This window comes from Pseudochaenichthys georgianus, unplaced genomic scaffold, assembly GCF_902827115.2.
Source record: "Pseudochaenichthys georgianus unplaced genomic scaffold, fPseGeo1.2 scaffold_436_arrow_ctg1, whole genome shotgun sequence".
NCBI classification, from domain to species: domain Eukaryota; kingdom Metazoa; phylum Chordata; class Actinopteri; order Perciformes; family Channichthyidae; genus Pseudochaenichthys; species Pseudochaenichthys georgianus.
In genome coordinates, this window is record NW_027263001.1 from 53,505 (window position 1) to 197,683 (window position 144,179).

General features: G+C 42.3%; 5 protein-coding genes, 1 long non-coding RNA gene and 1 other non-coding gene across 8 annotated transcripts; 3 read left to right on the forward strand and 4 right to left on the reverse strand.

Annotated features, from left to right (window-relative positions):
- Positions 1–3,821: 3,821 nt before the first annotated feature.
- Positions 3,822–3,894, reverse strand: trnak-cuu (transfer RNA lysine (anticodon CUU)). The gene has a single exon. It is a non-coding gene; the product is annotated as a tRNA-Lys (tRNA).
- Positions 3,895–5,005: 1,111 nt separating this feature from the next.
- copz2 (COPI coat complex subunit zeta 2) lies at positions 5,006–23,172 on the reverse strand. Of its 2 annotated transcripts, XM_034078487.2 has the most exons (10): positions 23,063–23,172; positions 18,805–18,873; positions 17,985–18,069; positions 17,178–17,269; positions 15,914–15,969; positions 15,058–15,135; positions 14,874–14,925; positions 11,601–11,639; positions 10,961–10,993; positions 5,006–5,890 (listed from the first exon to the last, which is right to left on the reverse strand). In XM_034078487.2, exons 1-10 carry the CDS (start codon positions 23,078–23,080, stop codon positions 5,843–5,845), a joined length of 570 nt encoding a protein of 189 aa, XP_033934378.1. In that variant the 5' UTR covers positions 23,081–23,172; the 3' UTR covers positions 5,006–5,842. The 2 variants fall into 2 exon arrangements, with proteins under 2 accessions (XP_033934378.1, XP_033934379.1); XM_034078488.2 differs by lacking the exon at positions 10,961–10,993.
- Positions 23,173–25,510: 2,338 nt separating this feature from the next.
- On the forward strand, positions 25,511–29,019 carry praf2 (PRA1 domain family, member 2). Its single transcript, XM_034078486.2, has 3 exons — positions 25,511–25,718; positions 26,358–26,575; positions 26,767–29,019. Exons 1-3 carry the CDS (start codon positions 25,540–25,542, stop codon positions 26,904–26,906), a joined length of 537 nt encoding a protein of 178 aa, XP_033934377.1. The 5' UTR covers positions 25,511–25,539; the 3' UTR covers positions 26,907–29,019.
- Positions 29,020–36,698: 7,679 nt separating this feature from the next.
- LOC117442482 (endoplasmic reticulum membrane sensor NFE2L1-like) lies at positions 36,699–56,884 on the forward strand. The gene is made up of 9 exons (XM_034078485.2): positions 36,699–36,766; positions 38,244–38,837; positions 39,540–39,716; positions 50,160–50,339; positions 52,409–52,477; positions 52,567–52,713; positions 52,838–52,973; positions 53,191–53,853; positions 53,989–56,884. Exons 2-9 carry the CDS (start codon positions 38,556–38,558, stop codon positions 54,975–54,977), a joined length of 2,643 nt encoding a protein of 880 aa, XP_033934376.1. The 5' UTR covers positions 36,699–36,766; positions 38,244–38,555; the 3' UTR covers positions 54,978–56,884.
- Positions 56,885–73,652: 16,768 nt separating this feature from the next.
- On the reverse strand, positions 73,653–98,692 carry LOC117442481 (chromobox protein homolog 1-like). Its single transcript, XM_034078484.2, has 5 exons — positions 98,653–98,692; positions 93,692–93,962; positions 78,363–78,534; positions 78,182–78,273; positions 73,653–77,692 (listed from the first exon to the last, which is right to left on the reverse strand). Exons 1-5 carry the CDS (start codon positions 98,690–98,692, stop codon positions 77,542–77,544), a joined length of 726 nt encoding a protein of 241 aa, XP_033934375.1. The 3' UTR covers positions 73,653–77,541.
- LOC117442480 (uncharacterized) lies at positions 86,050–86,975 on the forward strand. The gene is made up of 2 exons (XR_004551524.2): positions 86,050–86,153; positions 86,399–86,975. It is a non-coding gene; the product is annotated as an uncharacterized lncRNA (long non-coding RNA).
- A 37,903-nt stretch (positions 98,693–136,595) lies between the features above and the next one.
- LOC139433424 (golgin subfamily A member 6-like protein 24) lies at positions 136,596–138,836 on the reverse strand. The gene has a single exon (XM_071202432.1). The coding sequence runs from the start codon at positions 138,834–138,836 to the stop codon at positions 136,596–136,598; it is 2,241 nt and encodes a 746-aa protein (XP_071058533.1).
- Between the last annotated feature and the right edge of the window lie 5,343 nt (positions 138,837–144,179).

Here is a 144,179-nt window from a genome sequence, read left to right on the forward strand (position 1 = left end):
GCTTTGTGGCCTTGTTTCCAGTCTGTTATGCTAAGCTAACCGTCTGCTGGCTACTTATTATTGACATGGCATCCATCTCCACATGTAACCATGGTAAAAAAGCAATCAAAGCAATCAAGCATATTTGCCAAACTATTCCTTTAAAGGGTCTTTCCTGGCTACCTCTGGGGGTCTGTGGGGGGGTCTGTGGGGGAGTCTGTCCCGGGTGTAGGAGTCTCTCTGGCGCGTGGAGGCCTGCTGTTGTTGGCTGTTGCTCCTTATGCTGTCGGTGGCTCAGCGTTTTGAAGGTGCTAATGAATGTTTCCAGCCCGCTTCCAGCTGGAGCCTGCTGGAGGAACATAGCATGATCACATCCCCTCACATTAAAGGTGAAGGTTTGCAGGCCCAACATTTGGCTGCAGTGAGACAAGCTGAAACGTCACCGTAATGTTACACCACTGCTTCTGGAAACAAGCAGAGGTCATGCTGCATACAATATCACAGCAGGACATAACTCACAGGAGACCCTGCAGCATGTCATCAGACCGGGCAACACATGGCATGGACATCACATGTTGTGTATTGATAGGCCCTCGAGTCAGAACATTAAGTCATACAGAAAAAGGCCAAATTGAGATTTAATAAAGTGACCTGGCCGTAGCTACAAACGCTTTAGAAAGACAAATTGAATCAAAGACCCTTTTTTTAAATAAACAAAATGAGCAAATATTTCCCCTCCCTTTTAGTGTTAAATAAACAGTGAGGCGATCAGAGCTGGAATATAGCCAATTTCACATTTACTAAGTTTTTTTTAAGTAAAAGCTAGTGGCCTGGCTTTTTAAATACTACTCTATATTTTCCAGAGTTACTGTTGACACGGATTATTTGTAGTTGTAAGGGTCTGTTTTTAAATGTTTGTTTTACATTTGAACTGGTTCTAGGAATCAGGAAACTTTCACTGTTTTTACAATTTCAAAGTATTCCTGTTCATGTTGGCTCATGTTGATGTATGTGTTTTCTAATTTCTTGACATTCACAATCAAATCATTGTAGTGCAGAGTTTTTAATGTCAATTTTGTCAATTCTCTCTCTCTCTCTCTCCCTCTCTCTCTCTCTCTCTCTCTCTCCCCCTTCTGTAACTACTGGGTCTCTCTATCATTTGAATCCCTCCTACTTTTCTCTCTCTCTTGCTCTTTCTCATCCTCACTCTCCCTTTCACTCGCCCAGCCCATATCCAGTGACATCACAACTTCATTACCCAATCACCATGAGGCCAATTTGTCACTGTCAAAGTCCTGGCCAATCAGCTTCTGTATGCTAATTACCCCCAGCCAATCCCAGCATGTGTGGGTCTGCTGTGCATTATATAAAGCAGGCAGGCAGAGGAGCAGGACACATGAGGAGGGAGAGAAAACAGGCTGATGACTCCATGCTTGTAGTGAGAAAAGGACAGCACAATGTGTGAGGTCATTTGATTGACATGTGGTCTCTGGGAAAGGCAGGCATAGAGCAAGATGTGAGAAGAAGTACAGGTGCAATTAGATATAGAAAGAAAGAAATGCAACTCTTTTTATCAAATCATTTCTATATTCTCAGCTGTTGTAATGCAACACACAAACAATCGCACATCTTAACTAAGTATATGTCTGTGAATAGAAGAACGCTGTAAGAACACCAACATGGAGAATGTTCACATGCACATGCCAGTCTCCTGGTCTTTGATATAGAACACGTAGGTCTTCACTAGAACACATCATTCATGTGTTTCTACTGGGGAGTTGATTTTGCTTAAAAATATAAATACGCTGAATTACAGACATCTGTTTCCTAATGAAGTCAATGGGAAACAGTGTGTTTGGGTCTTCACTGTAGAGCACATCGATTATTGTAATTGAACACATGTCTTTAATACAGGAGACATTCATACTACAGAACTATACAGCACACAGGTCTGTAGCCTACTATAGAACACTTACTGTATATTCACTTTAGAAGACACATGTCTTCATTAAAGGACACATGGTATTCACAATTCAAAACACAGGTCTTAGTATTATAAAACATAGGTCTTAAAAATAAGAAATGTTCCATCTTCTGTCCTCACTGGAATGTTAATGTGATATCTAGCTTGGCAGATAACTAACAGTTTCTTCAATGAAAACGAGACAGTGCAAGTTTAGGATTTAGAGTTTATATTTAAAGTCATTTTTCTAAAACTGAAACACACATTTACAAGGTGTAATGAGTTTATAATTGTTTTCACATTAACTCACATTGAATAATGTGTCCCTGCAAACAACATTAACACACAAATGTAAGATTTCCATGCACAGACCACAGCTGACCAAGCATTAGCCTGGATGCTAACCTACCATTGCAAACGCCATAGACAAGCTAATGTGATTAGCATTGCCATTATTTCAATTTACCTCCATCCATATCCAACTGTTTTAAATAACTATTCTTAAAAAAGTATTTAAAATAAATAAAGCTGATAATCTACAGACACATATGCTTCAAGGTTCAGTAGAGTTAAATAATTGAGAAGGCAAAACACGTGTTGTTCTTCATAGACTTTTCAGTGCAATAAATAAAACTATGGCAAATCTGCGTGGACAAACAGTGTCAAACAGCCCGAACTCTGCCAATTCTGTTGAAGGGGCAGCAGCACCACGCTTTACTCATAGGGTTTACTATTATGTTATGGTGTGATGTGTGTACTCTATTTGTTAAGCATTACAGCTATTTGAGATGTGTGCATTGTGTCAGCGATCTGTTCTGGGTTGCGTTGCAACAAATGAGGAAACTGAAGAGCAGGGAAGAAGATAGAAAGGTAGCCTATTTTGGAAAACAACTTACAAGTAGTCTCCATTACAACTGGCCTTATATTTGGGAAGTTAGATGATCCCCAATTCATAAAACCATATGGAGAAAGATGAATATGTGTCCGACTTCAGTACATATAAATAATTGAACAGGTATGGTGTTCATGCTGAATTGGACTGCATTCCATGACAGACATAAACCACCAGATGGCGACAAATGGCTGCCTTTCCCAAGTCTGCAGAAATCAAATCAAGTTTGACATGTGTCTGCCTGCTGATGCAGTAGGGTAGGGAGATACAGGTTCTCAGAAGATTCAGCAAATACTCATATGCATTCAGAACTGATATACATTAACACCAACTTTTGGGGAAAAGATGCATTTCCTAATTATTAGATGCAATAACTATTGTCAGTAATGTTACATTCTCCTCACATATGCATGTTTTAGTATAAGATGTGTCTCTCATATGTGTTTTTAATAACTTGTGATAACTTGCAAGATCTTTGTCTGAAACAGCAGACTTCCCTTGTCCAATACTTTCATTCAGGACTTAGGGAACTCAGCTTTAAAGGGGAACAATTACTGAATCGTGAATAATTAAATCCGGAAAATATCTTAAAATACAATAACAAACTGTTTTCATTATTAATTTTCCTAATTATAAATGTATTCATGAATAACTCTGTAAGTGTTCATTAGGTGGAGAGTGCTGTTAACTGCACTCTAAAGCAGGACTGTAAAAAGTATAGAGTAGAATCGATCAGACTACTGTGATAAATCCTCAATTAGAAGAAGGCAAGGATCTCCCTATCCCTGGAGCAAACTGAATGAAGTAAAAGACAAAAGAAACAAATAAAAGTATAAACGTAAATTAACATCTATAAGAAATAAATAGGAGACATTCGTATACTTTATTATCTTTGCAATGTCACACATTGTGTCCACAAGATAACTACGTCCCTATCCAGCAGCATTTGGAGGCATTATACTCAATATTGTCACAACAAAAGATGGTCGCCCAACGTGGGGCTCGAACCCACGACCCTGAGATTAAGAGTCTCATGCTCTACCGACTGAGCTAGCCGGGCGTTGTTGACCGCCATCTGGTGGCGATATTTAAATAAAGTCATAACAGAGACAGCTATGGCCTACTGTGGACTACAGCTACATTATTTTCGTCAGTGTATCGATATTGTGATTATGAATTATGATTTAATAACCGAAATAATGATGAGCAGTGATAATCTGTCAGGAGCCTGATTATGTGACTGAATGGACATTTGGACGAATGATCTGACAGAGAAACTCTCTCTGAATTATTGCTCTCCATAATAAAAGTGAACGTGAGAAACAACAGATCATAAACAGAAACATTTTTGAAATGTCTAATGAAAGCTTTTTGTGGTCTTTTTGTCGTCAAGATCTAAACCCCAACTCTTATCCAGTGTTATATTTATTCAAATTATCACTAAATAAGTGATAATGATAGTAGAGTGGCTTTTTGTGAATGCATATAGCTTTACATAATATACAGATAGGATTGTTTCTAGTATGAGATACTTTTTTTAACGTGTGTCTTTTTTTCAGTTTTGTTCATAAGTATTACTTATTTAGAACCAGAAAATGTATTGAAACCTTTTTTTTTAACCATTAACAGACTTTTATTTTGAGCTAATTATTTTGAGTCAGTCAACAAAGTTTATAAATAATAATAGTTTTTATTAAACATGTATTTATTAGAATTATTTAAACGATTACAAATATAACTCTGCTGTGTGTTTCTTTTTACTTTTACTCAGTTACAAATTATTTTTAGTCTGGGACTGTTTCTGGATCAGTTGCAGGCAGCCAATCACATCCATCAGAAAAAAAAGCAGAACGAACGATTGGCTGGGGGAGAGCAGGCACCTGCTGACGGCGCTACGTTTCTACCAATAACCTCCCTGACCACACCCACACGTTCGTTAATATTCATAAGGGTCCTAGATTTGTATCCTGATTGGACAGAGAGCAAATTCATTATAAACTAGTGACATTATGACTGTTTTTCATTGGGATTAAAGCAAACATATTTTCTTTTTTTTGCATTGTAAATGAGATTTTATCTCAATGCTGGTTAAATAAAGGTTAAATAAAAATAAAATAATAAAAAATAAATAAATAATTAAGAAATCAAATCAGGAATAAGAGGACACTGAATGAGGACAAATGTTTTATTAATCGTCAGTCTCACAACATCCAAATGTAAACAAAATGTCTTTGGCTTTTTTAACTAAGAAAATATTGAATAGCAAGCTTTCAGAAAATACACATTATATTCTTTATAACTCTGTCCATAAAAGTATCTGCATTTTTTTTAACCTTCAATGTCTCTTTGACTATTAAGATACATTATATGTTTGGATCCTTATTTAGCTTCATAATAATTCAACTTTATAAAAAATGAAGGATTGCCGGACAGTAACATGTGGCCACATGGTGCTAACATTTCTTTAGTGTCATAACAAGGCATCTTTACATTCCTTTAAAAGGCTCTATCTAACTTGACTAAACTCAGCATTTCAGTGCACAAAAGATTTGAACTTATATTTTCGTAAATAACATGTTTCAAATGAAAATACCTTTATCTTGTTATGTGATATTTAACTTTTTTCCAGTATCTATTCTGATTTAAGATGCAAATGAATGTTTATTCCCCTAAATAGATTGTAACATTTTGGGAAAAAACTGTATTTTTCTTTTTTTTTTCAAATAAAAGTTGATTTCAAAATAATTGATCACTAACCAAACTTTACAGAAGCACAGCTGGACCCAAGTCTTCTCCTTTCTTTCCCTGATGTCCTTTGGCCCGTCAAATGATAAATCTATAACTCTCTCAAACCAAATAAATTAATACATGTCACACACAATGTAACAAAAGGCCAACCCACAACATGTCTACTACTGGCTGGTTAGTGCTTTAGAAGCAGCCTCTTGGCTAAAAGGCTTGTCACCACCTTCTCTTCACTCCTAGACTTAAATAAGAATTACAACAGGTCATTTCAGTATGGACCATTTGATCTGCTCCTTGGCCGACATCAGAACCTGGTACACAGAAAGAAAGAACAAAAGAAGATAAGACAAATATAATTTAGCAAGATGTAATACAGCAGCAAAAGAAAATACAGTACAAATTAAAACCTAAACCAGATGAAATATGAAATATAATCAGTGTTTGAATGTATTGATATGTATTACTCTATACTTCACTGCATTTATCTGAGAGCTTGTGTTACTTTACAGATTCAGACACACAAATATACAGTAGATCAACTCATACATGAGCATTGACATACAAGTATAGGTTCAAATACCCAGGTGATGTACACAAATCACTCAAATAGGATCAGATGTACCAGCTGTGAAAAACACATGAATGCATCACTTGTTATAATCCAGTAATCTAATATGATACGGTAATGGGAAATCATTATGCCCATAGGTAAAATAAGACTTTTTATATAGTAACTAACTATTTTGGTAGTAGATTGGTTTTTGGATTTTTACTGAATGCTTTTTCCACCTCGGAATATAATACAGTACATTATGAGAAGTCTTGTCAATTATGCAGTTAACTAAGGAAAGCCTGATTTTTGTGTGAGAGAACCATTAAATACATGTTTGGCTGACAGTGATAATTATTTTCAGGTAAAAAATATGTGTATTAAATTTCTACAATGCATAACCAGGGTTTGTCATTTAGAGATGGACAGCAAACGGTATGCCAATGATCATTATTTTGATGATAAAACACATGTTTGGAGTGAGTGTATACAAGTTGTACAGTGTTGTAGTAGCACTGTTCAAACACTAGAGGTCACGCTCTGTTCACACAGGGACAGGAAGGTTCATTTACACGTTTGACATTCTTTTTGAGAAATGTTTTGTTTTGTCCAGCCTCGTGTTTACGATCATAACAAAGATTATTAAGCAGACACATTTTAAGGTAGGAGTCATTTGGCCTTTTAAAAGACCCCTCTTTATATACAATCAGATACAATCAGAGAATTCAAATCTATTTTTAAACCTTTTCAAACGGCTGATTTCGTTGATCTCAGTGACGTATGGGCATAGATATGTCTCATAATTATTTGTGTGAACATAAAAATAATTTGTGTGTAAATATGTGATTTGTAAATGTAAAACACCATCCACAAAATGCATTTAAAAGATTTGCAAACTCACAAATAAATGTGCAAGTGTAAAACGGATCTGCAAATACGCTAAATATTTTCACAAATAAAAAAAAGATCTGTGAATATCTCTTTAACATTTACAACTTTCGATCAGGCATTTGTGAATCCATTTTGTATTTGCCGACCAAAAATGCGCTTGCGGATCTCAAATCTCTGCTCGTGGATCTCACATTTCTGCTTGTGGATGTCTTTTTACACACACGGAATTTTGAGACATAAGAGGCTTCTCAATACTCAAATTTCCCCTCCTCGACTCCCCTCCTCGACTCCCCTCCTCGAGACTTAGTCCCGCCCACAGGAGATGCGAGCGGAGGACCGAGGAGGGGAACCGGGGAAAGAGGAGGGGAAGCAGCAGACGTTTAAAGAAATGAGAACTCCTCTCCTCTGAGCGGTCATATTAAAGCGACGTCCGTTCATTATTACGTGGCAACAGCTGCATCAGCTGTCGAGTGTTTTGTCATATTTTATAATCTCTGTTAGATCAGCTGAACATTGTTCCCCCACATATTTACCTTGAATTCATTGAGAGTGCGGTATAATGAGACAATAACAGGCTACAGATGCGGACACACACACACAAATATATTTATATAAATATATGCAATTTAAAGTATGAGAGCACTCTCATAATAACGTAACACAATCAGAGACTGAAATGGGGAATTGAAATTACGGGCCAAAAGTTGTATTTGCAAGTATTAAAAGTAAGCAGAGGACACCAAACCAACTGAGACCTGTCTGTCCGCCGCATCTGCGCACACATTGTACCACACACACACCTACACACTGTACAGGACATACCTACACACTGTACCACACACACACACACACACACACACACACACACACACACACACACACACACACACACACACACACACACACACACACACACACACACACACACACACACACACACACACACACACACACACACACACACACACACACACACACACACACAGTACCACACACACCTAAGCTCCTAAAGCATAATCAGGCTACAGCCGTTGTGTATTTTAGTATGTGAAGCACTAAATGTTCTTAGAAAAATATCGACTCTTTGTTTGTATATATCTACTAAACTAAAGCAAATAAAGAGAGTAGGTCTGTTATACTGAGTGATATTTATTTTACACACTGCTCTGCTTTCTGCAGGACCTCACAGCTGTTCTCACTGTAAACATCGCGTTGCGATGAGAGCAGTTTCTAAAATAATATCCAGGGGTTGCATGCAGAGCTGTCATTGGCTGAGATAAGTCCGGCCGTGTGTCACGCCTCCACCGTTCCCGGAAATGCATCCGCGGAGGAGCCGTGGAGGAACCATCAGTGTATCCTCGGTTATAGCTCCTCCAGAGAGCCTCCTCGACGCTCGATCCTCGGTCCTCGGTGTGCATTTAGAGAAATGAGACGTCCTTCAAAATGGCGCGCTGAAATTCATTTCCGGGTCACTACCGGAGGACCGAGGAGTCGAGGAGTCGAGGAGGGGAAATTTGAGTATTGAGAAGCCTCTATATTTTCCGCCGGTCTCGGCTAAAATCTACTCGTGTCACTCGGTTATTTTCGGAAACCACGTGATGGCCTGCTGATGACGACATTTCCGCATGATTTCAAAGTAAGAGCATGATGGTTTGTTTAATGCTCTGTTTTTTATTATAATGAACAGCGGAACGTTAGATGCATTCTTTATCACCATCATCATCATCATCATCATCATCATCATCATCATCATCATCATCATCATGTTATAGTGATACAGTTAGTTTGTGTTAGTTTATTGGTTCAATACAGCATATATCGAGCACTTTCGTTGATGTTGAAGTGCAGGCGATACGCCACTTCTGGGTCCCGGGGGGCTATATAATTTGCAAATCTTTTAAATGCATTTGTGGATGGTGCTTTACATTTACAAATCACATATTTACACACAAATTATTTTTATGTTCACACAAATAATTATGAGACATATCTATGCCCATAGTGATGTTTCGCATGATCAAATACAATTCCTATAAATTATTCAGTGATTTTGGAGAAACCAGCTCAAGTGTGCTAGAATTTGAAAGTACACAACCGAGAAAAATCTGCCCCTTCCTTCAAACTTCCTTACAGAGCCCCTCCTCCAATACGCACGAACGCGCACATGACCAATGAGGGCACGAGATAAATGTGTGCACGAGGTGGAAGGCTGACAGGCAGGTAGGCCATCCAGTTATTTGACGCGGGCCGGGGCAGATAATTGGTCGTGCTTTTTACAGCGCCACGGCTTCCACAGATGAAATATTTGTATATATTTATTGTCAAAGCATTTAATGTATTCATTGCTATCGGGATGTTAAGAGCATTCCATGGAACATAACAAAAAGTGTTTCTGCCCTAGGTTTAATACAGGGAAATAACAAGGGTGAAAGGTCACTGAGAAACAGAAGTCACTCAAATCAAAAGAATGTCTAAAATAAGCCTCTCGAGTTCGTTACCAACCTTTTTTTGTCAAAAGATGTACATGATCAACTGTAGTTATTTGTACTTCTTAATCAAGACCTTATTTAAAGACTGAGCATGTAGTTCTTCATTTAAACAGCAGGGGGCACATGGAACTCAGAAGCCATTCACTGCAGTGTGGGATGCTGGGAAATGCAGTCACATAAGCCTAAAAACAAACTCCTGCCAAACTGATGCTAATCCTGAATAGCAGGTGTACATTTTAGTATCATATAATCATCATTATTTTCGGAAGCATGGGTACCTTTAACACTTACGGCCCGTCCACACTACAGCTTCAAAAAAAGCTTGGAGCTGGGCGTGTCTGAAGCTCGACCAACAACCAATCACATGAATCTCCCGCCCCTGACACACAAGCAGCGGTTTAATTAGCTAGAGCTTGTACTGGCATATGATTGGCTGACGCTTCCACCGAAAGCTTCAGAAGCTTCAAAAGTTGAACATTGCTCAACTTTTGCAGCCTGAAACGCCAGGAAAGCTCCGCTCTGCTTCCCACAATGCAGTTCGGCAAAAAGTGACGTCACCCCATTCAAAGTGAATGGGCAGACGCGTTGGAAACCGTTTTTGAAGCTGTCGAAGCTGTAGTGTGGACGGGCCGTTATGATCATTGTCATCAACATCTCAATGTGGTTCTCCCCCAAGCTTATACATGTCATCAGTAATTAACTAAAACATTTATGTGTCATATTTGCATGTGTGTGCTCACTCAGTATAAAAACTCCTCCATTTCAAACCCCTGCTGTAAGCTTCCGGAGTCTTTAGTCTACACGGTGGTGCGGTGATGAAGTATTTTTGTAGGCTGACCCTGAAGTTAGCATCACAAGGGCTCCCTCGACCAAAGTCAATGGGAATCTATGACAAACACACGTTTATGATACTAACACGTTTTGTTCATAATATCCACATATTAACACCACTTTTATATAGTTGAAGCAATTGCCAAAAGTAAAAAGCTAAGGATAGGCTAAAAACAAACACATAACGGTTGCAACACTTCATATTACCACCGCTAAGCTAAGGCGGCTAATGTTCCTGAGGATCTAATGCCGTAGAACAAAACATAAACATCTCTTACGCTTGTGCTAACACAGACCTTATTTTAGGACTCTTACCAGAAACATGTTTAAAAAACCATGGACTTCGAGACGAGGGAACCCGGAAATGCTAATATCCTAACTTATTTCCAGGTTTAGGATTCATTCCTACACCACTCTATACCTCCAAACTAGAGCAATGACCCTAGTGTAAATATTGCGTAACCTGTTGTGTTGTGTTCTCCTACACATGCTAGTCCTTCTAAATGCAATGTATCTGACCTTTAGACACTTCTAACAGAGTGCAGTAGCCCAGTAGTGATAGTATCATACGTGTTAGGCAGGACAGAGCAACGTGAAGGCTGGTGTGAAGTTAGACTTACGTTAGTGGTCAGAGCCAGCTTCTCTGTTATGTGCTGTCAGGAAAGCAACAGATACAGAACAGCTTAGAGCATGAGCACACACACACACACACACATTCACATGCACATGTTCATTTCTGCACACCAGCAGAAAGCAGAAAAAGGGAAGTATATCAGAAAAACACTTGTGGTGATGGAATGTTATTCAATCTAACATTAATAGCAGAGGAGTGATCACTTTTACACCTGTGAAGCATGTAGGGAGCTGCAGTGCTTCATCCATTGAGTATCCATCACCCATAGCTGCGAGCTTAACATGCGTGGTTAGAACAGCGTTGGCATGCAGCCGGGTGAGCTGGCTGATGTTTCATGTGCATAGAACTCAAGTCATCAAGTCAGACATGTTTTTAGCATTTGCATTTATGATAAACGTGGAGTTTGTCATTTGTGCCCTTTTTGGTCCTTTTTCCCAACTTCCGAGCAGGAATACGTGAAACAGTAAAACGACAACACATTAGAGCACCCCTTGTTGCTGGGAAACGTGTTCATTAATATGCAATATGTGTGTTTCTGTGTGTTTTTTAGTGCACTTACTAAATGTGTGTTTGTCATATGCATGTGTGTACACATTTAGTGTCATTAGGGTGTAGGAGTGTGTTACCTGGGCCACGCTGTGTTCCGATAATGGGTGGTCATCCGCCTGGACAACAAAATGACATTATTATGGAAAAAGTCAAATGCAAAAATTATGCAAACTGCTTGGTACACACTCACAGCTCAGAGGTAGAGCAGCACAAACAGGACTAGATCAGATACTGCAGAGCAGTGCTTCTCAAAGTGTGGTCCGCGGACTACTGGTGGTCCGTGAGCGCCCCCTAGTGGTCCGTGAGTATATTGGTACAATTTCACATTTTAAATAAAATAATAAATTAAAGTTTTACGCACTCTCGCGGGAATATCTCCGTAATGGAGCGAGCTTAAGTTTCACTTTCAATTGTATGATATAGCACAGCGCAACACCTTCATCACACATGTTGCCACTTGTTTGTACCATTTTCAGGCGATTTGTAATCTGTTATAGAAAAACGATGTGATTTTGGATATTTGTGGAGTTAGGTGGTCCGCGAGTGTTTTTTTATTGGTTAAGTGGTCCTTGGTATGAAAAAGTTTGAGAAACACTGCTGTAGAGACATCCACAGCCAATTACAACGCATATGTGAATGTATAGCGACGCAATAGTGTGGTGCAGGATTCAGTGCTAAAACCTGGACATGAGTTAGAATTTAAGAACTTCTGGGTTCCCTCGTCTTAAAGTCAATGGCTTGTTGAACATGTTTTTGGATAGATTCAAGCTTGAGCGATTTTAATGTTATCCAACATCAAGTATGTAAGTTCATACCCCACTCACATATACATGTCTGCAACACGCCACACATTAGCCGCCTTTAGCTTAGCGGTGGTGACGTGAAGTTGTGCGACTGATGTAGTTGGTTTGCAGCAGTACGTTTGTTATTTACTTCTGGAGATTGTATTTACGCTTAAACTATTATACAGTTTTTGTTGGTATGTGTATATGATCCTGTTGTACAAAAAGTGTAAATATCATAAATGCTTTTGCACCAAAGATGTTATTCTCTTCAATATTCCAAAATCGTAAAGAAAGATCCTATTGCTCTTTTGAAGGAGCCGTTGCGATGCTAAATCAAGGATCGGCCTATCCATACATCATCACTGCTCCGCTCCATTGGCTTCTTGCTACGAGATGGCACTACTTTAATTGTTGTTGTTTTTTTTAAATGTGTTTTATGTCGTTATTGCATTGTTGAGGAACCTGTGACCCAAGTGTTTCATTCATTACACACTACACTACATGACTGGTTGCCGTGTCTGGGTGCTCGGAGCTGAGTTGGGATAACCCTGAATTAGATTAGAACATTTTAGAAATATGAGGAATAACCTCTTGGTTTTATAAACCGTCTTGTAATTACTTCTTCATCCATTTTTGGATCTCTGCTGGGTTTTCTTTTAAAACCTTAAACCCCCCCTTGGGCTTGGTCCCTCCCCTCTCCCTCTGCGGATCTGAGGTCCGGTAGAGGGGGATGGGGCACAGAGTCACTCATCCAGGCGGGGGAGTGCATCTGACGAAGAGATAAGTCGTTGTGCTCCATCTCTGTTTCTTATCCCACATGTTCTCCCTGGACTAGAGGGGAAGCGTTCTTGTTTCTCACTATATTCTTCCTTCCCCGTTTACCTTGAACTATTCTAGGAGAGTGTGTTGACGTTGACTCGTCGGGCCTTTCCTGCTGTACTTGTTTGTTCCCCAGTTCTTTCCTTTAACTGAATCTGGGAGAGGGCATTTAGGCCTCTCTACTTCCTTCTTTTGATTAATTTAGTTTTTCACCCCCTTTCCCTTGAACTCATTTATACGGGAGAGTGCATTTACGTAGTCACGTTGTGCCTCTCGGCGTGTACTTTGACTTTCTGTCTCTTTGGAGAGTGCTAGTACGTTGGATACGTTGGGCCTTCTCACTGTTGTCCCTCTTCACTAGTATCCCATGTCCCCTCTTCATAATTTGGGTCTTCATAATTTGCACCCTATTCTAAGGGGAAGCACGATGGTGCCTTTTCTTTTCAATGTCTGGCTTTGTGTTTCTTCACCTCTTACTCGTTTAATATTTAGGAGAGTGCATTCACGTAGTCACGTTGTGCCTCTCTTCCTGGCTGTTCTCTTCATACCCTTGTTTCTCTGAGAAGAGAATAAATACTATTCTAAAAAGGAGCTGACACATGGTGTCTCTTCACTTGAGGGGTCAGAGTTCATATGGTGAGGGATTCCATGAGCGGTATGCGCCGGCCTGTGCCTTTACCCTGGACTTCTAATAGAAGTGCTCGGGTCTTGATAGATTGAGTGGGGAAGTTCATGAGATCTTTCTAGAGGGTTATCAAGAATAACTTTGATCCAATGACCTTCTCCCTCTCTGTCTGTGTCTGTGTCTTCTCTTGTTCCGATTAACCCGGCCAAATCTTTGTTCTTGTTTTGTATCTATATCTCCGGAGTCGAGGCTGATCCTCTTGCTGTAGTCCTGTGTCCTGGATCCTCTATCCTGAGTTCTGGATTAAGTCGTGGACTTCGGGTCGTGGCTGAACCTGTCTCTGCGGTCCTGCCTTGGGTCTCGTCATGCTGCTTCCCTGATGGCTTCCTCAGGATTGTAACTGACATCCTCGTGGATTCATCTTCTCATTACAGACACATGCATTTCCTATCATTCGGTCTATATGCTGTAAAATGTATTATCTCTTGGATTTACACACGGCATCTATTGCACGTCTGTCCGTCCTGGGAGAGGGATCCCTCCTCTGCTGCTCTCCCTGAGGTTTCTCCCATGTTCCCTTAAACTGTGGGTTTTCTCTGGAAGCTTTTCCTTGTACGATGTGAGGGTCTAAGGACAGAGGGTCTGAGGACAGAGGGTCTAAGGACAGAGGGTCTAAGGACAGAGGGTCTAAGGACAGAGGGTCTAAGGACAGAGGGTCTAAGGGCAGAGGGTGTCGTTTTTCTCATACTGATATTCTGAACAATCTGTGCTGTTGTATTTGCTGTAAAGTGTCTCGACTGTAGGCTATTTTTATTATATGTACAGCACTTTGGCTCCACCAAACATCGTTTATAAATGTGCTGTATAAATAAAACTTGATTTGATTTGATTTACACCGTAGTTGTGTATACGATATGACAATAAACCTTTGAATCCCTATCTGTGATGTAAATGATAAGTTCGAAGCCACAGGCTGGCTCTGACATTAGCTGACCAATCAGAAGAGTACGATCGGCGCGTGAGGTTGAACAGGACACACTAACAGCTTCTTGATATGGTTTCTGTTCACATGAAATCAATGAACACCTGTTACAACGTAGCGTGACTGACAGTCTTCTTACCCTGTAGTTGACCTTCTGTAGGACCTGCTGCGGGTCACTCTCCAGGATCACCCTGGCGACGGGATAAAAAACAAGCTTGACTTTATAGACAAAACAATTCAAATGAATAGAGGACTAACTGAGCAAAGCTAATTCCTATGTTAGTTTGTTGAGTACGTCCAAACAGCTGCACACACTGTCTTACCCTCCATCAATAATTTCATCCACAACCAGCAGCACTCCCTCCATGTTGTCCAGTAAACTCCTCCGCTCCACGTTTTTCCTGCAGAACAAATCAAACAATCTTGATTATATTACTATTACAATCTGTATTTCACATGGCCTCAACTTAACATAAAGGAACAGTTTAATATTCTATAAAACACGTTGGACGCTTGAGCAAGACGCTTAGCTTAGCTGTTATCAGGGGGAAAAGCTAGCCGAGTCCAAAAGTCAAATATGTTGTATAAAAGTAAACAGGAAAAGGTGTGGTTTTATTGGGATTCGGTAGAGGCATTTCTTTAAGAAGGAAACAATGTGAACACGGTATAGCTTAAAACAGTTTGGCTTTGTTCATTTGTAGCAAGCTAACGTTAGCAAAGTTATCAACTCCACATGTGCTTCACAGCAAATACATTTTAACGTTGTTTTTTAGGATGTCGTTTTTTTGTCGTGGATAGCACATTTTCTATAAAAATGTCCAACTTTGATATCAGGGTCATTCATCGTGTGGTCAATGGCTGGAGTGTAATTTAACATGGACAACACCTGTTTCCTAAGAGGTGCTTTGTAAAATATTAAATATGTATCTAAAAATGAGCACCAGGTGTTATTGTGTCATCATTCAGCGACCTAATTGTGAAACCTTTACAAAGTTCTGTATTTTAATTTCAAAATGGAGACCTCTCTGAGAGGCTATGGTGGGGGGGTGGCAATGTTCAGAGGCTGCATGCATGACAGTGCTTTATGATCATGTGTATGGAATATATACAGAATATAAGTCTGTAAAAAAAACGTCATTATTATTAAATACATCTGTCAGACACCACAAGAGAGTTTACCTGAGGATCTGACTGAGGGACTCAAACAGGCAGTTCAGTACGGACATCAGCATCAGCTAGAGAGAGAACAAGAAAACAATGCTTGAGCTAGATTCTGAAGACACCATTTTTGCTTCCATAACAGGCTTAAAATCCCATTGATTGATATGGTGTGTTCACATAGTATTATATACAGAGCAACACTAGCATTCATCTGTGCCATGTGTACGTAAAATGAATGTTTTGGCCATTTAGAAGGTGGCAGCTGAAAACCCTTCAAATAAAAATACACTTAAACTTTGTAAAGGTTGCAGCAGCCAACATGCTGGCACATTTATTTTAGCTCTATGTTTGGTCTCCACCACCTCCTAAGGCAGGGGTGTCAAACTCATGGCCCGGGGGCCAAATCCGGCCCGCGACTTCATTTCATGTGGCCCGCAAGAGCTTGCAAAGAATATAATACGTTTACTATACGGTTACATGCTACTTTACAGTATATCTATATATGTTCATTTTAATTAATTTCTCATTTTATAGTTATTTATCATTTTACATTTTTATCTTTGATTTATCCTTAATTGTATTAATCTGTGTGAATCTGTGCTGTGCTGTTTTTCAATCTTACCCTGTTGCTGTTAAATCACTGAATTTCCCCACAGGGATTAATAAAGCTCCATCTTATTTTACAGAAGCATGTTGCCCATAAACTACATGTCCCACAATGCATCTCATTTTGTGACATGCACACTGAAGAGACTTGCAATTATTTGCCCTGGACTTCTGCTTTCAGACGTAGTTAATTATGAAGTTATTACCCTATCCGATAATAATCCAATGTCGAGGCAATAATATAATATAATACATTATTTCATATATATGTTGTATTTTTATATATGTATTTTATATAGTTACAACCGGCCCTTTGAGTGCAACCATAATGCTAATGTGGCCCACGATGAAATTGAGTTTGACACCCCTGTCCTAAGGGAAGCTGCTCAAAGCGCCTCATTGTTCCCCAGTTAGTCTCTGTGTGCAGTCTGGGGGTAGCTCAGTGGCTCAGTGGCTCAGTCAGAGCCTTCTCAACAGGTGAAGCAAGCATGACATAAAAAAAGCCCTCCCAGCTATATTGAGTGTTCAGTGTCTGTGAACGGGTTAATGCTAATGGGTGTTGTAAAGTTCTTTGAATGTATATCTTCACACACACTGTAGTAAAGGTCCTTTAAAATACCATTAATTTATCGAAATGCACATATTACCTTCATTTCATCAACTATTTTGTACCTACCTCATTCTCCTGAGCACTTCCCGCCACGTAGAAGAAGAGATCTATACTGCTCTTATAGACGATGGTCATCCCCTCCAGGAACGCTATCTCATCTGCAGGGAGGAAAGGGATGGGTTCACCTCTCTTCTTCACACAATAATAAAGATACGGAAAGGTTGAGGGATGAATGTTACAAGAGGGAGGACAGGGGGAAGGAGAAATAGAGAGGGAGATGACCACGAGAGGAGGCAATAGAGAAGGGACAGGATAAAGAAAGGCAGGAGGAAGTAAAGGTAGGAAATGTGTAAGAAAATTAAATAAAAAGATACACATTTGGGAGGAAGCAAGGAAGGAGGTGAGGGAACATAAGAAAAAGAAAATGGGGTCATTTGTAGAACAAGAAAAGAGAGAGGGAGACAACTGATGCTTACGGGAGGGAGGAGCGGGACAAAGGGAGGGAGGGAAAGGAGATATAGCATGACATGGGAGAAAAAAAAAGGAGAAAAGGAGTAATGCGGGAGGAGGCTAGAACAAAAGGAGGATGCTGATAAGAAGGCCAGGGGCAGAGACTGAGGTATCAGCTGAGGAGTATCCGTCATCTTTCCCTGAACAGACAATACATGGTTTAAACGCGAGCAGAAAATCCAAAAGTCACTGGGTTTTCAAGGTTTGCTTCCATGTTAGGCCGAGTACTACTGCAGCACGGTGTGGCTGCATCGTGGAGATACAAGCTGGTGCTGGCTCACAGCAGGTGGAAGGTGTAACAGGTGACATTGGAGATGTGTGTGAGTGTACAGTAGAACACACAGGCAGGGCACATCAACTTACTGTCTGCTTTGTGAGTCTTGTTGAAAATGTTACTCTCAAAGGTCTTCTGTTCCTTCATGGAGGGGTAGAGCTCAGGGTCGTAGTACTGAAACACACACATACACACTGCTGGGTTAAGGCTTTTATCTACTGAACACGATACAATGATGCGGACATTTTTTTGTCCGGTGCCTTTCTCAAGGGCACCACGGCAGGGCAGGAGGTGAACTGGGACCTCTCCAAGTAGCAGTCCACACTCCATATTTTAGGTCTGGTCGGGGACTTGAACCCGGCGACCCTACAGCTCCCAGTCCAAGCCCCTGCTGACTGAGCCGCTGCCGGATGCAGTTTCGCTCTGGAATTTTTTGTTGAATAGAATTTGAATCCCTAAAATCTTCATCAAATCACATCCTGTTTTGGATAATATACATCATTTCTAATTAGCCATAGTCTTTAAATGTATTTCTCTGAGCTGTTGGTAGTGGCTGAGTATGCCATGAGGACATCTCGAGAAACGCTATAGCAGCTTTACTTTCTGTAAATTAATCTTATTAATATTCCTCTCATCATACAATGTTCACTCAATAGATCCCCTTATCGAACTCTTGGGAAGAGAGCAAAAATTGCATATTTCTTAAATATTGAAAGTTGCATTTAAAAGTAATTTTAGACTCAAATGTGGCTTGGGAGTCCACATACCAAAGACTTTGAGGTTTTAGGACTAGAACATTTTTTACATTCACATTCAAGCTTGGGATGGTCCACTGTAATGTTGGATTAGGATGAATGTGCAGTTAATGGACCCAACCATCTGCAGAACCCTCCCTGCTGGGGTTCTTACCTTTGACAAAAGTCTGTTGCCATCATTGTCCAGAATGAAAACAGCTTTCACTGTGTAGAGAGAAGGTTCCTGCAACAACACACAGAGAGGACATCTTTAATATTTGCTGAGTCACCTCAGGGAAACTTCTGGTTCCGGGAGAGGTCTACTTCATCAACACACAGATACAGTCATGCCTTACAAGTGTGTTGGATCAAACTTTATTATCAATTATCAAACAGCTTTTCCAGCAACACCCTGTGCACACATGAGCCGCCCATTCCAACACTCGTCTGTTTCATCTCTGCAGACCTCAAGGCTGCTTTTATTGTGTTAGTTCATTCAGCTTTGGAGTGGAATTTCATTCACAGCAGGGGAGATGACCGTAGACCATCCATCCATCCGTCCGTCCGTCCGTCAGTCCTTCAGTGTGAAGAGTTTTCAGAGCCGGGACAAAGTTCTGTTATGCACTGACTAGCATAGATTCACAGTCGGAGTGTATCACAGAACTTAGACCAGGAACTTATTGGCTTGGTAGACGTTTTACAGTACGGAATAAATGCACTCCAGAAGTGTGTCAGGTCTCAAGGATGAGACACATGAACATACAAGGAAACTCCACAGAGAAACTTTAGGCTTCTAACTTTTAAATGTTTTAATAATGACCATTGTCACTCCAAATGGTTAGTACAGCATGCTAGTTGAATCTGTTGGGTCCGTCAACCGTGCAGTTTTGATGTTTAATATCTCACTACTGTACAGGACTAAGGTTTAACTTCCTCACTAATGACTGCTTGAAATACGCAGCGAGATGGTTAACAAATAAATTCAGCATATTGTATGTTAAAAAAAACGACGTCACTGGAGGTGACTGTCTATTGTCTGAAGAAGTAATAAATGAAATACATACCAACATCAGCATTAGTTTCAGAGCTCAATAAGAAGCTTGTTTGACTTAATTAGCGCTTTCACACCGGAGTACTTTTCCCAGGAATAGTTCCGATAGTTCCTGGGCTTTAGCGTTCACACCAAAAGATCTGGAACTAGAACTTTTTTTCGGGAACCTTTTCACCTAGAGAGGTGGTACTTTCCTGGGGAGGAAAAGGTTCCAATTTCTGATTGGCTGGGCGAATTGCAAACCACGCCCAGTAAAACGGCAAAAAGATTTTTTGAAGCCGCCATTTTATTTGCTGCATTAGCATTATTAGCCGTTGACTGGGAGTCCCAGCAGCTTCTACTGAAGCCAGTCCCCAACTCCGGGGACTTCCGGCCGGGGACTTCGGGTGGCAGTATACGCCGTGAAGTGGTTTGCGGCCTGCCAGTAAACCCAAAGCAGAAGAAGAAGAAGTGACGTCAGCGGCTTCATTTGCCTAATCCTCCCTTATTCCGGTGTGAACGCGATTTACTAGATTATTCCAGGAAATAAAAGCTCCGGGGGAAAGGTCCGGGAACTATTCCTGGGAAAAGTACTTGGTGTGAAAGCGCCTTATGATAAATAATTGTGCTGAGACCTGGTGTAGGTCAGTTTCTATATAATGCCCCCTTAAATTATGCAAAAATCAAATCAAAATCATTTTCTATTTAAAAATGATTGCACAATATGCATATCTGCTTACTTTACGAGAGTTCCAGGAGAATGTTACAACTCTTCTATCGTAAATATGTATTAAGCTTTTTATGCATGTAAACGGTCTGCAAAGTCACACACCCTCAAATTAGACCCTGTAGCGAGTACAGCTCTAACACAGAAAATACGTGTCTATGCTGCCCCAGAACGCCTCGTTGGGGATTCTCTTTTTCCATTTTTTTCTTCCGGGAACCAAGTGAGCTCCTCACACACGCTCAGCCAGCTAAAATCTTGCCTAGGGCAGCACATTGGTTAGGGCCGGCCCTGCCTCGTCCTAAAAAGCCCCGGCACCAGCTTACAAAGCTGCGATAGGCAAGATGCCGAAAACGCCTATAAGGGGAGGAATGGATGATCTACAGTGTATATATGTATATTTACACATATTCATTTTGTACATTTCTAAAAATAAAGTTTGATGGAAATACTTGGTAGCCTTTCTTCCCTGAATTATTTGCTCCTATAACATATCATTCATATATAGCAAACCATGATTTGATTTTTCATCAAACACAGTAGAATAACTTACTCTTCTTCCGTTCTACGCCTCAAAGGCATAGACTGTGTATATATAAATCTCAAAGGTCTATAATCGAATCTGTACATGCTATGGAGGTTCTGCAGGGTGTGGGGTATGTATGGTGTATATCTTGGAATATACTGTCGTGTGCTACTGTTGGTGTTTTCAGCTAGCTGGCTACATAATGTTGTAACTGTCAGCTAGGCCACCTTTCTAATTTCTTTGCAACAGACGTTTTCCACTTCGGTCAGCATCATGGCGCAGTTTCCTCAAGTGCACCTAAATAACAACCTCTCTGGTGGTTGACTAATCAATCAATCAATCAATCAATCATCAATCAATGTGTATGTATATAGCCCAATATCACAAATGTTACATTTGTCTCAGTGGTCTTCACAGTGTGTACAGAATATCAGTATGACAATACGACACCCTCTGTCCTTAGACCCTCACATCGTACAAGGAAAAACTAATCAGAACAGAGTGGCCGAGCTGACCAATCGGAGCACACTGGGCTCACAGGGAGGGGGGGGGGGGGGGGCAGGAGCTCCAACAAGCCGTTTAGGACAGAGAGTGAATACACATGCTATACTGAGATGCTGTGAGAAACCAATGTGAGTTTGGAACATTGAACAATATAAATCTATTCTAGTCGACCTCAACAATGGAACTATGATCAGTAGAAATGGCCATGACATGGGACCTTTAAGTGTGTGAAATGTGTTGAAACAAAACACTTGGTAATCTGTATTCTTTATTTAAAAAATGGAAAACACAAATCGTAGCACCGCAGATACACAAGCCGTTGTTACACACCGGTCCGGCTTGGTGTGAATTGAGCATAGTGAGTGTTTAGTCCGTGACAAACCAAGCCTAGACCAGCAGCCTGTCCGATGAGCACCTGTCAGCACAGTTATTGCGATGTGTCAAGCGTCATTGGTACTAGCCATTGTTGGCAACTTTTAGCCCAATTGACCAGGATGATTCGCCAGCGAAAAGCATAAATCCAATATTTCACCCAAATAAAAGCAACTATAAAAAGACAAACCCTGACTAGATAAAGACTCAGAGAACTGTGCTAAACTGCTATTGGCACAAGTCGCCAAGAGAGAATGGTTAGAAAAAAGAGAGACAATTTGCATGCATGTGGAATAAAGGAAGTTGAGACAGATGTTCATGTTTCAAAAGCCGTACAAAGTACAAAGAAATCAAAAAATAATTTCTCCTCAGATTAAAAAAATCCCATACTTTCTGACCCTCAAAATATAACCTATTTCACAATATTCTGTCACAAAGCAAGAAATGCTCCAATGTAAATCACTTTTCATTGTTTTAGCGTTGTTTTCTTATTTAGTTTTCTTTCAAATTCATTATTCACATGTTTGAACCATAGCGTCATGACAATACAACCATAAAGTAACATCGAAAATGGAGAGAGAGAGAGAGAGAGAGAGAGAGAGAGAGAGAGAGAGAGAGAGAGAGAGAGAGAGAGAGAGAGAGAGAGAGGTGGACGTGGCACTCTCTGTTCTACACGTCAACCGGTCTGTGCACATATGCTCACCACAAGCACACATTTAACTACGCCATGTGTGATATAGACAGACAGACAGGACTGGGTCTCTGACTAAGTCTCGGACCGGGTCTCACGGTGCGCCTGTTGATCCTCCTGTTGCGCTCTGACTGGTCTCTCGGTGATAAGTGGATATCAGAAGCGACTCGCACTCTCTATTATAATAGAGTTAAGTTAACACGCTATAAATTGCCGCACTGTATCCAGCCCGGTTTCTACTATTATTATACGCATAGAAGAAGAAAAAGTGTGTCTATCCCAGCTGCTCGAGAAACAGTGCGATCAGGCCTGCGCGTTCACAGCAACAGGATCAGGTCACACTCACGGTCATTAATTAAGGAATAACTCAACCTGTCCCTGATCTAAGAACAGTCTGCAGACACCCCCCCCCCCCCCCCCCTCCTCCAATCGAATCAGCCATAATGCAACAGATGTCGTCGTCCCCCGTCCCCGCGCTATAATAAAAGCAGTGGAGAATGCACAAACTGCAGAGCATAAACAGCACCGGGACAGTAAAGTGAAGAAGCCGGTGCCCCGGCCCGGTGTCACGGCGGAGAGCTCTTACCGGAGACGTGGAGTCCATCGCTGCTCGCTCTCTCGATCGGTGTGTTGACGTGGACAGCGCTGAGCTGTCACACCGAGATCAGCGCCCGGGCGCAGTCCCGCTACGCAGGAGCAAAGCGCACTCCCGACTGTCTTCCTTTTCTCGCTCTGAGGCCTTTCAAAATAAAAGTCCATGTGCTCCTCCAGGGGGTACCGTACCATGGGTTACAGTTCAATCTAACATAATAAGGTTGTGACATGGTGTATTCTATTTTTCAACAAATTCCAGAAAAAAGCAATACTTAAATCTAAATTTCATGTGTGGCAAACCTCATTAAGCAAAGTATGCAGCTTAATATATATATATATTATTTTTTTTAATAATACACCTGTAATCCACACGATTACCTGATTGATACGTGACCTTTCTTTAATACAATAAAAGTGGATGAAACAGTTTGTACTTTTTATTTAATCCAACACTCACATGCCATAAATGCTCAATTTTGTTAATTAATTGGATTCTAACAAAGTCCCCAAAAAATCTATCACTATTTGTGTTCAAGTAACACTATTAGAAACTGCATTTATTTCTTTAGCAAAAAAAGGAAACGACACATTTTGGAAGTGTTTTAAAGGTCCCATGTCATGCTTTTCCGGTTATTACCCGCCCCCTTGTGTGTTATGAAGGTTTTTCTGCATGTAAACGGTCTGCAGAGTCACAAACCCTCAAAGTGCACCCTGTAGCGAGTACAACTCTAACACAGAGAAGACCTCTCGAACGCCCCAGAACGCCTCGTTGGACATTTTTTCCTTTTTCAATTTTTTTCTTCCTGAGTATAGTGATGTAACCATGCCATGGAGCTCCACACACACACGCACACACACACACACACACACACACACACACACACACACACACACACACACACACACACACACACACACACACACACACACACACACACACACACACACACACACACACACACACACACACACACACACACACACACACACACACACACACACACACACACACACTTATCTTTTCTCAGCCGCGGCTCCGTGGATCTCAAGCCGTTTAGGACAGAGAGTGAATATGAGAAAGCAATGTGAGTTTGGCACATTGAACAATGTAAATCTATTGTAGTAGACCTCAACAATGGAATTATGATCAATGGAAATGGCCATGTCATGGGACCTTTAAAGAATGTATGTCTTCAAGTAGGAACCAATGGCATGGGCCTGAGAGTCACAGACAACATAAGGAAGTCAGGGGTGATGACAGATGGACAAACATGTCGTTGGTGTTGCCATGGAAGTTCAGGTGGTCTGCTATCAATCTGAATACAAATATTGCACTATAGGTCATTTTATAGGGCTTTAAGAATGTCTTGTCTGAGTGACAAATGAGATGGTCTGACTTATATTCATTTATTCATGTTGACCAACTGACTGACTGACTGACTGACTTCTTGAATTAACCTGAACTAGCCAATCTTGGAATTACGTCACACCTGAGTTGTTTGGGTTTATGTTTAGGCTTGAGAAGTGTGATTGGCTGGACACCAGGCTAGGCCAATCAGAGGGAAGGAAACGCTTACGTAGTTCCGAAAGAAAATGTGTTATTGGTTAGCTATCTTGTGACAACAGGTGACACAATAAATATTCAATAATCAATTATAAATTATATGATTAGAAGATAATAGTACTAAAATAAGAAATAATAATGATAATAATACATTCAGTTCATATAGCTATTTTCTAAATCCGCTTTAAAATACGAAATAAAAACATTTACATTAGGACTTGAAGTAAACAGGATGTACTTTTGGAATAGTCACAGTAGTATATGAAATATGACTATACAATAACATTAAAAATAAATCCTATCTTCATCAATACTTTTGTAAACTAATTCCAAATAATAAGAAATACTGTCTAAAAGCAAGTGAATGCACTACGCGTTTACATTAAGAGATATCGGTACACATATTTTTGTGATATTCCTCTATGGGCTTAGATATGCCTCATCATCATTTGTGTGAACATAACAATAATTGTAAATAATAAGTGTGTAAATATGTGATTTGTAAATATAAAACACCATCCACAAATGCATTTAAAAGATTTGCAAACTTACAAATACTTTTTCAAATGTAAAACGGATCTGCAAATACGCAAAATATTGTTACAAATAAAAAAAAGATCTTTGAAAATAAGAAGATTTATTTGTGAGTTTGCAAATCTTTTAAATTCATTTGTGGATTGTGTTTTACATTTACAAATCACATATTTACAGACAAATTATTTTTATGTTCACACAAATGATTATGAGACATATCTAAGCCCATATTCCTCCATTACTGCGTGGCCGAAAAGCGTACTCCCGATGCTCGTGCCCGCGTTTCGCCAGAGCTAATCACATCCCTTGCACCGCCCCCTTTTCCCCCGCGTTGCACTCTGGGATTCAGCGTTTATTACCGTGCAGGAAAGATGGCAGGCGTGCAGCCGCCACCCCTCCGCAGCCTGGATGATTTCCTCCTGACCTCGGCCCGGTTCGCCGTGCCCGATGTGCGCGACCTGGACCGCTGGAACCACCGCATCATCAACAACCTGCTGTACTACCAGAGCAACTACTTCCTGTCCGCGATGATCCTGCTGCTCACCGTGGGGTACGCTGCTGCTGACCTCTCGCTTTCTACATGTAACACAAATACTGCAAACATTGTATTTGATTTGACTGGTATATATATATTTCATCTATTTTTGCTATATTGTAATGTTATAGTTTTCTTAAAATAGTTTTTTATCCTTGTTTTATTTTATGGTGATTTTCTTACAATTCATCTTCTTTGACTGTGTTTATGTATGCCCATTTACACCAAGGCAAATTCCTCGAATGTGTAAACTTGGCAATAAACCTCATTCTGATAAAAACCGTAATCAACCATGTTAGCAGTGCAGGGGTATAGTAACTAAGTAGATATGCTCAAGTATTCAGACATAAACTGTGTACTTTTACTCCACTACATGTATTTAATCCCTTTAGTTACTTCACAGATGTGGATGAATGATGTGAAATATAATCAAGTGTTGAATCAGACTTTAGTTCCACCTGGAGTAAATCCACAAGCTACCCTGCAGTCTACAAAGTCATTCAGACTAGCTGCACCTTCACCAGCTTTGAGAACACTTTCATGTAGTACTTCTTCCACCTCCTGAATTTTGTGCGTGTGTATTTATTTTTACATTAGTATTGCTACTCTTACTATAATATCTGAGTACTTCTTCCTCCTCTGCTTTTCTCTCAGGTACATGCGGCCCTTCCAGTTGCTTGTCGGGGGGGTGGTGGTCACCGTGTTATTCCTGGGCTTTGTATGGGCTGCCGAGAACCAGGCTCCCATTCGCCGTTTCCGTAGAAACCACCCATCAATCTCTGTGTGTGCCATTCTTTTGATCAGTTATCTATTCATATCGGTGCTGGGAGGAGTGGCCGTGTTCCTGTTTGGGATAGCCTTCCCTATACTGAGTAAGACGGAAACACACACACACACACATTTTCATTTCCACAGCAAAGCAGAAGCTTTTGGAAGTAAAAAACTGTAATTTTGCATTTGGAGAAGAGGCCTTATGACTTAAGGACACTGCTGTGAAAATACAGTGCATTTCACTGAATGTATCAACACAACGCCTGATGTCTCCCTCTGTGTCTCCTCTCAGTGGTTCTTGTCCATGCGTCGGTGAGGCTGCGCAGCCTGAAGAACAAGTTGGAGAACAAACTGGAGAGCATCGGCCTGAAGAGGACACCCATGGGAATCCTGTTGGAGGCCCTGGGACAGGAACAGGAGGCTGGATCCTAGAGAGGGAGGGGATCTGTGAGGGGGGTGTGTGTGATGTAACATCTAAGGTAAATGAAGAGAGAAATGGATATGAAGTAAGTGTAAAATAGGACAAGAAGAACAATGTAGGAGAAGGAGAACATTCCTGCAAGTATATCTGAATGTAATCTCCAAAAGTGTTTAGTGTTAAGAAAAAGAAACAGGAAATGATTCATGTGGATCCACAGTGTGTCCCTACTGTAACACAGTGCAAAAGTGATTTAGTGCAATAGGTCAGTTATTCAATGATGCCATAAGATGGACATATAGATCCTGACTTCAAATGTTTTCCCCTTTTTATTTAGAGTTTACATAGTTTTTTGTTCCCTTGAAACATAAATGCTTAAATAAGGTGAAGTTATAAGAGAATAGGAGGTTTTATATGAAGAACAAAGCTCCAAGATGAGCAAAAAGACTTGATCCAGGACCAACAGGAGCATATATAAGTGAAAGGAACAAATGAATCATTTCATTTAGCACATTTCAAAGCGTGTTTTTATCCATAAGACTAGGCTGACCTGTCCTATAGCGGCACCACTAGCTCACATGCTGAACATTATCTGCTAGTGTAGTCATCAGTGAGTTAGCATTCTGACATTAGCATTAAGATCACAGCACTTGGTATCTATTCATTGCTTTTTTCTTAATTGTCAAGCGTATTATATTTTGTATTGCCTTTATGACCACTATTACATGTTTTTGTCTACTCAATGCCAGCTTTTGCTTTTAAGTATTAAGCATTTTTGACATTTGTAAGTTTTGTCAGCATCAGCGCCCTGCATATGCGTATGTGCCATTCAGAGGTCGCGTTAACCGAATATTTTCCGTCTGTTTTTTAACAATGACGGACAAATCTGAAAGCAGTCCGTCATTTAGACAGATTAGAACAAACTCAGAACAGCGCCAAAGTTTCCCCGCAGCGAGGCTCCGGTGTTCTGCCATGTTATGCATGCCCTCCAAAAAGGAAATCATACCGTTTCCAAACCTAACTGTGCCGAACAAATCATTGAGATGTCTGTGAGTTTTGGCTTTACGCTGTGCGCGCTCCCGCGAGGTGCAGCAGCCATGCATAGCACGGCGCATGTGAACTGTCCCCCCCCGTTGACAGTTCACGAGCATGCTCCCCCACCCCCCCCGTCAGAGTTGTGTAAAGGCCGACGGGTAATTCTGGATTTTGACGGAAGTTTTACGATCCTGTCCGTCAAAATGACGGGCAGCGAAAAAGTCTAGCGCAACCTCTGGTGCCATTGTAGTATTGATATTTGCTTATGTTTATGACAGTTTTGGGGTTTGAACACGTGACTATTCTGTTACCTGGCTCTCCATCAGTGGTCGTTAAGCGGCAACCTCCCATTCTGAAAAGTGCCTTAATCTATCAGATATCCATCAGGGGGCGACTCCACTTGTAAAATGAAGTCCGCTTGTATTGAAGTCTATGAGGAAATGACCCCTACTTTTTACTTAATTTATTGCCTCAGTTAACATTTTCCTGATCAGTTGATGGTCTCAATCTCGGCCTTCAAGTCTTATTCAATACATCAAGAGCGTAAAAGTAAAATAAAAGATAAAGCATGCATTATGCATTTGGGCGGGGCTACCTTGTGACAGATCGCTAACAGTGTTGTCCGGTTTAGGTGTTTACAATGTTCTGGTCCTACATATGTAACCCTTTCACAGTATGTGTTGACTCAAAGTTATTTGTAACATCGCCTTGTTCAGAGTTTGGTTGTTTTAACCTCCACCCTTGTGTGTTACTTCTGGTTACTATAAAACAAGATGATGACCGAAAGAGTACTCCAAACTTCAAAATGGTAGACCACAAACCTGACCAATGTGGTCTTGGCCCTGCATCACTAGACACAAGTCAATAAAAATACTTTTATCTTAGGAAATAAATGCTTGTTGGTCTATCTTGTCAACGCAATGATATATTCTTGTTTATGACAGCGCACATTTAACCAATTTTACAGGCGATGATTCTGAATGTGTTGCCTAGCATTCAGATGAATACATGCATTATGACTAACCGACACCATGTTTTGCCAAAAGCTGGTATTTATTTCATGTTTTTTGTCCAAATAAAACATGAATGCTGTATTGCAGTGTGTCTATTATCATTTAAAGGAGCAACCTGCTTCTTCAGCACAAAATATGTGAGTGACTGTTTCAAACAGCAGGTGGAGCTCTCCGTCAGTCACTCATCACCGACTCACATGTACACATTTGCTCTGTCAAAATAATAATATGTTGACATTGTATTTTTTTTTATTTTTTAACAATTTTTAGATAGCATGTCAAAACAATACAGTCAAAAGTATGACGGAGTAAGTTTAATCATTTAATGAGTTATATAAGCTTTGAAACAAGTGAAATGTTTTGATATGAATGATGATTTATCTCTTTATTTAAAGGGGACCTATCATGCAAAATGCACTTTTGTACGTCTTTTATAAATGAATATGTGTTCCAGGGAACTCACCAAGTGTCAGAAAACACAACCCACTCTATTTCCCTCCATACCCAAATCTCTAAAAAAGGGGCTGCAACGGATCTGATAAAAACTGATCCAGATTTGAACACTGTCCTGACGTCAGGACGGTGGTGCCACGGCTATTGGTCAATTCTCCACCTATCAGGGGAATGTGGGGTTGGGCCACGGCCGGCCATTGCTGCTCGAAAGCGCTGGAGATGCTGTAGTACATATGCCAGGCCTGTAAGTGGCGCTGTAGTCTGCCACAAAAGCAGCGAAGAAGACTTCCCGCGCATGGTTGCCATGGTTGCCCTTCTGTTTATTCTCCGCTGTGGCTCTTTTTCTCCCTCCCCGAGGCAAGCGTTTGCTCCTGCTGCTGTAATTCAATGCAATCCCTCCCCGTCGAGGCAAGCACTGTAATTCTCTCCGGTAGTCCACCAGCAGATGACAAACACCCACCTCCGCCTCTTCCAAGGAACGAGGGGACCGTGTGGCAGAGTTTCAGTTGGGTTTTCTTTCGCCAGTCAACATGTCCGTTACATTTTAAATCTTCTGGACAAAATTAGAAAAGTGCCGGTCAAAGGTCTTCTTTGTTATTTATTGAGCTTTAAAACACATGAATAACGACTCTATATAATAATATAATAAAACACGGAGGACGGAGATCTATTTTTCTCCCCCTCTTCTGACTTGATCAGAGCACGCTCCCCTCTCCTGCAGGGGGGCGTGGTCAGCTGCAGCTCACAGAATCAGCCCCCTTCAAAAACAGGGCTGGAGAACATAAATATACCTTATAAAGGTATGGCCCTACAATATATCCTTTAAATATAGCATGATAGGTGTCCTTTAACTTGGAAGTCAACATTCTGATTGATATAAGTCTTACTTTTATTTGGATTTATAAGTGGCCTCATGTTATTATTTTAAATCTCTCCTAACATTAAGTCTATTTTTGTATTTCTCTGACAGCAATGGGCTTCCATATATTGGGAAACCTTGCTCAGTTGAAACAGGAACTGGGTTAAGCTCCTCTGCAAGGAAGAAACGTGTGTATAGCCTTCAATGTGTATTTCAATCAGGAGAGACAAGGGAATGAAGTAAAGATTAGTATTTATTACAACTGATGAAATCTGATTTTTTTTAAGTATTCCCATACAAGACATACAATATACAATTTTTCCACCAAAACAAGTCCACTGAATTCCCTCATGCAGTGGAAAACAAATCATAACATTATTGCGCAACGTGATTTCAGGGGCAGGGAAAGAGGAGCACTGTGCAACAGCAAGATACTGTCAGGGACTAGCAAGAAATATACACATCTATTATAAAGAATGGTGCAGTGATGACGTATTATTGAAAGCCGGCCCGGATGTTAGCACGCACCGGCCACCTAGACCAAAAGCAAGATGTTTGGAATTTGGAATATTGCAAACAATATCTGTTGTAAACAAACATTTATGATACTTACACGTTTTGTTTAGCAGGATAATCTTCACATATTAAAACCACTTTTATAATAGTTGAGCGTAAATGCATTCGCCAGAAGTAAAAAGCTAAAGTTAGGTTATAAACAAGCTAGGCTACATCACAGTCGCATCACTGCACATCAGCACCGCTGAGCTAAAGGCGGCTAATGTTCAGCATGATTACATTTAGTAGTCTCATTTAGCCACTTGTTAGCAACCTCTGTTTTGAAAACACCTAGAAGCTTCAGACATTCACCATTGCGTGATGTATTGTAAGTTAAAATCTCTTCAGTTTGGGTTAACTACAGAATTTAATTCAGGTAGGCCTATCGACCGAAAAACATTTTCAATAAAACATTGAGTTTGTGCTAACTCATTCCAGAGTTCTATGACTTATTCCTACACCACTCTATAGAGTGGCGAAGTCCCTGCCCTTCCGGGGGACCTACATGGGACCTTATTTCGAAAAAATGATGTATTGAAGTCAATGGAGAGAGACCGATTATCTTTCGATCCCGTTTGAATTGTGCCACGAATTACACATATGATATTTGTCAATTTAAAAGACAATTTTGCAAGTTCAAAAAAATAATGTGTCGTAAAACTGTGAAGTAACACATTTGTTTGTGTGAAACGCTCAATGAACTACATCTCTGGTTTCGCAGAACAACACACGTCACCAAGATGGCCGTCACTACTGTCTTGTCAACAAAACGATTGACTATCCTCACTATCACCACAATGAAACACGTCCTGAAGAATGTCATGCAAAGCTGCCTGCCTGCCTTCCTTTGATTCTCTCTGAACTGCCTGGTCTTTTTAATGTTTAATGTCAACCATTTGTGCAGATAGCATGAAGTAGAAAAGATCGGCGATCGCCGATGCTAGCGTTAGCATTTCTCCCCCGGGCTTAAATGGTGTATTATAGAATGATCACACCGGTGACAGTACTCTTCACGAAGGGTTCACGAAATATGACTACTAGGGTAGGTAGGTAGGTAGGTAGCTAACTTGATCCAGCCACTCCTGGGGCCTGTAATACGAAGCTGGTTCAATTGAACCTGGATATGTTTGAGTTAGCCGGTTGGCCTAATCCAAAACATACGCGCTCTCGCTAAACTGTACTACGACGCGGGTTATCAAGTGGATCGCTCAAGCCAGCCGTGTCCTATCTAGATGCGCGTTCACATGAAAGGGGTGGTATTTGGAGCATTCGACCAATCACAAACATGGAGAAGCATTCTGACAGCGCAGCGTCATACTTCCTGAATGAAAAGTCAACTATAATATTAGACAAATATGAAGAAGTTAAACTTTAAACATCCATGACTTAAACACTTGATCAGGATCAAAGCCACAGAGCTGCACCTGCAAGGTGAATACAGCTGGTAAAAGAAAAAGTGTTTGAATGCGTACATTAACAGGTTTATTATATCACTGCCCCGTCTAAGACACGATCTGACTTTAATTACATTTGTCTCGAGTGTTTCCTCAACTTAATGTGTTGCTTAAAATAATACTTCTGCATACAGTATGTGACACTGTAAGTGTTGCACGGCCAGATACGGCTCAGCTGACTCAGATAAGGAGATATATGATACATTATGAAGTGATATGCCGCGGACTGTACTTAATGTACTCTGATCCGGTTACTTATGTTGTGGCAGATATTTAAGTAAGCTTTCTTAACGCTAATGTTATAATAGTCAGATTGCTCTGAAGATGGAGGTGATATTCTATTAATGTTCACGTTCACACAGTCGGTGATTTTTGCCGGCCGTCTTTCCTGCAACGGCAGCTTTTCTGTATTTCCTTTCTCCTGTAATATGACTTGATCGCTTTAAACTCCGCACACTGAGCTCTGATTGGTCAGCAGGCAGTGCTTTCACTGAGTTGAGCTCTTAGCCTGCAACCTAACCTGGTCCCGACCAGGTTAGCCGCTAATCATAAGTTACCATGGAGATCTAGCCTGCTAAAAAGAGAACCAGCTTCGTAGGACCGGAAACCCCGAGTTTTCCCTGAAGTTAAACGAAAATCCTGCTTCGTAGTATACCCCCCTGGTCCTATCATCAGACGGGAACGAAAGAACGAGCAAGACCCATGATGGTATGATAACAACCTGGCACTAAGCACACAGGCATCTTGTTAAAGTTATCTTATCTTAGCTATCTCTTAGTGGAGGAAAACAATTGTGAAATCACATACGCGACTCTGGGATTTGTAGTCTTTCTAGTTGCGTATTTTTCATAGTCTTATATTTCAACAGTTTTACGACAAACTGTGACTTTTTTGACATGGAAATTATTTTTTAAGATTGACAAACATCATATGTGTAATTCATGGCACAATTCAAAAGGGGTCAAAAGATAAGTTTTCTCTCTCCATTGACTTCTGTTAGACGCTCGAGATTTGTCAACGGGAGAGAGGCGCTCGTGAATTGTTGTTACGGAAACAGAGGGGTTTTAGGTTATAGATTTTAGGTTGCCATCAAGCCCGCCTTAACCTGCCATCAGGCCCTGGGTTTTGTAGGCCCCCTATTTAAACAACAAATCAAAGTAATTTATAGCCTCGGCAGGCTCTGTGATCGCACTTCTCCACTCTGCTCAACGTGCGCCTGGTCCTCTCCTCCAGATGAGTGATGTATCGGGCCTCCCTCATGTATTTGTTCGGTTGCCGTTGGCTCCCCTCCACGTAGCAAGTCCTCGTCGTCCTCTCCATCTCCTCCAACACAGGGTCGGCGTCATGGGGGGTCATTCGCGGGCCATGCCCCCCAAATGAGTCACTGTGCCCCCCCCAACGCAGGGTGGGCAAGCCTTTCCACTTGGCCGTTTTTTTTTTTTTAAATCATATAAGTGAAAACGTTTCCACTAAAGTTTTTTTGTGTGAAATACATCAGAAATAAAGAATACACAGCCTGAGCCTGCTCACTGCTGCTCTCTGATTGGTGTGTTGCTTGACCAATGACCCCGACCTTTGTTTTGTTATCATTACGTGGCTGTGCGTTTAGATGAAAGCCCGGTGGCAATCTGTTCATCTGTTACACTGATTATACAGTAAAGTACAAGTAGCCTACTTCTGGGTCTCTGTGTTTCATTCAAGCTCGGCTCTGTGTGTGTGTGGCACGAGTGCATTTTGTGAGCGCGCGAGCGGTAACGTGGAATTTTGTTGTTAGCATCTGGTTAGCTAGCTATGCTAACGGATATAAAGAGCTGTTTCTAGAGAGTTTCTAGAGAGTCCTCTCCTGTCAGACTGAGAGGATCTTATAACGTCAGCTCAGTGAGGTAAGGACTCTCTCAGTGTTTAGATAGTTAACTTTATTGTAGGTTATCTCAGTGGGTCTCAATCTGTTTGGTCACCATTTATGTAAACAAGTATTTGCGAGGAATACCTTTATATGATCATTATAGTTATTAAAGAATAAGAGAATAAATGAAAAACGGGTATGAAATACTATAGGACAGTAACACAAGAATACAGTTTAAAAGGGGAGTGATTAGTAAAATATCCATAAAGAAAAAGTAAATCTGTGTACAGTTCTGTTTCATATGGATGCTGAGAGATGTAGGCTATCCATAGATCTCTTCATTTTGCTCTCAAAGTGCACCAGATTGATGCTTTTAACTTCAATATTTTAAAAATAATCTTCCCGGGGGAGCATGCCCCCAGACCCTCCTAGAGGAGGTTAGGTCCACCCCCACCTAAAACATGTTCACATGGATAGGATACTAAATACATTTGCACACTTTTTGTATGGTGGCCTATGTCCATATGTTTCTGTTTCGGTGGTCGTGCCACAACCGTGCATGTGTGCACAGGTCATAGGTGCGCTATACAATAGCACTACACCCTGCAATGTGTGTGAAAGACAATAGACTTTACAGCATGTTTTTTGAAGTTGTGTTGGTTCTTGTGTGTTGGTTGTTGACGGCAGTGTGTGCCCCCCCCTTGGTAAATGATTGCCCCCCCCATTCGATTTGTTCTAAAGCCGACCCTGCTCCAACATCCCTCCTGTCTGTTTTTCCTCTCCTGCTACTCCATCGCTATCAGAACCAGACATATGCCTACTTGGCTCCGAGGCCCCGCGGCCGGCACCGCTGCCGCTCGGTACAGAACTCATCTGTCCTTCCTCCTCATCCTGGCCTACAGGTTTAGAATAACCTGTAAGCTTCGGCATTTTTTGTAATAGCTGCTTGTCTCGAAACTCCTTTTCCCTCAACAATTTCCTTTCCCGAGTGCCACTCTCAAACTTTTTCTTCTCCGACATTTTCTCCCAAACAACCTTCATCTGTCACTCAATCACTCGCAATTTGAATAAGTCACATGTGAAGCATATTCTCATCCTGATTGGCTGTTAAGTGGTTCCCACTGACTGTTGCGGAGTCATCATTTTTGAGAAAAATCTCTGGAATCCATCGATCTGATTGATTAGCGGAGCAAATTATCAAAATAGTATGGAGGGAAGATATTTTCGTTTGGATTACTGGTCTGGGGGAAGCTCGTGTGTGTGTGTGTGTGTGTGTGTGTTTGTGTATTTTTGCGTTTGTGTGTATTGTGTTTGTTTCCCGGGGAAAACACTCACGAGAAACACCGGCTGTTGTTATGCCTGCTGTGACGTCAAGTTACTCCGTTCTCCGCTTGTAATTATGCCGTTACAAGCTTCAACGTCGTCTGAATTTGCCGAAACAAGTTTAATATTCTGAAAGCCAAGACTTTGTTTATTTGAAACCAGATGAAAACAAACTGTAACGGACCCTGCCGTGTTATCTATGATTACTATACGCCTTACATTCATAATTTCAGCCGGAGGGAGGGGGAGTGAGTGACGAGTGAGAGCTGTCATCTTCCCTTTACAAGCTTCAAAAATGTATTTATCGTGTGATTTTGGAAATAAAAGTTTCATATTCTGAAAGCCAAGACTTTGTTTATTTAAATGTTTTTTAAAAACATCCGAAATAAAAAACTTTTTTTTTTAAATTTACTTTTTTTTTAAAACTTTTTTATTGGCTCATGATAGGCCCCTGATCTCCGTAGGCCCCTGGGCTTCAGCCCAGGTCAGCCCGTGCATTAAGGCGGCCCTGGGTGGAGTGAGGTTGAGCGAGGCAGATAGCGTGTGCAGCGGTCTGCTTGCGCACAGAGCAGGAGTTTGTGAGAGAGCCGGCTTGAGAGTCAATTTCTCTTCAAAATATAATTGATTGCCAGCCTCCCTTGTCCCTGGCTGGCTTGCTAGCTCGTTGGTAACGTAACTGATTTCTTCTAATGTGCCTGCATCTGGCGCTGAGTTGCCATATTCCTTTCATAAACCACTTCCTGATATCCATTGTTGCAGTTAAATATAAATGATAATAGCCAAACTAACCTAGGAAGAGTATAAACTGACAGGCTGCTGTGCCGCATCTCACTCAAAAACCCACACGACTGAACCCAGCGAAAAACCAGTCTCGCGCGCAGCCTTTCATTCAGAATGTCATTCAGAATTTCATAGCAAAATAAAAAAAATGATATTAAACTAATCTTTCAATATAGTTTAAAACAAAAATAAATATTAAGACAAAGCCCCACAAATAACAACAATAAACATAATAATAAAACAATTCAAATGTTGTATTCAGCCCTGATTAAAACAGCGTGCCCAAATCCTGGACGCCGGGTCTGACACGTACACGTACACGCACACACACGCACGCACACACACACACACACACACACACACACACACACACACACACACACACACACACACACACACACACACACACACACACACACACACACACACACACACACAGAGTTGGTGGGTGGGACTAGATGTCATACGTCACCACTCGGTGTCCCTTTAAATCGCTCGCCTACCCTCGGTGAGCAGAGCAGATACTGACGACGGGACAGAGAGACACTGTGAACTGGTGAGACACATTGATATGATATTCCAAACATATTGTTAACAACTGTACGCTGACATAGGCCTACTGTAATGACATTCTTAACTGTTATACGCTGTAATGTTGTATTAGTACTCTTAACAACTTTACTCTGAATGAGCTTTTGAAAGTGCGTTGTTTTGAATGTAGGCTATCAAAGAACATGCCAGAAGTGATGTCATGGTGCGTTTAATGTTCCTGAAGTAGTGTGTGATGTGTTGACTGTTGGCAGTGCTCCGCGGTGTTTTCGGTCACTTTCTGTTGTCAAACGTCTCGTGATATTTACTGTGTTGGCACGAGGGATGAAAACATTGTGTAACGTGTTGCCACAGAGAACTTGCTCACCATGCAAGACATTTAGGAGCTTAATATTGATGCAATGTATGGTCGTCTAGTTACACAGAAACAAGTATAAAACACACATGTGTGATATTGTGCTGCTGTGTACTTACTTTACTAAGTATTTTAGTGTGTTACTTTTACTCTGCCACACATCAGGATATGACACACGTAGCCTAACACAGTTTATAAAACGTGATGCATTGCTACAGATTGCACATATTAAAATTGTTTTATACCTTGACCATAAAATGCTACATATGAATGCACCTATAACAGTTTTATAATAATTATTGACAATAGAACAACACACATGGCCCATTTTTAGCATGGTAAGTATTCTTTTAGGAGGAAGTAGATCAGCAACCAATAATTTGATTAGCATGATCAAGCATCACCATTAACCACATGCATTGGCAGCCTATGCAACTGTTGTACTGTCAATAGGTAACCTGCTAGGTTATATGGCTTTAATTGTCCACAAAGATGTAAATTGGTCTTTGTCTTTCTGACATTTCAATAAATTATTGACAGAATAAAAGAAAACAACCCTAAAATGTAAGCCAACAAAAATAAAGTACACATGAAGTCTATATGAATTGAACAAGGCAACCATACCTAAAGGGATATACGAGTACGGCATCACACTGAACTATAACAGTTATTATATCCCTGGGTGTGTTCCTCTGCTGCTTTAGTAAACAGGTTAGCATGGAGGGAGGGAGGGAGGAGACAGGGAGAGGCTCTTTCCAGGCGAACACTGGCAGTTTCATCATGCGGCAGCAGTGAGTAACAGAGGCGGGAGGTTACCAAACTCCTTCTAGAAGTTACTGTGTGTCTGCCTTATCTCATCACATGCACCGTGAAAGCCGGTCAGACTGCACTCTGAATGGAGATTAGCTCTGATAAGTGTTGTTACGTTATTATTATCTCTAGAACAGGGTGCAATGATACTGGACTGTAGTAGAAGTAGTCCCTCTATAAGTTGAAGCAATAGCTGAAGTTTTAATGTTATTGTGGTACAAATCACAGTTTTATATGCAGAGTTTAAAGCTTTACAAATGATATTTGCCACAACTTTTGTAATAATTTATCTATTCCTTTCTTTCTTTTTAATTCACAGGCAGTGAAGTTTCCACGAAGAGCAACAGGTTTAAGATGAACTTGGGAAAGTTTAATTGCGGATCTTTCTAGATGTTTTTATCCCAATAATTATTTCTTTTCGATTGGACACCTAACAAAAAAATGTCTTGTTCTGGACTACAATAATAACATTTCCTTACCAACCAATATTTACGGGGAAAGAATCTCAGAATCAAGGTTTTTTGTTTTTGATTCTTTCCGTGACGTTCCATAGAGAGGTCAGCACTATCTTCTAGAGACAGAAGAGACAGTCCTCTTTTTGGACTCTGAGCTGAGCCCTGAGCCCGGCACCATGCTGTACCTGAAGAAGTACTTAACGGAGGGCCTCATCCAGATGGCCATCCTGCTCAGCCTGTGTGGCGTGCGGGTGGACATGGGGCTGGAGCCGTACCTGGCCCCCCCCTGGCACGACATGATCCTGGGCCCCACCTCGCTGCTGACCCAGACGCAGTTCCACAACCTCCGCAACCGCATGGAGGACGGCCAGGCACTGCACCCCAAGAGCGTGGACCTGGACGGCTTCTTCACGACCCGGAGGCTGCTGGGCTTGGTCCGCTCCCTGGACAGACTACAGGTGGGAGGAATTAGTCCTGAAACTCAGAAATAGTTCGAATTGTACCACTTTTGATTCCCTTGTTTTAAAGTCTACGTTTTTTTTTACTTCTTTTGATTAGATACTTCAAATAAGGTCTGTGGCTAACACAAATTGAAGGGATTCTTACATTTTGTTCTACGACATAAAAGTGGTCAGTAAATACCCCACTGGTGAACGTATGAAGCTTTTTCGTGTCCCAAAACATCGGTTGCTAACAAATGGCTTAATGTGAACTAAACTTCATCACTGCAAACATTAGCTACACTTAGCTTAGCTGTGACGATGAGCTGTGATGATGACCAGTCTTGCGATCGTGATGTAGTTCCTTTATAGACTAACGTTAGCTGTTTTTAGCTCTGGAAATTGCATTTACACTTCAACTTTTATAAAAGTAGCGTTAATGTGTGGAGAATTATTAACAAATGTTTCAGTATCAAGAACATTTGTTTGCCATAGATCTTAATTTCTACAATATTCCAAAATCCAATGGAGAAATCCCATTGCCTTTTGTCGTTTGAACCCTTGTGATGATAACTTTTGGGTTGGGTTACCAACATGTTATCCCTGCACCACTCTTCTGGGCTAGAATAACAATAATATGGAAATTAGGGTTCTAACTTTTTAGCTTTCCTTTGACTAGGCACATTTTTGATTTAACAACCTCTTACCTTTTCTCCACAGGTTCCTCATTCAGAAGTGGAAACATGGCTGGTCCAGAGGGACACGGATCCTCTCCCCTTAGGATGTACAGACCTGTCCCTGGAGAGAGCCGCTGCTGGGGGGGAGAGAGAACCAACGGCCCTACCTGTGGAATCCAGAGCTGTTGTCCTGCATGAAGAGGAGGAGGAGGATAATGAGGTACAGCTGGTTCTCTCTTTAACAGCAGTCAGGATTTGTGCTTCAGCTTGTTCTGGAGTGTTTTCAGAACCAGACCACTTAAGAGCTAAGATTAGCATAACATTGATTTTTGGCTGAAGTCTAACCAACACCATTTAGAAGGTTGCTGTGGGTTCTGTGGGAAAAAGGCTAATTGCTCAATAGTTTCCCATGAGAGGAAATGGTCATGTTATGAAGTCACAAGAGGCAAATCCAGTCAAAGCAAAAGGGTTGACGTGCTTCTGTTTGGTTCTGAAATTGCTTTCCTAGTCTTTTAATCTTCTGAAGCTTATTGGGGTTAGGTGAAGGTGTCAAACAAATAGAATGCTATCTGCTAAGGTATTTTACTGTGTAGAGTAATGTGTAAAATAGTGCACAATTATGTGGTTGGAAAAATGTTGGCTTTCCCCTTTCACATTTATCTTGTCTATTTAAAGACTTTCATCCACGCCCACACACATCTCACACTCATTCACTAAAAATGTGCCCATTATCAAAACATAATTACATAAATAGCTTAACATTCCTTAATAATAAAAATGATAAAAATGCAAAAGCTCTATATAATAAGTGGCTCCAACAGGTTCAGATCAGCGTTGATCTTTGTCCACGCCATAACACTGTTGGGTCTAGAGACAAAACTATTTTTAGCACACGTGAGGAGTTTCACTTTTGTTGGGAGAAATTTGAAGAAAGGGTGCTTTCCATTCTGCTCACGAGGGTTTCCAGCCAGTCTGAAGGGCGGCATACGCTTGAAAGAAGTTGTACTAACCTGTTTTAATTCCAATTCTACGTTTTTACTATTAGTTTACAAGAGCTCACATGCTCTCGGATTCCAACTAGAACTGATAATAATATGTAAAATAGTTGTTTCTACAAGTCAAAATACATTTGTTTCCACAGCCAAACAGCAGCCTGTGGAATGAAGTGTGTTAGAAGTCTACTTGTGTCACAGAAGTAGCAGGAACATGAAGTACAGAGTACACACACACACACACACACACACACACACACACACACACACACACACACACACACACACACACACACACACACACACACACACACACACACACACACACACACACACACACACACACACACACACACACACACACACACACACACACACACACACACACACACACACACACACACACACACACACACAGTGACCTGATGTGAAGAGGAAATAAAATCAACCAGCTTGAAAAAAGTTTTCCACAGCTGATTGAAAGACTCATTTCAAATGTGAACACATCAGTGGCAAGCCGTAATACTTTGTACTGTTATGCTTGATTACATAAGTGAATACGTGTATTTTCTATTTCTTTAAGTCAGGTCACATACAGCAGGTAGAGTCAGGGCAATCAGCTGATGGTCATGTGATCTGGGTGGCAGCGTTCACTTCTTGTTGTGGCCTGCAGGAACATTTATTAAGAGCAACACCTCAGACATGCCTGGTCATGCTTTGGCCCGTAACACATGCACTACCTGATTGCCACATCCTTCATGTTGAAAATAATCTGCAGAACACACACAGTGTACAATATATAAATAGCCCCCACCCCCCACCTCCCAGTGTTTTTGAAGTCTACTCATGTATCAAGTAGCACTCATACACACCAACTCACATACAGTCACACGCAACACTTTATTAGCCTGGGCCCAACTGGCTTGTTGTGGAGCTGATTGGTGGTCCTGCTGTACATTCAGAGAGGGCTCGCTATAGTAACTGAACGAGAGAGTAATGTCAAATGACAGTACAATTGACCAATCATATCTTCCCTCTAAATGGGTGGGTTTTATTATCGCAGACTTTATGACAAGTTCCGCCCGCTGTGAAGCTTTTCTTGTTTCCACAGCAACAACAACTTCCTGTCAACAGCGTAAACTCGCCTTCAAAATAAAAGCATGTCCACAAAATAGGAAGCCAAGCCAAATTACACTTAAGAAATATACAACTGCAACGAAAGTAACAAATATAATGCAATATCCTTTTCAATTTCAAAGAACACAAATTGGGTTATTTACAAGTGTTGTTTTGTGTGGTAGAGGGTCGCTGTCATTGCTGTGTTTTGATATCCCGCTGAAGTATACGCTGTGACGTAATAACTCTTCTTTTTTCTTTTTCGAGGGAAGGGGTGGGGGTTACAGGGCCTACGTATAAAAGTCACGGCTCGCCACTGGAACACATTCATACAGTGTTAAAAACCATGTGCTCTCTTTTTGTACCATAACAACATAATCAGCATAATGTAATATTGTGAAAGATGTCGTTTAGGTTCTCCCTCACTGCTTGCCTCCTGTGGGTTTCTGGTTGCAGCAGTCAGCTGGATTCAGTGAAAAAGCAAAGAGGAGCTTTTAGCTGCTAAAAAGACAGACATTTTTATACAAAACGGAGCTACAAGAGAGCGAATATTTAACTTGCATTTGTCAAATGGGCAGAAACACAACTTTAATTTATATGTTGCTAACGTTGCAACATATCTGTTTGACTGATCAATCCATCCTTCAGTGTTGGAAAGTAATTAAATACATTTACTCAAGTACTGTACTGTACTACAAAAAAAGTAGTTTACTTAAAATATAAAATGTATAATATTACCATAAATCTTTCCATTTATAATACTTTGTACTTTTATGCTTGATTACATAAGTGAATACGTGTATTTTCTATTTCTTTAACCTCTTAAGCCCCAAGCTGTTTTTCAGGTTTCAGGCTCGAAAATGACATTCCCAGAACAAATGACCATATCTTCCCTTCTAAAAAGGGTTAAATTAATAATCTTTTTTCTCAAAGTAATGATAAACATGTGAGTTGGATCATGTAGAAAAGTCAGACTCAATATAGATGTTTTTTAATTTAAAGAAAATCCAGATTGAACATGGTAAAAAAACTGTAAATTATAGTGTTTGTCCAAAACATATTTTGTACTTATAGTGAAAACTAACCTTGGATGATGGGTTAGTAGACTAAAAGCTTTAGTAATCCAAAGTACAACATATAATATGTACCCTGTATCAAGATTGATGCAAAACAAGTGATATTTGACCTTTTTAGACAGATTTAGCAAAATAAACCTCTTCTGGGGCCATTTGGGTGGATTTTCCTTATCTCTGGCCCCCCTTCTTCGATTTTGACATGTGACATATCTTTCTGACCGTTAGAGCCAATAGAATCAAAGGGAAACCGTCCCGCACACACTCATGTTAAAAAAGGTTGCGTCTTCGTGCATTCAATAAAAATAATCTGCAGAACACACCATGCAGAACACACACAGTGTACAATATATAAATAGCCCCGCCCCCCCCCACCTCCCAGTGTTTTTGAAGTCTACTCATGTATCAAGTAGCACTCATACACACTAACTCACATACAGTCACACGCAACACTTTATTAGCCTGGGCCCAACTGGTTTGTTTTGAAACCTGAACGCTGGCCTGTTCAGGTCAGCCTGACACAAATTTCAAACGAACGCACATTTAAAACCCCCCAGTTTTGCAATCCCTCCTCTTAACCCTTAGATGCATAAGTGGGTCTTTTTTGACCGGGTGAGGTGTTTTCTTTTAGTATCTTTATAATTACATTTTGTTTATCATTTCATATTACAGCTATTCCTCAAAAAGCATGTTTTGCATATCATGCCATTCAAATTTTAAATTGATATTTTAAGAAATTGTAGTTTTTGTATTACTACCCCAAGCTTCCAGTGGGTCTTTTTGGACCCGGTGAGGTGGTATTCTTGAAGTATCTTTGCAATTACATTTTCTTATAAATTTCATATTCCAGCTATTCCTCAAAAAACATGTTTTGGATATCGTGCCATTCACATTTAAAATTTACATTTTAAGAAATGTTGGTTTTTGTATTACTACCCTGAGCTTCCATAAGTGGGTAAAAAAATGCATGGGAGCCTGCCAGTCTCAGGACACCTCCACTCTCAGGACAGGAAGTGCGTGCACGCTAAGAATTACAAAATAAAATCGCCACTATCAGTACAGCGACACTTTCCGAACAGGAAATGCACGCACATACAAAATAAAATCGTACTGACACTTATTATATACATATATAGTGCAAGTTCTCCCACTTAAAAAGATGAGAGGCCTGTAATTTTCATCCTAGGTACACTTCAACTATGAGAGACAGAATGGGGGGAAAGAATCCAGGAAATCACATTGTTGGATTTTGAAAGTATTTATTTGCAAATTATGGTGGAAAATATTTGGTCAATAACAAAAGTTAATCTCAATACTTTATTATATACCCTTTGTTGGCAATGACAGAGGTCAAACATCTTCTGTAAGTCTTCACACACTGTTGCTGGTACTTTGGCCCATTCCTCCATGCAGATCTCCTCTAGAGCAGTGATGTTTTGGGGCTGTCGCTGAGCAACACAGACTTTCAATTCCCTCCAAAGATTTCTATGGGGTTGAGATCTGGAGACTGGCTAGGCCACTCCAGGACCTTGAAATGCTTCTTACGAAGCCACTCCTTCGTTGCCCGGGCGGGTGGTTTCGGATCATTGTCATGCTGAAAGACCCAGCCACGTTTCATCTTCAATGCCCTTGCTGATGGAAGGAGGTTGTCACTCAAAATCTCACGATACATGGCCCCATTCATTCTTTCCTTTACACGGATCAGTCGTCCTGGTCCCTTTGCAGAAAAACAGCCCCAAAGCATGATGTTTCCACCCCATGTTTCACAGTAGGTATGGTGTTCTTTGGATGCAACTCAGCATTCTTTCTCCTCCAAACACGTCTAGTTGAGTTTTTACCAAAAAGTTCTATTTTGGTTTCATCTGACCATATGACATTCTCCCAATCCTCTTCTGGATCATCTAAATGCTCTCTAGCAAACTTCAGACGGGCCTGGACATGTACTGGCTTAAGCAGGGGGACACGTCTGGCACTGCAGGATTTGAGTCCCTGGCGGCGTAGTGTGTTACTGATGGTAGCCTTTGTTACTTTGGTCCCAGCTCTCTGCAGGTCATTGACTCGGTCCCCCCGTGTGGTTCTGGGATCTTTGCTCACCGTTCTTGTGATCATTTTGACCCCACGGGGGGAGGTCTGCGTGGAGCCCCAGATCGAGGGGGATTATCAGTGGTCTTGTATGTCTTCCATTTTCTAATAATTGCTCCCACAGTTGATTTCTTCACACCAAGCTGCGTACCTATTGCAGATTCAGTCTTCCCAGCCTGGTGCAGGTCTACCATTTTGTTTCTGGTGTCCTTTGACAGCTCTTTGGTCTTGGCCATAGTGGAGTTTGGAGTGTGACTGTTTGAGGTTGTGGACAGGTGTCTTTTATACTGATAACGAGTTCAAACAGGTGCCATTAATACAGTTAACAAGTGGAGGACAGAGGAGGCTCTTAAAGAAGAAGTTACAGGTCTGTGAGAGCCAGAAATCTTGTTTGTTTGTAGGTGACCAAATACTTATGTTACCGAGGAATTCACCAATGAATTCATTAGAAATCCTACAATGTGATTTCCTGGATTCTTTCCCCCCATTCTGTCTCTCATAGTTGAAGTGTACCTAGGATGAAAATTACAGGCCTCTCTCATCTTTTTAAGTGGGAGAACTTGCACAATTGGTGGCTGACTAAATACTTTTTTGCCCCACTGTATATATATATATATATATATGCTCTGAACGTTCCACTTCCTGCCTGCCCGACATTACCTTACGGCTGCGTCGCGTCAAAAATAGGATTCATCCTAATTTTAGAGAAGCCCTGCGCCGAGACGCTTCTGGGACGCTTCTGGGACGCTTCTGGGACCCTTCTGAGCCGTAACGCGCCGCGTGTGGTGGAATACGATTTGTTAAAACACTGTTGTTTCTTTTGATGTGAAATATTATTTATTTAATTTAAATAAAAAGCAATGTTAGTTTTGTAAACAATTTGTTAAGTTAATTTAATAATATATGTATTTTTGAATCAAGTATTCATCTTTATTGTCTTCATTGTTAGTTTCCACATGCCTAAAACAACCTCAAGCTAAATCTAAAAGTTGATGGCTAAATAAGAGCGTTTGAGAAATTGTGCAAGGCATAATAGTCCGAATAGTCGATTAAGCGTTTCATTACTCGATAGATTAATCGATTATCAAATTAGTCGTTTGTTGCAGCCCTATTGTAGTTATCCCATGTATAAATAAAACGTGTTATTCAGCAACCCTTGCAATTTGGGATTTTATTTTTGGTTGGTAGACCTCGTGAGCTGGTCATTTCAAAAGTAGCTCACCAGCCAAAACAGTGTGGGCACTCCTGCCTTAGAGCCTCATCAGGAGCCAGAATAAGGGAGGCGATGGTGGGCTCAATGGGTGGCATGCGACCCAGCCCCACTCTCGCCGGATCCTACATGGCAGCCAAGGTCCGGGCATCAGAGCCAGAGTGGGAGAGGGCCTTGGTGTCCCTCCAGCATGCATGGAGCTCCCTCAGGTACTCCTCTGAAGGAGGAACAGTGAGGGGGACAGTGGCAGGGCTACGCCTGAAAAAGGCGCTAGCCTGAGCCGGGTCGGCCTGCGGAACCGGAAGCTGTAATCGTGTCAGGGCCGCACGAATAATGGCCGCCATAGAGGCGTCCTCCTCCTGCAGAGAACCCTGAGCAGAGGAGTGGGAAGCCTCGCGGGGCCTCGTCCTCCACCTCTTCGTTGAAGAGGTTAGCCGAAGCCGCTAGAGACATGACGTCGTCATGTGAAGGTGCGACAACCGAAGGAGGGACGGGCGGCAAGCTAGCAGCCCCTATACTGGCTCAAAGGCCAAGAGGAGCGTCTTCATCATGCACATGTCGGCAGCTAATTGATCTACCTTAGAGGACAGCCTATTTCTAGACCTCCTATTGGGGGGTGACCCCATAGCCGCCGTTCTCCCGCGTCACCGGGAACGGCTAAACTGCTCTGGGGGAAGATGTGACGAGGAGAGGTGTTCGTTGGCTGCCGCTAAAAAACTCCACCTCTGCAACTCTAGCTACTCTGAGCACCCGAGGCATACAGCTACAGTTCATGCAGGCGTTCTGCGTGAGACCCTCCCTCAAATGCTCGAGACCAAGGCAAGAGGGGCAGCGGTCATGGCCATCCTCGGGCTCAAGAGGAGCTATACAGGCACTACATGAATGAGCCATTATGTAGGTGGCCAGATGCAAGGCAACCGGGAGCGGGTGGACACAGCCTTCACCAGCTACCTGCTGAACGGGAGAGTAGAGCAATGCTCCTACTCGCCGAACACGACAAGGGATGTAAATGTCCTATACCCAAGTTACCAGCAAAGGGAGCGGGAGCGAGAGCACTGCCTTCACCTAGCTAAATAAAATAAAGAAGCTCAACAGGACAGCTTAGCCGGCGGTTGCTGCTAACGATCAGGCAACACGCTCACCAGGAGCGGGGTCGAAAACACCGCCTTCACTGGATGGGAGGTTAAATGTAAACACAGCCTAAAACCAGAAACTGGCCGGAATCCCGGCTTAATCCCGCGTCAGCCACGTGGCTGTGCGACAGGACACAGTTAGGCTAAGCCCCGCTACTGGAAACTAGCTAACCGAGGAAACTGAGCTAAACTGTTAACTCAAAAATGCTAATAATAGCTCGGCAGTACAAAATAGCACAACAAGTGCAACTCCTGGGAGAGGGAGCGGAACCGCTGCCGTCACCAAGAAAAAAAGTTAAAGCAAAATAGCACGGGTAATCCAGGCGTCAGCCGACGCTGCGCGCCAGGACACTGTTAGGCTGAGCGATGCTACTGCTAACTAATTAACAAGGAAACACAGCAAAAGCTGGACACTCAAATGCTAATGATAGCTTGGTACAACGCCACGGTCAGCAGAGGTACAAAATAGCACAGCAAGGCAACTCCTGGGAGCGGAAACGCTGCCGTCACCAAAAAAGTTAAAGCCAAGTAGTAAGCAAGACAGAAATCAGGACAGCTTGGCTGGGAGAGGGAGCGGAAACACTGCCATCACCGACCAAGCCGACACCAAACTGTCCGTCGAAGTTTTCCGCGTAGCCGGCCACAGCTCCTGGGGGACGGGTAGCCCCGACTGGAATAGTCGCGAAACTGCACTCAGCCGCTGTAAGCGGGGAAATCCTTAGATCCAACGTTCCAACGAACGTTTGTAGGTTACAAAAAAATGCAACTACGGTACTCGCGAGAAGATGAAAAGGAACCGTTCCACTAATGACGCCGGCCTATGTAGCCGTAGTCACGTGGGTCACAGGTGACTTTGTTGTTATTAATTACTCGAACTGCGCATGCGTGCGATGGACATATCCAGTGCTAAAAGCACCGCCTCTGGCGGTCAGTAGGGACGAAATAGAACTATTATTTTCTGCCTCGCTCATGAGAGTAACAGCTGGCGAAATTACAGCCTCGCCTACTGATTTTAATTTAACAATATATCGAGCCCGATTCTCGATTTCAAATGTGTGCTCTAAAATGATATTTATAAATGACTATTATCATTATTATAAGCAAGACAATAAATGGCAAAGATTTAGTAAACGTATTTAAGATACGTTCATAACAAACGTAATGTGTAAGTTTCTAGCTAAACGTAATTGAGAATGCAGTTTAGTTCTGTGGGAACGTAATTTTTAGGAGACAGGGTTGAGCAAGACAGAGTTTCAAATATAAATATTGAGCAGACATTCTAGGATTGTGCTGTAGATTTTTAAATACAATGTTAACTATTTCTTTGCTGCAGATAAATGAGTAGCTTGTTGTGACGGTTAGCCCCAGTGAGGGAACCGGCCTAACCAATTGTTGTTGGAGCTCCAGACGTGTCCTTGTTGATCAGCTGCTGAGAGTCACTGGGTTTGTCTGTAAGCTCCAGTCAGGACAGGAGAATGTTACAGCTATTCTGAGCCTGGCTGTCTGTCACTTTCTGTACATATGGCTGGCAGTATAGAACATAGTGGAGCTGCATTATATTGTTCCAGTGGTTGGCATGGGGATGCCTTCAGGACGACCCTTGTTTGTTTCTGTCCAGTCTCTGTACCAGTCTTATTGTGGCCATAACTGTGAAACAAGGTCCAAATAAGAGTGAAAAATGCCTTTTCCATGTTGTAACCTAACTTACTAATATATAATATTCCAAATACATGTTAAAAGTTGCATTTCTTTTTTTGCATATGCATTTTAAGAACATATATCTTTACAAGGTATGCACAACATTATTAAATACAGTTACGTCTGTAAAATAACAACCTCTTAATAAGATGAAGAAAATGTTTAAGAAAATAATGAACAGAATTACTAGGGTAAACTGTAGTTAACAGATAAAAGATGCATCATTAGTTCTTATACATACATGAATTGTACAGCTTTCCGTTGTGTACCTCACCAATTTCCCCCATTTTTGGTAAAAGATATCAACTTAATTTGAAGCTCTCATGCTTTCGATATATATTATTTTATAAATATCCAGCAAGTGCTTGTCTAAAATCAGTTGTTTATATAAAATACTCCAGCCACTCTGTGACCTTTTTAAAATACGTTATTGTATGTAGGCCAAGGTCCTACCAGTCCTTTGTGTCTGCTGGGTGCAGATTTTATTCCAACAATATAGTGATGACAGCTTTGGAAGAATGCTGATGGGTGCTAGTTGGAAAAATGTATGGCTTTGGAAACATTTTACAGTTGGGTTATGTACTGGACTAGTTACTGGGGAATGCAGTTGCCAGGCAACCAGTAGGCACTTTAGGATTCGACTGGTGATCATTTGTGAATTTGGTTCCAATGGTTATAAGTTTCCTAAAAAATAATGTATTGCTTATTTAACACTAGAACCGCCAACGGGTACATTTTACCCGCAGCTGTTTCTTGATTGTATGTAACTGTTTTTCAATAAAATATTCAAGTCTCCCAGTCCGTGAATTTTCCTGAAATGTTGTTATGTAGCGCCCTCTGTTGTTAAAAATTGTCAATATGAAGTCAGATACAAAAAATTGCCAGCACCAGCGGGTAATATTTACCTTATAGAAAATGCAGTGTTTCTCGCGCTATTGATCTCGCGCGAAAACATAAACATGACGTGTTGCTATAGCGATGCCTGTTGTTTACTGCGGTTCCTGATTGATAGAGAAAGAGAGAGATATAGGGAGACACTTTGCACATAACTCACGGTAGCAATCTGCATGAAGTATACAAATATGAAAAGCTGAGAGTCCACAGATTCTATTAGTATAAGTTTCATCACTGTGCGATCACAACTCACTCTTAACCCCGTGTTCTAGTATGATAAATAAAAGAACATTGTACCTTGAAAATCAATGCATTCTAATAGCGGGTACATTTTACCCGTTGGCGGTATGCAGCGACCCCTGGCGGTTCTAGTGTTAGTCATATATGATGGACCGTGTCGTGGTTAGGACATAACTAACATGATGTACATAATATTCATAAATACCTTTTTATCCCTGCAACCAGGAAGGAACCCATCATGTACCCATTCATCACAGTGGTGCTGTGGAGGAGGAGGAGGAGGATGATGATGATGATGATGATGATGATGATGAGGGACACCTGAGGAGGACAGAAGGAAGAGGAATACCAGGAGGTCTCTACAGCCATGCTAACAGAGAGCCAACTCAAAATGAAGCAGACCAGGTAAGGAATCTTAATCTGATTCATTATAACTTTCACATAATAATACAATGCTCCAGTATTTCAGGTGTTTGCTCCTTTAAAAATAATACAATTGTGGAAATACCATCCTGTTGGGATAGAATGCCACAAACTTGGCCTCAGTGTTAAAGGAAGGCTGCTTTTTTGGCTATAGCACCTTTTCTATTAACACAATCCCAAAGGGCATCATGAAAATAAATACTTTGATGAATTAGAAAATATTCTATATGTGTATGGTAAATCGCTCTCGAAAGGAATGTTGGAAATGTTTTCGTCAAAGTTCCTTCAGTCCTTGTAGTGTTGAACCTATGAATGGTATAGAACCTTTTGTGACAGCTACTGCCTTAAGGTATTCATGCTGGTTCACTGGGGTAAACACACTGAAGATGACTACAGTGGATTGTGAAGAATAAAGAAATAAAGCTACTGATAGAAGTTCACATCTTCGCACACCTGCGAAGTAAAACAACTATTTGAGAAAACAATGACTGTATGTTCCTCCTCGATGAACAACTGCCATGCAGTGTTGTCACCAGATGATGACAAAGTTAGATAATGTTTAATCAGCTGCTATAATATAAAGAGTGTCTACACCAGGGGTGTCAAACTCAAGGCCTGGGGGCCAAATCCGGCCCGTGACCTCATTTAATGCGGCCCCACAAGAGCCTGCAAAGAATATAATATGTTTACTATACGGTTACATGCTACTTTACAGAAGCACGTTGCCCATAAACTACATGTCCCACAATGCATCTCAAGTTGGACTTTTCTTCTCAGAATCAGACTTTTTTTTTCAAAATGTCACTTATTTTATTTGGACTTTTTTTTCCAGAATTTGGCTTTTCTTTTAAAATCATTTTGTGACATTCTCACTGAAGAGACTTAAGTTATTACCCTATCCGATAATAATCCAATGCAGACGGCAATACTGTAATATAATACATTCTTTTAAATATATTAAATATTTATATATGTATTTTTTGTATGTATATAAAACCGGCCCTTTGAGTGCGACCATGATGCTGATGTGGCCCGAGATGAAATTGAGTTTGACACCCCTGGTCTACACCCTTGGCTTGAGAACTACCTTTGCAAGGGTGTACCATACTTTTCTCACAAGCCAATTAGAGCAGGGTCTAAAAGAGACGGGTGCTCAAAGTGAGTGTTTTCGGACAGAGGGGGAATACAGTTATACAAAGAACATTTGAATTGAATTGTGGAAAGTATGCACCTGCAAAAGAGCACAATATGTCTCCTTTAATAGTCATATCTTCTCATAAAACAACAGTTCGAAGCAACTAAACACTGCAAAGTCAGAAACAAATCTGTATATTAGAATTCAGCTAAGCAGGAAGTTGTGACCTTAATTATCCTGCATCAGTGGAGCGTGCCTGACATATATACTGTTAGGTGTTAGGTAAGGTGATAAGAGTGCTTGTCATGCTTGGAATCTGAGCAGGATGCTTCATCCTTTAATGCTGGATTGGTGCCAGCATTTAATATATCTTAACAGAACGCAGATAGGTTTTACCTATTGTTACTTCCCCGCAGAATTATATAAGTGCAGAGTTTGTTTTCTGATTTATCAGCTGGGGAGGGAACTTTTCTCTTTGCTCGGCTTATATTACACAACTTACACAAATGTGATGTGGAAACGTGAAGCCTGCGGTGCATTCATACTGATAATGGACTTCAGTGGGGATAACTTGTGTCCCAAACGTTTGCATTCTGCTGCATGCACTCCCACATTCAGACAGCTGAAGCATGTATAGCATGTATAGTGTTCAACATAGCAGTAGGAATCACCCTTTATAGATGCTACATGTCTGTCCACAATGTTTAGCCAATTCTTATGATCGTTGTTGAAAAAATGAGAGTCAAAACCAGTCTCCGATCAACCATTTACGGCCATAGCCACCCCTTGAGCCTTACCGCCTAAAATCATTGTTCGAGTCTCCCAGCTGGTCAAAGCTGCCATTAAGTCAAATGCAATTCATCTTCCTTGTTTTTATTTTTTATTTAAATCTGTATTTATTCTCCTCTATTTTCAGACTTCTTCCTCAATCCAAGAGTGTTTGAGGCTGTTGGAAGAAACGTTTCCCTTGACAGAAGAACAACAGGTACAGCCTCTTCTCTACTCTTCAGTCCATTGTATGTCCTCCATGACCTTAAACAGTACTCATCATTGTTCTTACTCGTTTCCCCTTAGTTACATGATGTTGAGGGTAGAAGGGAAGACCTGGCACATCAGTCACCAGGCAGAGAGCCCTTGCTGTCCCAAATTAACCACCATGGAAACCCTCTCTTGGAAATGGAGCTCGACTGGCAGGACCTTTTGGCCATCATGGAGCCTGAGGTGACTGGGAGAATGAAAGCAGATTCATTTACATTTGGCAATATAGTATAAGAAGAAATCTGAAGATAAGTAAGCCAATACACAATAAACTTAAGATCTATATTGGTTAATGTCTCCTCTCTAGAACACAGAGGTTGACATGACTGGGACCCTTCAAGGTGTTGGGTGTGAGGATCTAAACCAAAATTATAACAACCATGGCAGAAGAGATACAGAGGCTGATCAGGAGGTCCTTTTAATGGATACTCCCCGGCAGCATAGTAAGTTGACCTTTTATTATAAGAATGTATCAACAACTCGACATGTTGTACAGTCCCATTGACTACATGTTCCTCTAATGATATAAATAACAATGTAGACATCTTAGACTTTAACATTTTTAAATAAGGTCCAAAAAAGTCATAAAACCACAAAAGGCGTTGTTGCATATCCTACAATTCTTCAACATTCAGTAAAATGCCCATTCTTTGTCTGTAGGTTTGTTGCGGTCTCCAGCCCTGCTTGCCCTCACTCCCAGTGCGGAGTTGGATGACCATAGTTCAGCCGTCAACACAAGGGGAACTTTGACAAGCTCTAACGTGAATCCCTCACAAGGCCTTCCAAACCACACACACCTGCTTGCTAAAGATCCTTCAGAAGACTTCGGTATGGGCCTAAATACAGAAGATGGCACAACTACCTTCAACATGAATCTGCTAACACAAGGTCTTGACGATACCATAGGAGGCGGTCCATGCCCCTCCTCTGAGAGCCGGCCTAGCTTTGATGCCACATTTCATTCACGTGACTTGCCACTTTCCAGGTTGAGCCCGTCTTCTGAGGGAAATGGTATGACTGAAGACCTGCTGACCTCTCCCTCCAGTGTCTTTCTGGTTGACGAAGAGGAGAATATTGCCAATGAAGATGGTCTCCTTAGCCCACTCAGTGACTTCTTAGAGGATGCGGCCATCTTGGATGAGATGAGACTGCTGGACCTGGCTCTGGAGGATGGATTCAGTCCTGAGATGGCAACCAGACTGGAAGAGGAGGGTTTCCTTGACAGTAGAATGGCTGAACAGGAAACGGTCGGAAAGGATGAAGACTCAAACTCTGTAACACCGGCTACAGAAGATCAGGGTCAATCAACAATACATCTGAAAGGTAAATAAACAGGAAGTCAATAAACCTTTTTCTAATGTAACTACTGCTGACTGAATGTATCTTTTTATAAGAGCAAAATAAAGCTGAATACAACTGTGGAACTTACCTTGATCTTTCCTTGTTTTCTCCTCCTAGATGAAGAGGAGGAGGAAGGCTCAGATTCTGGTCTTTCTCTGGACTTTAGCCACAGCCCTGCTTCTCAATGTGCTTCTGAAGCCTCCTCTTATTCCTCTTCCTCAACCTCGTCTTCCTCTTGTGTGTCGGCTGTGGAAAGTCCCTTCTCTGAAGAGGAAGACGAAGAGGGTGAAGAAGATTCAGTAGGTTCAGAAATGGAAATGGAGGTCACCATAAAGCAGGAGGATCTAGAAGAGGAAGAGATGGGGGCAGTAGGAGGAGGTTACCCTGAAGATTTTAAGAATCCCTTTCTTCCCACCTTTGGGGATCACAAGCTGTACAATGGCTTTTTTCTGGAGAATATCGGCCATGATCACACGTACAACCAGCCATTGTCTTCCGACTCTTCTCCGTCCCTTGGGAAGATGCCCACCAAGCACACCAAGTCTTCCTCGCGACACGACAACGCCAAGCCTTACCATCGCTCCTCTTCCAGACGCATTACTGAGAGCAGAATGTGGAGCCGGGATGAGCGGCGAGCACGAGTCGGAAAGCTCCCCTTCTCCAACGAACTGATTGTTAATCTGCCTGTGGAGGAGTTCAATGACCTCATGGCCAATTACCAACTCAGCGAGGAGCAGCTCATACTCGTCCGGGAGATCCGACGCCGCGGAAAGAACAAGATCGCTGCCCAGAACTGTAGGAAGAGGAGACTGGATGTGCTGCTGGAACTAAAAGACAACGTATCGGGTTTGAGGCGCTACCGTTCACGGCTGCTCCGAGAGAAACAGGAAGCCATGAGGAACCTGCAGGAAATGAAACGCCAGCTGAGCACGTTGTACCAGGATGTATTTTCCACGCTGAGGGACAATGAGGGGATGCCGTTGGACTCTATGGAGCACCTGCTTCAGTTTGAGTCCAACGGTAGTGTCACCATAGCTTCACGCCAACAAGGGGCAGCGCTACCACGGACAAAACCCAGCAAGAAACAGAGGGACAAGAAGAAGTGAGGAGGTGGAAAATCAAGACATTCTGGACATTAACAGGAGTGTGATATCACCACAAAAAAAGCAGGAACAATGGTGGATTGTTAGAAAGAGGAAGTCAGAGTTATTTGAAGGAGGTTGTTTCAGAGTGATGTTTACGGTGATAAGAAAATATGTTGATCTCCATTCTCCAACATTTTATACACTGGAATAGGAGTTCAACTATTGTCAACGACTGAGCAGACTCTAGGCTTCTGCATAGTGGAAACAAGCAATAGTAGATGATCTGGGACCAGTCCTTTAAAATGCTAGCTAAAAACCTAGGCACAATCCTGCTGGAAGATACCGAGTTGAACAAGGCTGATGGCAGGCAGGATCCCGGCTGTCAGCTAATATAGCCAGTAACCATGACACTACAATGACCCTGGCCCACCAAGGAAGGGGGGGACTAGTACACAGAAAGGGAAGTTGTGGTCATGCAGTCTTGGGCTGATAGGGGCCACCTGTCACACAAAGACTCTTTAGCAGGTTGTAGAGTCATGGGGATCGAACATGTCGAGTGTAAGGATGGTAACATAACCAAAGGCCATCCTGCTGCCAAAAAGGTCAAACTTAAAGACTTGAAGTGCCATCACCTGCAGAAGCATTTCAAATTCTACTGAGAAGAAATCTGCCACCTTTTCTAGATTTCTTGCAATGAGGTACGTTAAGACTACAATTCTGGAAATTAGCCTTTGTTTTAAGAGTGCCAATACTAGGACTTGCCTATTGACAATTTATATATTCAAGCTCAAATGTTGTGAATATGGCACCTGGCCTGAAAAACACCAGTCATCCTATACACCAGGATGTTCTGAATATAAGAAACTGACTGGGGCATGACCCAAAGGGACGCACTGTTTTGCTTCTATTGTTTAGATGGATTTACCTGTGCCTTTAACACGTTTTTATTTATTATTAAATTCTGGAAAACTTCAAACGTTAAGAAAAACACAAACATTACAATGCAATCGGCACAAGCTACATGTTTTAGATGAAGCACTCGTTTGCTATAAGTGTGGTGAAAACTGAGGAAAGGCATTTTACTGAAGCAAGCGCAAGTCAGTTTTAAAAAGTTGCACAGGAGACGTGAGGGAGCGGACGCGTTCACCACTGGAGGAACAGATGGAGCTCGCAGCAGAGATAATGCCCTGTGGAGCAAACATCATACAGAGGGCGGTCACAGCGGTCCATGCTTTCGCTTCGTGTCGGAAAATCGTCAAGATTCATGATCAAAACTAAACTGAGATGTTGTTATAGAGTGAAAAATCCACTGATGTATTTTACAAGTTTGTCACGTCTTTTTTTTTTAAAACATCATTTTTATGTATTTTTTTAATCTACCCCATAATACTAGTATTGTAATTGTGTGATTATTAATGACAGATTATAATGATTCAAATGTTAAATCTATTGACACCACATGTTTTCTTTATGTAATTCAACACCTATGTGACTGAACCTGTGGAAATCTTATTGCTTACTTCCAACTAAGGGGGGGGGGGGACCTGTGCTCCAAATGTTGCTCAAGAGCAGGCCCACCTCACATTACCTAATTTCAAAACACAGGATCAGAAACTGTAATAGCTGTTGGTAGATAGATATATAGGACAGGGGTACAACAGTACAACTTGTTAAGCTGTTAATAGATAAGATCGGTCGATCCAAATGAATGTCAAATAATCAAATTACAAATAACGTGCCTTTAATTGATGCTGTAAAAATGATAGTACCTCTAGATTCCAACATTTTCCTGCTCCAAACTCTAGGCTTATTTGTGAAATAGGATGTCCCCATCTAGTGGTTGTGCACACAGCTGACAAACTCCTTAATGGAACAATCTGTGAAAGGAATTAATCATGTCAATACTTGATGTAATAAAAAAAAAAGAATACCTGAAAATACAGTATTCTAGGTTGCAGGTCTGTTCAAAAGTAGTATAGTTTGGATAAAAGTAATGCAAGTGATCAATGATTGTGTTATTGAAAAGCAAATGTATAATGCCTCAGGGACAAGCATGGTTGGCAGAACATGACTTTGTAGCAGCTAAAAAATGTCCAATATTTAACGTTGCTGGATTCGGTTTAGGCGGTTATGTTTTACCCGTGTCTGGAAAGGAAACCAACTAAACCTGTCTGATGTCTTTTTAAAAATGTATAAAAAGTTTAAAAACCAATAATAAGCTGCATGTCTATCACTAGCACTGATGGAACAATTGTTTTTTTCATTTATTTTATTATAAGAATGTTGGATTGTCGTCTTTTGCAATATTAAAAAAGACAAAAAAAACTAAAAACATGGTGTTGCCTACTTTTTTGGAGTCAGTCGAGTTCTCTTGTGATTGGGTGCTCATCAATTAACTTAACATGCCCTGGACCATTTATATACTTAACACAAAAAGTAAGGACATTTGTGTTTGGCAGATTTCTTTGTCGTAACATAGCTTTTTGGCAATAAATCGAGTTACGTCTAACTACGGTTATAGAGAGGCGAAAGTCCCTCCCTTTCCGGGAGCCTCCATGGGACCCCGGAAGCGTAAAATTATACATTGAAGTCAATGGAAAGAGAAAGGTTATCTTTTGATCCCGTTTGAATTGTGCCACGAATGACACATATGATGTTTGTCAATTTAAAAGAATATTTTGCAAGTCAAAACAATTAAAATGTGTCGTAAAACTGTGAAGTTACACATTTTTTTGTGTGAAACCGCTGAGTGAACTACAGGTCTCTCGTCTCGCACAATACGCGTCACCATCACAAAGACGGCCGTCACGTTAGCAAATTTCACCTGTTTCTTTCAGAATGAGAATAAAAGTATAAAATGAGGTGAAAATCACTACAAGTCTGGGACACGTTGAGAGCTGTACATACACGAAAGGGGAGTTAGTCGGTTCTGTAAGAGCAGCGGGACCAGCTTTACAAGGTTTCGGTGAGTAATATGAGTGCAATGTGTAACGTTAATGTCAGCTAGCTAACATTAGCTAACAAGGTACACTAACGTGTTTTGTTTCAGTAACTAGTTTTCTCCTTAAGAACTTCGTGGTCTGTGTGTGCTGTGGATAACATTAGTGTTCACAAGAACAAGGTACACTCCCGTGTTTTGTTTTAGTTGCTCTTCAGATTGAAGCGGCCAGTTTTATATCGACTATACTGTATGTATGTATGTATGTATGTGTGATCTCCTTTTACATCTCGTTGTGTCATTTGAGTTTATTTGCTGTGTGTAGATTCAAGGATTTTGGTGACATGAACATGACCATCGTGGAGGCAGTCCAGTTACCATCCTTCTGTCTCCGTGAGGAGGGTGGGTCATATATCACCCATACTGGCACCAGGTCCAAGGGCAGCTGCACATCACAGACCGGAGTCTCTGCTACTTTGTTGTGTGGACCACGAAGGAGGCGATCATCATCCTCATCCCCAAAGACCCTGCATGGCATGGAAATCTCCTCCTCCTGGAACAATTCTACACCCAGCATATGCTCCCTGTGTTGGCCAGTAGAGAGGAGGACATTTAAATAAACATACTCTTAACACCCTCAGACTCTGCGTTGTGTTTCGTATGTGTGATGGGGTGTTATGCAGAGGGGAAGAAAACAGGACACAGCAGATTGGGATTGTGGTGGAGATGCTGAGCAGTTATTTCATTGTTGCATGTAATTATTATTATACTGCGTGCTTCTTAGTTATTCCATCTTTTGCTGTAACATGGATCTGTATGTAACTCTATATTTACTTGTTATCTACCACACTTCCTTCTACATCATACACCATCATTATACATGATGGTGTATATAGGATATATATATATTTGTATACATTACTTATCTGTAAATTGTATAATTAAATGTTTCGTATTTGGGATTGTTGGAAACGTCTTTTTGATCTCTGTCTATAAACACAAACTGAGTAAGATTGACAATAAAGTTGACTTTGAAAAATATATATATTCTTTATGAAAATAGTTGACTGTTGGCGAAATGAATCCAAATGAAACGTTGGACTGAACTACAACCACGCCTTTAAATCTCTACGGACTGTTTTTCAGTGGGATGGCAAGTTCCTATCTTTAAACATTTATTAGTTTTTTCTCAGAACAGATTTGATTGAAGTTAATTTAACTTTGCCGACCATGTAAGGTCATTATTAAAAAGGTACAATCAATTTGTTTAGGGTTGACTAAAATAATGATAAACATTTCATTTGGATAATTTACTGACAGAATAAGAAACTCAATAATGCTCTACTCACCTGTTCCTTTTTATAAAGTGAAACCGTTGAAACGATAGATTTTTAGTAAACTTAAAAACAACCTTCTCCAAAAGCTATCAAGGAATATACCGAATACTTATTTTAGAACTTTATTACATATTATTTGTATATAGTTTGAGTGATCCATAATTGACAGAAGCTTGTGTTTACACTGACCTGTTACTCATATATTAATGTCTTTGTAACTTCTTTAAACCACTACCTCACTCATTTCATTCATCACGGTTCAGTAAACTAAGTGACACATGAACCAGTTGAATCATTATAATAACGTAGGATTGCAACTCTTTGAAACTGTAGGTGGCTCTTAAAAGAGCCGTTGTGTTTGGGTGTGCTGGTCTCAGGTCAGTCTAAGCCCTCTCTCGCGGATGCAGCGGGCCAGCTGGATGTCCTTGGGCATGATGGCGACCCTCTTTGCTTGGTTCATCTTACTGGGGGGCAGCTACATGGATGTCGGTGCAGTCCACAGTCATTGTGCAGTTGAAGGCAGAATGAATGTATTATTGACTCCGAATGAAGCACAACTTCATGTCATACAACACATTGACTTTATTTGTAATTGTGTGAAAACATATGAGCATAATGATTAGCAAGCAGGACCTGCAGGAACAGAGCATGGTGATGGATGAAGCTGGGAAGAGAGAAGAATAAAGAAAACAGATCAACTTCATTTTCTGATATTAAAAATTCAATTTCAAAGCAAGTTGCCACTCCTACAGTTTTCTAGTGTGTAAAGATGATTTCACTTGACCTATGCACAATATCACACTCAATACATGTGTGTCTCTGGGGGGTGCATTGTGCCTTTGATGTATATAAATAATATACCATAACCAAATACTATTACGTACAGTGGAAATCAGGTTGCCAGAGCAGGTCAGTCCAGTGTGCATGTTCCTCAGGGTCTCAGCAGTTACAGGTGAGGGAAAGGAAATAAAAGAGAAAAAGGTCAGTAACAACACTTTAAAGTAACAACACTTTGAATAATTATCCCTTCTAATAATGTTCTCTCAGTAATCACTCAACTACTGTCTTTCCAACAAACAGATTGACTCACCCTCACTGTCATCACAATGAAACACGTCCAGAAGAATCTGTCATGCAAAGCTCCCTGCCTGCCTTCGACTCTCCCTGACTGCTTCCTTAGCACCCGGTGGATGGCGCAGTAGGCTACTCTTCAAATGTTTCACGAAATACTTACCATCTACTCTTACTCTTACTTCATGTAATAAAATAATAACTTCATGGTAAGGCTACTAAAAATGACAAGGCTAAGTAATGTAATGCTAACTAACGTGCTCGCTACTCGTCGCTACTAGCTAGGTAGCTAACTTGACTATATGTTCCATGCACAACATGTGTATTACCTGATATGTCTGAATCCGGCGACTCCTGGTCCTTTCATCAGACGGCAATCGATAGAACGAGCAAGTGGTATGATCACTTATGTGATTACAACCTGGTACAAAGCACACATGCATCTTGTAAAAGTGAATTTATTTTTTAGCAATCTCTTATTTATTGGAGGGAATAAATCAGTTATGAGATCTTCTTCTTCTTCTTCTTCTTCTTCTTCTTCTTCTTCTTCTTCTTCTTCTTCTTCTTCTTCTTCTTCTTCTTCTTCTTCTTCTTCGCTTTAATTACGAGTCGCAACCACTTGGAGCATTATCGCCTGTGACATCACTTACGCGAGCCAGAATGGGATTTGGGATTTGTAGTCTTTGTAGTCGCGTATTTTTCATAGTCTTATATTTCAACAGTTTTACGACAAAATGTGACTTTTTTGACATGGAACTTATTGTTTAAGATTGACAAACATCATATGTGTAATTCGTGGCAATTCAAACGGGATCAAAAGATACGTGTTCTCTCTCCATTGAATTCAATGTACATTTTTCGCTTCCGGGGTCCCATGGGCCGGAAGTAGATGGGCGTGACTTCGCCTCTCTATATGAGTCCCGGATGACCGCCAGAGGCGGTGCTTTAGCACTGGATATGTCCATCGCGCGCATGCGCAGCTCGAGTACCAATAAAAAGAAAGACACCTGTGACCCACGTGACACCGGCTATATCAGCCGGTTTCATCAGAGGATCTGTTTCCAGAATGTTCTCGCGAGCACACAAGAATCCGGGACTCATAGATCCGTAGTTACAGCCGTAACTATCGTTCTATTTCGTCCCTACTGAACGCCAGAGGCGGTGCTTTAGCACTGGATGACTTATATCAACAACAATGTCATGAAGAATCCAAGCACTTACTTACCTAGCTGGAAGCAGCGGAGCTCGGCCACAGGACCACGCCCAAATGGTGGGGAGTGGCGACATTGACCCGGTAAAACCTGGAGAATGTGCCGGAAGACGCCCACAACGCCGTGGCGCAGATGGTCACCAGGGGCACCCCTCTCAGGGCAGCCCAAGATGTTGAGATGCTCCTTGTAGAGTGGCATCTCAGCCCTGATGGCGGGGGGTGGCCACTGGCCCCATAGGCAGGGGCGGACTGGGACTAAAATTAAGCCCTGGAAACTGACCCAGTCCGGCCACATGAAATGTCAAATGCTAGAAATCCGCTGTTTATTATTTAAAGTTTTACGTCCGATTTGCTCCTTTTTTCCTCTCTGTACACAGCTCCAGTTTGGGCATTGGCCTGTCATCAGATTTCATTTTTAGTTGCTGCTGTAGCGGAAGTTTAGTAAAATTATTTTTTATGAAATACTCAATCTCCACCCTCCATAATTGCACTTGCTGCAGTTGCTTGCTACTTTTTAAGGGCAGTGATGACAGTTACAGTACGAACTGAAGTTGATGCGATTTGATTGGATTGTGAGGCATGACGTGAGCCTCATCTGATTGGTCAATCGGCTAGCCTCCTCTCGCAACAGAGAGTGCAATCTACCGTTTCACCATAACATCTAGAGGGGTGCTGTTTCACTCTTTGTAAAATACTCAATGAGAATGGGGGAGAGATGGGCCGGCAGAATAATTACCGAAACTAAACGAAGTGTTTATTTATTAAAATTATAACTACAATCCAAAAAAACAGGGGAAGCCTGGCTTCCCTTGGCCTCCAGGAGAAAACGCCTCTGAGTTCAAGGGATAATTCTCACCCACCTCTTGCCCTTCACTTGTATGTGCCAGTTGGTTCTTCCAGCAGCTCAACTCTGTCCCTCATCATGAACGCAGGAGGCTGCAGCTATATATCTGAACTTGCGCCCTCATCATTCTCTTCATCATCTTGCACTTGTGCTAAGCTGCTGATGATGATGATGGTGCTTGTAGTAGCGCTGCTGCCAAAAAGGTCTGTCAATTTGCGACATTGATATGCTTCACCTGCGAGTGACTTCACCTTTTTTTCTCTTGCCTTCTCGGTCCCACCTTTTTCTTTTTGCTTTCTTAGATTTGTATCCATCTTTTTTCATTCTCCCTAGCCTCATCCCAATACCCAATACTCAAATTTCCCCTCCTCGACTCCTCGGTCCTCCGGTAGTGACCCGGAAATGAATTTCAGCGCACCATTTTGAAGGACATCTCATTTCTCTAAATGCACACCGAGGACCGAGCATCGAGCGTCGAGGAGGCTCTCTGGAGGAGCTCTAACCGAGGAGACACTGATGGTTCCTCCACGGCTCCTCCGCGGATGCATTTCCGGGAACGGTGGAGGCGTGACGCACGGCCGGACTTATCTCAGCCAATGACAGCTCTGCATGCATCCCCTGGATATTATTTTAGAAACTGCGCGTCGCGATATTTACAGTGAGAACAGCTGTGAGGTCCTGCAGAAAGCAGAGCAGTGTGTATAATATGTATAAGACCATTTAGTGCTTCACATAATAAAATACACAACGACTGTAGCCTGATTATGCTTTAGGAGCTGTAGGTGTGTGTGGTACAGTGTGTAGGTGTGTGTGTGTGGTACAGTGTGTAGGTGTGTGTGTTATACAGTGTGTAGGTGTGTGTGTGGTACAGTGCGTAGATGCGGCGGACAGACGGGTCTCAGTTGGTTTGGTGTCCTCTGCTTACTTTTAATACTTGCAAATACAACTTTTGGCCCGTAATTTCAATTCCCCATTTCAGCGACAAGAGAGGGGGGGGGGGTATATCCAGTCTCTGATTGTGTTACGTTATTATGAGAGTGCTCTCATACTTTAAATTGTATATATTTATATAAATATATTTGTGTGTGTGTGTCCGCATCTGTAGCCTGGTATTGTCTCATTATACCGCACTCTCAATGAATTCAAAGTAAATATGTGGGGGAACAATGTTCAGCTGATCTAACAGAGATTATAAAATACAGCCTATGACAAAACACTCGACAGCTGATGCAGCTGTTGCCACGTAATAATGAACAGACGTTGCTTTAATATGACCGCTCAGAGCAGAGGAGTTCTCATTTCTTTAAACGTCTGCTGCTTCCCCTCCTCTCTCCTCGGTTCCCCTCCTCGGTCCTCCGCTCGCATCTCCTGTGGGCGGGACTAAGTCTCGAGGAGGGGAGTCGAGGAGGGGACATTTAAGAATTGAGAAGCCTCTATAGACTGTTATGTGTTTGTGCCCTGATCAGGCGCTCCTAGTGTGATGTGTCATGTCTAGCTGTAGTTTCCTGTTATGGTTTTGTAGTCCTTATCGTTTCCCCTCCAGGTGTACCCAGAGCTATTTAATAGAAGAGTTACGACACCGGAAGTCCAAAAACGGTTATCGTCACGTGGTTCATGTAGACGAGGGATCGTTCCCCGGAAGTTCATGGCGGGCAATGTGAATGCATTGATAACAGGAGATAGAACTACGATGTTTGGCAATTATTAGTGAATAAAGGTTTTGATTTGCAATATTTATACAACAAATCGATATGTGTATGTATTTACATCAATATGTTTTCAAAAATAAAATAGAATTTGCTAATATTAAGTGATAATATTAGGATTAGTGTGAACAACTAGTTTACATGTTACTAACAGTGCCTTGTTAAAGAGCCAGTTGCTGTTTATTTATAGCTTTGAATTCTTTCAAACCAATATTATCTTCTTAAACTTGTATGGTAGTCAGGAGCATCACTTTCTAATGTTTATTGATACATTTAGAGGGAGGGGATCTAAAGTAATGCTTTAAAATTCAGATTGGATTCATTTCTACCATTTTCTTAAATTCATGGTAGTTTCAGTAATCCAATGGTAATTGAGGACACAAGTTATCTAAATGACTAATGTTGTCTTTATGGCTTTCAGAAAGGACAGGAGACCGACAGGATATGATGATGATGATGATGATGTTAAATGTGTTGCTTTAGGAACATCCATTGCAAATACATGGAATTCAATAAACATTGAATAGCATATCATGCAGTTTGTCGGTGCCTTTTCCTCCGTGTTGTCCTGGTTTGCTGTGCTGCCTCCTAGTCGCCACCATGGTTTGCTGTGCTGCCTGGGGATGCTCAAATCGCTCAGAGAAAGGAGTACGAATGTACGGCTTCCCCACTGACACAGAGCGGAGGAAAAAATGGCTGGCTCAAGTCAGCAGGAGCAATTTCACGACCAACAGCAACAAAATATGTGATGTAATTATATACAAACACTGCATTTGCACTTTTTCACAAAACGAAAACCACACCATTGGGAAAGCTTAATGTTTTGTTTAATACAAAAAAACAGGGAAAGGCTTGAAAAACACTGAGAGTTGAGACTCAGGGTGCAGGGTGAGGGTCTCAGTGCAGGTATTCAGGCTCCATTGAACCCCCCTCTGGTTCTTGTGCTGAGAGAGGGAGCAACAGACAGGAGAAAGGGTTATACACACACAGCACACCTATTGGATGGGAAATGCCTTGGGGAGATAAGGTGTTTACTTATATAAAACAGTAGTATTAAACTTACCTTGTGTTTTCACTCTCACTTAAGTCCCTCTCCCTTTGCCATCAATCCAGAATCAGCTGGGCTGCAACATTATACAGACAGGTCAGAATGAACAGAATCACAAGGACACAATATGGCTCTGCTAAAAACACTCACTCTTACACGCACCAAAGTTATATTGATCTAATATTTAACTCCCTCCACCCCCGCATACAATCCCGTTTAGAAGCCCCTCTTCTCTAATTCAACATGTTGGACGAAATGACATTAAGAGAACGGAATTTACAATTAAAAGGCTGTTCAACGTGTGTTGCTAACTTGCTTCGGTATGCTAGCTTAATCTGTTATCTGTAAACGTTCCCTAAATCTACTAATTTAGGGATAATCCATTGACATCCTTTAATACACATGTTCATTTGAATCAGATGTACTGATAATATCCGCAATATACATCTTTAAACTTCTTCTTACCTTTAAAAGTCCGTCACGAACGGTCTATTATGCTGCAACTCCACAGCTCTGCCAGCCTTGGCGCTAACTTCCGGGGAACGATTGAGAGGCTCCACGATCCGCCATTGCTGTAAAAAAGTGGTCCATTGGAGTGAACGGAGATGTCGTAACTCTTCTATTAAATGGCTCTGGGTGTACCCATTTGTAATTAACCCAGGTGTGTCTTGTCTCGTCATTACCTAATGTATAAGGATTCTGCTTTCCCTTTTGTCTGTGGCTGATCCTGTCTGTGCAGTATGTGTTCTTGTCTGTCATTACTTTATATCAGTGTGCGAACTATACCACGGTCTCCGGGGGAGCCGGGATTTTTTTTTTTTTTTGCGGGGGGGGGGGGTAAATGCTGATCCGTGCATTAATAGCAACAGCACAGACATAGGCCTATTATAAAGAGAAAATCTGTTGCACACGGGGTGGTGCCACAGGTCTACATTTACATAGATATGTCTCATAATTATTTGTGTGAACATAAAAATAATTTGTGTGTAAATATGTGATTTGTAAATGTAAAACAACATCCACAAATGCATTTAAAAGATTTTCAAACTCACAAATACATTTGCAAGTGTAAAACGGATCTGCAAATACGCTAAATATGTTCACAAATAAAAAAAAGATCAGTGAATATCTCTTTAACATTTACAACTTTCGATCAGGCATTTGTGAATCCATTTTGTATTTGTGGACCAAAAATGCGCTTGCGGATCTCAACTCTCTGTTCACGGATCTCAAATCTCTGTTCACGGATCGTCTTTTTACACACACGGAATTTTGAAACATATTTTCCGCCGGTCTCGGCTAAAATCTACTCGTGTCACTCGGTTATTTTCGGAAACCACGTGATGGCCCGCTGATGACTACATTTCCGCATGATTTCAAAGTAAGAGCATGATGGTTTGTTTAATGCTCTGTTTTTGTATTATAATGAACAGCGGAACATTAGATGCATTCTTCATCACCATCACCCTCATCATCATGTTATAGTGATACAGTTAGTTTGTGTTATTGGTTCAATACAGCATATCTCGAGCACCTTCGTTGATGTTGAAGTGCAGGCGATACGCCACTTCCGGGTCCCGGGGGAGCAGCTGGCAGCGAAGCAGCCCAGATAAAACTCTTTCTTCATTGTTTGTTGTGTATTCAGTCAAGCGGGTCGAAGTTACAAAGCACTTCACATCTTATTAATCGCCCTAATTTTACTTTACCAGTGCAGTAATAAAGTAATCTGTAGAAAAGCATCGTATTTAGGTCAGCCTTCATAGTAAGGCTCCATTACATGTTATAATATTCATCGTGTCCTTTCTACTGATATATTCCTGTCTATTGCTTTCATTTGTATTTAATGTTATTGTGTTTATACTTGTTTCCACACATTTCACAATTTGGGATGAATGAAGTATCTATCTATATATGATATCCATCTATCTATATCTGTCCGTCTATCTATCCGTCTATCTGTCTGCCTACCTACGTACCTACCTACCAACTAGTTGTTTTGTTTGGAAAGGTTTAGTCATTGTATTGCTCTTTACCAGCACCTGCAGAGTACAGGACTTTACATTGTAAATATTATATCAATCCATTGGTTTCTAGCATATATCATTTGCAAGTGTTTAAAACAAATGTGGGATCCTGATTTCATAAAAAGAAAGACATTCATGATTGTCATATTTTATTATGTAGGATACAGGACTGGAATTATTCTTACTTTTTACTCCACTTCATTTATGCAACAACTTTATTTAATGTTATGATTAGATTGTTTTGCTTGTATCATCCTTTGCAAATACATAGTCACAATGCTGGGAACAGGGCTGTTTCTCTGAGAGACGTAGATAACCACTTATGAGAATATAATGCATTGGTGTATATTAAACTAGCCAACAGTATACAAAGCACTACAAACGTTTTGTCAATATTAACCATAAACATTTACATTAGTGAAATGACACATCAGTCAATGTTTATTTTTATTTTATTTTTCACATACACAGCCTTCATAGTAAGGCTACATTAAATGTTATAATATTCATCGTGTCCTTTCCACTGATATATTCCTGTCTATTGCTTTCATTTGTATTTAATGTTATTGTGTTTATACTTGTTTCCACACATTTCACAATTTGGGATGAATGAAGTATCTCTATAACCCCTTGCCCTTATTCCTCCGAGCTTAGCACTTTCTACTTTTGTTGTTATTTTGTTTTACTTGCTCGTAAGCGCTTTGAGCACCAGGAAAAGCGCTTTATAAATGTAATGTATTATTATTATTATATATGATATCCATCTATCCATATATCTATCTATCTATCTGTACCTGCAGAGTACAGGACTTAAATATTGTACATATTATATCAATCCTATAATATTTGTTTCTAACATTTAAAGTGCTTAAAACAAATGTGGGATATTCATTTGATAAAAGTAATTGACAAAGAAATTAACGATTGTCATATTTTATTATGTAGGATACAGAACTGGACTGTAGTCAAGCAAACTTACTTAATAACACATTCCACATACTTGTTCTTTGCGTCAGTGTTTCAATGTTATATTTTATAACCATATAAATTATTAAAACAATTAAAATACATGCCCTACCTTTGATTGTGCACACTTTTGCCTGAAATTAATCTCCCACTGCCAGGCCCACGCAGTCAATATAAGTAATTATATTAATGCATAGGAATGTAGTGATACTTCTTTATTCTTCTTTTGTATACAATTACAACGGTACATAACAGCGGAAGAAAAGTATACATATTTTTACAGATCCCCTACATTGACTGGGAGGCCAGTGGTCATCTGCGTGAGGAACACTGGGAATAGTTGTTCCTGTCACCCGGAGTCCTGAGTGATCAACAGATGGAACACCTTAATGCTAATATTGACCCAATGTTACCATCAGATTCATTTGGAAAGGACATCTACTTGAACACATTACAGTTGGTTCTCTTTACGACTGGAAATTAAGAGCAATGGATCCATGGACTACCAGTAGCAGACAAAGTATTCAGATACTTGACTGAAGTAAAAGTCTTGCCTTTATAGTCTTACTTAAGTAAAGGTATGTAAGTACTAGCCAAATGGACTTACATTTGAAGTACTCATTATGCTTTAAAAGGTTCTCTGTATGTGTTAAAACTTTTGATTATATAGCTGCATTAATGTGTATGTGAAAAATAAAATAATAGATCAGATAGACAGACAGATATAGATAGATGGATATCATATATAGATAGATACTTCATTCATCCCAAATTGTGAAATGTGTGGAAACAAGTATAAACACAATAACATTAAATACAAATGAAAGCAATAGACAGGAATATATCAGTAGAAAGGACTCGATGAATATTATAACATGTAATGGAGCCTTACTATGAAGGCTGACCTAAATACGGTGCTTTTCTACAGATTACTTTATTACTGCACTGGTAAAGTAAAATTAGGCCGATTAATAAGATGTGAAGTGCTTTGTAACTTTGACCCGCTTGACTGAATACACAACAAACAATGAAGAAAGAGTTTTATCTGGGCTGCTTCGCTGCCAGCTGCTCCCCCGGGACCCGGAAGTGGCGTATCGCCTGCACTTCAACATCAACGAAGGTGCTCGAGATATGCTGTATTGAACCAATAACACAAACTAACTGTATCACTATAACATGATGATGAGGGTGATGAAGAATGCATCTAACGTTCCGCTGTTCATTATAATACAAAAACAGAGCATTAAACAAACCATCATGCTCTTACTTTGAAATCATGCGGAAATGTAGTCATCAGCGGGCCATCACGTGGTTTCCGAAAATAACCGAGTGACACGAGTAGATTTTAGCCGAGACCGGCGGAAAATATGTCTCAAAATTCCGTGTGTGTAAAAAGACGATCCGTGAACAGAGATTTGAGATCCGTGAACAGAGATTTGAGATCCGTGAACAGAGATTTGAGATCCGCAAGCGCATTTTTGGTCCACAAATACAAAATGGATTCACAAATGCCTGATCGAAAGTTGTAAATGTTAAAGAGATATTCACTGATCTTTTTTTTATTTGTGAACATATTTAGCGTATTTGCAGATCCGTTTTACACTTGCACATGTATTTGTGAGTTTGAAAATCTTTTAAATGCATTTGTGGATGGTGTTTTACATTTACAAATCACATATTTACACACAAATTATTTTTATGTTCACACAAATAATTATGAGACATATCTATGCCCATAGATCATGTTCATGTCAACAGATTTCCCGAGCACGTATGGGCTACGCAAACTTCAATCAACTTGATAATAAATAATCCACCAATGTAACGTTTGACTGTTTAATTAAATACATTTTAAAATGACTCAAAAACAGGCTACATTGTTTCACATGGGCTATAGCCTATTATGGCTGTAGCCTACACAGAGCCGAACACACGCGATAAGAGCAGCCAGCGGCACCAACCATGAACAATATTAATATTAATAATACAGCTATAGCACAACACAACCCTCTCACTGCCTGGAGAGACGCGACGCCACACACTACACAACGGCTCGTCTTCTTGTGTCTCTTCAGCCCCCAAGTTAACGTTAGCTGTCAAGTTAGCACTAGCACTGACGTTAGCTCCCTCCTCTCTCGGTTCTGTTGTAGCAGCAGTCACAACGTATGTGCTACCACCAGCTACATTCGGTTGGTCTTCTTGATCAGGTTGTTTGGCCGTCTTTTTAAAGAAATTGCCCAAGGTACGTTGTTTTTTTCTTTTCGACATGTCAGCAGCAGCAACAATGCCTGGTAAACATGCAGCGCTACCTAAACGAGTGAGTGGGTAGTGGGTGGAGCTGCGGGCAGCGTGCACGGTGCAAGCAGGCGACACTTTTTTCATGAATCATAAACTCTAAATATAATTTTATTTCACTTATTTTACACCTTTGAAAAAAAAAACATGCCCAAAATGGAATTTATTTGGTCATATCAGTATTTTAGAGAGCTCCCCCCAAATGTCACAAACCATGTTCCCAGGGGAGCTCATGTCACCACTAGGGGAGCCATAGCTCCCCCTGCTCCCCTCCAGTTCGCACCCTGCTTTATATTTCCTAAATTCAACCAGGGTGGTAATTATTAATTAAATTCTTCTTTTGATTACTTCGGCTACCGTCTCCTTGATTATGTTGCCTTGACTCGACATTGAGCCTGCTAACAGTCAATGGTAACGTAATATAGACAAACAACAAATAGCGTGTGCGTTCCATTTTCACTCTTGTCTATCGAAAACATGTTTCGTGCGGTACTGGAGCTATCAGCCATTGGAGTGTTGCTTGTGGAAGACATTCTCAAGCAACCGTTTCGCTTCTCATGCAGTGATTCTCTAGCTGAACAGCCAATCAGTGATTTCTTTGTCCGACTGCCTGTGGCCGACGTACGGGGCCAAAAAAAGGCCAAATAAGGCGTGTCACGGCCGGTGGTGCGGGACACATCAAATTGAGTCTGGGCGACGGGGCACGCTTCGTCGTCCGACTAAAGAAAACGGCCGATTTCGGCCTGGTGTATCAGGGCCTTTAGCTCCGCCTCCGTAAGATGCGAGCGAGAGACACGAGGAGGTGACGCGAGGACAGAGGAGTCCTCAGGTATTAATTGGGATGTCCTCGTTCACGTCACTCTTAAACGACGTCTGTTAATGATGACATGTGCACAGCTGTATCCCCTCTCATCGGGCTTAACCCTTAAGAGTCCCTGGGGCCATTTTTCAGCCACTGGTTTTCATGTTCATGCCATTTTGGTTGTGTTGAATGAATATTGCTCAAACTTGCCAGATATTCTTTTTTAGTTGTATATTGAATTGTCGTCTCAGTTTTTTAAATTAGCCTAAAATGGCTAAGCTACAGAAAAACCGACATTTGTTCCTAGCGGCAAAAAATGCCCCATTGAAAATGCTTTTTTTGACCCCACATTTATCTTATTATAAACTCTTGATTTGCTTTATGTTAAGATTTCATTTTGGACTTCTAGCTTTCAATTTTAAATTTTTAGATTTGTCTACAAGATGGCGATAATTTGAAGCCTGCAGCAAAATGTCACTTTTTACTGTTTTCTGCAAGGGTCACTTGCTACTGAAATGATGTGTGTGTCGCTTTTGATGTTGGATAATGGTATGTGTGTGCGTGTGTGTGTGTGTGTGCGTGCATGTGTCCAACTTCAAAATACTTTTCTCTTAGGCCACACTGCGTAATAATCTAATTCAATAATAAAAACAATGAGTTGCGAGAACCAAAACAAAATTGGACTTTGTTTTGGTTCTCGCTCTGGTTGTTTATACAGGTGCACTGCAGCCATGGTTATAAGTATTACTATCAGTGCAGGAGTAGTCTTTTTGGAGATGGCAAGGCATTACAGCACACAGGAAGCTCTGGACATCATCATGCACTCTGATTGCGAGGATGGCCCCTCATCCTCCTCCGTGGACTCTGAGGCTGACACAGAAGAGGCCTTAGAGTCCACGGAGGACGCCTCAGAGGTGGGAACAGACAACTCAGACTCATCTGAAACTGAGAGCGGAGGGGAGTTGGAGGAAGCAGCTGCAGGATGGACTGTGTTTTGGTCTCCCACAAACACTGAGATGCTCCGCTACATCCCAGCAGCCAGAAGTTTGATCCCGGGACCAACACTATGCTGTCACCCGAATCAGTGACCCGGCATCCAGCTTTGCACTGCTGCTGACCGATGACGTCCTGCAGCATATTGTGTCCATCACAAACCTGCATGGGAGACGGTCAATTGCGGAGTGGCGAGATATGGACACAGAGGAACCGCAGGCTTACGTGGGGCTGCTCATTTTGGCCGGTGTTTACAGGTCAAAAAATGAATCGACCCTCAGCCTCTGGAGTGAGAAATCGGGATGGAGCATTTTCCGAGCCACGATGTCCCAGGTTTCACCAAATCAGCCGAGAACTGCGGTTCAACGACCAGCTATCCCGACCGCGGCGCCGTGATGACAAGCTGGCTGCCTTCCGCAAAGTCTGGGATATGTGGACGCACCGCCTGCCGATGCTGTTCAGCCCATTCAGCGACGTCTGCGTGGATGAACAGCAGTCTAATCCCTTCTCTTCGTGTGGCCGGTCTTTTTTCTGCTTCGTGTGTGATTATTTGACAGATAAGAACCACACAACTGCATTAGCGACCGCTGTCGCCCTCTGTTGGCAGTCAGCGCAACTTAAATGATGACGTCAACGTTCCCTGACGACCGACCGTTCTGTGGTTCTCCAGATGGCCAGTCCGCCCCTGCCCATAGACAGAGGCATGCGAGATGAGATGGCATCGACAACCCAGTTGGACAGCCTCTGCTTAGTGCTGCCATGGCAAACGAAGAGCTGCTCTGACTGCCGTATACAGGCCGTAGTAGCATCAATGCACGCACAGGGCACAGCAACTCAGGCGTGCCGCCACATGTTGAGGTTCCAGTGCTCTGAACATAATGTTCCTCCACATGTTGAGGTTCCAGTAAAGTGGGCCTGACGGTGAAGGGCAGTCATGGCAGGCTCCTGGCAAATGTACGAGACTGGAGATTGGCTGCTCGGTGGAACTGGCGGAGGAGATTTGTCCATTTTTTTCATGGGCGCAACCCACATACTCAGCTCTGCTGCTCATCCCACAAACGCTTGTTCCTCACAAATATGGCACCATTTGAACTTCGATTAATGGATGACTCACCTTACCAGAAGAAAAAAGCTCTTCACACTTCCTAGAGTGGAGGTTGGGATATCTGGCTCCCAGTAGTGTCTTTATTCAATCATTTCTAAAATGTGATTTTCTTTCTGGATTGACAAAAGGATCCATGCAGACCTAACAATGCAGCCTTACAGTTACATAAGTGCTTTAGACCAAATCAGATGAAAGAAAACTTTAATGTGTCCCGGTTTGTTTCCTGCTCCAGTTAATGCAATTTAATTGTTAGGTGACAGGAAGTAAACCTGGACAAGGCTGTGGGCTAGCATTGCATCTCGGTTCAAACTGTGTATTCTTCAAAAGGATGAATTAAAAACACTGAAGAACAAAGAGTTACGAAAACAGAAACACTTTATTGATCAAAACAGACAGAAGAAGATTGGCCATGACATTGCAAGGGAAATCAATAAACATGCAACAGGACAACACAAGCTAATCCGCTAAATACAGAAACGGTTCAGGAACAATATAGAAAACGCTAACTAGCAGACCCAGGTGCAGCAAATTCAACCCTTCCTATCAACGGTGAAGTACAACAAAAGGCATTCTGGGTGAACAACGTTTTACGCCCGAAAAAGGTCAGAAGTCCTAAAGAACAATCTACAAAATGATTAGTAGTGTGGAGAAAAAAAGGAGCTCCAGAAAAAGACACTGATATAAAAGGAGGAATAGCATTAGCATAGCTCATAGACTGACTTGATGCTAGAAGCCATTTACTGCAGAGCAGTTATTCGAGTAGGCTAGAAATGACTCGACAGTAACATCCGTCTCAGGTACAGTGTGAAGACATTACAGAACAAATCGAGTCAAGCGTGTGACCTTTTCATATTAAAGGTCCCATGTCATGGCCATTTCTACTGATCATAATTCCATTGTTGAGGTCTACTAGAATAGATTTATATTGTTCAATGTTCCAAACTCACATTGGTTTCTCATACAGCATCTCTGTAAAGTATGTGTATTCACTCTGTCCTACACGGCTTGTTGGAGCTCCTGCCCCCCCTCCCTATGAGCCCACTGTGCTCTGATTGGTCAGCTCGGCCACTCTGTTCTGATGAGTCCACCACCATTACAGCGGAAGATCAGTGTTTATGTGTTACAATGGCGTTTGTTAGCAACCAGGAAATGACACCAGTAATGACAAACAGATGAGAATGCTGCGTGGGGTCTGGGTGCCGTGTTGGCGGGACGTTGCGGGGCTCACTGCTCCGCCCTTTGAGGCTCGAGGAGCGGACAGTGTGAGCTGGATTACTGGGGTCGTTTCCTGGTTGCTGCGTGGGGTCTGTGAGACAGCGCGGAACTCAGCCTGAGCACACACACAGCCAGGCTGTGTGCGGAGATCCGCAGAGCCGCGGCTGAAAAAATATAAGGCTGTGTGTGAGGAGCTCCACGGATTGATCCAATTGGAACTGGGTATCGTTACGTCACCATACTCAGGAAGAAAAAAATGGAAAAAGAAAAATGCCCAACGAGGCGCTCTGGGGCATAGACAGGTATTTTCTGTGTTAGTTTTACTCGCTACAGGGTGTACTTTGAGGGTTTGTGACTCTGCAGACCGTTTACATGCAGAAAAACCTACATAACTCACAAGGGGACGGGTAATAACCAGAAAAGCATGACATGGGACCTTTAAGTACTTGGGCGGGAAATTGGACATAGTGATACAACTTAATATTGTACAGCAGGGCTCATTAAAATAAAGAAGGCCTCATTTAAAAAAAGTGACAAGAGGCTGAATTTTTATTTATTTTTTAAACACCGCTACTGGAAATATTGTATTACAATTAGGGCTGGGCAAGTTAACGCATTAAGACTGCGATACAAAATAATAATTGTATCGCATTAACAATTCTTTTTTATTGTTATTATTATTAGCCACTGCAAGTTGAATTTTCTGATCACTGGGCTGAGGGTAAATGGTTATTCTATAACTACATCATGTTAATGCCCTGGTAGCAGCAAAGAGCTTTGGGTTTATATTTGATTTAATTACATTAATGTTGAAGTTGAGATTTACAAGAAATATTTTAACTGCTACTGTGTAAAGGGAATACTGCTGTTAAAAAGCACCTTATTTGTTTGAAGAGTTTGCAAAGCAAATGTTATTGCACTTTTATTCATATAGCAGTACTTTAAAATAAAAGTCGCATGACATAACGATGCAATCAATCCCAGAAAATCATGTGATCAATCGCATGATTTAAAAAAAAAAAATGTAATTGTTGCCCAGCACTAATAACACTATTTTCTATTCATGTCAGTTGGCTAATAAGACTTCAGCAGCTAAAAACCCCCAAAGCAAACGGTTCAGAGAAAGGATATTCGAAGTAGCCAACCAGGGTCTGCTAATAGAAAAAGCAACGATGCTAGCTTTAATAGTATACACTGAAATGAGCACAGCCGGGCTACATTCAACACAAGGCGATGGGAAATATTAGCTACAGTGAAAAAACTCTTGTGTGTTCAAACAAAATACAGACTATTTCAAAAATGCAAGTCTTTACATATTTTAAAGTAACAAGGAAAAACTTTGAGTGAGCTAATTCATCACGTCTGATTGTTGCCCGGCTGCGCAGGCCGAGAAAAACTTCGCGTAGAAAACGAACAGGTAGCCTAGTGAGTGAGAAAGGTTAAAACAAAAAAAGATGTGGAAAAGTAGTAGAACCCAGTTGTGTTTTTGCATGGGTATTCTGAGTGGCGGTGCAGGGGATCTCCATCTACCGGCTTAGGTATCAGGACTATTACAGAGCCCCTTCCACCTCCACCCTAACAGGCTGGTTGGTGCTAACATGGCTGGCAGAGTAAATGAGCGGTTCACCGACATATGGCTCCCACACTAATAGTTGTCTAGTCCAACGTTTCATTTGACAATCTGGCGTTAGCTTAACATGTTCGCTGATCCTCCAACAGAAAAGCTTGCCACTCAGTATAATAGGCATTCGTTGTTGACGTACTCTTGCGATATGGCGTCAAAGTCTCATTCAAATAAAAACGGGACACATTTAACTCTGGCTGGCTTTTAATTAATCCCTGCATCTGACTTCTAGAGAAACTGCATTAAAAAATAAACTTTTGCGCTGGTATCAGGGATTGGAAACTGTAAGGAAAGGCCAAGAGGAGTGTCTATCGAGTGGTGCAGGAATGAGTCCTTAAACCCTGAAATGATTTAACATTTTACGACTTCCGGTTCCCTCGTCTCAGTCATTTTTGTTGAAATACCTCTATTAAAATCTGTGGTTAACACAAGCTTACAAGACTTTCACAATTTGTTGGCAAAAGGTCTGAAATCCCATCGTTCTCTGTGGAGGGAGTCCTTGCCGTGCTACTTCCAGGTAGGCCAACAAAAATACATCACTGCACCACTCTATTTCAGGTTGTAGGATAATCTAGGGGTCAAAGGGCATCTCAGCTCTTCACCTGAAGACATCCAGTGTGGAAAATTAAAAACCTGCCAGATGCCGACTGTTTATACTCTACCAGGCCCTTTGGCAGCTATCCAACCAGCCTCAGTTCCATTGAAAAGTTATTCCATAAAATGATTAAAAGGCTTGAGAAATGTGGGAGTCGAACCAGCCGCAGCTGCCATTGAATGAACTGGACACTTTACTTGCTGAGGGAGTCCTTTGACGTCTTGACAAATACTGTGATAGAAATATGGCAGATGGACAGTTTTACAGGTTTGCCTCTGAACCTCCACCAAATGAGCACAAATCCACAACTAATAGTTTGATATAATACAGGTTAGTTTTTTAGTTTTAATAAAAGAATGTAACAGGAAGCAAAGTACAAGCATTGGGTGTTTGAACACTGGCTGGTCGCCATATTAGCTTGTAGGACGTGTGAAGACGTCACCTAATTGAGACTGTTATCATCTATGTCCAGCTGTCCGTGTCATGGTAAAATGTACAGTTTGAGAGTTTGACTGAAGAACGGCATTATGTAGAAAATAAAGAAACCGAGCGGCGCAAAGACATTTTCTGAAGTGGAGAGACAGTATGGAGCATCTTTTGAGGAAATGACCCCGTCTCCTTTTAGGGCAGGAACATCTTTCACCACAGCACCATTAGCAGTTTAATCCCAAACAACTGGGGTTGTCCCAAAGAGGCTGCTAGAATCAATTACTAGCGGTTAACAGTTTACCAGCAATGCACCTCCACACTTCCTTTCTTCTCATCTCTGCACCTCCTCCTCCTCCTCCACCACCACCTCCTCCTTTATTCATCTAGTCTTTTTTCTCCTCCTCTTTCTTCTCCTCCTCCTCTGTGGGGTAGGAGTGCCAGGTGAGGCGCTCCTCGTAGAAAGAGATGACCACCTGGGGACATTTGACGTTGGCCTCCTTGGCGGGGACCAGGTCAGCTTCATCAGAGTTCTTCCTGTTGATTTGAATTCCAGAGAAAAGTAGAAAAGGAGAGAGTGGAAAGTGTTAGACAATAGAGAAGAAACAAGTAAGGTGGATATAAGTAGGAAGACCAAAGAAGGTAAAAGTTGCATAAAATCTTCTGCTTTACTATATAGCATGTTCCGAGTTAATGCCAATGACGTGCTAATCATGAGTATATCTTGTGAACACAGCTTTTAATTTCACAGCATTTAAATGTCACTTTCTTTTGCTCCTTGCTCTTTGTGCTGTGCGCAGAAATAAACAGCAACCAAACATTTGTTAAACACATATCGGCATTTTCTGGTTAAAGCTGCCATTGTTGATAGTGAAAATATCAGAAATGCTTCAGCACCCCGTACTATACATTTCTAACATTAAACTTTGGGGTACTCAACATTTCTGGGTTCACAATAGGACTGTATAGCGATTCCACCTTAAAGCAATCTCAATAAACCATTTTTTAAAGACAGTGCAGACCCACCACTTCATGAGGAACATCAGCTCTCCACTGGAGTCTGTTGCTCCGATGATCCTCTCCGGCTGCAGACCTCTGCCGAAACCTCTGGCCTTCTCCTGGACACATGACCAGATGAAAATTGATTATGAAGCATTGGTCAATAAAGCAGGTGTTATATTTGGTGTGCTAATGCCTTTTTGCTCACCTCCTCTTTCTTCTTCTTGCTCCCTCGCTCCTCTGAGTCTCCTGTGGCCTCGCTGGCCACTTTCCTCTTGCCCTCCTTCTTCTTCTCCTCCTTCTCTTTGTGTTTCTGCATGTACTCTGCAATGAGGTCCGGGCAGTCCAGGTTGTCTTGCGGCTCCCATGTGTTATCCTCCCTGAAATATGTTAAATCTCAGTGAGTCCTAGCTTGAATACATAATACATCTAATTTATTTAAAAAAAAACTTGAAAGGCTTTTAATTACTTTTAATTTACCGCATAATCAGCAAAATGAGGGCAGATTTTTTTTAAAGGCCGCATATTTATCAAAAGGCCGCATAATCCCCGCATTTTTCCACACAAAATTGAGAGAAAAAAAGTTAACTCGTCTTGACGTGAAGTGATGATGACACGACGTCATCAGCTCGCGCATCACAGAAGGTAAACAACACCGTAGAGTGAACGTGTGGAGCTCACACGAGAGAGAAAAAATCTAATCCATCTCATTTACCGACGAACATTTCTGCTAAAGACCGGGCAAAGCAGTTCCCCGATGTCTTGCACGAAAGTGGGGGGAAACTATTCTGCACCCCGTGCAACTGTGTGTTGGAGCAAGAGAAAATCCACGGTGACGACCACTTTGATTCATTCAAATTAGGGATGCTCCGATCCGATCCGATCGAGTGGGAGGGGCCTAAATGGAAGATTTAAACATCACTTTAAATCTTCCATTTAAAGTGATGTTTAAACTCAGTTAATGGGGCTCATTCACTGGAGCTTCCACAAACAATCAACTTAATTAATACATTCAAATGATGTACATTATTCAAGTTTACATTCACTTTGGAGAATAACACGGGAGAAATGAGCGGAAGCGCTCTCTTTTCTTCTCTCCCTCTCTCTCCTGACAGCCTGTCAGTATCTCATGCAGCTCACTGATCCAGTAATGAGTGACCCGACAGTGAAGAATAAATATATTTATAACTAGTTTAGCTTGTTCCAGAGGTAGATAAAATAGCTAAGTGTGTTAGGTCTAACTCTTGTGTGTTTCGCTCCGCTTACCGGTCCAGCGGGCGGAGCTGCAGGATTTCTGCTTCACACACACGTTGCATACCGCTATTTTACTGTCTTTTTCGGACACCTTAAAATAATGCCAGACCGGTGAAGCCATTTTGGCGAGCTTGTTTTGCCGCACACAGAGAAAAGTGTCATGTATTTTACGTCATGCGATCGGCTTTCGCGATCGGCATGTTTAGAGAGCACCGATCGATCGGTAGAGAGTGAGTATCGGTCACCGAGTATCGGTCACCGATATCGATCACCGATCGAGATCGGTGACCGATCGATCGGAGCATCCCTAATTCAAACATTCGAAAATGCTTTCTGCTGCTGCGGACAATTTCATTTCATTTCAAACCTTTATTTAACCAGATTGGTCCCATTGAGATCATAGATCTCTTTTTCAAGGGAGACCTGCAAGAAAGCCAAACAACTCACGTCCACCGAGGCATCAACCTCCAAAACCCTTTCGAGGGCTACAAGAAACGAGGTGAGAAGCCTACAACATTGAAGCTGGTCAGATAACGAACAAGTAAATGAAAACAGAATGAGGCGGAGAAGTGTGTGTGTGTGAGAGTGTGATTAAAATAGCCCAATTGCTTTTACAATAAATAAACATTGAATGTGTTTAATTGAATAGTAAAGGGGTTTAACGTTAGTGGCAGGTTGTGTGTGAGAGAGAATAAATAAATAAGACAGCCTAATATTTATTTTTTCCGCATATTTCGCAACTTCCCGCAATTTCACCGCATAAAACTCCGCTTGTTTGATTGCATAATCAAGGATTTTTGCCCGCGTTTTTCTGGAGGGTCTAGTTAATGGATCGGACTTGTTAATGCAGCACATACCACAGATGCCCGATTGGATTGAGATCTGGGAAATTTGGAGGCCAAGTCAACACGTTAGCCGCTTTCACACCAAGTACTTTTCCCAGGAATAGTTGCCACTGACGTCACTTAGTCTTCTTCTGCTTTGGGTTTACTGGCAGGCTGCAAACAACTTCACGGCGTATACTGCCACCCGAAGTCCCCGAGTAAATCGCCAGAAGCGCAGACACCTCCTCATCACTCCACCGCTCCCATATTTTATTTTATGATGCCATAAGTCTCTCTGTTGGTGCGCTGGGCTAATGCTAATAATGCTAATGCGAGCAAATGAAATGTCGGCAAAAACTTTTCTGAGTTTTACGGGGCGTGGTTTGCAATTTGCCCAGCCAATCAGAAATTGGAACCCTTTTCTCCCCAAAGTCCCTACTCTCTGGCAAGGATTAAAAAGGGGTGAAACGGTTTGCAAAAAAAGTTCTAGTTCCAGGGGCCTCATTTATAAACGCCTTGCGTAGGATTCACATGGGATGTAGTACAAAGCAAAAAAATAGGTACATACTTTTATTTTGACATTTTCCGATTCACAAAACATTGTGTACCGTTGAGGGAAGTGCTTACGGCACATCCTACGCCGGTTTCCCTTTATAAATCACAATCAACTCGAAAAGCGGCGCAACTTTTGCGGGCTTCACGAAACGCCCATATTTGCCTATAAATAGTCAAAGAAACGCCCATTCATTTTGACTGACTGCATGAAGAAGATCGCAGGAAATGACGACAGAACAGCTAAAAAAGACATCTCACACCGTGTCAGGTTTTGGTTCTTTTGGGAAGGTGGAGATAAATCATATTGTTTGGTGGATGCAGTTTGAACCAGAGTAGCAGCATGGAGGTCGGATCGTCACCAAAATAAATAAGTGGTCCGAAAAAAGTTAATGACAAAATACACATAACCTTCCTCGGGCAGAGTGTCAGTGTGTTTGTGCCGGGGACAGGAGAACCCCCCCCCATGATGAGCAACTGTAAGAAGGTATCGGGGGATCCCTGAGGAGTGGAGTCAATTCATGTTTTTTATTTGGTGGTTTGTGTTCCAGTTATCAATCAATGTTTGAAAATGAATTCTTCATATGATAAATGAGGTAACATTTTATTTATGGTATTATTTTTCATATATTTCTCTCCATTCTTGCTTCTGCCAACGGTGTCACAGTTTCTCGTCTCTCCCGTTGTTGTGCATGGGTTAGAGTTTGCGTGGAGGACCGCAGATTTTCCCGTCAAGTTAGTATTTTATAAATCGCAAACATTGCGTAGAAACTGGCGTACGCCATTTTTTGAGCGTATATCCCTTTATAAATGAGGCCCCAGATCTTTTTGGTGTGAAGTGAACGCAAAATCCCAGGAACTATCGGAACTATTCCTGGGAAAAGTACTCGTTGTGGTGTTCTCCAAACCATTCCTGAACCATTTCAGCAGTGTGGCAGGATGCATTATCCTGCTGAAAGAGGCCACTGCTGTGGACCTTCTTAATACCTTGGAAAATGCCGTTTAATACTTTTTAATAGCCTTAATTTTTGCTAAATTGATTTATCAACTTTTAATACTTTTTAAGACCCCGCGGACACCCTGTACCTTAAGTCATGATCCAACTATGATAATGCATGTTGCAGGTTGCTTACCCTCAAATAAGGGGGTTCATCTGTGAATGAAGAAGAGTGGTAAGGGATCCAAGAGATTAAACGTATTACATTAAACTATAGGAAGCTTCAGTATCACATTAGCGAATTAACATACGTGACAAAATAGGTAATTTAACTTTTTATTCCACAATTAAAACCGTTGTTGTGCAAATAGCAGTAAAGTAGTGGACATCTTTTACATCTTATACACCAGCTCCCTGAGTGGTTTACAAAATTACAACTTAAAATAAATATAATTTATCATAAAACAAATCAACTTTTAATAAAAATTGAACTACTACAATATCAACTTGTGAACAATTTTGTTTCACAGACCTTTTTTTTTTTTTTTTAAATCAAAATGTCTTAGCAACAGTCAGTGCAAAGGAAAACAAAGTGTTCTTGGTCATCATGGCTTGCCAAAACAAATAAAGATCTGCTTTCTTTCTGAACAGAGCACCTAGCAGTTACATCAACCTGAACATTTATTTTTCACAATTTTAACTGTTGCATAATGTAGTCAAATATAATAATTTGACATTTAAAGCATCTGTATGCATTGCTCAATCAGAATTAGAGGTTTTTGGCCAAGAATACTAGTCTATCCACTAATGCAGGCTTGAGACAAGAACGTTGGCAAGTGACGATGTTGCCACTTGCACTGAAAAGCCTCTCTGAGGGGGCACTTGTAGCAGGTATGCATAGGTACTTGCGGGCAAGCTTGGCGAGTTGTGGAAAGATTACTTTGTGCGTTTTCCACCATGCAAGTGGATCTTCCTCTTTGTCTATTGAAGGTGTTAGCAGGTAGCTGTTTAACTCGGCTTCCACAGCATCCTTTAGGTACTGAGACGAATCAGCCTTTGCTGCAGCTTCGCTCTGTTTAAAGAAACTTCCTAAAGACCTCTTGCCTTTCTTTGCCTGGGACGTGCCAGCCACTTCGCACTCCACTTCAGTGCTGCAGCTTGCAGCTGCAGTCTCCTGGCATATCATGATTGTCGTCATCATCTCCGATGTCATTCTGGCCTTGACTTGGGGCTTGCTGTCTGCAGTGATGAAGTCCACCTTGAACCGGGGTCCAAACAAGATGCCATATCTAGCAGCTTCTGAGTATCTTCATATTTCTCATTCAGGTAATCCCTCATCTCTTTCTTCAACTTCTTGCTCAGTTCTGTGTCTTCTTCTCGCATTAGCAGCATTGACGAGTTGAAGAGGTGACGAACTGGCTTCACATAGGAGACACTAACGTAGTCTTCCCCTGAAAGTGCGTCTGTGAACTCCAGCAATGGGCCCAGGGACTTGCTGACAGATTCCAGGACATCTATATCTTGCCAGTTTGGAATTAGATGCTGCAGCTTCTTGTCCACAGACAGGACCTGACTTAAAGCTTTCTGCTGCTCCAGTATCCTGCTGATCATCATCTGCCTGGAACCCCATCTTGTTTGGCATTCTGTTATGAGGGAATGTGATGGCAGATTGAGTTCCTTCTGGGCTTTTTCAAGAGCACTTCTGGCCTTCCAGCTGTGAGAGAAGTGACCCACCAGCTTCTTGCACACACCCGCAGTATGGTTGATGCGGCCAACCTTTTTCACTGCATTTTCTAAGGGGGAATAAATAAATAAAAAGTAAAGATTAAATATTATACACATTTATATTAACTAACTATACATTTACAAGTGTGTGTGTCCTCCAGTTTGAAATTAGCTGCCTTCAACAATGAATTATAAATATTATATATATTGCTTATAAAATGTAACATTTATGAAACTCATTAAAATTAAGAAAACTGTTGCATTTCAGGACAGGTTGTTAAGCACTCCTGGAAAATATAGCATTACTCTGTTACACTTCACTGAATAAAGGTTATCTAAAAAAAAAAAAACACACTCTACACAGACGCAGCTTAGTAAATAAAGCGTGGACGGGATAACTTACCAACTGCAAGATGAAGTCTGTGGCCAAAGCAGTGCAGCCTGGTCCACTGGTTCAGGGAGGCAGCCTTCACCATATTTGCAGCATTGTCTGTTGTTATACAGACTTGACGTGTCTCATCCAGGCCCCAAGCAGCCACCGCTTCTCTCAGCCCCGCTGATGTTCTCACTTGTGTGATTTTATTGGAAAAATGCCGTTTTCAAACAGCGACTTTTCAGTGTGAAGTCCTCATCAATAAAGTGCACCGTCAGGCTTATGTACGGCTCCGTTGTCCGGCTGGACATACAGAGATTTGTGATGTTTATTCAAATGAGCGAGTAAATTCGACGTGTTGCCGAAACAATTGCATGGCACTGTCTACAAAGTACCTTTGTTTGGTCAACATCAAGCTTTTTGTTCCTAAAATAGTTCCAGGTGGCAGATGTTGCTTTTCTTCTTGGAAGTAAATCTTCATTCTCTCCGGTATTGTCCTCATGTGCCTCGCTCATTTTTTACCAATGTTTTGATGGTCTGCAAACTAGCGGAGCGGGGTCTGCTGTGATCTGATCAAGAATGATTGTGATTGGTGGTTTGCTGTGCATGCAGGGGAAGTTCTACACACACCAACACATGAACAAATAAGGAGTGAGAGTGACGCGTAGCCAAAACCGGAAGCTGCATACACTCTGGTGGCTACCATTAGCAGCTAACTTTTGTGCTCCGATTTTTACATAAAAATGGAATTATGGATTATAAACAATTGCTTCAAAGCCACAGATACATTATTAACCTATGGATCAACCGATTCAGCCGCGTTTTTTCTCGTTTTAATGCCATTGAACACGTCTTTTGATCAGATTGACAGCTACGGTGAGACTATCTCCTGTAAAAGCTCCGTAAAAGGTACGTGTTGTGATATCTGTGTTTGCTTCCCCTGTTGCGAGATCGGATCGCTTAGATACTATACTTAAATAATCTGTGGAGTCTCAGCTTTAATCGGATATATTGTATGTGCAGTTTCGATAAGTAATAAGGGTATCTTTATTTTGAATTCTGTGCTAAAGTGCGTTAGCATTTAAAAAAAAAAATGAATAAAACCGCACGTCCCTGCGGTGTGAATATCGCGCATGCGCATATCGCGGTTATCGCCATGACACACTGTGAAGACCACTGAGACAAATGTAACATTTGTGATATTGGGCTATATAAATAAACTGATTGATTGATGACACGGTATATCGTTCAGCCCCAATGCAGATGCTAGCTCAAGCCACAAAGCGCCTGCAAAAAAGCAGGTAACCTTGGCAGCAGCATTTTCAACAGTCATTCCTTATGACAAGAAAGGGCCCCGGTGGCAGGCGATCACAGATGCGGTGACATATTACATCGCAAAAGATATGGTCCCCATCTATTCCGTAGAAAGAAAACGGGTTCATTAAGATGCTGCAAACGATAGACCCGAAATATCAACTGCCCAGGCGCAAGCATTTCGCCACAGTTGCATTGCCCAATTTATATAACAAAACAAGAGCTAGAGTCGCAGAGCAGCTGCAAAACATAGTTTATTATTCCACCACTACTGACCTACGGTCCAGCCGAACCACACACCCATATTTGAGTCTGACCGTGCATTTTATTGACGGAGAATGGGCCCCGCAAGGCATGTGTCTGCAGTAGGGATGTGCATCTCCATCACTGAGGCCGATGCGATGCGCATCTCGATACGTTGCCACGATACGATACGATACATTAACGATACATTTGAAACACCAGGCGATGCGATACGATACGATACGATTCACCCCTGTTGCGATACAGTTCGATACGATTTGATTCAACATTATGCGATTCGGTGCGATACAATTCAACACGATGCAAAAATAATTAGGGATGCACCGAAAATTCGGCCACCGAAAATGGTTAAAAAGGCCCTTTCGGCCGAAAGGGCTTTTAGCACCGAAAAAATATCACCGAATGTCAGAACAGGCAACCTAACGTGTTGTTGTGATGACGTAATAAAGACGCGGCGAGGCAGGGACCATGCTCACGGCTGGCTCACAGTCAACATGTCTGCCGCTTGGAGATACTTCACAATATCAGATAAAGAGTCGCGGATTGCGATTTGAAAAACGTGTTCAGCTGACATTTCTCGAGGGGGTGTAACTTCAAAGACTTTCAGCACTTCGGGAGGCTGCTGCGCACAGCACAGGAGACCACAGAAAAAAGGGCTCGTCTGTCTACAGCAGAGGAGGAGGAGGAGAGGGGGCAACCACCCTCGTTGTCTGATATGTTCAACGAGATCATGGAAGAGAATACTACCCCAAATAGGTAGGCTACTCTGTTCTGACTTGGTTACTTACTGTACTATGTGCTACTGAATGTGATATTTATTAGTACTGTATGTGCTGCTATGTAATATGCTCTTAATGTTGTAATTTCTTTTGACATGTCAGATGATTTTATTTGTCTGCCAAGTGATCTGGCATGCGTAAATATACATTTGACTAAATGTTCATTATGCACTGTCCCTATTTTAAATACAATCTTATTCTCTCAAACCTCTCAAATGCCAGGCTGGTGACAAGCTCAACCGCTCAACAGTTAGATGATTATCTCTCAGAAGTACCCATCCCCAGAAGCGAGAACCCTCTTGGATACTGGAGAAACAAACAAGACCGCTTTCCTGACCTGGCCAAGGTGGCACGCAAGTATTTGAGTGCTCCATGCACAAGCACTGACAGCGAGAGACTGTTCAGCGCTGCCTCTCATGTGCTTGATGAGAAGAGGAACAGACTCATGGCTGATAAAGCAGAGAAGCTACTGTTCATTAAAAAGAACCTCCCACGTTTCCTTAATAAGTAGACAAGGCTGGCTTATCATAGGCTTATCATAAGCTTTCATTTGTAAATACTATAGTTACATTCATGTGGATTTATCCAGTTTGCACATTTGTATGCATGCACTTATAGGTGCATTTGTTGTTGTTGTTGTTGACACTATTTTGTTGTAGGCCTACTGGCCTAGATGTTTATGCTGTTTTAAAGCCCCTTGGCTTTGTTCTGAATGCACTTTGTTGTAGTTATTATCCTACAGAGAAAATAAATGTACAAATGTTCAAAAGTGCTGAATAAATGTTTTATGGACCCATAATAGTGATTATTATTTAAGTTATGTTTTGCCATAATCATGTCTATTTCCATAATCAGGTAGCTGAACAACATTAATGTATACATTATATATATATATATATATATATATATATATATATTTCTATTAATCATTTTCGGCCTTTCGGCATTCGGCCAACTGTTTCCTATTTTCGGTATCGGTTTCGGCCAAGAATTTCCCATTCGGTGCACCCCTAAAAATAATGATACTTCAATATGGTACGACAGAGGATTTTTGTTTTATTCCTTATATGCAGCAAATCATACATTAACAAAAAAGTGCTTTACATATTTGGTACTGCACATCCCATCATGCCGTTTATTTTTTTACCTTTAAAAGCTCTCCAGAGTACAGTACAATTGTATAACACCTCACAGTTAAACAATGTAAGGATGCATTGCTCATGATTAACAATGTGCAAATAACAGCTACCAGCCTGATGTGCTTAACACTCATAGGCTAACTCACCAGTGAGCAGAAAGCAGTGGGTTCTATTTGAACAATAAAGAATACAAATAACCTTTCACAAACAGGTATTTCATAACTGCTTACAGTGAGGAAGACATTTAAATTATTATTGACCGTCACAGGCTGCTGTAAACTAAACACCACTCTGACAGGACGCCTCACTGAGTGATTTAACTCATAGTCTAACTTTCAGGTTTCTCTTTGCAGCCGCAGACCCCATGTCGCCTCTTTATGTGCGTCGCTAAGTTCCTCGTACTACTTGTGTACTTTAAAGCGGCTCGGCATCGTTAACAATTTGCGAGCGATTGTTCAAGTTGACTGTAGTATATAGTGCCGCGCACATATACCATCAGGACGTTACTGATGGGGTGCGGCTGCGGAGTGATACTGTGTGTATGCAAGCCCGCATCTAGGACGGATCTATGTATCATGGCTGGAGACCTGTTAAGTAATAAAGATACCTCATACAAAGGTCTACGGATACTTTATTACTCTCCATGACCTGCGGTCAACTATATAGCATAAAGGACTATTACACCATCTTTCTTGAACAATCCGAAATGTTGCCAAACGTTTGATTTGTAAGTATTTTTCGGTGCGCTGTGTTTCTCTTTCTCCTCAACTTCCGTGTGGGTTGATAACTGAGACTCTCGGCCTCCGTAGTGGCGAAGCAAATATCAAAGATCGTCTCTGCTGAGCGTTGACAAGATGAGGGGATTTTATATGAATGAATCGGTTTTTTACCGATGCAAAGACGCTACGCAATCGATGCATCGCGAGTTCAACCCAAACTGTAGCCGACGTGCACTCTTTCAAACGGTGCACTCGCATCTTGAACGTTTATGCCGGTGCACCGATGCGAATCGGTGAATCTTAACATCTCTAGTCTGCAGACATCGTACTTCCCGGACGACCACACTGGCGAAGTAATAGCCCAAGGGTTACAAGACTCGCTGGCCTCCTGGAAGCTTCGAGGAGACCATCTTGTTTGCATGACTACGGACAGCGGTTCCAACATGATTAAAGCCTTGAGACTGACTGAGTGGCCCAACCTCCAATGCTTTGGACACAGACTTCACAATGCCATCAGTAAGTGGCTACACAATGCATAACAAAGTGCTACATGGATGTATAAAAACGAATTGAATGGATTGATGCAGTTGCATATTAGGTTCAGTGATGGCTTTAGTGTGGGGGAGGGGAAATGCGAGACAACCTATCTCTTCAGTAAAAAGTTAAAAAAGTCTGGAGCCTTGATACAGTTATGCATAGTTACTAGGGGTGTAACGGTTCACAAACATTACGGTTCGGTACGTACTTCGGTTTTTTGGTCACGGTTCGGTTCAGCAGAAATTTTTTTCACAAAACAAAACATATATATATTTTTTTATTATTATTAAACTGTGAATAATGTATTCACTCAAATAAATACAAAATATAATAAAAATAAACATTAAGCTGCAGCATTTCGATGAACTGAAATAATCTGTATTTGAACTTTACTGTACAAGTACTCACAAAACATAAACTATTAGTTTTGGGTTTTTAATTATTATTAAACTGTGAATATTCACTCAAATAAATACAAAATATAATCAAATGAACATTAAGGTGCAGCATTTCGATGAACAGAAATTATCTGTATTTGAACTGTACTATACTAGTACCTAAGCAGCCAGTTAGACATAATGACTTGCTTGTCATTGTATTTTCATGTTGTTTAAAGAAAGATGAACTTGTCCACATTGCTTGCCGAAAGGGCAGATCTGCTGGCACTAGCAATGTCTCCTGCCGTGGAGAAAACCCTCTCGCTAGGGACAGAGGTAGCAGATACAGCCAGGTAGCGCTTTGCTAACATGGCAACATAAGGATATTTGGCGTTTGTAATAGCTTTGGCTCGGTCTGAACTTGTTGCGAGTGGTGGAGGCTTACATGCTAGCGGGAGTTGGGTTTGCACTTCAGTCTTTTTTCTTTTGGTACCGGTGATATTCACGTTCGAGTGATGCCTTTTCAAGAGTGTGCCAGTTTGATGTATTGCCAGCCGCGTAACCAATTTTAGTTGAACAATGCCGACAAACAGCTTTGGTTTGGTCCACCTGTCTTTGTCCGTCATCCTTGTATGTAACTGCGAAACCAAAATGTTCCCAAACCGGAGACTTCAATGATGCTGGAGGATTTTCAGCTCAACTTTATCTGCGTTCGCCATTAATTTTCGACAGTTCCTCAAATTACTGACTAAATTTGAACGCATCCCTCTGACCAGCTCTCATAGCATGCCCTCTCATCCAATGAAATGACTTGCTCGCTCTATGACGCGATGAGCCCAATGTGAGGAAATTACTCTGAATGCTGCGACGCAGCACCTGAGATTACTTCCAAGAAGTTGTTCACGTTCTCAATTTTTTACGTTTAACGTTATATTCGTTCGGTACACTTCGGTACACACGTGTACCGAACCGAAGGGCACGTACCCGTACCGAAATTATTCGGTACGGGTACGTGTACCGTTACACCCCTAATAGTTACCATAAGTGCATAAATAATGTAATACTAGTGTGTGTGTGTGTGTGTGTGTAGGCTACGCATTAATTAAATTATACCTACAGTGTGAAACATTTTCTTTGTCAAACAGAATTAAGCTTAATTAAGTAGTGTTAGACTATCATAATGTGTAAGATAATATGTATGCGTGTGTTCCTGTGGACATACTAGGCTATGTGTTAAAGAGAAACACATGCATAAAATAATTTAACACTGTAACCCTCCCTCCTCCCACTGCTTTGTGCTACAGCCATGTCCTTGTATTGTCATACAGTTTTTTTTTTTTTTTTTATTGTGTTTGTCTGTCATGGAAAATGTATAATAATATTTAAAATCATAAAAAAAAGACTATCACAATGTGTGAATGCTGTCCTTGTCACATTGATTAAATGGTGCCATTCTAAAATGTTCCTTTTTGGTTTCTTTTTACAGTGAATGGTATGAAAGATCCACGGATTGACCGCGCCATCGGGGTTTGCAAAAAGGTTGCAAGTGCCTTTTCCTTCAGTTGGAAGAAGAGAAGAGATATGGCAGTGGTACAGGCTCAGCTCGGTCTACCATCTCACAACCTCATCACCGAGTCCCTAACCAGGTGGGGTTCGAGACAACTGATGGTAGAACGACTTTTGGAACAGGAGAAGGCCATAGCACAGGTCCTGAGAGTAGACAAGAAAAGCAGGCACCTGGTGCCCACCTGACGTGTTGGAGTCAATTAATAAAACTGTAAGTCCACTGAAGGAATTCACTGATGCCCTATCTGGTGAGGCCTAGGTGAGTGTCTCCTACCTCAAACCGGTAATCCACCTGTTAAACAACAGCCTTCTGCAGCCAGAGGAGGGTGAGACCGAGCTCACCAAACAAATCAAGAGCAACATACTCAACAACCTCAACAATAAATACAATGACCCTGTAACACAGGAACTCCTGGACATGGCCTCACTCATGGACCCCCGGTTCCGGACAACCTATATAGCAGATGACGAAGTGGACTAGGGCTGCAACAAACGACTATTATGCCTTGCACAATTTCTCAAACGCTCGTATTTAGCCATCAACTTTTAGATTTAGCTTGAGGTTGTTTTAGGCATGTGGAAACTAACAATGAAGACAATAAAGATGAATACTTGATTAAAAAATACATATTATTAAATTAACTAAACAAATTGTTTACAAAATGAACATTGCTTTTCATTTAAATTAAATAAATAATATTTCACATCAAAAGAAACAACAGTGTTTTAGCAAATAATAAATAATGTGATGACAGAACTGTGAACAGAATAGCTGAAACTTTAACAAACTAAATAATTCAGTTACCTCAAATCATTACCCCATGTTTATATAATGTAGTTAACTCCGTGTGTTGCTGCTAGCATGCATAACACCTGACGTGGAAACGTTACTCGTGGACGGGGCTACAGAGCTGCTAGAAAGACAGTGGAACCCGGTGCATTCCTCCGTCTGGATGTGGAGCACTTTTGCTAAATGTTTAGACAAATTGCTCGTGTTACCGCCCTGACATGCTAAACTCTTATTGCACTTTTGGCAACGAGCATCGAGATGGGTAAAGTTTAACCACACCTCGGAGCGGCGTTCTCTCCGCCACCTCCGCAGTGTGTTGCTGCATGTAGCAGCCGCGTGTGTGTAAACGGCCCCGCCCCCTCCCACACAGACCAGGGAGAGAGATCTCGTCTGATCGAAAATACATCATAGACGCATTTGTTTGTCTTTTTACATATTATAAACGAGCTGGTCACACTAAGACTGCGATATAATGTTTTTGTATCAATAATACATGACATATATTTTTTAAACGTCTCCAGTACCAATAACGTTGTAGTTTAACGGCGCGTAAAACGCACGTGATGACGTCACCAACGAATCGACGACTGAATTAGTTGTCAACTAATTTGGTAATCGATTTTAATCGATTAGTTGTTGCACCCCTAAAGTGGACGAAATCAAGAAAAGAGCTGATGTCTCTTCCAGCTGAGAAAAGCAAATCCCAGCTTGGCACATCTGTGCAGGACCTGCACCAAGAAGAAGCTGCTGAACCTGTTACAAAGAAGAAGAAAACTCTAGCAAGCTTCTTCAAGAACAAGACACTGACAGTGTCGTCTACCTCCCAGTCAGAGCAGGACAAAATTGAAGCTGAGCTGTTATCCTACTTGTTGTCGTCTGAGACAGACCCACTGCAGTGGTGGAAGCTACATGAAGCTAACTTCCCAAGACTGAGTAATCTGGCCAAGAAATATCTCTCCATTCCTGCCACAAGTGCCCCTTCGGAGAGGGTTTTCAGTACGGGGGGTAACATTGTAACATGCCAAAGAGCATGCCTCAAGCCAGAGGCAGTAGACAGGCTTGTTTTCCTCGCGAAAAACCTGTAGACAACTTCCTAGAAAGTTAAAGGGATGTTATTTTGTTTGAGGGTATTTTTTTTATTATTCATTTCATTATTTATTGTATTTCAAGAGATTTTTTTTTCAGTTTGATTAAAAAAAAATCTTTGCACATTAATGATAGCCAAGTGGTGCTGTTTTTATTTTATTTATTTTTATTCTTGAACAACTGATTGGTTCACATAGGCCTAGACTACTTGGTAATCTCATTTATTTGTATTGTGTTAATAAAGAAAATATGTATTTAAATGTTGCCTTGGCCTGCTTTGTTTAGAAAAAAAATAGAAAGAAAAAAATCGAGATTTTAAGGTGGGGTAGGTAATTTTGGAGAAACCAGCTCGAGTGCGCTGGAATTTGAAAATACACAATCGGAACAAATCTGCCACTTCCTTATAGAGCCCCTCCTCCAACACACACGAACGCACACATGACCAATGAGGGCACGAGATAAGTTTGTGCATAGATGGAAGGCTGACAGGCAGGTAGGCCATCCAGTTACTTTAGCCGGGCCGGCTAAAATGATTGGTCGTGCTTTTTACAGTACTACGGCTTCCACAGATGGAATTTTTTTAATGGATTTTTTGTCAAAGTACTTAAGATATTCATTGCTATCGGGATGTTAAGAGCATTCCATGCAATATAACAAAAAGTGTATCTTGAGCCGGTTTCTCAAACTTACCTACCCCACCTTTAAATCGAAAATAGTCCATTAGTTAGAAAAAAAAAAAAAAAGAGATTTTATTTTTAGGCCAAATTGCCCAGCCCTACTTTGACCTCGTCACCGGTTCTCCTTCCTTGGACCACTCTTGGTAGCTACTGACCACTGCAGACCGAGAAGACCCAACAAGAGCTTCAGTTCTGGAGATGCTCTGACCCAGTCGTCTAGCCATCAAAAAGTGTTCACTTACTGCCTAACATATCCCACCCACTGACAGGCTCCATTCTAACGAGATACTCAATGTTCTTCACTTCACCTGTTAGTGGTCATAATAGCCACTTTCACACCAAGTACTTAGCCGGTACTTGTTCCCCCCGAACTCGTTAGTTCCTCGAACTGTCCTAGTAGATCGCGTTCTAACCGGAATAAGTCCCTGGGGGGGGATTAGGCAAATTAAACCGCTGACGTCACTTATTCTTCTTCTGCTTTGGGTTCACAAAACTTTTCGGGCGTGGTGCTAGTGGAGCACTCTCATGAACTGTTCGCGGAGTTACTGCGGAGCGCATAAAGCGGACAAATGCATATCTCGGGGCTGAGAACACTAAGTATTATTAGTATATTATAGTACTCACTCTGAGAAGCCCTTCCATTTCAGCAGAAACTCTACTCTGCCTTTCACCACTCGGCGGTCCAACACCTTCTCCACCACATACTCCTCCTCTTCCTCCTCCTCTGGTGGTGGTGCTGCAGCAGCTGCAGCTGCTGTGGTGGTGGCTGCTTCAGGTGGAGGAGCTGCGGCCGCTGCCTCTGCTGCTGCAGGGGCTGCAGGCTGCTCCTCCTCCTCCACCTTCTTGCCCTTCTTTGCTGCTACGGTCGCCAGCTTGACGTCTGCTGAGGGCTTCTCTGGTGGGGAAGAGTCAAGGCATTTGTTCAGCAACAAACAGGGGACTGTAAATACACTGCAGCGCTATGTTCACAGCTAAAATGTTACTGCCATACTTGTATAACACATTTAAAAATCATCAGAGGGAAGGGAACATTGGATAATACTAATTCACCTTATGCTTGTTTTGTGTTGCTTCTTCCAGTGAACGCAATTGTTTTACTTTGATTAGTGTTGCTAACTTTATCAACATTTACTTGGCAAATAAGCTGTTTTTGGCATGGCTTTGTGACCTGCAACAACATGAGAACAAAACACAGTTCTGATGCACACACTGCTCTGAAAAAAAGCTACGTTTACGTCGTCTTCTCCGTTTCTCGTAAGGTCTCCCTTTCTGTTGGTCGCTTGTTAGCAGACCCTTCACGCGATAGCAGAGCGATCAGGTACAGGAGGCGTAGAGCGAGGGAACATTGTCCACTAGCTAATTGATCGCAGATAGCGTTGTGCTCGCGGACGGATTAAAAAAAAAAGTCTATGTTTGGGAAACTGTTACGTCTGCTTCTGTTGATTTATCTGACGTTCAACGCTCCGTCTTTAAACCTTATTTAGTTTTCTCTCCCTTGACCTTCCTTAGCAACTGTAAAGTCAAACAGAGCCTAAGGCTTTAATAAATACTTAAAAAAAAAAAGATTACAAGTAGTCGAAAGATTATATATATATATATATATACTGAACAAAAATATAAACGCAACACTTTTGTTTTTGCTCCCATTTTTCATGAGATGAACTCAAAGATCTAAAACATTTAGGGGGTCCGAAAACCAGTCAGTATCTGGTGTGAGGGCTAGGGTTAGGGTAATGTTGTGAATCGAGTGGCCTGTGTTCGTCGTCCTTAACATACGCCTGCCCATACCATAACTCCACCACCACCACCACGGGCCACTCGAGTCACAATATTACCATTACATTAACATTAGTTTTCGGACCCTCGCAGACCCCTTCAATAAAGCAAAACTGCACGTTTCAGAGTGGCCTTTTATTGTGGCCAGCCTAAGGCACACCTGTGCAATAATCATGCTGTCTAATCAGCATCTTGATATGCCACACCTGTGAGGTGGGATGGATTATCTCGGCAAAGGAGAAGTGCTCACTATCACAAATTTTTTCAGATTTGTGAACAATATTTGAGAGAAATGGTTATTTTGCGTATATAGAAAATGTTTTAGATCTTTGAGTTCATCTCATGAAAAATGGGAGCAAAAACAAAAGTGTTGCGTTTATATTTTTGTTCAGTGTATATATATATATATATATATATTAGGGCTGTCAAGTTAGAAAAAAAAAATGATCGACACTAAATATTTGAACGCATGTGTATTTTTTGTCCTCGGCCGTCCCGTAATTTCAGAGCGCATCGAGTTTAAAATACCATCTAAAAGCTGATGCTGACAGCCCCGCGGCAGACCACACTTCCACGCTCACCGGCAGGCACCGACTGGCCATCGGGGGGACCGGGAGGGTGTGTTCGCCCAGCCAATAGAATTTGGTACTTTCTTGGTACCACCTCTCTAGCAGGCACCAAGTACTCTTTTTGGTGTGAACGCGACATAAGGGGTACTAACGGAACTAAACAGGAAAAGTACAGGAAAAAGTACTCCGGTGTGAACGCGCCTAATGTGGACAAGTTCACCTTTCTTTAAAAAAAAAACATGAAAATACAATGACAAGCAAGCGAGTCCTAATGTCAAGCTGGCTGCTTAGGTACTAGTAGAGTACAGTTCAAATACAGATTATTTCAGTTCATCGAAATGCTGCACCTTAATGTTTATTTTATTATATTTTGTATTTATTTGAGTGAATATTCACAGTTTAATAATAATTAAAAACCCAAAAGTAATATTTTATGTTTTGTGAGTACTAGTACAGTAAAGTTCAAATACAGATATTTCAGTTCATCGAAATGCTGCACCATAATGTCTATTTTATTATATTTTGTATTTATTTGAGTGAATACATTATTCACCGTTTAATAAGAAATAAAATTAATATATATATATTTTATGATAATTTTTTCTGCTGGACCGAAAACGTACCAAACCGTGACCTAAAGACCGAGGTACGTACCGAACCGAAATGTTTGTGAACCGTTACACCCCTAGTAAACTGCTGAAATAAAAGTCTGAAAAGAAAAGCTGTGTCATTGGAGTGGAATCCTGTTTCAAACTCCAGTAGATGTCTCAAGTACCTTTCAAGTGGGGACTCTGCACAAAATCAGAGACTTGACAGAAACAGTTAATATTTTGCTTAGCAACGGTGTGTTATCCGGTATTAATGACCTTTGCAATGTACAAATTGACCAATCAGAATTGCCTGTTCAATGAAGCCTTGTAATAATAAGTTATAACACTTTTCTAGACAAGAAACTAAGCATTTACATGAACAATAAGTGTTCCGTTTATCCAATTTACGCATATTTGGGTATTTACAGTGATGTTTGGAGCTGTGAGTAGCAGCTGGCTGTATACCTGATTTTTTCTTAAAAAAGCACCTGTCAATGTTTTAATTATACTCTCACTAGAAGATTCGGCCATTAACCATGTTTAATAATGAGTGAGGATAAAGACTGCTTTGATCAAGATTTAAGTCAATGTAAAAAGCTCCTAATGGATATGAAATTACAACAAAAATATAAATGTAATCTATTCCTTACAAGATCAATGCTTAAAAGATACATGCTTGCTTTAGAAACTATAAGAATTTCTTAAAGATGAGATTCCATTTAGCACACGGTTTAGTTTAACTCTAATTATGATTGGTCATTGAGGCACAACAAAGGGACAAGGACAAGCAATAAAGAGTGGCAAAAGAAGGTCAATCATTTGGAAAATAAACTAACCAACTGTCAATTATTTGAAGTTGTTTTGATTTTTTTCCGAAAGTTAATACCTGTTCAGCTTTTGTTTTGAAGTCAAAAAAGGAATGAAATTTCTCTTTTTGTGTTTTTTCACAAGTTGCAAAGTTGCTTATAGACAGGATTTGTTATAGTACTGTAAGAGTATATTTAATGAATTATCATCTGCTGTAAAAATTATGTATTTTCCTAACATAACTAAAGACATTACCACCATGAATCATGAATGGCTGCAAACATGGCACAAATGACAGCATATGTATATTTAACATGGTGCTGACCTTATCAAGCTCTTAGTGAAAGAGCCCACCTGGTGTAAAGCCGCTGGCTTCATTCAATTCAACTGCTGCAGATTAGTTTAACAATCATTTAAAAGTGGACACAAGCCCCAACATTTCCATGTGCATCGCTCTGGGGCCATTTAAAAAAGCCTATTAGCCACTTTAATCTTCAACAAAAATTGGGGCTTCACACCAATATCGTCAATATAGGGTGAAATATAAGTGAATTTATGGCAACAAATGACACGTCCAACTCATTATTGATGACCATCTTAAGATTTTTTTTAGTGGCTTTTTCAAAAGAGCAACCTCAGAGGAGTTTATGTGCCAATGATAAACTTGTATCCACTTTGGAAAGATTTCCCTGTTATATGCAGTACGCAATTCCTACACTTTGAAATGTTTAGTCTTAAACACTGACAATTCAAAAAGCATACTCTCTTAAATACATGTGCTGTGTCGTTAACTCATGTTTAGTAGTTTGTCTGCGGGGAAGGGGAAGGAAAACGCCGCCCCCGCCCCCACCCCATTTTCCTCCTATACCGAGCGTGATTTGCAGACTGCATGCTCCAAAAAAATGTGCACTAGACACATGGGCAAATTAATTAAACGATTATTAAAACATATTATGTATATAAATTACAGTTACAGACAGTACACAAAGCCTTAACATATGATGTGCCGTTTCAGGAGAGCAGCGTCGAAGCTGGCATTCTACAAACCGTTTTAACATCATACCTGCACGCGCTGCATTTAATATTTAACGATAGCTAAATAAGTTTGGATAATGTTGTTTAACTGGATCTGTCTGCAATGCAACTCAATTCACCGAAGCCTGATCAAACAAACGAGGCAGGCGTCCGGCCCCCTTCGACCACAGGGCAACATGGCTGTGTTCCCTGCACAGCTAGCTAACTGAGGCTTACCTTCAGAAAAAGCTTCGGTTTAATGGGCTGACGGTAGGCCGGAGGGAATGCACCGGGTCTGTGGTAGACGCGGAGCGGGTCGAAGACACACAACTACCCGAGGGCTAAGTGTCGAACTTTGGTTCGGTAGCAAGGTGAGCTTTGGTACTGAATAACACAATAGCCCCCGCGTAGCTAACAACCAGCACCGACCGACCCCGTTCTGCCCGCCAACAGCACCCCCGGAAGTGACGTCAGCGCGTAGGGAAGGCATTGTGGAATTTGAAGTCTTTAACCTTTTTTTAAGGCTGCTATCGCTGGCGTCTTCATCAATTTGTCACATTTTGAGCATTAAATAAAGCAAAAACTAAATCTTTACCCATTACTGCTGCAAATATTTTTTTAATAGAGTACAGTACACTCATTTAGCAAAATAACAAACTTGATGACATAATATATGGTGTAACCAGGGCTGCCAAGTTTCAGTAAAAAGTAGGAGTGAGACTTTTGGGGTTGATGCGTTCGACGGCGATTTTTTTTTGGCCTTTTTTAACGTCGATTTAGAGGAATATCTCAAATTAAATTAACATTAAAACTGTTGTGATGTCTTCACCCCATGCCAGCTGCTCTCCCTGCACTGTCGGCCTTCTCATGCTTATAGTGTTAATAATTGACCAGCACAAGTAGAAATGAAAACAATTGTAACAAGAAAAAGTTTAACAAATAAAATACATTTATTTATAAAATGTCAATATAATGAAACAATAGCAGCCTTTTAAGAACCAATAGCAGCCTTTTCCTTTAGTGCATTTTTTCTTTAAGTGTAACAACATTAGAACCTGAATAATATATATATAATATATATTATAAAAAAATAAAGTACATGTCTTTGTTTATGTTTTTTTCTTTTACATGACATGTCTCATGTTGTAGGTGTTTGTGGCCGATTTTGACGCCTTGATGACAGAGGGAGGGGGCTCCCATTTGAAACACTGTGGCTCAAGGTTTGCCATCTTCACAGTCATGATGGATGACAGAGTTCATCAAGAGCCAAACTGTTTCGGGTTTTGGTTTTGTTCAGTCCCACCACAGAGAACACTCGTTCAGCATCAGCATTTGAATGCGGAAGTACCAACACCAACTTGGCAATACGAGAGAGCCTCCCAAATCTGCTCATCCCGGTCACCTTTGAAAAATGTAGGAAGCCTAATTACTCTCAAGTATTTGTGTATAGAATTAAGTTGATTACGTCAATGGGTATTTCAAAGGGTGCTGAATAATTCTTACCTTATTCTTCATTGATTCCATGTTCTCTATGTCGAACGTGGCTGGGTCTTCGGGCATGGCAATGTCCATGGATTGGTAGTCCAGAAACTCCTCACCCAGTTTGTCACGCTCGTCAGGTCCGTTGTATGGGAGAAGTTCAGGAAACCTAAAAAGAACACAATGTGCACTGATCTGGTAAGGTAATGTAGCTGAAACAGGTTGTTTTTCAGATGTGGTCATTAAACTTTACAATCTATTAAGAAAATGTTAAGAACATGTGCCAATAGTCTTTAACCTGCTCTACTTATTAAGTATATTGAGATAACTTGTGTTGTGATTTGGCACTATAGATAAATGTACTTGACTTGATACCCCAACTAACCTGTGGACAAAGTACAAGGCGTCTTCCACTCCACACTCTACCCTCTGCTGGACATCCAGAAACATGGCATGTTTTATGAGGGGCTCTCTCATGGGGAGTTTCTTCATGGCAGACTCCACAGCCCTCACCAGAAATGCCACTGCTGCCTGCTGGAACCTCTGCACTTGCTGCGGTGTAATGTCTCCTGCATCAAGGAGCCTGTTGAGTGTAGCTCGAGTAGTGAAGCCGATCACCAGCTTTTCTCCTACGAGAGACACAATAAATCAACAACGTCACCTCATTAAGGTGCTGTATGCGTTTCTGGAGAAAGATTGATGCAATATGTTCTCTTAAGTATAATAAGTATTTCTAAATACTCGCTTCCATGGAGCTCACAGAATTCTATGACAAGAATGGAACATCTTAATTTCAATTTAATTTAACTCTTCTGCATTTCATTTGGACTGCACATACCTGTCAGGTAACCTTTGCGATTGGCGCTTCCTTTAAACCAGTATCCCACATCCACAGTCAGATCCTCTGGATCAAATCCACACACCTGCAATACATGATGATTTATAATCACATGACTCCACAGCATAACAAACAACCTGTTAGACTTGACATTAGGCATAACGGATACGGTTGGTCATAGAAATCATACATGATTCAACTCACCTCCAAAAAGCCCAGGCCAGCCTGTTTGGCAGTGTTGTGGATGACGTGACAGGGCACCCATGGATGTAGATGCTGCCATGTTCTTTAAGAATTCTGGATGCGATGGAATGTCTTGCTCCTGTATTGACAGGTGCATTATCAACAGACAGACTCACACAGTTTCTCCATGGTATGGCGATTTTTTGCAAGGCCTCGTCCATCTTCTGGTATATCACTTCAGCTGTGCCGCAGCTTGGCCCGCTGGTGGGGCACATATCCAGAAACCTGTGGACAACTTTACTGGTGCAACTGTCATATACCCGCACAGTGAGTGGGTTCATCTTCTCTCTTCATGCCACGATATGGTACATATATGTCATATTAAGGTACACATCAGACTGAAATTGTGTGTGTGTTCTGTGGTTAATAATATATCTAAAATGGGTGCTGGAAAGTGTGGAAAGTGTAATGACCTGTATCATTTGATCCATCTGTGATTAATGTGAAAGGATTGGTCCTCATCTTCATGACCAGTTCCTTTCTAAAATGTGGGGCCACTGCTTCATTTATTATGCACGATGTTTTTGTGCGGGCGCACTTGTAGTTCTGTGCAGTAGGGGCATCTTTGAAGCATTCTTTTAGCAATGGGCTGAAGTGATCTGCTACTGCAAACGGCACATTGTGTTCGACCATTGACACTGCCACCTTTACCTCAGCTCTCCTTGTCTGCAGCAGAAAGGGGGTCATCAAAGAGCAAATCATGTAAAAACAAGTGTTTTTGGATTGAATAAATGCATTTATTGCCGACTCAAGGTCCCTAGAAATACACAATTACATACAACATTAAACATAAATAAAAACAGTCCAAATTAACATGTTAGACAAGGCATTTGTGACAGTTTGTTTCATTTACTATTATTTATGCTGATATAACCTACAAGTGCAATTCAGCCACTGCCACTGTTCATAATATATACCTTGGCCTCTTGTGCTGTCATGCCACCAACAGAGACTGGGGCATAATAAGGGGCAATCGTGGTTGTTGACTGTATTGCCTGTTCTTTGGCACGATGCCCTTTGCTTTTCATATGCCTGATGACATCTGCCTTTCCTTGATGGGCGCAGCTGTTCTCATGTCTGCATATAGAGCACCAATAGTAGGAGGTGGTGGTGCCTATAGTGATGAATGGCCATTCTGCTGTCCACTCCCTTTTAAAAGTGCACCTGTAGGTGGCTGCTCCACTCTTAGCACTCTGCTTTTCCCTGTTTCTACTCTCATCTCCACCGTTTCCTCTGCTGGCTCTTCTGTCTCATCCTCTGTGTCCTCTGAAGCCTTAATCTCTTCTACATCATCATCTTCTGTCTCCTCTGCAGTCTCATTCTCTGTGCCCTCTGGACACTCATTTTCCTCCGCTCTGTCATTCACTGAGAGATCCAAAGCCTCCTCCACTGTTTCCTCTGACCTGGCAAGTTTGGCAGGGGGTGGTTGACCCTCCACTGCCCAGAATGACAGCAGATCTCTATGCTGCTTCTTCTTCTTCTTATCTGACATCTTTCAGACTTTCAAACTAACAGACAAACATCAGACAGAAATCGAAGTACAGTTAAGGAATGAATGATCCAGTCTTAAAAGATAGCTACATGTTACTGTTTGATTGATTGAATATTTTATTAGACAGAAATGCAAACAACACAGGTACAGTACTGTAAATACTGCTCATAGCAAGCATCCATTAGCTCACACACGCGTGATGATTTAACTAACACGGCTATAACTCACGGTTGTTTGTTGTTAAACCCACCGCAGCAACCTGCCACACTGCTCACCAGCAGCTTGTGTAACGCTCACGTAGTCAGACTCACCGTTGACTTCATAAAAATAAAAATAATGTGTTTGTAAAATTAAAATGAAGTGATTACCTACCGTTTGACCTCCCGCTTCAGATGAAAATGGGTTCTTCATAGAGACCAGACGCATGACCCGCCCTAAGCTGCCTCTGATTGGTTTGTATACGGTGCCTTTCTCGGTCAGCCAATCGGGGGCAGAATAGGGCGGGCTCACCCTATCCCTGACTCGAACTACGGCAAACCTCAAGCAACAAGTTATGGAAATATATCATTAAATAAAAAAATAATTATAAAGTATTGAGAGGGGGGGAAAAGCGTGTGAAATGGCAAGTGTGGCGTGAGGCGTGTGAAGAGGTTACATTGCGTGACTCTCACTCTCAAAGGGTGAGACTTGGCAGCTCTCCCAGAGCCCTTTAGTATCTCTAGGGCTCTGGTGTAACCATAGACAGTAGGTCCGTGACGTCACCCATAGGATTCTGCAGAGTTGCCGAGAAGCCCTTAGTAGGCGGAGTCGGCCACTAACGGCTCGACAGTGACGTCAGAGTTCAACTCCAGCCTGCTCCAAATAGAGTGGCGAAGTCACGCCCATCTACTTCCGGTCCATGGGACCTTATTTCGGAAAAATAATGCATTGAAGTCAATGGAGAGAGAAAGATTATCTTTCGATCCCGTTTGAATTGTGCCATGAATTACACATATGATGTTTGTCAATCTTAAAAAATTATTTCCATGTAAAAAAAGTCACAGTTTGTCGTAAAACTGTTGAAATATAAGACTATGAAAAATACGCAACTGGAAAGACTACAAATCCCAGATCCCATTCTGGGTCACGTAAGTGATGTCATAGGCGATAATGCTCCAAGTGGTTGCGACTCGCAAAGCAAAGAAGATGTCATAACTGATTTACTCCTCCTAATATAAGAGATTGCTAAAATAAATACACTTTTACAAGATGCCTGTGTGCTTTGTATCCTCTTGCTTGTTCTTTCGCTTCCCGTCTGATAAAAGGACCAGGAGTCGTTGGATCAACACATCAGGTAAAATACATGTTGTGCATCGAACATAGTCAAGTTAGCTACCTAGCTAGTAGCAAGCACGTTAGTTAGCCATGCCATTTTTATTAGCCTTAACATGAAGTAACATAAGTAAAATGTTAAACGGTAAGAGTAGTCATGATGGTAAGTATTTTGTGAAACCTTTGAAGAGTACTGTCACACTGGTGTGATCATTCTATAATACACCGTTTAAGCCCGGGTACACCCTCCACCGGGGTCCCCGGGGCAGGGGGCGATGCTAAAGTAGGCTAACGAGATCTTTTTTCTACTTCATGCTATCTGCACAAATGGTTAACATTGAACATTAAAAATATCAGGAACTTCAGGGAGAGTCAGGAGAGAGAAGGCAGGCAGGCAAGCAGCTTTGCATGACATTCTTCTGGACGTGTTTCATTGTGATGATAGCAGAGGTGTGGACTCGAGTCACATGACTTGGACTCGAATCAGACTCGAGTCACCAATTTGATGACTTGAGACTCGACTTGACAAAATCACAAAACACTTGCGATTCGACTTGGACTTGAACACCAATGACTCGGGACTTGACTTGGACTTGAGCCTTCTGACTTGAGGTGACTTGATACTTTAATTCAGAGGTCTCCAACACGCCGATTGTGAGCTGCCGTTAAGGCCCTGACACACCAAGCAGTCACCAGAGGACTAGCCGACGCTGAAGTCGGCTGTTGCCTGGCCGTGTTCTCCTGCGTTTTGGCCATGTGTCGCACGGGAACACACCGCACCGACTTCAGTGCGTGAGTGGCAATAACTCTCCTTACCAGCAGGCGGCGGTAGTGTGTATTCGTCATTCAAAAGAGGCAACAACCGGAAGACCGAGAAGAAGAAGAGTATATTTTCTCCGTAATATCATACAGAGCTGGCCTCTCCTGGATCAAGGTGATGAGCAGGTCTTCGTTTGCATCATTCCAGATCGCCATGATGAGATGAAAATGAATAGCAGTCTGTGTGTGCCTTCTTAAATCGTTTGTTTACATCCCTCACTTCCGCTTCGCTTCTCATGCACTGATTTGCTAGCTGAACAGCCAATCAGAGTGATTATTTGGTCCGACTGCCAGACCCGATGCATGGCCGATTCAACATGTTGAATCGGCCATGCATCGGGTCTGGCAGTCCAAATAAGGCGTGTCACGGTCGACGGTGCGGGACACACCAACCTGACTACGGCGCCGCGAATGCCCGACAGCCTCTGACAGCCTCTGACTCCCAAAATCGGGTTGGTGTGTCAGGGCCTTTAGAAGAGCAGCCTCCCGTCGGGGAGAGCAGAATCTTCAGCCGCTCCTACTCTTACTGAGAATCCTTGCAGGCAGGGGCGGGACTTTATTTAGCTGGGCCACCAAGCGGCCAATCATATGCGAGGACACACTAGGATCATACCATTATGTGAAAGAAGGGTGGGGGTCACAGCATGTGTAGTGGTACAGGCCAGCTGCACAGAGTGACGGGGAGACGGATTTAAATGCAAGTGAGTCGGAAAAAGTCAAGAAATTAGCGAAAACCGAAAAAAGAAGCAGCATTTCAATGATATTGGAGAAAGTAAAGCTGAGTGCAGGATTTGTAAAATGAAAATAACCTTTTTTGGTTACCACTCAGGATTTACTGTCAGAGGTGGGAGAAGTTCAGATCTTGTACTTGAGTACAAAAGTACCAGAGTGTAGGAATACTCGGTTACAATAAAAAGTCCTGCATTCAAAATGTTACAAGTAAAAGTACAAAAGTATTAGCATCAAAATATACTAAAGTACCACCTGCAGAGGGACCTAGATGCAGGTGTTCTCTTCCCCATAGAGCCCGCCTCGCTGCACATTGTCCCTTGCATAAAGATAGATTGTGGGTCCCTTACAACATGTTGTACACAGTGGAAATAAACATTCTGGTCACCTCAACATCAGGGATCTTATACATTAAATTCCTTCTGAGTCACGGTAGCCTTACCTTACTGATCCCTCTTAAATTAGAAAAACACATGTTACTTTACCAGCAGAGAGAAAATTGATTATTAAATTATTAATGTGACTAATACATTTCATTATTAAGTATTATTCTGTTGATCGATGTCATTATATTTGGTGAAAAATACATAATGACTTGTTTAAGACTCGTTTTGTAACATTTTAGGACTTGGATTTGACTTGAACTTGCCCATCCTGACTTGAGACTTGACTCGGACTTGCAAAACAATGACTTGGTCCCACCTCTGGATGAGGGTGAGTCAATCTGTTTGTGTTAAGAACTCAGGCACTTAGGATGTTGGACCCAATTGCACCCTTTATTTTTCCATGACTGGCAAAAATGAACAAAAAAAGGTAACCACTAGTAACTCTAGTCGAGATGACAAAAAACAGAGAACAAAAAATGAATGAATGAGGAATCAAAAACTTTTCATGAGTACCAGGAGCATAGACCTTACCATGACAATAGACAAGACGAACTGACACTGAACACTGGGAGACAGGGGAATTTAAACACAGGGTAACTAGACACAGGTGGGAACAATCAGGGGCGGGGCTGACACTGATGAGCACAGGAGACACACAAGGAGTGACAGGTGAAAACACTCAGGAACTTAGACACACCAGGGAAACTAACGACAGACATGAAAACACAGGGAAAAGAGACCAGACAATATACAGGGAGGAAAACATGACAAGGAGAACGGAAAAACACCCACACCCACACATAGAAACGTGACATGACATAATAATCCTGACAGAACCCCCTCCTCAAGGGACGGATACTAGACGTCCCTAAACAAAACAAAAACAAATCCAAAAAGTCCAGCAGGGTGGGTGGAGGGGGTCCGGAGGACGGGCCTTGACTGACAGCCCAGGGCACGGCAGAGGACCAGGAAGGGGTCTCGGGTGGACGGCCCGGGGGCAAGGCACAGACCACGGATGGGGTCTCGGGCGGACGGCCCGGCGGCAACGCAGAGTTCAAAAAGGGGAACTCGGGCGGACGGCCCGGGGGCAAGGCAGAGTTCGAGGAGTGGGTCTCGGGCGGACGGCCCGGGGGAAAGGCAGAGTTCAAAAAGGGGGTCTCGGGCGGACGGCCCGGGGGCAAGGCAGAGTTCGAGGATGGGCGAAGACCACAGCTCTCAGGGGACCGGGCAGGAGCCGGTGTTGACCGGACAGGAACCGGAGCCAGTGGGACAGGTGTCGGCAAGATCCCCCACGGAAGAGGACAAGGAGTTGGCAGCACCCCCAGCGAAACAGGTGATGTTGAGGCCTCCAACGAAACAGGACACGGGGCTGGCAGGGCCCCCGGCAGAAGAGTAGTCGGTGGGACCCCCAACGGCACAGGACACAGGGCCGGCAGGACCCCCGGCAGAAGAGTAGTCGGTGGGACCCCCAACGGCACGGGACATAGGGTTGGCAGGACCCCCGGCAGAAGAGTAGTCGGCGGGACCTCCAACGGCACAGGACACAGGGTTGGCAGGACTCCCGGCAGAAGAGTAGTCGGCGGGGCCTCCAACGGGACAGGACACAGGGTTGGCAGGACCCCCGGCAGGAGAGTAGTCGGCGGGGCCTCCAACGGCACAGGACACAGGGTTGGCAGGACCCCCGGCAGGAGAGTAGTCGGCGGGGCCTCCAACGGCACAGGACTTAGGGTTGGCAGGACCCCCGGCAGGAGAGTAGTCGGCGGGGCCTCCAACGGCACAGGACTTAGGGTTGGCAGGACCCCCGGCAGGAGAGTAGTCGGCGGGGCCTCCAACGGCACAGGACATAGGGTTGGCAGGACCCCCAGCGGAACCTCCAACGACACGTGAGTAGGGACTTGAGTGGGAACTCGATAGAGGGCTTGAGAGGGAACTCGAGAGGAAACTTGAGAGTTGACTTGAGAGGTGACTTTAGAGGAATCTTGAGAGGGAACTTGATCGGAGACTCGAGAGGTGACTTGAGAGGGGGCTCGGGAGGTGACTGGAGAGGGAACTCGAGAGGAAACTCGAGAGGAGACTCGAGAGGGAACTTGAGAGGGGCCTCGAGAGGGGACTCGGGTAGGAACTTGAGAGGGGACTCGGGTAGGAACTTGAGAGGGGACTCGGGTAGGAACTTGAGAGGGGACTCGGGTAGGAACTTGAGAGGGGACTCGGGTAGGAACTTGAGAGGGGACTCGAAAGGTGACTTGAGAGGGGGCTCGGGAGGTGACTGGAGAGGGAACTCGAGAGGAAACTCGAGAGGAGACTCGAGAGGGAACTGGAGAGGAGACTCGGGAGGGAACTGGAGAGGGGCCTTGAGAGGGGCCTCGAGAGAGGACCTGTAAGGGGACTTGAGAAGAGACTCGAGATGGGACCTGAGAAGTGTCTTGAGAGGGGACTTGAGAAGTGTTTTGAGAGGGGACTCGTGAGGGGATTTGAGAGGGGACTCGAGAAGAGACTCGAGAAGAGACCTGAGAGGGAACTCGAGAGGAGACTTGAGAGGGGACTTGAGAGGAGACTCGAGTAGAGACTCGAAAGGGGACCTGAGAGGAAACTTGAGAGGGGACTTGGGTAGGAACTTGAGAGGGAACTCGAGAGGGGACTCGAGAGGGGACTTGAGGAGTGACTTGAGGGGTGACTCGAGAGGTAGCTTGAGAGGAGACTCGAGAGGGAACTGGAGAGGAGACTTGAGAGGGGACTTGAGAGGGAAGTCGAGAGGGGACTTGACATGGGTCTTGAGAAGGAACTTGTGTCAGTTGGTACACCGACAGGACACGGGGAGCTGGCGTCGGCTGGAGAGCCAGCAGGAGACGAGGTGCTGGAGTCGGCCGGTACGCCAACAGGCCTCGGGGAGCTGGCGTTGGCCGGTACGCCGAGAGGACTCGGGGAGCTGGCGTCGGCTGGACAGCCAACAGGAGACGAGGTGCTGGAGTCGGCCGGTATGCCGACAGGACACGGGGAGCTGGCGTCGGCCGGAGAGCCAGTCCTGGAGCCGAAACTGGAGTTGGGACCATGGCTACTGGGGCATGCTATCTGCGGTGCTGATTTTCGGATAGCAACACCCTGTGCTAATTAAACAACTGCAATAAAACAACTACTTCAGACTGAACACCTGCAGCTAAATCCAGGCAAGCAATGCACAATAACCAACAGAACCACATCAGAAATTGCACACATAGCTACACGGGCAGTTCAGGCAACAGGTATGCACAGAGAGAAAGGGGTGTGCATTTCACTCACCCTATTTGAAGAGGAAGGCCATTCTCCTGTCTTTCATGGTAGCGAAGTGGTCAATAACAATGTCATAGAACTTCCCAGCGGCCTTTAGGTCCTCCACAACAACAGAGTCAATGGATATTGTGCCTAGGTTGACAAGTCTGTCCTGTCCACACGTGTTCCTCAGATTTTGATCCTTTTTAGACAGGAAAAGGAGCGCTCTGCTGATGTGCTGGTGGCTGGTATCGTGAGCATGAGCTGGAGCAGCTTGTAGACCTCGGAGAGTGTGCCCTGTAGGTCATCCTCAATAAGAAGCTGTATCAGCTCTCCTGGTGGCTTGTGAAACAACCTGTTGTTGTACAGCGTGTACAGCAATCCTGACGCGTCCAAAAAGCTTTAATTTCACAGCACAATCTATATGATTTTTAGATTTACCATGCCTCTCAATTGCCCGTGACAGGTTGGCAAGGTCGATGAATCCTGAAGTTGCCCAAGGATTGTTCAGGGAGCAGGAACCCTTGTCAAAAAGAAGACATGGCCAGCAAAATAGACGCTGAAGTTTGGCGCTTCCAGTTAGCCACTCCGTGCGGACATAATTGTCCTCATTGAACGTCCGATTAGATCCCTTATTCCTCTGTGTACACAGCTCGAGTGTGGGCGTTGTCCTGCCATCTGCTTTAATTTTTAGTTGCTGCTGTAGCGGAAGTTTAGTGAAGTTATGCTTAATTAAGTACGCCAAATCTCCTCCCTCCATAATGCTTAATTTGCTTGATAATTTCTAACGGTGGTGATGACAGTTACAGTATTAAAATTGATGTTGATGTGATTGGATGGCAGTGTCCAATCAAATCGCCAGTCGCCAGCCGCCCCTGAAGGGAAGCTAGAGGCGTCTGGCTTCCCCTGGCATGGCCCTGACCAATCACAGGTTGGCAGGGGCATCACGTGGGCCTCATCTGATTGGTTAATCCCTAAAAAAAATGTCACCAAGGGAAACTAGATTCTGCTGGCCTCCTCTCACAACAGTAAATGCAATCTACTGTTTCACCATGACATCTAGAGGGGCGCTGTTTCACTCTTTGTAAAATACTCAATGAGAATGGGGGAGAGACGGAGAGACGGTCCGGCAGGAACACACATGAAAGGAGAATTACAGAAACAAAACAAAGTGTTTTTATTTATTTATTTAAATCATAACTACAATCCAAAAAAACAGGGGAAGCCTGGCTTCCCTTGGCCTCCGGGAGAAAACGCCACTGCTGAGGGACAGGTTCCGGAAGGAGAAAGCTAGGGAGAAGGAGGCAAAAAGAAGCGGGGCAGGGTCGTCAGGGGTATATAAGCCCTGGCGTTTCACGGCAGTGATGGGTTTTTTAACCCCATTTCTCATTGACCGTGAGACGTCCAGCAATATCCCCCGGCAAACCCTGCCTCCACCCAGTGGCGTTGCGCAATATTTCGGGGCTCCCCCGCAGGTCGGACCATGGGGCCCCGCCCCCTCCCTTAAATCAATAATAGAGTGACATGGGATAGACATCGTGGCCACTTTTTTAAATGTTTATTTTTTCAGGCATCTTTTGTAAACAGTATAGGCCTATAGGTCAGTAGGAACTTTCTGTATAATATACATCTGATTTAAACAGTAAGGTCAGTAGGAACTGTATAATAATATACATCTAATTTAAACATCATTGACAAATACAAACAAGTGGCTGTGTATTTTTTGTAACATGAAGGTATATTGTAGAACGTTATAGCCTATCATCATTGGAGTTCACACAACGGAACGGTTCACATATATATAACATTCTGTATAAAAGAAAAGTAGCCTACAAAAAACAAACAAATAAAACACATCCTATAGGCTACATAGAGGATGCAATCAGGAGCTGCTTTGTAGGCCTATTATTTTATACGAGCGCGTCTCCTGGCATTCTTCTGCGCAAAGTCCTGTATAACAGTCTTTAAATCTATACTGCGCGCGCGTCGGCTCTCAATACTAAGGACTGCTAACCCAGACAGTCTCTCTTGGGACATTGTGCTCCTCAAATATGTCTTTATTAATTTAAGTTTTGAGAAAGATCTCTCAGCACTGGCAACAGTCACGGGTATAGTTAAAAACTATTTCAGTGCTGTGGCAACATCGGGGATACTTGGCAAAATGGACTGATTTTCAATGAGCAGGGTTTGTGCCAGGTCTTTGATTGTTCCACGCTCAATTTTCTTTATAGTAGGCCTAAGAGCATTACGGAGGGACAGGATCTGGAAAGGAAACTCGGCTGACAGGTCGTCTTTATACTGGCTTGATAAAGCACTTGCAGACTCAGACAGATCCTTGTCTGTTGCGCACAAAAGTTCGCGGGGAAGCAGAAAAGAAAATCGCTGTGCAACTTCGCTCATTCCAACAAATCGATTTTTGAGTTGGGCAACGACAATATCGATATTTGTGTAAAATACCGCCACTCTAAAATGCTCCCCTGGGTCTTGGAGCCGCTGGTCCTCGCAAAGCTCTGAAAAGTGCCTCTTTGTGCGCCTTGCGCGTCTGTCTTTGAAGAGAGGTGTGTTTCCAAAAGCTCCCATCGTTTGATGCTTCCACTAAAGAATACATATAGCCTTTCAACAGTGTCGTAGAAGTCTTTTATCTCAGGTATATTTTGGCATGCGTCATTGAGTACAAGGTTTAAATTGTGCGCAGCACAATGAATGTACACTGCGTTCGGCTCTTTATCCCTTATGCGTTTTTGTACACCGGAGTAGACGCCACTCATATTGCTAGCCCCGTCATATCCTTGTCCGCGGCACTTCCCAAGTAGTATCCCCTTTCTCTCCATCGATTCGAGAATTTCTCTCTCTAGACCTGCAGCAGTTTGGTCTGTGACTGCATGGAAGCCCAACAAACTTTCGTTTATTTTCACCTCCGTAGGGTTTCCATTTTCATCATTTGCTATAGTAACATATCTGAACACTTGACTCAGTTGGTCTACTTTTGAAATGTCCTGGGTAGTATCCATTATAATCGAATAGAATTATGCATTCTGTATGTCTGTAATGATTGTGTCCTGCACTTTTTTCGATAGCAATGAAATTATTTCGTTTTGAGTTTGAGGACTGTTAGGAGATTTAGTGGACAACTCGTCCGCTTTCTTAAAATCTCCTCGCGTCCCTACACAAGCCATTATCTTACAGGAAGGAAACCCAGAACATACAAGTAACCGTTTAACAATAATCCACTTTAATGGTAATATACAATGCAATACAATCAAATACATTACCATACACAACCATATCGTATCATGTGTAATGTCAGGAGTTTGGCCTACTCCTGGCTCCTGCCCATAGGCCGCCAGACCTCCAGTCCCAGCAGCACGAGGAGAGAGAGACCGAACACAGCGGGGTTTCTGTCTATATCCCTCGCTGACCCAAGGAGGAGTTATCTGCGCCTCCCTTCCAGACCAGTGATTGGCTGCCCAAATTATCATCAACACCCCACATCAGGGATGACTGTATGTTAACTCCTGACCTTCCCCCTCTTCCTGTGTCCTCAAAAAACCACATGTTAGCAGGCCCAAAACCAGCCCAGTTTTCTACACAAATCATTTTCAAGCTTCTTCACAGTTTGCATGAATACATACAAATATTTCCTTACAGGACTTAGGTAGTGCACCTTCTTTTTGCTTTCAATAAGCCTTTGCAGAACTGGATCATAACGCGCCATAAGTTCTATGGTAGATAAGAAATTACCATTATCTATATCACCTATTTTCTCTCTGTGACCCCGGAAAGCAGAGTTGCGAGAGGCCAGTGTTAGTGTAACATCAGTTATTCTGGTTAGGACCTCGGTCCAAAACCCCACCTCTCTCTTAAACTCAGATGATATTTGCGCGTCAATGGTCAGATTATTTTTCCACGTATCATACACGACACATGCTGCCAAATGAGAGCGAGAGAATTCGTGTTCCTTAATCTTTTTAGAGAGACCCTGCCAATCATTTATTCCTATTCTCCACGCATGGTGGAGGTGATGGGCAGACGGTCTGTCACCGAACAGCCAGCACTGCTCACAGTACACCCGGTCCATAGATGGCGAGTAACATAGCCACAATTTTGGATGTTTTGTTATAGAACTCTTTTGAAAAGCACCTTCCCTTCCCATCCCTTTTGAATGGCCCTTCAGGCTTGCATGGCCCGTTATTCAGAATGTACCGTTTAACATCATCATCTTCTAAATCTACAGGGAATTTCCCCCTATCAGTAGGGTATTCAGTCACAGAGTTGTCACTGGCCAACGTGTCCCTGGGGTGGGTGGGAGCTGCTGTCACTGTCGGGGCACGGCTAGCTGGCTGGGAAACCTTGGCTATGTCTGAACTGGCCTCGGAGGGGGCACAGCTGACTTCTTGCTGACCTGCAAAAAGGAATGGATTATATTCCAATTCCAATGTAACCTGTAGCATACTGACTCGTACTGTTTATGGCGATTGGCGAATAAAACTTTCTATTATTCTAACCTGTCTCGAAGCGTGAGGCACGACTAGCTGGCTCGGCTGTAACGGGGCTGCTGGGGTCTGTGGGGGCACGGCTAGCTGGCTGGGCAGCCTTGGCTATGCCTGAACTGGCCTCGGAGGGGGCACAGCTGATTTCTTGCTGACCTGCAAAAATGAACGGATTAGATTCCAATTCCAATGTAACCTGTAGCATACTCTTACTGGTTATGGCGAATAAAACTTTCTATTATTCTAATGTCTAACCTGTCTCGAAGCGCGAGGCACGACTAGCTGGCTCGGCTGTAACGGGGCTGCTGGGCTGTCTGCCTGGACTCGGAGCTGACGGCCGGGGGCCGGTGGGGTTTGCTAGCGGTCTATCTGCAGTAACGTTAGAGTCTACGTCTACCTTTGATGCCTGCCGGAACAATGACGTTATTTTAGGTAGTTTTGCCCTCTCCTGTTCGGCTTTCGCTCTCATTTTGATTTTCTGAGCACCGCTTGGGTAGTGGCGCTTCATTTTTCATGTTTACCGGCAACGCAACTAACGAACGTTATTTATATGAGCAATACTTCCCGCTTTGTTTTGAACGCTGCCCAGCCTGCCAATGAACATTAGTTATCAGCCGGCTAGCCCTATCGCAGGTGAGCAAATAATTATAATGATACACTGTTGTACTACTACAGGCAGCGTACACATGACGTAGCAACATAGCAGGGAGGGGGGGGCCCCGCCCTCTGCGCCCTGTTCCCGCGTTACGAAATCTAAGAGGATAGCCTACAGTGGGGGCGGGGCCCCCTAAGCTCCGGGGCTCCCCCGCACCGCAGGGGGAGCGGGGGCCTCCGCTACGCCACTGCCTCCACCCCCCTGTACTACTCCTAACCCCAGCCAGGTGCCAGAGGATGAGAGCCAAAGCCAGCTAGATGAAAGCCTTTGTGAGACTCAGCCAGCCAGCAGCCAGCAAGCTGAGGCAGGGCAGGCAGGAGAGGAGGAGGATAATGTTGAGGGCCGGGGAAAAAGGAGAAGGGGAAGGGAGATGTCCGCCTTTGAGAAAGGGATGCTGTCAGCCATCGCTCCTGTTCTCTCCATGCCACTACCTCAACCTCGTCCAGTGGTGGAGGAGGACGAGGACGAGTTGTTTCTCCGGGGCCTCTTGCCTTCATTGTGAAGGATGTCCATGGCAAAGAAGATAAGGCTGAAATGTGCCATTCATAAGGCATTTTTTGAAGCAGAGCAGGAGGAAGACTGATTAATCACTTTTTTTTTGTTATTTACAGCCATACTGATCCACACTACATGTTTTACACTCATCACTGCACACACTTCACTCACAATATTACATATACATTATTATAAATAAAAGTTATTTAAAGTATGTTATGGCTATACTGTGTCTTCACTTGTTCATGTCGTTAGTCAGTTACAACATACGGAAGATACAGAAGCTTCATGTACGTCGATGTATAATGTGCTGTCTTCTGTATAATTGTTCATGTGAAAACCTGTTGAAATCACGAGTGGTTTATCAGTAAAAACAGGGCTGAAGGAAAAAGGTTGTTAGCAATGCATAATATCAATTTAAGAAACATGTTTATTAGGAATGTTTTATTTTAAAATGGCTCATTTGGAATATTTGCTTTTTAAAGAAAATATGGGAGGCTCTTAAAAGAGCCATGGTGACCCTACACCACGTTATGCTGCCATGGCACTGCACCCTCCTCATTGAAATAGCTGCAGAAGGTGTCCCGCAGTTGGATGGATCGGCGTGTGGCATTGTTGGAGCCCATCCTCGGTGCATCACGCAGGGTTGGAGTAGCTGGAGCTTCATCCGTGGACTCTGCGATAGGTGTGCGTGATGTCCTTCCTATCGTCTTCCTGCGGAGGAAGTTGTGCAACACACAGGCGGCCTTCACACACAACTCTGCTACCTCCGGGCTGGTGGTGATGACACGCCTGAACATTCTCCACTGGGATGAGAGGATGCCAAACGCACATTCAACCACCAACCTGGCCCGGCTGAGGCGGTAGTTGAACATCCTCTTTTCACGGGTGAGGTGACATCCAGGGAACGGACGCAGCAGGTTGTCCAGCAGGGGAAAAGCCTCATCTCCAACGAACACATGGGGCAGAAGGCCGAGCCGCTCTGCTCCTGGGATGACGGTGTCAGGTGGGAGCTGCAGACTGCCATCTCTGAGGCTCTCTCCAAATGCAGAATTCCGCAGGCTCCCACTGTCGCTGCTCCTTCCAAAGCCTCCGACATCCACTACCCTGAAGAGGTACTGGGCGTCCACGACAGCCAGCAGTACCAAGGAGTGGGTGGACTTATAGTTGAAGTAGAGGGACCCAGAATTTGCCGGAGCCTGGATCACCACGTGCTTCCCATCAATGGCACCAACACAATTCGGAAAGTTCCAGCGCTCCTGGAACCCAGCAGCGATGGCTCTCCAGTCCTCGGTCTGTGGTACCGGTATGGTTTCCTCAACCAGGGCGGTCCAGATGGCACCCGCAACCTCCTTCACGATGACAGCCACGGTTGCATGCCCGACCCGATAGCTGAATGCTATGGTCCTGTATGAGTCACCGGTTGCCAGGTACCTGAGAAAAAAATAATATACATGATTAAAAAAAAGTATATGTCCCCACACACACAGCCCACAGACACACACCCCCCCCCCCCACACACCCCCCCCCCCCCCACACACACACACACACACACACACACACACACACACACACACACACACACACACACACACACACACACACACACACACACACACACACACACACACACACACACACACACACACACACACACACACACACACACTCACACACACACCCCCCCAGACCACCCCCAACACACACAGACCACAGAGACACACACACACACAGACACACACACAGAACACAGACACACACACCGACCACCCCCCAACACACACAGACCACAGAGACACACACACAGACCCCCCCCCCCCACACACACACACACACACACACACACACACACACACACACACACACACACACACACACACACACACACACACACACACACACACACACACACACACACACACACACACACACACACACACACACACACACACACACACACACACACACACACACACAGACCCCCCCAGACCACCCCCCAACACACACAGACCACAGAGACACACACACACACACACACACACACACACACACACACACACACACACACACACACACACACACACACACACACACACACACACACACACACACACACACACACACACACACACACACACATACCCCCCCAGACCACCCCCCAACACACACAGACCACACACACACACACACACACACACACACACACACACACACACACACACACACACACACACACACACACACACACACACACACACACACACACACACACACACACACACACACACACACACACACACACACGAGCAATACTGTATTTACCTAGCTATCTTAATTAATGTCATCCATCTGAACTAAATCACAGACTTCATTCATCATTCATCCATGGCATGCATTCTCTCTCTTTCTATACAGAGTCAGGTTACAGAAGTAGAAATACACAAAACGTACCGTAGGCAGATGGCGAGTCGCTCGGCGGGTCCGATTGACAAACGCATATGGGTGTCTGCCTTTGAAATCAGTGGACCCACTTTTCCGAGCAACTCGTCGAACACGTCTTTGCTCATCCTGAAGTACTGCTGAAACAGTACACCATCCAGGCGGAGCTCTTGGACCAGAACGTGGTATTCCCCCCATTGCAGACGTTTTCTGAGTATCGGATGTACCCAACAGCGACGCACACTACATGGCCTCCTGCGAGACATTGCATACACTAAAGCCACCCTTGCTACAAAACCGGCATCCATTTTGGCAATAGTGGAGAAGAACCGGGCTTTTCCTTTTTTGCTATGTCGGGGGCGGGAGATTCATGTGATTGGTTGTTGGTCACGTTGACTCCCCAAGCTTCAGACACGCCCACCGCCAAGCGTCAACGCACGCCGCTGTGCGGACGGTCCGTGAAGCAACTGGCAGATAAAGGGCTTCTTCAACCTGGTAAACCTTGCAGTGGAGAAACTATAACGCGCTTGGGAGGGGGGAGCCTGTGGAGCCTCGCAGCAGCGAAACTGTGGTGGCTTACAGCCCCTACACACGGCGGCGTGCGTTGCCGCTTCAACGCTTCTGCCCATTCACTTTGAATGGGGTGACGTCACGATTCGCCGAACTGCATTGTGGGAGCAAAGCGTAGCTTTATCTCGCGGTGCTCGCTGCAAAAGTAGAGCAATGTTCTACTTTTGCCGCCTCGACGGAGGCGTCAGCCAATCAAATCCCTCGTATGTAAATCTGACAGTACAAGCACTAGCCAATCAAACCGGTGTATGTTGGGAGAGCCAGACCGCAGTTATTTCCCATATGTCAACAAATGGAGGAGAAAATGATCGTGGCGGTAGGGAATCACCCGGTACTCTATGACCAGTCCCTCTTTACATACAGGGATACAAACCGGAGGAGCCAGGCATGGGGGGAGGTGGCAGAGACAGTGGGTGAAACTGGTAGGTTTTCGCTTGTTTGGGGAGTTTATATCCAGTGTACTTCGTTTGAATGGACAGCTAGCAAGCATAGACAGTATATTTAGCCAGCATGGATGTAGCATGAATGCTTTGCTTTGTATGTCCGGTGCGGGACATTCATGTAATTGGTTGTTGGTCGTGTTGCTCGCTTTGACTCCCCAAGCTCAAGACACGCCCACCACCAAGCGGCAACGCACGCCGCCGTGTGTAGGGGCCGTTACTGTACGTCCACACAGCAGCTTTAGACGAATCTTCCAACGCTTCTCTGCCCATTGACTTTGAATGGGGATGATGTCACTTTGCCTCGCTTTTCGCTGAACTGCATTGTGGGGGAGCGAAGCGAAGATTTCCAGGATTTTCAGGATTCAAAAGTTGAGCAATGTTCAACTTTTGAAGCTGAGCTGGAAGCGCTAGCCAATCAAACCACGTGTATGCTGGGAGAGCCAGACCGCAGTTCATTTCCTCATATTCCAAACGAGAAATTACGGTAGCAAATCACCCGGTTCTTTACGACCAGACTATTTACCGGGATACAAACCGGAGGAACCAGGCATGGAGGGAGGTGGCAAAGACAGTGGGGGAAACTGGTAGGTTTTCGCTTGTTTGGGGAGTTTATATTCAGTGTATTTCGTTTGAATGGACAGCTAGCAAGCATAGACAGTATATTTAGCCAGCATGGATGTAGCATGAATGCTTTGCTTTGTATGTCCGGGGCGGGACATTCATGTGGTTGGTTGTTGGTCGGGCTGCTCGCGTTGATTCCCCAAGCTCAAGACACACCCACCGCCAAGCGGCAACACACGCCGCCGTTACGGTACGTCCACACAGCAGCTTCAGAAGCAACTTCCACCGCTTCCAACGCTTCTCTGTCCATTGACTTTGAATGGGGATGACGTCACTTTGCCTCGCTTTTCCCCGAACTGCATTGTGGGGGAGCGAAGCGAAGATTTCCAGGATGTCCAGGATGTCCAGGATTCAAAAGTTGAGCAATGTTCAACTTTTGAAGCTGAGCTGGAAGCGCCAGCCAATCAAACACGTTTATGCAAATCTGACAGTAGAAGTGCTAGCCAATCAAACCGCGTGTAATCAGGGAGAACCAGACCGCAGTTCCTCATATTCCAAACGAGAAATTACGGTAGCAAATCACCCGGTTCTTTACGGCCAGAACTATTAACGGGATACAAACCGGAGGAACCAGGCATGGAGGGAGGTGGCAGAGACAGTGGGTGAAACTGGTAGGTTTTCGTCTGTTTGGGGAGTTTATATATATATATTGCTCGCATAAAATCTCCGTTTTTTTTTGCTTTGTATGTCGGGGGCGGGAGATTCATGTGATTGGTTGTTGGTCGCATTGCTCGCAAAAAATGCTGCTGTGTGGACGTACCGTTGCACTGTAGGTGCACCGCGTTCGGGGGGGGGGGGGTTCTAGTGTGTGTTAAGATGAGAGATAAAAACCATCCCTTGATTGCAAAGTTAATGCAGACTACCTTTGCCCTGCAGCGCAATGAGATCATCAATGATGAGCTACCTGTTGGAGACCCTAGAACGCTGGCCTGCCTTGACAATGGAGTCTCAGGTGAAAATATTTTAGATATTACAACTATATAATAATTTTGTGTGCTTTTGTCAATGATAACTTGGCATGTTTACTCAGATTTAGCATGTCATGTTTCTGTTTATCTCTGCTGCCTTCAGTCCACATATACATTGTACTCTGAATTAAATAGTCATTTTATATGTTGGCAGAGTTTCACAGGATAACGAACCTCAACCTGAAGAACCACTTTTATGCGGAGTTGGATCGGCATGCTGTTGAGCTTGTTCAGGAAGAAGGCGCCACGCAAAGGCGAAGTGTCTGAAGTTCAGCTCTTCACCGCCTATGACCTCCAGGTGAGTCGGTTAAGCCTCTTGGTGTTTTATTATCATACTAGAGTGGATTTTCTGTGTGTGTTGGGGGGCGGGGGGTCAGCCTGATAGATTTAGATTTATTATTAAGATACTTGTGTTTGGGGAGGGAACAGCAGTGTTAATTTTATTGCACCTTGTTGTTGTGCTAATGAGATACAGGTGGGATCGCAGATGCCTCAATTGCTTCAAAATGGTATTCTCTTCAGTCGTGGAAGAGCCCTTGTGATATAAATGGTTGTGTGGCTCTGCTGTTAAGCATCCAAAGTAACACAAAGATATGTTTTCGCACTCAAGGATCAAGGTGACGTCCATAGCCGACGTGCTGCTCTCCTCCCTGCCTGGATTTCTGCATGAGGGTGACTCCAGGTTTCTGAGGCTGTGGCCTGTAAGTCAGCATAATAACTGTTTTGAATGTATGTGACAGATCATCAACAAATATAGTTTATCTTATAAATACACATGCACACACACACACACACACACACACACACACACACACACACACACACACACACACACACACACACACACACACACACACACACACACACACACACACACACGCACACACACGCACACACACACACACACGCGCACGCACACACACACACACACACACACACACACACACACACACACACACACACACACACACACACACACACACACGCACGCACGCACGCACGCACACACACACACACACACACACACACACACACACACACATGCACACACATAGATACACATACACAAACACAGGCACACACACACACACACACACACACACACACACACACACACACACACACACACACACACACACACACACACACACACACACACACACACACACACACACACACACACACACACACACACACACACACACACACACACACACACACACACACACACACACACACACACACACACACACACACACATACGTGTTTAAAGGACATATCAGGACTTGTAAAAAAAACGTGACAAATGGGGACATGCCTTTCCAAAGGTCCTAGGGACCTGGGAATAAAAGTGATTAATATCCATTTTTCCTGGATGACATCCATCTATTGAGATTTTGTCTAATGCTATATTTTTCGGGGGCCTGATTTTAATACTACTTATGAGGACATGAACAGGTTTATGTGACATATGAGCCCCTTAGCAACACACACTGATATTTCATGTTTATATGAATTGTGACCCCATAGATACACACTAAATTTTCAAGTTTAAGGGACTTATGGAGACCCAGTAATACACAAAATAGAGTCTGTATTTGCAACTTTGCCTTTATTACTTATGTTTGAAATATCTGCATAAAACATTAAAAAACTAAAACTTCAACATTAAATAATTAGTCATGTTCGCCAGTCAGGTAACCTCTGACACGAAAAGTCTATTCATATGAACTTGTTGATACAACATATTAAAACTGAGCAGTCCAGAAACATAAAAAAGCTAAGTTAAAAAGGTATATAGCATTTAATTGTGGTCAGTTTACTCTTAAAGTCTTATAAATAAACGCTTATGTGAAAAAAGGATGAAACACTTTATTTGTTTCTACATTTAATGAATTCCTGGCAAAATATATAAATTGAAGTATAAACCAGAATAGGAGAAAATAGGAAATTCCTTTACCTAACAATAAGGATATTATGCTTGATTCATGTTGCAATAAGATGGAACCGTGGTGACAGGCGCTGCCTTTGATTAAATAATTGTTAGTCAACTAAAAGTCACAGGATTATGTCAACTATCCAAAATGTAGTGCTTTTTAACTACAAAACATGTCTGAGTATTATTGTTGCCAGAGTTGGGTTCATAATTTCCCTGTTATGAGAAAGACTAATCGCAACAACTTAAAAACATTGTTTGTTGACTTAGAACCTAACAACCAATTATTTGGTCATATAAATTGTAAAATAACCTTTTATTACACCCAGAATAGACCACCCACAACCCAGAAACGTTAACCCCTATCCTCCACTGTTTGAGACAGTGAAGTAGATATGGCATGTTTGAAAGGAATGAGCAACTTTCTCTTTAGTGTTTTTCTTGTAAAAAGCACGTAATTAACTTTTTATTAAAACTTCCAGCTTCTACGAAACATGACAAGTGTACACTATGTTTAGTTAACCAGTCTAAATAAGGTACAACGTTTAATATAGTTTACCAAAGTTACCATAAATGAAGCATGTTACAAGTAGCCCCCACTCCGAATTCTTTCTTAATAGTTGGAAGACCACATCAAACAACTTGTGGGCAAGAACAAATCAATGGTGACAACTTGGGAAATAATGATGGAATAAACCATCTTAGTACTAGTTATATTATTTGTTGAGACAGAACATAGTCAAACCTTATTTATGAAAGACATGATGGCATAACTGTAAATAATCGTCAAAAACACATTTTCTGTTGGCTGAAAGTGACCACGAGAGGGGGGTTGGAAAACACTTGGATGCATGGATGCATGGATGCATCTCAACATATTAACATTTGGCAGCTACAGTCAAGCTTATGTGACATGCTTGTACAAGAACAAAACTAATTAAATAATTCAAGGAAAACAAGATAATATCAAAACCAAGCCTAGTACACACATTAACACAAGAGGTCTGAGGTTAGGCTGATTATTAAATCCCTACCAATAAAACTGCAGGGAATGAAGAAACAAATATTATTTTTAACTAAAATTGTACCTCAGAAGAAGTTGGCATGTTCTAGTCCTATGTATTCATCTTCCTTTTTAATGCCATGATTCTGTTGTGAATGTAATATTTGATGGCAACCCAGTCCCTGTCTTTCAGAGCTACTGGCTCTGCCTTGAGACAGGAGTCAGTCCTTTTTACCTGGTACTCTGCAGCTTGTTATGAAAGGATACAAATGCCACTCAATAGCCTTCACTTCGTCACCTGTCCACTTGCTTTCATCTTCCCAGCTGTCATAAATGGAAACAAGACACAATGTATTTGAGAAATTGCTCTGTTAAAGTGAAAAATGGGGGATATGATAGAAAAAAGTATAGTTTGTAGTTAAATGATAGCATCATCAAATGTGTGTGAATGATGGCCTCTGTGATCAGTGTATGAATGTTAAAAATGTTGGCATACATTTGCTTGTACTGTAAAACACAGTAGTTGTACAACAAACTAGAAATGTCTTTGAGAAATCCAGTTAAGATCAATTCATTTTTCTAATAGAGTAATGTAAATACAAAATGCTTATTTACCTTGCATTCCATTGGAGCACTTTGAAGAAGCTTTGTTGAAGTGAAGTGTTGTGTTCTTCTGTGAATCTGAAAGGATAAATTAGAATATAATGCATGATAAAAGCACATACTGCCATTCCTTCGAAAGCAAGACTTAATAATTGTTTTCACCATAAGTATATTTACATCAAATATTGTGTTATTTGGGTTCCAATATAGAAATAGTTTTAACTGTACAATATCTGCTACCCAAAAATATGAGGACGATCTAACACACACACTCTCTACACTCGTTGGGTTGTACCATATGGGGATGTTCTCTGAAAAACATCATGACTACACAACCTAAAGACGATATCTGCTACCCAAAAATATGAGGACGATGTAACACACACACTCTACACTCGTTGGGTTGTGCCATATGGGGACGTTCTCTGAAACACATCAAGACTACACAACCTAAAACAAAATGAGGACATGACGACTGAAGTTACATAAAGTCAGTGTTCCTGACTTCTGATGTGTGCTGTTGTTGTTAAAAAACACTGAAACCCCATAGTAATAAGTATTGATCTACATCCCTATTAATTAAATCATGTAAACTGATACACATTAGGTTAAATTGGAAAATACATTTGCAAAAGGAGAAACAACACAGAATTTAGGGGCAATAAAGATCATTTTCATGTTATAAGAGGTAGATTCTGCCATCAATTGGTAGGGTATATCTTTCTACTATGCTATTTAGAAACAAGTAACAGTTATATTGAGATTCTGCAATTATTAAACGATATATTAATTGTAATGAGGTAAACAGGCATTTTATGTAGGCATTGGACTTGATTGACACATGAATGTACCTTGTATAGAAATAGTCTACAGTACATGGTTAATTACCTGTTGGAGGGATGAGGTGGATCTCTGGCTCGCTTCAGAGTCAGCTAAAGGCTGAGCCGTGATCATGTCACTCTGTTTCTGCAATTTAAAATACAACAATAACGTGTCAGAAATCCATTGACTTTTCATGTAGGGGACACAGATTTTAGTAAAAACAATTCACATGAGGATCTGGGCTTTCAACTCAAGACTCTATAGAAATAGTTTTAACTGTACAATATCTGCTACCCAGCAATATGAGGACGATGTAACACACACACTCTACACTCGTTGGGTTGTACCATATGGGGACGGTCTCTGAAACACATCAAGACTACACAACCTAAAACAAAATGAGGACATGACGACTGAAGTTACATAAAGTCAGTGTTCCTGACTTCTGATGTGTGCTGTTGTCGTTACAAAAAACTGAAACCCCATAGTAATAAGTATTGATCTACTTCCCTATTAATTAAATCATGTAAACTGATACACATTAGGTTAAATTGGAAAATACATTTGCAAAAGGAGAACAAAAACAGAATTTAGGGGCAATAAAGATAATTTTCATGTTATAAGAGGTAGATTCTGCCATCAATTGGTAGGGTATATCTTTCTACTATGCTATTTAGAAACAAGTAACAGTTATATTGAGATTCTGCAATTATTAAACGATATATTAATTGTAATGAGGTAAACAGGCATTTTATGTAGGCATTGGACTTGATTGACACATGAATGTACCTTGTATAGAAATAGTCTACAGTACATGGTTAATTACCTGTTGGAGGGATGAGGTGGATCTCTGGCTCGCTTCAGAGTCAGCTAAAGGCTGAGCCGTGATCATGTCACTCTGTTTCTGCAATTTAAAATACAACAATAACGTGTCAGAAATCCATTGACTTTTCATGTAGGGGACACAGATTTTAGTAAAAACAATTCACATGAGGATCTGGGCTTGTAACTCAAGACTCTATAGAAATAGGTTTAACTGTACAATATCTGCTACTCAACAATATGAGGACCATGAAACACACACACTCTACACTCGTTGGGTTGTACCAAATGGGGACGTCCACCAAAACACATCATGACTACACAACCTAAAGACGATATCTACTACCCAACAATATGAGGACGATGTAACACACACACTCTACACTCGTTGGGTTGTACCATATGGGGACATTCTCTGAAACACATCAAGACTACCCAACCTAAAACAAAATGAGGACATGACGACTGAAGTTACATAAAGTCAGTGTTCCTGACTTCTGAGGTGTGCTGTTGTCATTACAAAAAGCTGAAACCCCATAGTAATAAGTATTGATCTACTTCCCTATTAATTAAATCATGTAAACTGATACACATTAGGTTAAATTGGAAAATACATTTGCAAAAGGAGAAAAACAACAGAATTTAGGGACAATAAAGATCATTTTCATGTTATAAGAGGTAGATTCTGCCATCAATTGGTAGGGTATATCTTTCTACTATGCTATTTAGAAACAAGTAACAGTTATATTGAGATTCTACATTTATTAAACAATATATTAATTGTAATGAGGTAAACAGGCATTTTATGTAGGCATTGGACTTGATTGACACATGAATTTACCTCGTATAGAAATAGTCCACAGTAAATGTTTAATTAACCCTTATGTTGTGTTCGGGTCTCCTGTGACCCGTTTCAAATTGAAATTATATAATAACTACGCTCTAGTTTTTTTTTTATCGGAAAAAGGCTTCATGATATCCTCCACAGCAGCTATATAAACACTACAAAACTGATTTTGACAATTTTAGCCAAGTCTGAATGTCTCTAAAAAAAAAGTGTATAATTTGGTGTTCGTGTCTGGGTAGACCGAGCAGAATTGTTGTGGGTGACTCTGGTCAAATTTGGCTTTAGACACCCCACCCCCACCATCCATTGTAACAATATTTTTTTCGCAACATGCACCTGGTCTCCTATCCCTCTGGCCCCCCTCCCCCCACGGGAACTTGACGTTTCACAAAGAATATGTACACTAACATTTGAACCTGAACGGGTGCAATATGTTGTGTAATGTGTTTTGGGGCCATACAATACAATTACAACAGGATTGTACGGTTATGAATTCATTAGAAGTGAGTTATGATGTAGTTAAAACAATATTGGATGATAGTCATTATTTGTGAGTGTTTTGGACTGAGATAAATCATGGGTCAAAATTGACCCACGAACACCATGAAGGGTAACAGCTTTCGAACACAACACTAGGGTTAATTACCTGTTGGAGGGATGAGGTGGATCTCTGGCTCGCTTCAGAGTCAGCTAAAGGCTGAGCCGTGATCATGTCACTCAGTTTCTGCATTTTAAAATATAACAATAACGTGTCAGAAATCCATTGACTTTTCATGTAGGGGACACAGATTTTAGTAAAAACAATTATGAGGATCTGGGCTTGTAACTCAAGACTCTATAGAAATAGTTTGAACTGTACAATATCTGCTACTCAACAATATGAGGACGATGTAACTCACCATTTGTTCCTCAATTAGCAAACATCTACATGGAAGAATGACAAAAGGTCAACAAGAACAAATACAAAATACATTAAAAAAAATTCAAATGTATTTGTATCAATTATGTTTTATAAAATGGTATTATTTATTCTTTAATTATAACTTACTAACTCATGTTCTCACTAATGCACAATCCCATTAGCTTGATAAGTTAACTTTTCAGTGCAAACCCTGGGCAACTGCAGTTAGAATTGTGTAACTTCTAGTTACTTTAACACCTCAACAAATAATGTTACAAGAGCACAGACAAAGCGTCTTCAAAGGTAAATACTGTTATAAAATTACTAAAACACGGTAAGCTCCACAAATAACATGACTTACTAGGTCTACTGATTATCTATGAATTTGGTGTTGAATTGGAAACCACTGTTACAATTCACATTTTAAAATAATATCTTGTGCTTCAGTAACAACATCTTAGAAAAAGTAATGAATTACCTCAATTTAGTGTGCAATCCTTCCAGTTCTGTTGAGAGAATCTTCCATGTGGCAGGGGTCCTTTGCATGCAGTTAGCTACGTTAAGCTAATAAGCTAACATTAGCTCATCTGGCTATTCGATGTAAATAAAAGTAATGATGGAATAACTAGTTCTCTAGATTAGAAGGCAGGTGACTCAAATCAGCAGTAATTAATTGTTGATGATTTTAGTTGTTTCTGAGTCCATGGAAATAGATGTATATTGCATAGGGCCAGGACTTTAACGCGTTAATTATGATCAATTAATTACACAAAAATTAACGCGTTAAAAAAATTAACGCGTTAAAAAAATTAACGCATTTTACCCCTCAAGTGTGAACCGAATAACTGTTCTCGGGATTGTACATGTACAAATAAACCTTCTCTAAGTGTTGTCATTTATAACATTTCTTTGTGCACGCCATTTCGTACAAAATGTCTCCTCAAATTACACCTTTAAAAAGTGGCTAAATGGCCGCTATGTTTCACAGGTGAATACAACTTCATATTGTTGGCAACATAGTTAAATCAATTCATATATATATAAATATGCTTATGAAATAAATAAGGTTATGAAGTACATTCTGAAGTAAATAAAGCAAAACATATATATAAATGTACATTTAAATACAAATGTATTTATTTCATGGGACTTTTCTTTCATAATGCCACATTACATTTCCATTTCTTATATTCAAATGAACGGGGCATGGTTAGCTCACAGATCCAGACCAAAGCAATAGCACCACAACACATGACACAATAGAGAACCGCAGTGACGTGTCCTAAAACCCGGAAGTAAGTTAGCATTTTTAGCACTTCCGGTTCCTTCGTCAAAAAAGCAATGTATTTTCTCCATAGGGTTTTGGAAAATAGCTCGAAATAAGGTCTGTGGTTGACACAAATTTAAGAGATAAATCACGTTTTGTTCTACGACAGTAGATACATCAGCAGTGACCCCACTGGTGATTTGTGAAGAGTTTACGTGTCTGAAAAACGATGGTTGTTACCGAGTGGCTGAATAGGACTACAGAAATGGTCGAGTCCGTTGTACGTCATTACGCCTACACACGTAAACACTCCCGCTAAGTTTGTTTTCCCCTGTGTTCTGCTTGAAAGCAAGTACCTGCCTATCTTTAGTAGCCTATCTGTAGTCTCTTTAGTATCTGTATATCTATATCTTACCATTAGAATCTCTATTTTTGAAATGGTCATTTTTAACACCGTAGTTTTATAAATTATAGAACAATTAATTACCAGTGTTTTCCAATTTTACTCGGCAGTTCGTTTCGTTGGCTAACGTTAGCTAAAGCTAGCGCTACTAGTTAGCTACGCAATGGTTTGTTGCTTTGCTCCGGGTTGCAGCCACAGGTCTTCGCATGAAACGTGCTCGTTCTATCGTTTCCCGGCCAATGTTTTCCAAAGGAGAATCTGGATTCGTGCCATGAGGTAAGCTGACGTTACATTGTTGTCCATGTCACGGTGAAATGTAAATGATGGGTAGTGTATCGCCGTTTTAGAGATGGCACTGCTGAAAAGACCGCAAAATAAGTAAAGATAATGAATACATCCTATTAAAACCTGTGTGGCTTATATGATAAGTCTAATTAGTACAAGTAGCATAACGTTTCACCATGTAACTAAAGATTGTAGTCAGGGAAATCAGTTTGACATATTGAACTAATAACAAATCACCTCTGGCTGGCAGAGAACTCTCTGCTCCATAGCTTCTCTTGGACGTAACATCACATGTACATTTTACATTTAATATTCCATCCCTAACATACTTTTGTATATATAATAACTTATATTTTGTTTTTCTTGTTATGCTGCTGCAACACAAACATTTCCCCAATTGGGATCAATACAGTAATATCTTAATTAATTAAGAAATATAACTATTATAATTAGTGTAGCAGCTGACACCTATTTTCAATATGGATTAATCTACCTTTATTTCTTTAGTTCAATTTTGATCTATAAAAATGTCAAAATAGTGAAAATGTTCACGAGACAAAGTGCAAGGTTATATCTTTAGATGTTTTGTTTTAGCCTATGTACTGTATGTGTTAATGCTCTTATTTGTGACGATGTGACTTCCATGAAACTAATATTTTATATCTTCCCAACAGACGAGCTGACAGGAAGCCTAACCCCCTAAACGCACCAGGAGCGTCTGCGCCGCGTTACGGCTGCGCCGCGGCGGTCGTAAGGATCGCGGCCACTCTAGTCAATGGGTGCTATTCCACCACACGCGCCGCGTTACGGCTCAGACGCGTCCCAGAAGCGGCTCGGCGCAGCGCTTCTCTAAAATTAGGATGAATCCTATTTTTGCCGCGGCGCAGCCGTAAGGTAAGGTCGGGCAGGCAGCCCCCCCCCTCGCAGGAAGTGGAAAGGTGAGCATCCGGGCCAGGCCCATCCTGCGTATATACTAATTTAGCAGACCCCCCTCCTTCATCACAACACCTCCACTACGATACGCACAATGGACGACGAGGAGTTCATAATGGAAGTGGAGAAACACACCATTGTATACGATGTAACCAATGCTTTTTACAAGGACAACATCAGAAAGGACAAGGCCTGGTTTTTAGACGCTGCAGTTTGTGGAGTGGAAGGTAACAACTACATATTAATGTTTTAAAGTTAATTAAGAACTGCGAGGCTGCACACACGACGCTCCGCTTCCGCAACGTTTTGAAACGCGCCTGGTGTGTTAGGTCGCAGGAGGAGGTCGCAGCGTGGCGCAGCCGCAACGTAACGCGGCGCAGACGCTCCTGGTGCGTTTAGGGGGTAACACTCTAACAACCACAACATTGCAAAGGCGAGTAAATGTAAATTAAAAACGATTCACAATTTCTTAATTTCTTCTTCTTTCTTGCAGTGAGGTGAAGCTGACCTTGCACTTGGTGCCAGTAAGGATGCTCCTCACGCAGGCTGAATGTTTCTCCTTCCTTACTGACACAGAAGCCCTTGACTTGCAATGCTTCACTAATTGTCATTTCCCTGGCTCCGTAGGGACACTTTACCTCCAGCACAGCGGGAGACCCTTCCAGACCATCTGGAGATGCCCCCAACACTCCTGATTGGGAGAGTCACAAACCTGACTCATGGACCTGCATCTGGGTTGCAGTGGTGAATGCCCTGGCGCCAGTGATGTACCTGAACGCGTTCAATGAACGATCGTTCATGAACGCGTTCATATTTTGGGCGAACGTGAACTGAACGTACTGTATTTCCGCTAGATGAACGTAATTGAGAACGCGTTCATTCTCAGCACTGTATAACGGCGTTCAAAAGTGCGTTCATTCTCAGCACTGTATTATAACGGCGTTCAAAAGTGTGCCAGATTTCATATGCCTTTCAGCCGAAAACCCAGTTAAAACACACCGTAAACAGGCTTCAAAATAATGCGGAAAACCACCCAATCTGGCAACAGCAAGCTGCCTGTGACGCGTACGCGCCTGTCACCCCTGGCTGTCGCACTAAAATATAAATATACTAAATATATCAGACTCCTCACAACAAACAATGTGGAACCGCGGAACCGGCGAGCATTGAATGAATTAATTAATTAATTAATTAGTATGGACGAAGCCGAGAGCAGCTGCAGCAGCACTCGCTCAGAGTGAGACTCTACGGCAGGGGTGGGCCGGAGGTTCCCCACGCCACGCCACTCCAGCACTTCAGCACTTCAGAAATTGCAGTACCGATAAGTTCATACACATGCCGCAGTTTCTGCGTGTCTGTGTCTTTAGTTGAAAGCCCAGTGGCGATCTGCTCATCTGTCATACTGATCAGACAGTCAATAACTGTGTTGTTATAATTAGCATCTGGTTAGCTAGCTATGCTAACGAATATAAGAAGCTTTGTCTACAGTCAGTGAGGTAAAGGCACATCTTTATATGATCATTATAGTTCTAAAAAAAATAAGAGAATAAAGTAAACAGGTATAAAATACTATATGACAGTTATTAATAAAGAAGAATACAGTTTGAAAGGGTAGTGATTTGTCAAATATCCATAAATTAAAAGAAAATCTGCTTACAGTTCTGTTTGGGTGTTGAGAGATGTGTCCATAGATCTCCTAATGTTGCTCTCATAGTGCAACAAATCTTCCCAGGGGAGCATGCCCCCCGGACCCCTCTAGAGGAGGTTAGGTCCCCCCCACTTAAACCATGTTCACATGGATAGGAAACTAAATACATTTGCACACATCTTGTGTCCATAAATTATCTTTCTGTTTTGGTGGTCACGCCACACCGTGCACGTGCATGCATACGCGAGTCATGGTGAGATATCTGGATTAAGAGGTTGCTTTTTCTTTGCACAGAATGAAATGAATGGGCTGTGATTTTAGTTTTTTTAAGCAGAGGTCAATAACTTGTACGGCCCTCTGAGGATATTGTAAACATTGAAATGGCCCATTAACATCGTACAGGAGACAAATAATAGCTCGCAGCAATGTATTGAAAAAAGAACTATGAACTATAAATTAGTTCATTTTTGAAACCATGAACTTTAGTTCAACATTTTGAATTATGAACTATGAACTGAACTAGTTCATTTTAAAATGTGTGAACTGTGAACTGAACTAGTTCATGTAGAAAGTGAACTTTCCCAACACTGCCTGGCGCCCTCACATTCATTCATAGTCCCCCACTGTACAGACAAAACACCACCAAGGGTCTGTTGTTGCCCTAGCACCCTGGCACTAAGGGAAGCAGTCACACGCTTTGACCTCAGGACAGCTCCAAAGTTGCTGGCAGTCAACCTTCCTTTCCTGAACAAATGCCAGTTTGGGTTGGTTCGCTGACCAGTGTAGCCACCTGAATTGCCCTCTGTTGCTCCTCAGACAATGCCATGCTTGCCACAATTGCCTCAGGCCCCTGATGCCCAACAGATTTGAGAATTTCAGGAACAGTAAGTGTTTCCAAGCTGTAGTGTTCCTCTTCTGGCTCGGGGAGAGAAGCCAAGACATTCCTGAGAACCTGCCCCCGAGTCTGTCTCTCAGCCAGTCACGATCTTCGGAGGTGGGCTCTCTTGTCAGCGGGTTGAATGAGTTATTGGTTGGAGGAAATAGCTCCTCCACTGAATGCGTACGTTTAGCTGCCTTTGGCTTCTTCCACTGACAGGGGGTGTCAGTGCAGCTGAAAGTGTGGATGGCAAAGATGGCTAATGCAGCCGCATGACTGCATTTCCATTCTCCACCTGGGCATTCACATTTTGTGGAGAGAATTCCCTCTTCTCCTGTAGATACCTGTGGTGGTGGGATTGTTTTATTATTTAAAATATATTTACATTTGTAATGCCTTCCCAATTATAGCCTACTGTATGTTTATTTCATGGATATTTCTGTGTTTTCTGGTGTGTAAAATTTGTAATCTTGGGGCCTCTTCTCTTTAACATCTACATGCTACCACTGGCTCAGATAATGAAGAACAACAAAATAAGTTACCATAGCTATGCAGATGACACACACATTTACCTAACCATTTCACCAGGAGACTATGCTCCATTTCAAACACTGAGTAAGTGCATTGAACAAATCAATGACTGGATGTGTCAGAACTTTCTCCAATTAAACAAAGATAAAACTGAGGTAATGGTTTTTGGAGCCAAGGTGGAACGTATAAAAGTTAGCGCTGAGCTTCAGTCTGCAATGTTCAAACCAACAGATAGAGCCAGAGATCTAGGTGTAGTCATGGACTCTGACCTGAGTTTCAACAGTCACATTAAAACAGTTACTAAATCAGCCTGCTATCACCTAAAGAACATATCTAGGATTAAAGACTAATGTCACAGCAGGATCTGGAGACACGTGTCCATGCTTTTATCTTCAGTAGACTGGACTACTGCAAAGGTGTCTTCACAGGTCTCACTAAAAAATCTATTAGGAAGCTGCAGCTGATTCAGAACGCCGCTGCTCGAGTCCTCACTAACACTAAGAAAGTGGATCACATCACTCCTGTTCTGAAGTCTTTAGGCTTCCTGTGTGTCAAAGAATAGATTTCAAAATACTGCTGCTGGTTTATAAAGCCCTGAATGGTTTAGGCCCAAAATACATTTCTGACCTCCTGCTAAATGATGAACCATCCAGATCTCTCAGGTCTTCAGGGACGGGTCAGCTTTCTGTCCCCAGAGTCAGAACTAAACATGGAGAAACAGCGTTCAGTTATTATGCTCCAAACATCTGGAACAAACTCCCAGAAATCTGCAGGTCCGCTGCAACTCTGACTACTTTTAAATCCAGCAAGAAGACTTTTCTTTTTGTTTCTGCTTTTAATTGAACTATTCACATCTTAGACTGCACTGTAACTTTTATCCATGTATTTTTTCTTTTAATGTTTATTTTATTAGCTTTGCTTTTTAATGACTGATTTTAAATGCCATTTCTTAATGTCTTTCATTTTTTGTAAAGCACTTTGAATTGCCATGTGTTGAAAAGTGCTATATAAATAAACTTGCCTTGCCTAATAAAGATTTCATGTGACACATAAAATGGATTTGTTGATGGGAATTAATGTGAATAAATTAACTCTAGGTTAACGGTACTCTTGCTATCACTACTCACCGACACTATAAACCTTGTCCCTCATGCTAGCCCTGACAACACCGGTAAGCACACCTTCATCTCGGCTGCACTGCTGTGCGTGTCCTGATTTGTAGTGGTTCTCTCCTCTATCTCCATTCTTCTTGTCATTTTAGTAAAACGATATCAGACTGGTAATTGACACAGCCATGACTTCTAGTTAAATTCAGTGTGGCTAAAATGAAAAGCTTTGTTAAAATATGCAAGCACGCGGAAGTCAAAGTCAGCTTTATTGTAAACAAATTCTACATGTGTTATACATCCAGAAATATCGTTTCCCACATTGTGACATGTATACATAAAACAAAACAAAAAGGGCCTAGATAAACGTGGTATACATAAAACAAAACAAAAAGGGCCTAGATAAACGGGGTATACAGTTTAAAATGTTAATATATTTAAAGTGTTCAAAGTGCAGTTTCAGTGCAAGTCAGTTGAAACGATCTTAAGTTGGCGAGACGTTGAAGTCGTGCGACCCTGCTGCTGTACTGGCTTGTAGTTCGTTTATAGCATAACGTTAGCATTTCGCTTTTGGCGACTAGATTTATGATTCAAAAATTATAAAAGTAGGAGAGACATGTGGAGATTATCCGGCTGAACAAAACGTGATCCTTCTCTTAAATGTGTGTCAACCACAGACCTTATTTCGAGCTATTTTCCCAAATCCTATGGAGAAATTGCATTGCGTTTTTGACGAAGGAACCGGAAGAAGTTTACATCCGGGTTTTAGGACGCGTCACTGCGGTTCTCTATAGCTCTTGCTTCACACTCCAGTACTTTTAAGTGGTTTGCAAACTGCCAATAAACCAAACCGGTTCCGGTTCAAGAACCGTTCTTGTGCTTTTCTGGTGCTTAACTGGTTCTTCTCTGGTTCTGCCCCCTTTCCACCAAACCGGTTCCAGAGCCAGTTCCGGGCTACAGCCTGATTTAGCTCTGGTTCTTCCTGTTTCAGCCGCAGCGGAGCCGGCTCTAAACACGGAAAACCAGTTCTTAGCTGACCCCACTTGGCTACCCGGCAAAGAGATTGAGCTTCCAGTAGCTCTAGAGAGAGCTTTCGCACCTACTGTATGGCCACAAACGGTCATAATTTCTCTGCTTTGTTTCAAGACCCGCATCAGAAAGCTTTTGAATGGTGGTACTTCTCCAGTTGGTCTACCTGCTCTTCACGTAGCTCTGCATGTCGTCATTCAGGTGCTTTTTTTTCTGGAGATAGGCACTGCTCAATCCACTCCTCCATAGTAAGACCCCCCGGAGGTCGAAGTTAATCTTAAATGTTTCCATTTTATGCTTTGTAAGTTTGTTTCGTAACGGAAGAAATGTAAATATATTTATAAAACTGACAAGTCAAATCAAGCAATCTGATTGGCCGATAGTGTTTTTGCGGACCTCTTTGATTACAGATTTGAAAACATTGTTGCTTGCTTTAAAAGTAGCTCAATTCATGATGTCAGACCTTGGGAAGTATCTAGATATCCCTGCCCTTATGCCAAAGGAACTGCACACTGAATATGTTTTGCCGTTTGATGTGTATGTCTGGACCGCTGCGTAAAAAGGAGGGTTTCTGCCCCGTTACTTCTCCGCTGCTTTCTTGTTCTTTTCAGCCCAACGGTATACTGTTTTTCTCAGACGCGGAGGGATACTTACTTGTTGTGAAAAGTAATTTACAATTCTACCCGTGGTATACGCTCAGTATATCACGGCTAAGAACCAATCAGATTGCTTGATTTGACTTGTCCGTTTTATAAATTAAGGTAATGTTCAGCTTCACGTTTATAACCATATCTCTAAGTCCCTCCCAATGACTCGTAAAAACAATCATTCGGACAAGAAGTCATGAAATATTTTGTATTTATTTCAATCTGATGGTCTTTGCAGGATCACAGCATTGTTTACAGAGATGCAAAAATGAACTTTGAACATGATAATAAACATCTGTTCTTGCATGCTTTGTCATTAGTACACAGTGTATTTCACAGATCATAAAGTTAATCAAAGTGATCTTAACATTGCTCAGTATCTCATTAAATGCATTGGTATTCACTTTAACAAACCACAACACAAATAAACACATGAACTTGTAATAACCACACATCTTGAGTGATTGTCATTAATAAAGTTGAAGTTGTTCAGTTCAATAATATGTATAATCAGAACTGTGAAGCGATGCAGGAGGAGTCACCTACTCAAAGGAGACACGGGGAGAGTTCTGATGTCGAACACTGATGGTTTATTTGGAGCTTCGGCCGGAGAATTCACAAAACAAGTCCAAGAGCCAGAGGTTCTGACTTCACGGTAGAGTTGCCACGTCAATTCTGAAGAACTCTACCCAGACCCGTGTGTTTAGCTAGTTCAGAGAGCATCATCAACATGCTGCATAACAAGATAGAAGGATAACACCTCTACCAGCTGACGGCAACAGGCAGGAACATAGAACCATAACACCTCTAACAGCTGACGGCAACAGGCAGGAGCAGGGAGACAGAACGCTGAGAGCAGCAGCCAAGGCTACAGGTGCGTGTGCTCAGTCAGGACAGTTTGAACTGATACACTGGGTCAAAGTTATGGGCCTTGGGAAATATTTCCCCAACAATAATCATAAGCGTGCGACAAACAATTCATGGACTAATTGCCTGAATTGGATTGGCAGCCGTTGATTCAACACGGTGTCTTCAGTTAGCAGTAAATGGTAAATGGACTGTACTTATATAGCGCTTTATCCAGTCTTTAAGACCCCTCAAAGCGCTTTACATACTACATGTCGTTCACCCATTCACACAGAGCAGTGTATATTACTCTAGGAACTAACACACATACATTCACACACCGTTGGCCATGCCATCGGGAGCAACTCAGGGTTAAGTATCTTGCCCAAGGATACATCGACATGTTGACTGCATGGGCTGGGATCGAACCCACAACCTTCTGGTGGAAAGACGACCGCACTCCCTCGCAGTCCTTTCACTTAGTCAGCAACACATCATACAACAATGTGTTCACGTTTAGGTGGGGTGGAGACATTTAACACAAACCTTTCTAATTTTAATTACATTTATTTAATTTTTATTCAATGAAAAAACATATCTGAATTTAATTCCTGACTTTTTGAGCCTTGGCAATTAAATTCTACAAAAATAAAAGAGCACTTCAAAAGTAAATTTAGACAAATGTAATGCGGGAAAACCTGAACACCAGGGAAAGCCCCAACTGATAGATGATTGAGAGGGTGTAGAAGAAAAGGGTGTAGAAGGAAGGGTGAAGGAGGGAGGGTGAAGGAGGAAGGGTGAAGGAGGAAGGGTGGATAGAGGGAGGGGAAATAGATGGAGGGGCTTGAGGTATTTCTTTCAGTGTTTTTTCTTTGATATCACTCGATATAAAGCGGGGAAACCCGGCACTCCGGGAGAAAACCCTATATAGAAATACGATAGAGAGGGTGAGGAGGAAGGGTAGATGGAGGTGGGGTGAGGAAGATGAAGGAGAAGAGAGATGAAGAGTGGGAAGAAAGGCAGCTACTGTCGTCGTAAACAACTAGCAGTGGCTTCTATTATACTCCTCTCTTTTCTTCTCTTTTTTCTTATCCTTTTTGCTTTTCTTCCCCACACGAAGCTTTCCTTCCACGGGGGTCTGCTTGGGGTCAGAGGCTTCTTCTGGGTCCTTCACCTGTTCCTCTTTCAGCAGCACCTCCTCTTGTGCCTCGGTCTTCTTTGGGTCAGAGACTTCTTCTGGCTCCTTCACCTCTTCCTCCACCTTCTTCTCTTTGGTGTAGCAGCTCTGGTCTTTCAGCACTGCCGCCCGGCTCCGTTTGTTCTCCTCTCCGCTTTCCTGTCCTGCCTCGGTCTTCGGTAAGTCTGGGAACTCTTCCACTTCTTTCTTCTCATCCGTCGCCTCTGAGGTTTCACAGCTCTGGACTATATTGGCCAGGCTGTCCATCTCATTTACGATAATCTCCATCGCTTTCAGCGCCTTTTCTCTTCTCCTCTCATGTTTTTTCTTGTTTCTGTTTTTCTCTTTCTGCAGCATTTCCTCGCTGGCCTCGGTCTGCTTTAAGTCGGAGACTTCTTCCAGTTCCTCCACCTTCTTCGCTCTGGTTTTGGAGCTCTTGTATTTATTGGCCACCACTGCTGCCCAGCTAAGTTTTGTCTCCTCTCCGCTTTCCATTTCCTGTAGGCCTGCCTCTCCGGCCTCGGTCTGCTTTAAGTCGGGGGACTCTTCTGGTTCTTTCTCCTCTTCCTCTTCCTCTGGGGTGTCACAGATATGGTCTTTATTGGCCAGGTTGTCCTCTGTCGGTTTGACCTTCCACATCGGTGTGAAGTTAATTTCCCAGCAATTTGATGTCTCAACAACAAGGTCATTTATGGACTCCTCTTGTGGTTCCATCAATTCCTCATCCAAGCTAAGCTGTTTCTCAGCCTGGGCCTCAGAGAACTTCCCGTCCAGTTTGATGTCCTTGACTCTTTTCCTCTGTTGTTTTTTCTTCTTTCTTCTTTTCTCTTTCTGCAGCGCGACCTCTCCGCTCTTCTTTAAGGAGAAGAACTCTTCTGGTTCCTTCTTCTCATCCTCCACCTCTGTGGTTTCACAGCTCTGGTCTTTAATGGCCACCGCTGCCACGAGGCTAAGTTGGATCTCCTCTCCACTTTCCTCTGTCTGCAGCTCTACCTCTGCTGCCTCGGTCTTCGGGAAGTCTGGGAACTCTTCTGGTTCTTTCTTCTCATGCTCCATCTCTGGAATTTCAACCACTTCCTGTGTGGACTGTTCATCCTCCATCTCTGGAATCTCAACCACTTCCTGTGTGGATTGTTCATCCTCCATCTCTGGAGTCTCAACCACTTCCTGTGTGGACTGTTCATCCTCCATCTCTGGAGTCTCAACCACTTCCGGTGTGGACTGTTCATCCTCCACCTCTGGAGTCTGAACCACTTCCTGTGTGGACTCATCCTCAGTGAACTTCTCCTCCTGATCTTCTTTCATCAAGGTGTCTTCCGCTGCCTGGCTGTGAAGTGTCTCAGCTAGGTCCTCAATGGATTTATCTTCTGGATTCTTAATTTGATCCTCCATCTTTCGGACTTCTGGCACCATCACTGTCTCCCCGTTGTTTTCGACCTTGACTTCCTCCTCCAGGATTTCTTGCTTCACAGCCAGGAGCTTTGTGGACATTTCCTCCAGATGTGACTTCTTGTCCTCAATCTTCTGGAATTTCTCCTTGATCAGTTTGCTTAGAGAAGCCCATCCCTCTCTTTTCTCTGCCGTGTCTTTTCTAATCCTCTCTGCCAGGGACTTGTTATCTTTCTCAACGCTTTCAACGTTTGTCGCCTTTTTCTTTTCCAGGCGCTTTGAAGATTCCTCCTTGAGTGCATTGTATTTCTCCTGCCAGTTTGTGGACACTGAGGCACTGTGAGAGAGAGACTCCTTCTCCCGTTTCAGATCCATGATTTCAGAGTCTTTCTGGTCGATCACTTCCTGCCAGCCATTCTCAGCTCGCACAAATCCGGCATTGTTTTGCACCAGCAACTGGTGTGATTGTGTCAGACCCTTGATTACAGCTTCCCTCTGCTCGATCCTGGTGATCACCATATTCTGGTGATAAGACCAACTCACCTCCCAGTGCTTGTTTTTCACTGCCAGGTCCTTTGCGTACTTGTCCAGAAGTTCATATTTGAACTCCCAGTGTTTGATAACCTCTTCAAGTTTAGCTCTGCTGAAGATATGTGTGGCCTCTGGCCTCTGAGCGGCTTCCTGCTCACACACTACTGGGCTAATTATTCCAGCCATGGCACAGTTAGTTTTGACTTGAATTGTGCGTAGTTAGAATAATTGAAGTGTGTCTGTACGAAACCGTGTTTCTTTGTAGAAAACGGTAACTGTCTTTAGTAGATTTTTTTCTCTGTAAAAAACTGTATTGCTCGTACGTCGAATGTAGTTTTCTGTAGAAGTTAGTGTATCTATTGAATCCAAATGACCTGCAATTAACACGACCTGTTCTGAGGGAGTGCCAGAGTATGAATGCGAATCACCCTTGCATGTTTTGAAGGTTCCGAATTCCAATCCAACATCAAGGCGGATGAAGTCATAACTTCCGGTGATGCCGTCATGACATCATTCGCAGATGATGTCATGAGGTGCTTGGATGTTCTTTATCATGGCCTTCAAAATGGATTCTCAATTGAAGTGTAAAAGAACAATACTCAACACCATGTTCACTTCAAGCATTGAAATATATTGTTATTATGTTAATTAACCCAAGGTAAAAGGTGAAATAAATTGATTAATTTTGTACTTGCTTTGTCTATTTTCTACTGATTTCTCAAGTGTTAGGAATCACCTATGGGTGCAGTTGTTTAGATGTGCTTTTAAACTAATTGCAATTTGTTGATTATGTACCATTTATATTTGAAGAAGGAAATGTAAATCAACAAAGAAGTCATGTTCTAGGAATCTCTGTTACGATACATTATTCAACACCAAACTCTGTGTACATCCTGCACTAAACTGTTTTATTGTAGAGATCACTTATAGTATCTTCTTGATTTTTTATATTCTATATTTCTATCATTGACCTTCTACTTTCCCCCTATGAAAGTATGTACTCTTAATATTTTTTCATCAAATATAACACATGAAAACAAGAATTCAATAACGTGCTTTAACCACTAGGCGGTGCACACAAGGTACACACAGCCATAATAACTTTGTATTATTAGTGTAGGACACTTACAGTATGTATGTACAACATCTGAAGATGTGTAGTGTTATTCATGCTTTCACATAATGTTACAGCATATTGCTATACTATTTCAGACTCAGTATTTACATTCTTACATTCAAAGAAAATCAGTAATATCTTTAAAAACTACAAGTCCTTTTCTATCAGCTGTGCACCGTTATGGTGTAAATATAACCTATCTATGAATTAGATCAAATGTAAAAGTCAGCCGAATTAGTGTTGATACTGCAAGGAGACGTATTGTGTGAAGAGAAATTGAAGATGTTGTTTAATTGTTGATATATTTATGATCCACGTCAAGTATTCAGTTTCGGTGCCATTTCTTCCAGTTTTTCCAAAGGTCTTCTCATCAGGGCTCTATAAATAAAGAACTACGGCAGATATGTAATATGTAATGCAGCCGAACCGTGTATTACAATGCCGTTATGTGATGACTTCCAAAGAGAAAAGCAAGAACACTCGGAATAAAGTATTATTTTTTAAGTTTTTCAGATTTAATATCGTATTTCGATATATCGTATTAACACCATATCCCTACATGCATTGCAGCTAAAACATCCAATCAGCAAGCTTAAACCATAGCTGAGGATCTTGGGTAATCAGTTCAGTGGCTGTTTTTCGCAACGATGCTCAAAATGTCCCTTAAAGGCCTACGTCTGTTTCCGGTTATTTTTATTTTGACATTCAGTTCCTGACGGACGCCAAAAAAGCCAGAGATTATGGAATCAAACAAATAAATAAAAACAAGGATAATTGTGTGTTATTGGTGAGTAAATAACAGTGTGTTATTTAGAAAAGAATAACAAATTAGAAGGAAAAAAATAGAGATTTCAGTATTCTGAGGCTCTGAGCCCCATTTCTTTTCCTCATAGACGACAAAAAAGTCCGACATTATACGATTTAAAATAAAAACAATAATCGTGGCTTGATATTGAGTAAGAACATGTTTTTATGAATCCCACAGCTTCCGGTCTTCCAAGACCCGACCGGAGAAAAAGATGTGGTGCAGGCACGAAACATACTACCAATAGAAATAGATTGCTTTTAAAATCGTTCTGTGTGACACGAAAAAAAGGGGGAAATCATGTTGTGAACACGAATCAATAGATTAAATGTTGTGACTATAACACGAAATGCCGTGAGACTGGGTTGGTCCAGGAGGGGAAACGCTCATCCTCAGCTCTATGGATTAAACACAAAAACAGATGTTATAAAGAATAATAAGAGCTAGAATAAAGTGAACAAACGTCCATATAGCCAGGTTCCCGGGTTGCTTGGCTGGTTATGAGCACGGCTACACTCTGCAAAACACGTACAAGCTGCTTAAAAACGATTACAACTTTGAGTAAAACATCATATTAAAAACACATTGCTTGCAACAGACCTGGGGCCTCATTTATAAACGGTGCGTACGCTCAAAAGATGGCGTACGCCAGTTTCTACTATACTGTTTGAGATTTATATAAAACAAACTTGACGGGAAAATGTGCGGTCCTCCACGCACAGCTCTGACCCATGTGTACGCGGTACGCACACCAACAGGAGAGACGAGAAACTGCGACACCGTTGGCAGAAGGAAGAATGGAGAGAACTAGAAAATGAAATCTGTATCCTGAATTCGATGCGTCCTCTTTCTGCTGCTGATGGTCTGCCGAACTTTCTTTAGAAGGTTTCTTTTATGGCTAAATAGTTTCTAAAAAGTTTCTTAATTGTCACACAGTCAAAAGATAAAGCCATTCCAGTATGCTCTCGGTGTGGCGCGTGTTTCGAATCAGTCTCTTATTAGCAATGTGCTCATCTTCCGGCACAGTCTGCCCTATCAAAATACAATACTTTTCATAGCAATAAAGTAATAAATGAAGCTTAGCGCAAGTTCAGACAGGAAGACCTAAAACTCCGTATTGCTCGTCATGGCAATACTTGCTCCCTGCATCTAAGGCTGCGGCCACACGAGGACGAATTCGGTCGTTTGCGTTACTGTTTAGTGTCATATAGACCGTTCGGCCACACGAGGACGACCGAATACGGCACTAAACGACTGAGGAAACGATAACGGGTCCCAAGGTGGATAGAAAGGCATACGCAACTCTCTGGGGGGTCAAACGGCTCCGTGTGTGCGCCCTATCCGAACATTTTCAGATCACTGATAGTGATTGCGCAATAGCCCCGCCTCTCCCCACCTCTTCTGCTCACCTCCGCTTACCCCGCGCCATTGCTGAAGTGTTTCGCCACCAACAACAACAACAATGGCGGATCGCAGAGTTGCTATCGTGCTCCGGACGCTATTGACCATGCTACAGTTGTTTGTGCAACATCTACAGCAATAATGATGAGGCAATAGCCCCGCCTCTCCCCACCTCTGCTGCTCACCCCCACGTCAAAGTAAACTGCACCCTGAATTCAGATTATTTATCTTTCTCTCGCGAGTGAAGTCTAATCTGACAGGACGGAGACACGCAGCTCTGCTCACCTGCAGCTCCTCCCGCTGCAGCAAAACACACACTTCAAGTCAGATCATCACCCTTAGCTATTTTAATTACCTCTCAAACTACCTAAACTAGTTATAAATATGTTTATTTTTACTGTCGGCCGGGTCACTGATTACTGGATCAGCTGCTGCATGAGACAGACACTGACGCTGTCCGAAGAGAGGGAGGAAAAAGAGAGGCTCCGTGTATTTTATTATTATAATATATAGAGTCGTTATTCATTTGTTTTAAAGCTCAATAAATAACAAAGAAGACCTTTGACCGGCACTTTTATAATTTTGTCCGGAAGATTTAAACTTTAATACACGTTGACTGGCGAAAAACTCTGCCCGGTTCCCTCGGCCCCCACCGCGGAGAATAAACAGAAGGGCAACCATGACAACCATGCTTCTTCGCTGCTTTTGTGGAGGAAGTTACAGCGCCCCGTACAGGCTCCTGCATATGTACTGCAGCTTCTCCAGCGGTTGGAGCTAAACGGAGCGGTCTCGTGTGGGCAGACACTATCCGGATAACTATTGCGTGTGGACGGAAGCTTGTTTGCGATTGCGTTTGCGTTAATCCTATGCGTTTAGCCGTTTTCGTCCTCGTGTGGCCGCAGCCTAAATGACAGGGAGCGCCACTCCTCAGCTAACCTATCACGCCCCTCCATTTACAAGCCTAATTATCGCACCTGTTAATCCCTCTATATATGCTCTCCCCTGTTCTATCAGCTGTCTTCCAGGTGTCAACGCGCAACCAGCAGCAGAGCTTTGTCCCAGCTCCAGGCATTACTCATCAGCTCCGCAGTCTGGCGGATTAAGCTACAGGCGGCGTTCCCCAGTCGGCTAGCAGTTCCAGCCGGCCGCCCCGCAAACCCGGACGCGGGAGGAAAAGACAAGGAAATCGGGCTCCACGGAACCGGTTGTTTGTTCCTGACCCTCTTCTCTCACAGGTCATCCACTGGGCACATACTTCCCTCCTCTCCTGCCATCCTGGTGTTCGCCGCACCATGTTCTTCATTAAGCAGCGGTTCTGGTGGCCCTCCATGGAGAGGTCGGTCAAGGAGTACGTGGCAGCCTGTTCAGTTTGTGCCCGGAACAAGACTTCCCGTCAGCCCCCTTCTGGTCTTCTGCGCCCGCTCCCAGTGCCACATCGCCCCTGGTCTGACATCTCGTTGGATTTCGTCACAGGGTTTCCGCCGTCTCAAGGTAACACCACTATTTTGACAATTGTGGATAGATTTTCGAAGATGGTCCACTTTGTCCCGCTGCCTAAGTTGCCATCTGCCAGAGAGACAGCAGAGGCAGTGTTGTTCCATGTTTTCCATCTCCATGGTTTCCCTAGGGATGTTGTGTCAGACCGGGGCCCACAGTTTACCTCACAGTTTTGGAAGGCTTTCTGCTCACTCATCGGTGCCACAGTCAGCCTCTCTTCTGGACATCATCCGCAGTCTAACGGCCAGACGGAGCGGCTGAATCAGGAGCTTGAGACCTGTCTACGCTGCCTGGTGTCTCAGAACCCTGCCACGTGGAGCACGCATCTGATTTGGGTGGAGTACGCACACAACACTTTGCCTAGTTCTGCTACTGGTCTCTCACCTTTTCAGTGTGCCAATGGATACCAACCACCATTGTTCCCCGACCTGGAGAAGGAGGTCAGTGTTCCATCTGCACATGCCCTCATCCGCCGATGTCATCGCACTTGGAGCCGGGCCCGCCAGGTGCTACTACGGAGTTCAGCCCGTTATAAAAGGATGGCAACAATACCGATGCAACCCAGTAAACCAACTCGATGGCAAACACACACACACACACACACACACACACACACACACACACACACACACACACACACACACACACACACACACACACACACACACACACACACACACACACACACACACACACACACACACACACA

Excerpts from the sequence above, each read along its gene's own strand:
- copz2 (XM_034078487.2), bottom strand. Across the intron at positions 18,070-18,804 it reads GCAACAGACTTTTGTCAAAG|TACTACGACCCTGAGCTCTA; the intron begins GTAAGAACCCCA and ends TGTGTGTTTCAG. Across the intron at positions 11,640-14,873 it reads TACAGAAGGTCAACTACAGG|GCGGATGACCACCCATTATC; the intron begins GTAAGAAGACTG and ends TTTGTTGTCCAG.
- praf2 (XM_034078486.2), top strand. The coding sequence starts at position 25,540 with ATGGCAGGCGTGCAGCCGCCACCCCTCCGCAGCCTGGATGATTTCCTC. Across the intron at positions 25,719-26,357 it reads ATCCTGCTGCTCACCGTGGG|GTACATGCGGCCCTTCCAGT; the intron begins GTACGCTGCTGC and ends CTTTTCTCTCAG. Across the intron at positions 26,576-26,766 it reads GATAGCCTTCCCTATACTGA|TGGTTCTTGTCCATGCGTCG; the intron begins GTAAGACGGAAA and ends GTCTCCTCTCAG.
- LOC117442482 (XM_034078485.2), top strand. The coding sequence starts at position 38,556 with ATGCTGTACCTGAAGAAGTACTTAACGGAGGGCCTCATCCAGATGGCC. Across the intron at positions 39,717-50,159 it reads AGGAGGAGGAGGATAATGAG|GAAGGAACCCATCATGTACC; the intron begins GTACAGCTGGTT and ends CCCTGCAACCAG. Across the intron at positions 52,974-53,190 it reads GGATACTCCCCGGCAGCATA|GTTTGTTGCGGTCTCCAGCC; the intron begins GTAAGTTGACCT and ends CTTTGTCTGTAG.
- LOC117442481 (XM_034078484.2), bottom strand. The coding sequence starts at position 98,692 with ATGAGAAGGCCGACAGTGCAGGGAGAGCAGCTGGCATGGG. Across the intron at positions 78,535-93,691 it reads AAATGGAAGGGCTTCTCAGA|GGAGGATAACACATGGGAGC; the intron begins GTGAGTACTATA and ends AACATATTTCAG. Across the intron at positions 78,274-78,362 it reads GCAAGAAGAAGAAAGAGGAG|GAGAAGGCCAGAGGTTTCGG; the intron begins GTGAGCAAAAAG and ends TCATGTGTCCAG.
- LOC139433424 (XM_071202432.1), bottom strand. The coding sequence starts at position 138,836 with ATGGCTGGAATAATTAGCCCAGTAGTGTGTGAGCAGGAAGCCGCTCAG.